General features: G+C 34.1%; 3 protein-coding genes across 9 annotated transcripts in view; 1 reads left to right on the top strand and 2 right to left on the bottom strand.

Annotated features, from left to right (window-relative positions):
- The window catches only part of MS3_00003084 (uncharacterized protein), a 3,920-nt gene extending 1,768 nt beyond the window's left edge, over positions 1–2,152 (bottom strand). Inside the window, exon 1 of the mRNA XM_051210779.1 lies at positions 1–2,152. This exon is cut by the window's left edge and continues 1,768 nt beyond it. Within this exon, the coding sequence (XP_051070797.1) occupies positions 1–1,498 (1,498 nt within the window). The 5' untranslated portion in view covers positions 1,499–2,152.
- Positions 1–14,160, bottom strand: part of MS3_00003083 (uncharacterized protein) — an 18,835-nt gene extending 4,675 nt beyond the window's left edge. The window contains exons 1-10 of one of the 2 annotated variants that reach the window (XM_051210777.1): positions 13,985–14,160; positions 13,850–13,940; positions 13,631–13,817; positions 11,851–11,977; positions 10,464–10,594; positions 7,179–7,299; positions 6,490–6,555; positions 5,167–5,278; positions 3,641–3,763; positions 2,611–2,832 (exon numbers count right to left, since the gene is read on the bottom strand). In XM_051210777.1, the coding sequence (XP_051070795.1) occupies positions 5,204–5,278; positions 6,490–6,555; positions 7,179–7,299; positions 10,464–10,594; positions 11,851–11,977; positions 13,631–13,817; positions 13,850–13,940; positions 13,985–13,987 (801 nt within the window). In that variant the 5' untranslated portion in view covers positions 13,988–14,160 and the 3' untranslated portion in view covers positions 2,611–2,832; positions 3,641–3,763; positions 5,167–5,203. Of the gene's footprint in view, positions 1–2,610; positions 2,833–3,640; positions 3,764–5,166; positions 5,279–6,489; positions 6,556–7,178; positions 7,641–10,463; positions 10,595–11,850; positions 11,978–13,630; positions 13,818–13,849; positions 13,941–13,984 lie in introns of those variants that run through there. The other variant, XM_051210778.1, reaches the window with a different exon arrangement.
- A 19,612-nt stretch (positions 14,161–33,772) lies between these two features.
- Positions 33,773–97,956, top strand: MS3_00003082 (uncharacterized protein). 6 transcript variants are annotated; one of them, XM_051210775.1, is made up of 14 exons: positions 33,773–33,866; positions 33,904–33,994; positions 34,032–34,218; positions 36,899–37,025; positions 41,384–41,514; positions 48,301–48,424; positions 58,451–58,482; positions 58,873–58,960; positions 60,184–60,625; positions 64,497–64,608; positions 65,227–65,349; positions 66,561–66,782; positions 67,771–67,870; positions 69,721–70,338. In XM_051210775.1, exons 1-8 carry the CDS (start codon positions 33,864–33,866, stop codon positions 58,916–58,918), a joined length of 741 nt encoding a protein of 246 aa, XP_051070793.1. In that variant the 5' UTR covers positions 33,773–33,863; the 3' UTR covers positions 58,919–58,960; positions 60,184–60,625; positions 64,497–64,608; positions 65,227–65,349; positions 66,561–66,782; positions 67,771–67,870; positions 69,721–70,338. The 6 variants fall into 6 exon arrangements, with proteins under 6 accessions (XP_051070793.1, XP_051070794.1, XP_051070792.1 ...); XM_051210776.1 differs by lacking the exons at positions 58,873–58,960; positions 60,184–60,625; XM_051210773.1 differs by lacking the exons at positions 33,773–33,866; positions 33,904–33,994; positions 34,032–34,218; ... (9 more) ...; positions 67,771–67,870; positions 69,721–70,338 and adding exons at positions 75,008–75,050; positions 75,085–75,173; positions 75,214–75,400; ... (7 more) ...; positions 96,139–97,122; positions 97,727–97,956.
- The last annotated feature ends 5,208 nt before the right edge of the window (positions 97,957–103,164 follow it).

Raw genomic sequence — 103,164 nt, 5'->3', positions numbered from 1 at the left:
GTTCCTTGCGGACTTCCTCCTCATTTGGTGGATCAGTCGTCACCGACCATGGAGGGCAGGACAGTCTGACCGATGTTGCCGGAGCAGCAGGCCAGTTGAACTGCCCTTCGAAAAATTCTGCCCATCGTCCAAGACGTCGATAGATGTTAGTGATTGGCATCCCATCATCCTCGCAGATTGTTTCACTCACACCAGACTTCTTGCTGCTAGTGGCTCGGATGAGCTGGAAGAGCTTCCGGTAGTTACCAGATGCAGCTGCTGCTTCCAGCTCATTAGCACGCATCGACCACCAGGCTGCTCGGTCCTTACGCAAGCTTTGCCCAATTTCCTTACGTAACATCCTTCGTTTATGGTCAAACTCACGGTCACCCGGAGTAGACCGACGGGCTTCAATGAGTTGTAAGGAACCTGGAGAAACCCAGTGCTTAAAAGCGGGACGTTTCGCAAACCCACAACTGACTGATCCCGCCATTTTCATGGCGTCATGCAATTGCAACCAATGCTCGTCTATACTTTTCGGTGGAGTGGTAGCTAGCCTAGAGGCTAGCTCGGTTCGATACTTACTTGCAACAGAAGTTGCAACCAGCTTGCTAACATCAATCTTTTGGCGGTGGTCACTTCGTTGGCCACTGAAAAGTAAGGCAAGATTGGCGCAGACCAAGGCATGGTCAGAGTCCAGATAGGTACTCCAAAAGGAGCGGCAGTCTTGTACACAACCACGCCAGCGGTAGCTGATCGCGATGTGATCAATCTGAGTCCAGGCTTGAGATGCAGAGGGAGGACGCCAGGTGGCACATCGGCGATGACTGTGCCGAAAGTTAGTGCTAGCCAGAAACAGGTTGTGGTCTGTGCACAGTTGCAGTAGACGGTCCCCGTTATCTGACCTGCGACCAACGAGTCCCCATCGGCCACCTAAACGACTCTCTTCTGTGCCTAGACGCCCGACCTGGGCATTCAAGTCTCCGGCTAGCACTACAATATCTGTCGAACGCACTTTCTGGAGAAGAACTGATAACTGGTGGTAAAACTCATCCTTGATTGCATCCGGGCTGCAATCTGTCGGGGCATAGGCGGAGATGACGAAAAGACATCGTTTCTCACTCCGATTTCTTCTCACTTTGATGGAACTTTCTAATCTAACAGCACATAACCGACTGTTAATGGGGATCCAATCGACTAGTGCTGCCTCAGCTCTAGCGCTTAGTGCGACACCAACGCCAGCAAGACCAGACGAAGATGCCACAGGGTCCCCGGATAAGCGCACGTAAAACAAGCTTTTCGAAGCGACAGATGGAGATCGAGTTTGTAGTACTTCACCAGAGTCTTGAATACGGGTCTCGGATAGACAACAAACATCAATATTAAGACTTTCCAAAGACATAGCCAGCCCTATCTGTTGTCCGACCTGCATAAATGTGCGAACGTTGAAGGCAGCCAGTTTGAATGGTGCACGTGGTTTCAGAAAAACTGCTTCAGTCCTCGTATTCGGTGGTAACATACAATTTTCAACCGGACAGTGACTCGAGAACGTTTAGATACAGTCGAATTTCCACCAAAGACGAGCCGCTGTATAAATATAAAAGAGGGTGAATAATGTGGAAAATAATAATAACAATAATAATAATAATAACAATAATTACAATAATAGTAGTAATAATAGTAATAGTATTAATAATGACAATAATTGTAATGATAATAATCTGAATCAATTGTTTGTTTTTCAAAGCGAGAAAGGTAATTTCCATAGGCATAAAAAGTTCATCAATTTGTGTGTGGGCTGTGATAATGCCCGGGTGCCCAAACCGAAGCAGGTGGTTTTCTTAGGGGGCCACTCCCCGAGCCTTTGACCTAAAGGTCTAACCCACAAGGCAGTGGAGCATCGTAAGGAGATGCAGTCCCATGGTAGCCGGTGACCAACGATTGGTTCATACGCCATTTGTTCCCGCAGGATACTGGAGCTCATGTACACCATTGATTTGGAATCCGGTTAAAGCGCCGGACATTCGCTTTTCGTCCTCTCATTTTCGTAAACAACACCCCCGCCACGAGAAGGCAATGAGTAGGACTTCCCTGGCAGAGGCTGTATACGCGTGGCCATGTGAGAGCATTTCGAGAGGGAGAGCGGACTCTCCCCACTCTCGGCCGTACCAGGGCATTCAGGGGGCTAATGTTTTTTCTTAATGTTCTGCACTTGTTGCCTGATAAAAATACTTTAGAACCAATCTGACCACTGTACTGTAACCGCACTAAATAAGAAATTTTTTCTGAGCTAATAGTACTGTGAACTCGCATAAATCAAGCAAGCCTTATCAAATGGTTAGAAATTTGAGGAATATGAACTAATGAAGATGCCTACGTAAGTTAAATCATCGGTAAGTTTAACCAATAAAGTCAAAATACATATGCCAATGGTTCACGAGAAACTGGTTGTCATTTTATCAATACATGGGAAGTAACGAGCATCATCGGAATTTTAAGTATGACATTCAATAGTTTTAGTTATGACAGCAACTCAGCTAACGAAGAGATACTTTTTAGTCATGAGATTAATCAGAATTAACAAAAATGAGTTATATGGCATAACGACATAAAAACATTGTTGTCGCTTACAAATCCAGTGAAAATTATCCCATAATTCACCGCCATATTTAAAGGGCCAAACAGAATCCCAGTAGCCGCAGGTTGAATGACGAAAACACCACTCAGCGAAAAAAACAAAATGAACACCCAAATAGCATACGTAACTTTTAATCCAACACTTGACAGTGATCCAATATGTGGGAATGATAATAGCACTATTGCCCAAATTACAAGCATGATCATCATTGGTATCTAAAATATATCGCCAAGGTATTAAGGTGTTATCCCAAGTTTTCAAATAAAAATACATATTAGTTTATAAAGTCTAGTGAAGTTAATTTTTAGCACTAAAATTCTGAATAAATTCCCACTGTGGTAATAATATCACTTCATTTGATTAACATTTAAGTTGGCAGAAAAACTTGTTTGTCGAATGACTGAAACACAAAAGGATGATACTTAATATATGTAACTAACTTTTAGATTCAGAAACATTAGCCAAGATCGGTTAACCAAGTTTATTAAATAGTTTGGGAAGAAACCCCAAAACCCTACCAAACTGCAAGCATAGTGTGAAATTGTTTTTTTTTCAGTTAAACTCTGAGACTGGTGTTGTCATCATTCTTAATTTTTTGTTTGGTGGTCTCAATAATTAAAATAAATAAATGTTATGATAACTGAAGACTTAACATAACATACGTTACTTTCAAATAACAGACTACAGCAGCCATTTTACCTCAGACTATGTTTTGTTACATGAAGGAAACAAGTTGCGCTTTATGATACAGTCATTCTGGCTTTGTTAATACCAGACTATAAAAAAATGCTTCAACGTTTGGTCTTCGCACATTAAATATTAGTAGATAATCGACTCTTATAACAATTAGTTGATGATTAAACACAGAAACGAATGTTTTAGTTAAGAAATTCAAAACTACACAGCTAAATCTCCGGTCCCGTAAACCGAGACCAGTAGATTTAAACGTGATTTTTCTCCTAACAATAATTTACAAACAGTTGCTGATAAAATATTCCAGATAATAATACCTCTATTGCATACCTTAAAGGATAATCGATCAACAATGGCACCCCAAATAACACGACCACCGGCATTGAAAAGAGATGAAAATGTAGCCACAATGGATAAGAATTGGTCATCATCAATATACTGAGCACCAAACAGCTAAACGAATAAGAATAAAAGAAAATTGACACAACTTGGAAAGTAAGTACTGTGAGTTGTAAATTACTAGTTGAGGAATTCTCGTATAATAGATTTACTTAGGGATTATTACTAATTAGTTTTGAGATACATAAACAGTATTTTTTATTAGGTGAATACGGTTATTCAAGGCACCATCAATCCATTATTTCATTTGTTCCTATTTCATAAATGTAAAAAACAACAATTGAAGATATAGAAAAATAATTTAAGACGAGTAATAACAGTTTAGCAACTCTTAAGGAGCCCGGACTTCTGCTCCACAAAGTTACATCTGTCTTCTCGAGTGGTTTATTTGCATACAGAACCTATTTAGATTAGATTATTCGACCTAGTATTCCTCAGACTCTGCCAACTCGACTAGTTTCAAAATCACAATACGACTTGGAGAGAAAGTTAAGACATTCTATGAAAAACAACAAGCCAGTCTAAGTTATTGCAGATTCCAGTTATCCACTAGCGTCGCTCGTTTGAAAGTGGACCAATCAGCGGGCTTTTGCGCGTCCTCTTTGGAATATCTTTTGATCAGATCTGGATCTTGCTAATAGATTTTTACAGATTTTAATAGAAAATTTTCAATAGCTCTTTTCTGTAGACATGCAGCAACTGCATCTTGAAATGTTTGGTCAAAATATTATTAATATTTTATGACTTAAAATCTCATTTATAAAACAATAATGAGTGGAGCTAAAGAAGTTAACACTAGGAGGAACCACCAACTTCTGTAAGACCAATGAAAATAAAATATTTCAAGAAGTATAAGAATAAACATGAATTCGTCACTCTGTTAAGAGGATATTCAGCTTCACAAATATGAATCTGAAGCAAAATAAAATGAATTAACTCAAAATAAACAGATAAACAATGCACAACTTCAATCCTTATACTTTTGTCATTTATTTTTATTCAGGATGGGGGTTTATGGAAATTGTAGTAATTTAATAGTCGAATTCATGAGTCGATTTAAGCTAGATCACCATAAAAAAACTGGACGGCCGTTTCGTCTTAGCACGGGACCTCTCACCAGTGCGCATCCACGATCCCGCACGCGGAACCCGAAATATAAGATTTACGGCAACACAGAACAACAGAATTAGAAAAATTGACTTGAAAAACTCTCCGACTGCAAACCAAATAAAGTAAACGAGAGTACTTTAGTCCCTCTGTACACGCCAAAATATTTATAGGTGTATAACGATGGTGAGGTACAAATAATGTGTAGATTTAAAGGATGGATACGTAGAATGGTATGCTTTTCTATTATTTACCAGTATCTACAATGAATATATAAGAAAGATTAATAGAAATTAAAAAAGTAATGATTAAACTCTACTTCATGAATAATAAGACTTTAATCAACTAACTTTATAAGCCGATGTTATTATAGTGATTGGTATGATGTCACAGAACATTACAAACCATAAAAGATAAAAGTCTATATAATGAAACAATTGTTTGGGTTGAACGCAAACGTCCCTGAAAAAGAAATAGAAAAATCTGGGAGTTAAATTGGTACTGTACACTTATTCTATTACATGATTTCTAAACATTGACTAGTAGATTGTAAATGTTCTTAGTGTTTCACTGTTTACTAGATTTCAATTTTCATAGGTACAGCTTCAGATGTCGATCCAAGCATCACCTTCGGTGTAGCTCCACACGGAAACCGACATCTTAGACCATCACAAAATATATTAATCACAAGGACTTATTTCATAGCGCCACTCTTGATATTTTCAGTTAAGTGTATAGTTTACTATTTATTTGAAAAAAAATACAGTAAAAAGTTCTGCAATCAACGCTATTATATGAACATAGTATTAAGGCACAACATTCAAAGTAGTAACTATAAAAGAATAAAAGCACAACAAGTAATTCATTCACAGAGCTTTATAAAAGAAAACAGTGAACTTAAAAAATAAATTGAGAGCTGATTGGTTAGGGCGAGAATGACTAATAACTAGAGCTGTGTATTATTAATAACACACTCACAAGTTTGGTTCCTCTTGTGTATATTCTCTCTGAGGAAATCATTGAAAATCTTAGGTTAATGTACACATAATATAACTGATTTTCATACATTATTAAACAATTTACATTGAACACTCATTAGTAAATAACAAAACCACAATACAAATCTATGATAATTTATTCGATTTATTATTATTCAATAAAAAGACATTTCTGTTTTTATATTTTTAACAAAATTCATGGAAAAGTTGTTAAACTGTAATAATAATATTTATTATCAACTTACACAATGCACAATTTATTTGAGACTATCAAGTCAAACCTTGGTAATGACAATTACTAACAGTATAGATATGGTCCGCTTTGATTATGATATCCGCAACTATATTTTAAATTTCAGATAATAAATGAAAGGTAAAATACATGAAAAAAATCATTATCAAGTTCCGTAACCTCATTTTTGTGAGACCTTTCAATTTAATCAGTAAAATGAAACAGTACGTAACACTTAATTGTCCTATTGGAAGTCTTTAGTTCAATAATGTTTTATATATGAAAAGCATCAGATAATAATGAAACCATATATTATTTGTAAAATATAACTGTACATTGCACAAGTGACATTTGTAGTTTGAAATGTATGGAAAGTTTCGAGAAAACAATACACAGAAAATTGTTCATTAAATTAAATTTAGAAAAATGCCTAACAAACTTACAATAACTGGATTAGGATCAGAATTTATTCTATTTCGCACAACCAGTTCTGTGTCTCGATCTTGTGTCTAGTCGAAAGGAAGTTAATACAAATTATTTAATGTATTATAGGGAGTGAGTGATGAGAAATTTACTAGAGTTTATGTTGGATATTATAAATATACTAGTATAAAGCAAAGTAACAGAACTTACCATGTTAATCAGCAGAATTTTTTATTCAAAACATGTACCTTCATCCACTACAAATTAATCATTGATATTACCAAACTAGTTGTGTGATACGAATCCATTAGTGTATTGTTTACTATACATATGCAGGCATTCTAGTTCAGTCAATAATTATCGTCCAAGAAATAAGTATACATTTTAACTGAAACCCCATAAACAGATACACTTATACAGTCACAAATGAATTGCCAAAACTTTTTCATAATTTCCTCCTATATTTTAAACGTATCATCCGATTTGTAGGAAGACTGTTGGTTGGTGGTATTTTTGATGGAGAAAAAAGGGTATTATTATTTAATACGAATTCACTCGAACGCCCAAAAATCGTTCTTTTTTACCATGAATCAAATAAACCATGTTAAAAGTACTTTCGATGATTTTAAGATGTAAATAAAATGAGTAAGTTAAAATGTACTGTAAGTTGATATCAAAATGAATGAAAAGTACTTATTTCATTACTTACACTTTCAAGTGGTTTTGGACGCAATAATATAAATCCAATTATTTGTAATGCAAGAAGAATACCACCAAGAATCAAAAACGCAACTGGAACCCGATCAAGGATATCAGGATGCGTAAAATGCCTGTAGAAAATTAAATGAGAAAAAAGGATGTGCACAAAATGCATACATGTTGTTATAGTCAATGTACAGAACTCATGGTATGAGTTACAAAAGATAGGACCTACTCCCGATAATCACCCGATTCTAACCTTGTGGATAGAGTTCCCTCTCACTCAATGGGAAAGCAGTGTTTCTATAAAAGTATGTGAAAACGTACATCAAAGCCTTTATATCGGTTAGCTGATGTAATAAGTATATATAGGAGAATTGGTATATCCACATTTCGAAAGCAGTACAAATTTTCTCCAGTACTTTCAGCAAGCGAATGTCATATAGTAAGGCGTTAACTATCGGCTAGCGTTGACCAACAACTTTTTGGATCAGACATTTAGATCAAACGTTTAGTAGTAAAACTCGTCAATCACAACCATCTACTTTATTTAGTTGAGGTATTTGAATAGCATGAGAGTCTCCACATGAAGGACAGTAATCCAGAATAAAAATTTTACTGTGAGAGAGCATTCTCACAAGTTCTCGTCTCTTACACTGAGCTCTTTAAATATAACCAAATAAATCCGTGCTCCATTGTGCGCACTGCCCTGAGTTCTGACTATATTCTACAATGTGCGACACCATTTTTGTATTTTGGTGGTGATCCCAAACAGATTGATGGACGTAAAATGGTTGCAACTAGCATTCCTATCAAGTACTCAGTTGAGATAAATATCAGACTAGCTATCAGCTGGTCAAAAAGAGTAAACCATCTGAACTTGCACGTGGCAAAGTGAGTTCTGATTGGAACCACTTATGATTTGATAGAACGCCACATTTATAAGTGTAAGATTTGAGTAGACACTTTATAGTATCTTTACCTTCCAACAGTCAGTAGGTTGTAAATGCAAGAGTGTGACTAATTAATGACTTGAGAAACGTTCGCGAAAGTCAGTTGAGGCCTCTAGAATGAGGCATAGGGACAGCAAATGTTGGTTCGGAAGCAAACTCCGATTATTCAACTGGATTCAATGAGAAAATCTGTAAGGTTAATAGAACGACAGTTAGCAATATTCAAGAGCGTTCGGGATTTCAAGTGGCGTACTCCAGCTGAGGTTTTACTTGATTGACCGTATTAAAATCCTAAACCAAACTACCCTATAATTTTAGAGTGAAGAACATCAGCAGACTCACTAAAGCTCAGGTTTCAAATAAACTCCACTTAAAAGTTACCTGACACCGACAACTTACTTCCACTTTCTTCAATGATGTATGGTGTTCCTCTCGTCTAAGAATTGACTATGTGGTTTAGAAAAGGTATGGCAACGTGAGATTACTCCATTGCAAGAAAGTGATGATTGTATTCATCTTCAAAACAGATATGTCTGCTGACAGTATACTGAAAATTCGGCTAACACGACTTTCCTTATCTTATTTTGTGTGGTGTATTTCTTGGTACCACATCTCACCAAGCTATTATGTTATGAATACGTAGATAGTATCTCTAGACATTACTGTACTTCACTTTCACAAAGTGTTTTTATGAAATAAAATGACATTGGTTTGAATGAACGGTCCCGAATTCCAAGTTTTACATTTCAGTTGAATGCTGTGACAACCACACCTTGAAGTCATCATAAAAGTTTGAGTGTCCGCTTATAAACGTTACTCACAAACTTAGATGCTCATATTATTCACCCAAATACATTGTGTGCTTACAAAGTTGATTGACAAACCTAGATGGTTTTTTTCTTCTTTATCACAGAATTTTAGCTATTACCTGTCTGCTCTGTCGAGTGGATGTAGAGATAATCTTTGATCCAGCTACATTCGACGTTAATTTGAATCATTTATTAACACTGATTCAATTCGCTTTTGACCACTGAAATACAAGGCCTGTTACACACCAACATTACCATAATCGGATTCCAACATTGTCTGAGTCTGTATTTAAAAGGTGATAGAAACGTTGACACTGAAAGTTATGATGGCGACAATAAAAGCTTCTCAGCACAAGTTGCATAGACGCAACACAAAAACTGTCAGTAGCCACTACCTCGTGTGTTCGATTCCCCTCCCCTAAAGTGTTTGCTGTCAGGTAAACCTCGACAGGACACGCAGTATCAGAATGTTTGAATCAAGTTCGACGATGGAGAACAATCTTATAAAACAACTGGTGCAAACTCAAAGCGACTGAAACGCATCAATAGATGTATTTGTTGAATTATAAATTTAAAACATGACATAAACCGTATTCAAATACAGCAGTAAAACGTTTCATCATGATGTTTACAAAACAGTGAATCAGTGAAATTTGTATAACATTTCTTAGGTGGTTGTGAGAACCCTCCATAAAATCTCCTGATCGCGGTCTGTGTTGCTACTAGGGTCTCAAAATCAGTCAGTCAGGTACAACGTAGGACCAGTCACATATACTCATTGGTCCAAGTTGTCACTCGAAATCACCACAAATGAGTGCTTTGAGAAGCCATTTCTAGGGTTTTTGTCTTAAGATTTCACCCAATAGATTAAATTTAGGAATTACGTCATTGTAATAGACAGAGTATAATGAAAGCAAACGTCATTCTCTCTAATAAGATCATCAAAAATATACTCTATCGGTCTGAAACGAAATTTTTGCAAATCGACGTGAAAACTTCATACTTCTAAATCTGCTTCAACATCTGAATTTTACATACATTACATACGTCCTGAAAATTTACTACTTAGTCATTTGCTTTGTAAGAACCCTAAATAAATAAAAAATTAAGACTTTCCTGATAAATACTATCAATCATGTACGTAGTACAATGATGTCTTGTGCGAAGTATCCAATAAATAGTTAATTTCCACCTACAAGTTACATGTACAAAATGGATGCACAAAACTCAAGTTTCGGACTACAAACTAAATGACAATTTGTAAGTACTCTGCAAGTTCTAAGTTATTTAACTGTTCAAAATGAACGAATTCGTTTCAAAGTAATAGTCCAAGAACGCGCTATTAGGAACAATAAATAAAGCTAGGCTTTTAGTAAGAAACTTCTACATTTATAAAGATTTAAAAATATAGTCGCAATATGTGTGTAGTGCTTACGGATTTACCATAATGATATTGGCTTTGACAGCATACAGATGAACAAACGGATTACTTTATGTAAATTTTAGCCAAAAAGAACTAAAAGTAAATAATACCTTGTTTTCGGGTCAACAGGGATATTGCTTGGATTGATTAAAGCAGTTTCGATCGGAGTGAACACCAGGGCTCCTAAGCCAAAGCCACCAACAATCACACCAACTACGAGACCACGTCGTTTTGGAAACCACTATTATCCAGTAATTACATGGTTTTTGTACAAATGAATAAATGGAATCAAAAACGAATAAGTATCAAAACACCATATAATCTAGTATGACAAAGACTTTTAAAACCAGAATCGTGCCTACAAACTAAATTCACTTTCATAAACATACTTAATAAATGCTTATGTACTAAAATTGAAACCCGGATTTGAGAGCTTGTGGTTGAGTGACAGTTGAGATCAATCCACATATTGGCGAAAACCAAAATGGCTTGTGGCAATCAACGTCATTTCCCGGTTGTAAAATATTGGATCTACAACTCGGTGGTGGGGACAATTTTATATTATACTTGAGAAACTTAACTACTGTGAAAGGTGATTGTGTTTGATTATTGTTATTTTCGAAGGATTAATGACATTGTGGCAACACTATGTAGACAATTTTATGATTCTGCAATGTGATAGATAGCAGTGATAAAAATTTAGTTAATGTTTCAATATTAAACACCGGCTTCTATGGCTTGTGAATGTGTCGCGAATATTATTTCAGCAGCTCACACCTCTAGCACCGATTGCCGACTCAGGGACTAATTGAAAAAAGTAGAGGTGGTTAGATTATGATATGGCGTCTACGTATGAACAAGCTGTCTAGTACTGGCATCGATGGATCTATTAGGAATCTCCAGCTGGAGTCTTGATGACTGTGTGTCTCAATGGCTTGAGGAATTACCCAACGTAGTTTACAATAAAAGTCAGAGAAGATCGTTTTATAATTTCCATTTATATTTTTTATGAGTAAAAGGACCGTATTTTTCATCATATACTATTCTTTTTTACTTATTTTGATAATTTTAATCCACTATCTTTATTCCTTTACAGTCTTATTTCTTAATCTATGGGCTATACATTCTGAAGTCTCAAGTTATATTAAAATTTGTTAAAAATAACGATGAAAAAAATAACTTCATGTTTGCACTAAAATATTACATTTTAGAACGTGTGATAGAAATGAACGGTGTTGTAAATATTAAGTAATCTGATCCCAAGAATAAAATTTATCTCATAGATTATTTCAAATCTTATCTCACGCAGTTGTTACCATATATGAAAACCAGACTCACTTTGGTGAGCTCTACGACTTACTGTTTACAATAACACAAAGCTGAATTGACTTTAGCAACAAATAATTTTACTGTCCAAAACCTTCAAGTGATCATGGCCAGATAAAACATTATCACTTTTATGAAAAACTTTGAAATGTAGACAATTTACTTTCTTACCGTTGCGGCCACAGACAATACTACGGAATAGCCAAAACCCAAACCCAACCCTTGCAGTACAGAATACGTAATGATGACTCCAGGAAAGGACCTCTGTACAGTGACGTAAGTCAGAAAAATACTAATGCTGTAATTAAGAAAACGAAAACACCATAACACATTTACATCGTTTTTTCAAAATAAATACTAAATTGTATAATATTGAAAATTGAGTCCGCCTCTGATAAGAAACCGATCAGTTTAAACTAAATATTTGCTCAAATCAATACACTGAAATTTTTAAATTGAGTGATTTGATGTAGTAGATCAAATAGGCAGCCCAGAAAAGCGTTTTTAATCTAAAAAATAAAATGATTTAGTCTAACATTTCATCTCAAATCTGCGATTTTAAGACTAAATAAAATTAAAATGTTTCTATTTGAGGATACAAGTACAAACAATAAGTTTTGATGTAGGTCTATGAAAGATATTTGGGAGAACGAAACTGGATCTTTCACTTTTTGATCTTTCAAAATATTTTGAAATAATAAATTAAGTCCATTAATGATCAGTACGGTCATTCGGAAATCCGTCTGAATCCACCACCAGTGAAAGTTTGCTACTTGCCTCCAATCGGAAGGAGTGTTGTCGTGGCCTATTAGAACTACTGAAAAAATTCGTGTGCTTATTTAAATGTGTGAGTATTTGTGGCTTATCCCGATATAAATCATCTTTGGTACCATCTTGATATTACTCTGGTTGTAAAAGTTTAGGGTTACATCTTATCGGTGAGAGGAATCCTGCTCTATGTTGTAAATCATGGCCTTACCCAATTAAAGGTGTTAAATGAGTCGCTGTGTTCAGACATCGATACATCTGAAGGGTTTCTAAAACTCACTAACAACAATATGTTATTAAAGTGGTGGTTTGCTAATGCGTTCTACAACTCGATCGGTGTCATCATCTTGAAACATCAACTTCAATGTCCTGGAAATGCGGTGCGAATGTCAACTCAGAGACTTTCACATCGTAGTTTGTCCGTCGACTCTGTGACTAGTTGGAAAATGCGAAAGGATAATCAATTTGTAGCATGGATTCGGGGTATAAAAGAAAGCTCTATAAAACTGTTAACTATCGGCACATCACGAATTTTTAGTTGAGATCTGAGGGATAAAGCAAATTAGTAGCTTGAGACACTGCCAGATATGAATCAGGATAAAGGAGGCGAGCTTAGTTAAATGATAATTCTTCCTAGCTGTGTTTTTTTAACTGACTTGTTTCTCCCATTATAGTTTATTCTTGTTCATTTATTTTTCTTTCTTGTTCACTAGATTATACACCCTATCCTTTCTCTATTCCTTCACAACCTCATTTTCTTATTCGTGTGGCGAATATTTATTTTCGTGCTTATCTGTACCAATATATTAAAACAAATAATAATGTAGAAAGACATCGTAACAATCTCGAATATAAATGCTAAGTCTTACTATGACGAAAAGAACCCCATAGCAACAAGGGAGGCTTAATTGACGTAAGTAGACTTAAGTCAAGCGTTCAACGTGTTTATAATACCTCCTGGTAAGCGTGTGAAAATGTTTAATCCAAACCTTCATGCTATAGGATAAGTTGACAAGGCCCTCAAACGTGAATAAAAAGCTATAATTGCTAAGACTGACGGAAAATGTATGCGTTAATCCAATATGCATTTGCTTGATTTCTAATTCGACATCCTTCATGTAAAGTAACTACAGTAAAGCATAAAGTAAGAGCACACAATGAACAGAATAAACAAAACTCTAACCTATCAAGTAAACAACTGACAGCAACAACAATACGAAAGCCCCACTTCCTGGCAACCAATCCACCAAATGGCATAGAAACGCCCTGTATAGCCAAAGCAATGCCAGATATCCAAACTGATGATGTATTTGGCAATTCCGGGTCAACCCGTACTACGATGTAACTAATAATATAGGGTACAATGTTAGCTGAGAAGGTCGTAAAAGTAGGTAAAACATACCAGTACTATAGAAGAAACCAAAGGCAAAATGGATTAGAACGCCTCCCAAAACTGAGATGCACCCAAAAATTAGGTTTCGAACTTTTTCTTTCTACATTTAAAAGAAAGAGAAATTATAAACAAAAGATGAATTACCATAGGAACGTAATCCTCACGCTATTGATGTTGGAACTTCAAATTGGTTATGTAACTTTTTCGGGAAGGTCACGTAAAATCCGATGAATTTAAACACAGGCTTCAAAAACGAAACCAGTTAGAAAGTCAACTCTCATATTTACCAGCTTCGTGATTTCAACTGACTTTATTATTTTTTCATAATATACTCAAACCTTTGTTTAGACTAGGAGGGCATCAGATGTTCCTGAGCAGAACCCAAATAAATCGGTTCGCGTCTAGTCTGAATTTACTTTACTTACTTGTCATTGATAAGGTGATTGTGCTTAAAGGAAGCTAGAAAATAGTAGAAAACAGCGAAAATGAGAACAGACTACTCAGTGTGAATGTAGAACATACAATTATGACAGGATATATAGAGGTAAATAAATCGCCGAAATAAAATTCTCTAGGTTTTCGCCATTGATGCTTACCTTAGTAGTTTTACTGAACATACCCTGGCTGAAGACGCTCGGTCATGCATCCACACTAGTAATTCGTACTTCTCATCCCACGCAAATACTAGCCAGATTAAATCAAACGCACCTCAGTATATATGCAACTTTCCAAATATATCCTCAAAATCATTCATCCCTGACTTCTGATCTGAACGAGTTGGTATCTTTCGATAATTAGGGCGTCACGAACAAGAGCGCTTTCCAACTCCGAATATCACAATAAGAAGAGCTAATTAATCTACCGCATTTAAAACTTTTTAACGTTCAGGAATATATATGTTTTTATAGACTCTAAACAAATAAAAACGGAATTTTAAATAACATATTCGGGATGTATGTCCCGTAAATAAAGACGTGATAACTATTTCCTTGAAGGTCTATAAATAAATAACTTGAACACATAGGTCCACCTCATAAGGAAAAACACCGTAGCCTATAATCGAACAAGGCATATTAAAACAACTCGAAGGTTTAAGTTTGAAATGTTTTGAGGTTGTGTATAATCAGAATGGTGTGAATGTTTAAAAAAGCAGGTTGCTCTGTAGATCTAGGGGAGTCTGGAGATTAGAAATCTCCGAATAAGATACGGATTCCAATTGACACCTGAAAATATAACGACATTTCCAATTTTAACCCAGGCTCCTCGTTCAGTAAAGTACTTGAATGTGAGCTGTGTAACGACATATATCCGACTAGACCTAACCACGTAAAATATAGTCCTAAAGGTATTGAAAAATATAGTCCGAGTGAACTTGAGTTCATCTCAGAAAGACAAAGAAACTCTACAGTTCTAGTAAAGAAGTATGAGAAGATAAAATCCGCCATACCAAGAAAGGAAATACATAAGATTCAAGCTTTATGGGTGTTTTAACAACTGCTGATGTTATGTAACTTAATGTCGACACATCTAAGTAGCAAGACTGATGGAAGTCTTAAGTGTAACCAACCTTTTACAATGCAAACTGACAAACATTATCAGAGTGCTGGTCACTCCACTTTCCCACTAACGTCTAGAATTAATAATGATTATATTAGTAATGTTTCCCACCCCATCACAATCGTAATGACTCTCGGAAGGAAAACTTATCACATTTGTAGATCACTAACGTAGATGGTCTTTGTCGAATGATTGAAGGTCTACTCGAGTTAAACGGGAGAGGCGTGACAAACAGTTAACTTCAATGTCACATCTCGCAGACAACAATTAACGTGGTTTATCCTTCCGTCGTATCAAGGTACTATAACCGATTTGAAAACCGTGTAACACAAAGGTCATTATTACAAAAATATTTTAGTAAGAGTAAGCACAAAGAGAGTGTAACCATCACCACATTATCCAGTCCATAATTTTCAGTTGATTAATACATGTTGGTTGTCCTTGAACTCGACTTGGCCGTGTAGCTTATAATGCTAATAGGGGCCAAAATACTTTTAAAAAAAGCTGAGGAAATTAAAATGCCGATACTACGAGCAGAATGATGTGTATGCACTTCAGAGTATACTTAAATTAATCAACAGAAATGCTTCATCTAGACGTAAGTATTTCATGAATATAGAAAATAAAGCTCTACGTAGTAAAAGCCCAGAATTATCAATACTTCGGCTTTTTAAATCCCGTGTAAAGTCAAATTCCCTTGGCACGACTAAATTCTTCATAGTTAACGGAAGCATTGTCAACGACCCGAATACTATATGCGAACAATTCAGCAAGCACTCCTCGCAGTGCTACAAAACTGGAACTGAAAACTCCATCATTACATTTCCAATGCTGACATCCAGACATCTGTTGAAAATTGATTTTACACCCTCCAACATCAAGCAAGCCATAGCTGCCCTGAAAAAGTCTTATGATGGTGGACCTGACGGGATACCTTCATCATTTGTGAAATATGGAAGTAGAGAATTTCCACTATTTTGTTTGAAACTTTTCAATCTATCTGTGGAATATGGGACCTATCCATCTGTATGGAAAACATCCCTTATCACCCCTAGATTCAAAACAGGATCACATAGTGATATTGTTAACTATAGGCCAATTAATTTGACATCCGTGCTCTCAAGAACCATGGAAAAAATCATCCACAAACAGCTACTATCATTTTTACTTTCGGCTAGTCTGATCAGCCCATCCCAACACGGGTTTATGACTAAACGCTCATGTTTCACATCGCACCTGGGGTTTTTTGATCAAATTACCCAGAAAAGAGATGTTGGTCAGTCAGTGATAATTCTTTATTTCGATTTCAGTAAGGCTTTCGACAGTGTCTCACACAAACTTCTTCTTTTAAAACTCTCTTCATTTGGCATACAGAATCCCTTTTTATCTTGGCTCAAATCTTTTTTAGAAGAAGGTAGCCAAATCGTTCGCTTTGGATCTTGCTACTCTAAACCTGTGAATGTAACCAGTGAGGTTATACAAGGAAGTGTGGTTGGTCCATTACTCTTTCTCCCTTTTATCAATGACGTGTGTTCCCTCTTTCAGTATGGTAAGCTTTTCCTTTTTGCTGATGACCTGAAAGTAGTATATTCATTCTCTTCTCCTACTAAAGAAAGCTATATTTCAGCGGTAATCTAAGAGGAAATAAACAAGTTGTACGAATGGACTGTTTCGTGGAATATGCCACTTAATGTTGACAAAAGTGGATTTATTCACATTGGTCGCTGTCTTAACTTAAATCTGACTGTACACACACATACACTGAAACCTCTCAACACTGTTCGTGACCTGGGTTTAAGATATAGCAATAGTCTGAACTTTTCTGAACACATTATATCTCAAGTATCCAAAGCTAGAAAGCTCATCAGATTTATGATGATAAACTTCAATAATATCGAATCGAGATTGTTACTATACAGAAAATGCATCTTACCCATTCTTGAATATGGTATTTTAGTTTACAGTAATTGTAGACATAATGACCTGATTAGAATTGAAGGTGTTCAAAGAAAGTTTACCAAAGCTGTTCTGAGGTATTCCGATAACAAAGACTATTACCAAAGATGTCAACAACTCAACTTAGAACCTCTTTGAATCAGACGTATCAAATTAAATCTTGTCTTTATCTACCGGCTTATCAACGGTATTTCCTACTCTTCGGTATCCACCCCCTCATACCTTATGATATCATCCCACAATCTACGCAATAAGGAGAATATTCTAGCGATTCCAAGAACCCACACAAACTTACGTCAGAATTTTTTCCTTATTCGCTACTCAACCATGTGGAACAGACTGCCAGTGAACCTCCGTTGCAGTGAAACTACAACCCGGTTCAGAAGTCTGCTTGAAGATTTTCTTCCCGAAAGTGGGTTGTGTCACTTATTGAATATCACTGTATTTAATGATGATTTATACAAACAAGGTCCGTCATCCATCTAATTGACTGAAAAGCAAAATAAAACCTTTAAATCTTTCCACGTCTATTTTATTTTATTTCTATTTATCTTAATATATGAAATCTGCTTATGTTCGTGTTTATCATTATTTCCGTTATTAATATCATTATTAGTTCCCCGACACATTAGGTATTCTTTTTGTATCTTCTTATCCTTCTAAACATATATAACTCCAGATTGTCCTTTGAAATCAATTTTGACTTTCATAGCATCAATCTTAATTATTATTGCACGAATATTTATACTAATATCCGGTTTCACTCTGTATACTATTACATAAATCTAAATGTATTCATCCGAGTGCTTTAACGGATTTTTTATTTTATTTTTTCAATTGCTGGTTTCATTCTGAGGTTGATATTCATTACACAATTATTATTCTTATCATGGATCAAAACTTTTCACTAAGTGTTCACTTCTTTTCTCTCTTCTTTCCCTCTAAATAAATATTATTCTTAAGATTACGAAGTTTGTAATTAAAACAATAACTTGTGTTACACTTAAATTAACTTCTCAGACCCGTTTTGTCTTCACTATGCATATATGACTACTCATACATATTGATATTTCATTATCCTTTTCATTTAATTGTAACTTTCATATCATCACTCTAAACTGTAACTGCACAGACATTTATTCTAGCGTCATATCTTACTTCAACTATAAGTTGTTTTTTCTTAATTATTTTTTGTTACTAATTTAACGATACACACATAGTCGTTTATTCTTGTTCTGTGTTCGTAAACATGCTTATTAGACTGTTTGCGTAGTTCACGTCTCCTTTATTTCTATTCCCTTATTTTCTCCATTTCCTTCTTTAAACTCAATTCAATATTCTTCTCAATTGCACAGACCCGATTCATTATCATTAATATTCTACTATTATTGCTCTAAACTTTTTTTAAATGGCAAGTATAATGCTGACATTATTGAAAATTGTGTATTATTGCATTTTTTGAAGAAACCCGAAATGTTTTCTCCACAGCACTTATGTACCCATAAGATGTTTGTGAATAATAATAATAATAATAATAATAATAATAAACTGTTCGGCATTCCGTCAACCGACTGCTGGATGACTTGGCTGAAGCTCAGTGACATTTCGCCGACCCTATGACGTTGTTTTGCACTTCTGTTTGACAAAAATGTCGACTGATCGGCATATGCAACCAGTTTTGACAAGAGGATCTGTCTCAACAGGCCCACGTCAATGATCGGTTAACTAATGATCTCTCGCAATGTTTCTGTTGCCGAGCCGTGTTTCAGCTTTCTATTGTTTTTTAATTCACGCTCTCTGAGCAATAAGACAGCTAACCTTAGATCTGTAGTTTACTTGGTCAATCCATTTTGTATTCTAATAACTGAGACCTGGTAGATGCCTGATATTTTTGATTTACTACTGTTTGTAGATGGTTTTAAAATGTACCACAAACATCAAAATTCAGCCAAAAGTGGAGGCTGTATAACACATGTGCAATCTGATATTCTGTCAACTTTAATCTTCCTAGAGAGTTATGAACTGTTAGATGACGCCATATTCATAACTATAGATAATTGTGCCCAGAAGCATTTTATAAAAGTTTGCATCTATAGACCAACAAATGCCGCTCGCGCTGTGGATGCATATCTGAATGAAGTACTCACATACCTATTTTCATTACCTGTAGCTAAAATAATAAGTTATGAGTTCAATATGCCGTCTGTTAGTTGGAATTCGTTACGTGGTCATTCTCACATTGAAAAATTCATCAAAGTAGTAGAAGCAAACAGTTGAACACAGATAGTCAACAAGCTTACCGAAAATATCAGCCTACTAGACTTGATATTGATACACGGTGCTTCGACATATACTGAATACACAAGTCTTGAATTATCAGGCATTAATCACAAAGTAGGCTGTGAACGCATTGCCCGAAATTGCTCTTGCACTTCTAATGGAACAAATGTTTTCATAGACTATCAGAACCTTTGCAAAACACTGACTGGTCTTACACCGATATTCTGCTACGTGGTCTTATGTTCGCTACTTGATTAACGCATAATGTGGTATACAACTACGACACTCGAATGTATCGAACCCCACAGTCGCAAATCAGAAGATAAAAGAAAGCTGGAGAAGTGTTTGTCGGGCAAAACTCAAAATGTACAGAAAATCATGGGTATTTCGGGATATTAGCTTTTGCTATGTCAACATCATAGGTCAGACAATCCACAAAGAGTCAGGTTATGCTACAGTCCAATAGTGGCGTGCCACGTTGATATTCCATGAAGCTTTATCACATTCTTATTGGATGCAGACTCTTCGGCTCTTTAAGGGCCTCTGGAGGCTCTGTTGGAGTTCCTGGAAGCCGTTCCAACACGTGGTCTCAGTTAAGATGAGTATTTTCATTCAGTGACGTTAATACTACGCTAGATTCCCTTTAGTTTAATCTCAAGACCTGTTTGGACTAAATCACCCAAATTATAACAAAACAACCATACGTCCCTTATTGTGATTGTATTATTACCAAAATCTGAAGTCTGGGGGTTGCGGAAAACGTTCTTTGTTCAACATGACTTTTCAACTATCCTCAACATCCAACGGGTTTTTGGTAATATTAAAAGTTTTGAACAAACAAATAGTAAGGAGCTGAACGAGGGTGTTCCAATTTATGAAATAAAATAGCTTTTTAACAGCTAATCCAAAGAAGAAACTCTGTACTCACTCTAATGGTCCTACTGTCCTAAAAGTCAATGATACACTTATAAGAGACCTGACAGAACAATCTGAGCTGCTTAGCAATACATTTGCTCTGGCATTCACTAAATGTGGTCAGAATGAACGCATGCCGAGTATTGTGAAAGATGCAATAAGTTCACTAAAACCTTCCCACGGAAGTCGTCATTATGGAATGCTGGCTAATTCAATCAAATATGGGAATCTGACATTCACATCCTGCTTACCAAAACATTAAATCTGTCCATTGATCCAGGCTTTTTTCCTTGTCCGTGGAAAACTATATAAATCATCCCTTACTTTGAAAAGGGGTCCAGACTAGATGTAGACAACTGTCACCCGATTGAGCATACTTCCATCATATCTAAAACTTTGGAGAAAGCGATTGACAACCATCTGGATAATCACTAATTGATTATATCTTCACAACATGAGTTTGTTTCCAAACCGTCATGCATAGCCTGTCACCTGGAATACTACGAAGTGAACAATAGGAGTGGGGGGAAACTAGTTTATACTCTTTACTTTGACTTGACTAAAGCGTTTGATAAAGCACAAAACTCTTCTCTCATATCTAAATTAAAGACTTTCGGTACAGGAGGCAAAGTTTCTAAATGGATCTCATCCATCTTAAAAGATCAAGCCTAGGAAGTCAAAATGAAGAAACACTTCTCCGATCATCAGAACATTAAAATTAGTATCCTCTAAGGCTCAGGCACCGATCCTCTACTGTTCAGCATGTATGTTGGCGACATATGCAATCGCCCTGAATGCTGAAAAACTTTTCTGTTTGCTGACGACCTCAAGATGGTATATGCATTCGAACTACGTCTCAGTTTAAATGTCAGCTGAATAAACCTCAAGACTGGTGTGATGCATAGTTTTCGTCTCTTTATAACGAAATATTTTGGAACATGTATTTCAGCACGCTCAGTCCACAGATGAGATTGCAACTGAAGAAGATGGAATGTAAACAGCTAAGCAGCATTTGCAACTTAGAAGTGAAATGTTCCAAGTGTTTTTCATTCACCGAACAGTCTACATCCCAAGCCTCCAAAGCCCGTAGACTTATTAGATTCATCAACCGTAATTTCAATTTAAAAGGATCCTATGTAACTCTTTATAAGGTATGTGTCAGTCACTTATTGGCATACTGCTCTATCATATCTAACTTCATAGACCGAAAGAAAGTTGCGGAAGTAGAACAACTTTTTACAAGACTGACGCCTGACCTATCTTACAAAGTTAGTTATGAAGTGTGGGAACTGGATCACTTACGGTTAAGGCGAATTAAACATAACATTACCTAACATTACAAAATTTCATACATTCAGGATTTTGTAATAATGATTTCGAGGACGTCAGGCATATCGAAGTCAACTTTCTTTGTCATACACTATGCATGCTTCTGGAATAAGTTACCAGTAGAAATCCGGTCAAGTCAAACGCTCGCTCAATTTGCGGCTTCTTTAAGTTGCTTAACGGACCAATTTTGAGTTTCCCACATCTTTATGGAGCTTATCTAAGTCAGGCTATATTTTATGATGAGCCATCCAACATCCAAACTTGCGAATAAATAACAGACTGGCACGTAGGGGCTATGTTACAAACCACAAATATTCAACCCCATATAACCTTTGTGATTTCACATTTTACATATCGCAGTCTTAACACCGTACTTTATTCCTTTTATTTTTTGTTATACACTTCGTGTTCCTTCGTGATTACCATGTTTCTTGAGGTGAAGTTGAGTAACTTGAAGTGAAATAAATAAGACATAACTATTAAAACCCATTCTCTTTTATTAGACCAATTTCTGAGCAAGTATATTTTATCAGGATAAAAACAAGCCGAAGTATGGCGTTAAATGAACAAAGAATTTTATAAATGGAAGTGATTTAAAATAGCTGAAAGTCTAGGACTATGTATTTTAAAATTGAGTAGAAAAACTGTTTGAATACCAGCTGCTTTTTTCGTCAAGAAGCATTTCTGTTCTTATAACTTTTGTAGTCATAAGTGGGCGCCTATTTAGTACAACCGTCCAGTTTTACTTGTAGTGGGATTTCTCAGCAGGAAGAGGAACCAATTCAAGTTTACAAACACGATTTCAAGAGGTATTTTGTATAAGCAATCATGATCAATACCATCAGTTCATGAAATCCCACTAGACCGTAACGAAATGTTCTGCCCTAAAGACATGGGTTGACTGAAGTTATCTCCCCATCATCATGTTTGCTGGTCAATAGGGCTACCCTCCTTGCTCTTCTGGTGTTTGGCTCCCTAAATTCTGCGATATGTGCAAACATTGCTTTATTCTAAGCTCTGTATTGCTTAACTCGTTGTAACATACTGTCTTTACTAGTTCCTTGTTACAAGCAATGTCCAAAGCTTTGTGAATTAGACACCCTTTTGGTATATTTCACTGGCATGAATATAACTAATACTATTGGTCATAAGATACTGGCTATATAACATTTGGTTTAGAGACAGCAAATCAAAAAGTATGAAAGTGCATAGGATTGTAAATTTTCAAGTTAAGAAAATAAAACTTTGTGCAACTCTCAAGAGTTCAAGATATTATGAGCTTCAAGTTATCGGACATAATAATAATAACATATTTTTCCATGAGCAGGCACACGCCAGTTTTACAGGCATGATCTATAAATCACAACATTTGTTAGCTCACAGCATACTTCCCTACTCATTAAGTTTATAGTTGTTATAAAGTAGACTCGTAGAGCGCTTGCTGTAAACTATGACCCTGAGTTTGTTCCAGACGTCAGACGTTCCATAGATGTGCCCTCAGAGCAAGATTCTGAAGAAAGAAAAAACAGAAAAAGAAGAGCAGCAAGGCACTTGGACATGAACGCCAAAGGTTGCTTAACATTGTGTAGTAGAACAGACAGAGGTATAATAAATTAAGTTAAATGGATATTATCTCTTGTTAGAGTGAAAAGAAGTCAGAGGCTCCATATCAGATAATGTAGTAATAAAGAACAATGAGTTGTGATGTCTAACAGGTTGGAGTAAGCTCACATAAAGGAAGGGGATTCAAAGTTGGTACAAGTAAAGCGGTTCATTAGAAGGGAGTGTGCATATAGAGGGCGAAGCGTTAAGAATACTAGTGACTATATCTTTTATTGTCTAATTTCTTCTCTCTTTCTTCCTTTTGTCCATCCGATGCCAGCTACACAATCCTAGTGTGAAAGTTCGAGTTAGTATGTTATAGGTTGTCTTAATAGAATAGCTAATCCAGCATAAAATTGGAAACATTAGTCTGAGTGGTTAGCGTAGGAAGACAATCTTTATCACAGACTGATTGATTAATTCTCAATCATAAAGAGCCTGATACATACAAAATGTTCTGCCCCACGAACATGGGTGGATTGAAGCCATCACCCTCACCATCAATGCTTGCTGGTCAGTATCCATATGTGAGTGAGGGATGCTAATTGGTTATGCTAACTGTTGATTTAGGCAAGAGAGTTTTGTAACTGACGAATATCAGTACTATAGCAATGAGTATTTGGGAGCATAAGAAAAAATATATTAGACACCTTGATTTTAGAAGTCTTGAATTTTCTCCTTAGTCAAACATGTTGACGGGTAGGCTGTGTTGACTTTTCACTGTACTCGGGTATTCCACCTTTTAAGTCAACAAATTGTTTTGGTGGTATACTTCACGAATAGATAGATGAGTTGTTACATGGAGAATCAGCTGGTGATAGTGATGTTTGTTGAGTAGACGTGTGGGGTTCAGAAGATGAAGATTTGTCATTGTCACGTACTGAATCGTTTGACAAAGGATCATAGATTTCGACTTTTTAGTTAGTTTAGCAGGTGATGAAATTTTGCTTATACTAGATTTACTCGCCATACTTTGAAGCTGGGTGAGTAGAGAGCTCATTTATTCAAATATAATATCTGATTATACAGGTACTGTTGAGTACTAACTAGAATAAGTGACTATGGGCATAGAATATGTTTCGAATGTGAGGCGTCCAATTATTAAGAGAGAGAGGGAAACCATCATTTAAATATTTCGTATTTAATAAGTATAACTCGTAGATAAACACATACCAATTTCAACGACTAGAGGCTACACAAGATGTGTGAAAAATGAAATCTACGATAGGTACGTACTATCTGATAAATGTCATTCAAAATTATTTTCCAGGGACAAAATGTGTGGGGATAGTTAGAATAAACTTATTTTGTAATTAAGTCTTGCTGTTATTTGCATTTTTTCATTAGATATCATAGTTTGTACAATTACTATGTTTGGCTGTAAAATTGTTGTTTAAAAAACATGACATTGGATCTCCCGTTTTCGAATACCCCATAACATGACACATTGATCATCGCCCGCAAATACTGCTGTACACATATGCCTCTTGTTCTCAGTTACACACTGTCACGATAACAGAACTCCAATCTATTTGCTGTCTACGTTTGCACATCACGGTGCTATCCTCATCATATTCTTTCCTGTTATATACATACGGGATTATAACAATTATTGATGTAATTACCAACCACTTATAAGTGTGGATTACCAGACCGAAAGAAACTGGAACACGCCAATTTCCGAAAACCTAAGCAAAGTCCTGTATAATTAATATTTAATATCTTAACACACTAGTTTTCGACGTGTTAACCGTGTCATTATTTTTGGAATTGATAAATGGGCAGTCCAATATGTTACCATTTTCGGATTTCGTGCTATATTGGATTTATTTGTTAACATGTCTCAAGAACAATGTCTTTCTTAATGTTACGATACATAATTTAGTAGTATTTGCAGATTCAATTTTAAGTCGTCACTGAAAAGCGGTAAACTATTTGAGAGCATAGCTACCTGACGCTCAAGAAGGAACCTGAGAAAATAGTATGCGGTGTTAGTTGCATGAAGCCGATATGAACAGATAACTGGAGTTTCACAAAGAATACTGCCAAAATCATTTCTATAGTGGAAGAGTTATGATACTGAAATTTCTCAGAAAACATCAAATAGTTCGAGTATCACTGCTATCCAGCTTTGTTGTCCTATTATAGCGACTCACGTGCAAATGAGTTTAGTCTCATCTAACGCAGTTAAGCCCTTTTGCTAACTCATTTAGCGGACAAAGTCATCCGCACTATAAAAACTTATTGTACTCTTATTATTTTGTGCTTTTATGAAATACGTATGCTTGAATATTGCTTACGGCCTACGCATTTATTCACTCTGCTAGTCTTACTACTAACTGCTTATTTGATTCGATTACTCATTCATTTCACATGGTATATATATATCCATGTTATTCATATTCAACACACTCACACACTCTCGTCTCGCTCTTGCTATGGCTCTCGCTCGCTTGCTTGCCTTTCGGCACAACTCTTCTATGCTTGTTTAACGCATCTGATCATTTGGATATATATGTGTAGTCTCGTAATAAACGTAATCAACACTTCGTATTTGCCTTCTGATTAATATACCGTTGGGGCGTTATATAGAACGGTTATCAAGACGAGCTGTATACGAAGTTAAGGATTATATCGAATACCGTCCACCACACTATATATATACGACAGTTGAGAGTAAAATACTCTATAGTAAACTGGGAGGATATCCAGTGTTTCTTCCTTAAAGTCCAGATACCATTTGAGCAAAGTATTTCTCTTCAAGTCTTAACATTATCTGAGTAAAGCAGAGTTTGCGACTCTAAAGCACAAACCAAGTCGTCATCAAACGACAAAAACTAGATTGGTTCAAGGAATAGAGTTGTTGCACTCCCATTGTCATAGAAAATCGATAAGACGGAATAGGGCAAACTCTGAAGGCTTGTCATTTACCTCATACTCTACTTCAAAGTGGATTCACTAATCCCCATCAGTCTGAGTTTTTGGTGAGGAATTTCATGTGCAGCCACATGAGATGTCTCGGTGAAAAAGTAGTTTGGTTGCAAAGTTTTGGATCGTGTGCTTTGGAATAGAGGTAGTAGCATCAGCTTAGCTTAATGTTGTGTCTTTCCGGAATTTTAACACTAGTGGTTGCATTGTAACTTAGTCGATCGAACACAATCTGAGCTACGAAGGACCTGGAATACATGACGTTCGTTACTGCTCAGTGATCAATCAATTGAAGACTTAAAACTTTGAAAGCCACTATGATGATGAGACTTTCTTTCTTTTAAAGATTTTCTAAAAGTGTATAATAAATAGTGTTTTTGATTTCGGTTGAAAACTGAAGTTTCTTTTTCTTTGTGTTACTGTCTTTCAAGTGGGCGTTACGGTTGTTAGTCTTGTCATCTATATTATGGGAGTAAAGTGTACGCCTTCAGCTTTCTATTTAGGTCCGATAATCATTACCCAAGGATTATGTGTCGGTTGGTTTTGCAGTGATGGAACGTTTGTACAAGTACGTCAAATGTGCATTTTTCTAAGGTGTGTCTCACTAACATAGGTTAAGGTTTTGGACGTTTCGTTAAAATTGTTTCTCTTCACGGCTTCGTACTGCAAAGATCAGTAGTGACCAAAAAGTAATGAAAATAAAATGGATTTTTACATTATGAAATTGTAGTTAAAAACGATAATTTGAACATAATACCCTGTTTCTTGTTAGTGGTTTTGAAGTGACATATTTACCGCGCTTTGTGTGGAAAGAACGTATTTCAACAATCAAGATTATCGTTCATTTCGAATACTCTTTGATGGACGTATGTAGGTTAACAAACAAGAAATAAAGATGTCAGAAGGAACAGTGTACGTAGTCACTGATGTAACTGAACAAAGTTGCAACTATAAAGCTACAACTTCGGGGCGAGTGAATCAAATTCGGATACAGGAATAGAAGTGATTACCGAGAGTATAGGAATTTCTAAGATAACCAAACCTTATTCAGCTGTTTAGACGGATAAATATCGACGAATGTCCTAGTCAGCGTGTTAGAAGATGTCATTTTGATGGAGTGGAATGAATACGTTACTGCTTGACTAATGGAGTTTAAATCAGAATCATCACGTCTAGACACGGTTTAGAATAGGCTATCCTGAAGGCGTCTTTGTCATTTTTTTCTTCACATTTGTGACCTTGAAGAATCGGTAAACGAATAACATAATAATATATCTCTTGGAAGACAGATTAGAGAAATACGTGTGAAATCGCACGGTTGGGCTGGTTGATTCGTTCCATCAGCCCATCAATCTGTGTCGGTGATGAGTGGCATTTTTGGATTTCTGTAAACTGTTCAATGTCCATTGATTGGTGTTCGGATATTTGCACAATTTCAGGCTAACGAATAACTAGGATGGTGTTCAGTGATGTTGCTAAGTTCACGGATTGCTTAAACTAGGATAATACTTGAATTCAACATGTTCAAGCTTTCCGTCATTTCTACTAAGACAAGAAGTGTTTACTTGAATGAAATATCGTAGTGGACGCTGAAACAAGTAATGGGTAGAATTCCAAACACGTTCTTCAGTGCTAAAGAATTCATTGGGTAAAAACTGCTGAAACGAATGCCACTCCCCATTTCCAATGAACACTTGTAGTGTCAAACTATATGGCTTGTGCAGAGGTCAACGAAAAGAATAAATGGCTGACTCCGGACATCCACACGCAGTGAGGGAAGAGCTGCATATATTTTATTGACTGACAACTGAACGGTTCTCGAACATTAGTTTCAGGCATGACAAACCGTGGTCTGTAAGTGAGCATCTGAGAAAACCACTGACAAAATCTGAAGAGCTACCCAGTTCATTCATTCATGGGGTGTCCTGACCTAGCTTATATACAGCACGCGCAGCAAAGAGAATAGTTACCGGACCACCTATATGCATGTCTCGACTAACTACTTTGTAGCACTTCAAGACAATACGATATCTATCGAGGGTTTCCGTATACGTCAGGAGTCTGGGAGATCTAACCGAAGTTCTTTGGGATTGGTATAATCTGAGGGATCACATTCGCTGAGATATTGAGTGTTGTGATAACATTATAGGTTCATTTCAGGGGCAGTTAACTTTGATCCACGACCTGAGATCCAGAATACTAAAGCATAGACTGAGCTGAAATCACCACAAAAGAAAGAGGAACATTGACCAAGAATACGTGTTACTGTCATAACTAAAGTTCGTAGTTCAAACCGAAATCTCTCTCATCCCTGGCATCACAGATCACAAAGCGAGCATAGCAGAAGCGAGGTGACAGACAACACTAAGAGAATGATGAAGTGAAGGTGTATCCCAACTGTCGACTCAAGGCTAAAACTCCAAACAATCATACGATGACTGACATGCGGTGGGAGTTATAGCATCCCAGATCCAAAGGGACCTCAATAACTTAACTATATGGAGTAAAAAATGACAATTTAACCTCAACAAGTGTGGGATCATACACTTTGGAAAGAATCCCTATAAACTGCAACTTCACTTAAATGAAAGTAGAGTCCAAACACTCGAATCAGTACACGATTTAGGAATTAATTACACAGGAAGCCTGAACTTTGAAGAACATGCCTCCTCTATTATTTCTAAATCTAGACAGCTAATCTGTTTTATAATGAGAAACTTTTTCACAACAGAGGGTAAACTTACTCTCTACAAAATATGTGTACGACCCTCCCTTGAATACTACTCTTTTGTCTTCTCTAATATGAATATCACAGACAAGATAAGAGTAGATGTTCAAAAACGTTTCACACGTCAACTAATAGGATGTAACTCGAATCTCGATTACACAGATAGATGTAAGTATCTATCTTTAGAGCCTTTATGGCACTGTAGGCTAAAGAACAATTTAATATTTCTCTACAAAGCGATATATGGGCTCTCCTTTCTAACCTCCTGCCCGACTATCACCCACGACTCAGCCTATAGACTTAGAAACAACGCATGTACACTACTTACCGTAAAACAAATGCGTTGTAAGTTTTTCACAGTACGGTAAGTACTTGTGGAACAGGCTGCCAATGCCAATCCGTAACTGTGATACGTTTACCAGATTCAAAAAGCTAATAACCCTATTTCTAGACTCCAAGTAGCCTCAACATTTCCCTTAAACTCCCGCCCACCGATGAGGCACTTTATTACGGACCGCCCAGTATCTAGAAAGAACAAGATTATAACAAGTTCGACTGTTACTAATACGAATATAACCAAATCACAGAATATATGGCTTATCCTTTCCTATTATTCATTGTTTATTAATCATGGCCTTATGCTCCTAACCCTGGCTTTCAGTTCCCAAATCTCTACAGGTTAAATGTACATTATTCTTCCTAAAAGTCATGCCTTTATTTTCTACTGCAAGTAGACAAATAGCTCAATCTTATGGATGCTGATCTACTAAGGCCGATCATACAAGGCTCAAAATCTGGCCACAAAGTCTTGTGAGTTTCTCAATGTTTTGTTTTTCTTACCCTAAAATCTTTCTTCTTTTCTACAATTTTATAACCTTTCATATCTTTTGATTTGCTATTAGTCCTTACTTCTTTAAACCATTAGTTATCTTCATAGCAGTGTGATATACTATGTGGACATCTAACCCATAAAACAAACTTTTCAACTATCTGATTTGCTTGTAACATGGACCTAGTAGAGACAGTGTATTCCAACTATGGGCTTTGATTAAAGCAGTATTCATACTTACCACAAACGTAAGAGAGCCTAACATCACAAAAGGAGGGAGGGTGGCGTTACTGACCAGAAAACATGACGGTGGGGAGATAAATTCAATCCACCCATGTCTGTAGGGCAGAACATTTTGTTTAATTACGGCTCCTTATGGTTTAGTGGGATGTCACGAACTTATGGTATTGATGCTGATTTATCACGCAAAACACCTCTTTAAATCGTATTACGAACGTTGAATTGGTTTCACTTCCTATCCAGAAATCCTATTACAAGCAAACTAGACAATTCGCTAATATACGAAGCCTACTCAAGACCCTATAATCATACAAAAAATAAGAGGGGCTCTAATAGCTTCGATAATAAAAGGAAGATAGCCAAATGTATATCACAATACTGTTTCTAGCACTATATTTTATTTTATAACCACACATAATCCCATACTCTCAGCTCCTTTCCGAATCGCCTCCATTTGTCAGTTGTAAGTCCACTCACACCTTGTTAACACTTATTTTCTTTAAGCTATTAAAATTCTCTTTCTTAACAAATACCTTAATAGAAGAAAATTAGACTGAGTAATCATACCTTAAACATTCCTTCATGAATATTGGCTACTCTGCCTCTCGTCCTTTGTTTTACTTGCTCCCTCTTTCAGCCTCCTTGTGATATGGAACGGGTGATTTCATCCTGCACCATCCTCAAAACCTTAGACATTTCAAAGGGACATAAGGTTGCGATTTCTAGAAGCTCTCACCTTCAATTGACATATCCTTGACCATCAGTCGCACGTTCTCAACGTAACTTTCATGAAGCGCGCCAACTGCGATACTGATTAAAACCACCTACATTCATATCTTATAAATTATCAACCCAGCTAAGTGATTAACCACAGTGGATATTATATCATTTGTAACAATTTGATCTTGCCTGTAAACTGGCATGCCTCATGTAACAAACTGTTATTTGAGAATAAATTATTATTATTATTATAAGCAAGGTTCCTGGAGTCGGTTATTGCAAACAATCAGAAGCATGGGCTAACGGCGGAGTTTTTGTCATTTCTGGTATATCTACAAAAGATCCATGACTAATATTGTACACCAAAATCAATAAATCTAGAATAATATTGGTCGATGCTGTATATAAATTCATTAAAGACGTACTGAGATCTCTTAATACAGTATTATCATGGATGACTGATTATCAGCATCGTATTTGCTATACGAATACAACAACTTTTTCAACCAAAGTCTGAACATCATATTTAGAATGCGAAGACCACGTTTACGTTAAAGGATGAGACAACTGAAGAGAGAAGTTATGCTATTGAAAGGTTTATGATCATTAAGTTCCACAGTTATGGCGAACAAAGTTATTCAATCTGATGTCAATATACTTTACTCGATAATCCAGGATTTGACCAAATCGATTATCCGTGGCTCAATAACTTTGAATATTATCATTGATGGTTGGTCTAGCCCTAAAAATAAGTTGTACCGGATTAACTTAAATCAACAAAGATTCGAAACTCCATAAATTACCTTAAGTGAACACAAGACTGAAAGGTTCTCGTATGTCTTACTTATCCAATATCGAACAAGCTATCTGTAGACATGTTCATTTGAGCGCAGCTTTAGTAGTGAGATGAATGACTAAGGACAATCAACTTCAAGGTATGAAGCAAAGAGCTCAAAAGATGCTACAGAAATTCAGGTTTTAGCGATGCTGCTGGTCGTGGCACCCTAATTTCCGAAAGATACTAACTCATTCAGATCAGAAGTCAGGGATGAATGATTTTGAGGATATATTTGGAAAGTTGCATATATACCGAGGTGCGTTTGATTTAATCTGGCTAGTATTTGCGTGGGATGAGAAGTACGAATTACTAGTGTGGATGCATGACCGAGCGTCTTCAGCCAGGGTATGTTCAGTAAAACTACTAAGGTAAGCATCAATGGCGAAAACCTAGAGAACTATTTATTGTATAGAATTATTTGCCATCACGTCACGTTAAGAATAATTCATTAGTATGTTTCTATTATCAGTGGTTATAATATAACTGTAGTTTTAGCTTGCTATGTCCAGTTGCATTATTGCATATTTTATTTATAAACTGATAAGAAAAACAAATCGCTGTCTCATGTTCAAAATTCGTCATTAACAATAATGATGTGTTATTATACCTTCTTTCTGTTGAAACAAAGTGCACCAACAGTACCAATGGAAATCACCTAAAATCACTTCAGAAGTAGACCGCTTTAGTGACTCTATCAAACTAGTGCGGCTAAAAACAATGAAAGATTCAGTGTTTAATCTGTTTCGTCTGATCACTTCAAATGCTAATCAAGATACAAGCCTACACATATGCTTCAGATAAGTGTACTTTAAGTTTAAATATGCTGTTACTCAGGCGGAACGTTAGAGTACTTAGTTCAGCTCTAGATCTCAGCTCGTCATATTCTTATTTACCACCATTCAAGGTACATAGTAGTCCGACAGATTCATAAGTTTGACATACCGAACAGAGGTGCAGGATTACTTGTAAGGTTTTCAAATTACCTTGTTCTATTTGCAAGCGATTAAGAAAACTTGACCGTTAATCTCATGCGTTATTCCAGGGTATTTTGTTTTTAAGATAGAAAATATCTATCGAAGATGAACGCTTTATCTGATGATTAGTTGTTGGGGTATTCAATATACATATCACTGCTGGTCATAGAAATTGAATATCATTCACGAACCTCAAGACTGAGCTTTAAGATGTGATGAATGACGAATCCTTAACGTTCCGGTATTTAGAAACTTTATTTCATCATGGACTGGCCTTACTGACGAAGTTCTCCTAGTCTGTGTGACTACAAACCTCTCAGTTAACAGGAAGGGATGAACAACCGTGAACACCTGAAGCTGATTGCTATTTCCTGCATTCTCACTTCTAGAAATATTATTCTTACTATAAATAATGAACCAAATTCTGACCACCTCTTCATCTTCCACCAAAACATATTAGTTTTTCTTAAAAGCTTTCCTGTTCAATCTGTTTACATAAACTACTTCTTAACTCAGACCGTTACATTCCTTCTACTTATTTACTATGTCATTTTATATTCTTCAATATTATATACGAAGAATTTGTAGCCTCTTAATGTGACAACACACATTTTACGGAAAAAACCCACCTATGCATACGCAGAAAATACCACTATTTATCGAGTTCACTACATTAAATACATCCAATTTTCTAGGAAACATGTATAACTGGTCGGACTATCTGCTTGTAGTTTCGATTCAGAGACTGTTTTCTTCTGAGGCTTATATTATGCTTATTTTGGATTGATTTTGATATTAAAAGTAAGTGCATAGTATGAACTTGCCGCACCATGGACCCAACTTTCCTTATGCTCTATTTTCCATTACACCTTACGCACTCCCGGCTGGACCACAAAGTAACTTCTATCAAGAAACAAACCGCTAAAAACTCATTGAACGATACCAAACAGTTAGGACCGCCTTGTGAAGGCATGGAGTGGGCTCTAATATATAAATTAATTTACACCAACAAGTCTAAAAGACCACGCGTATTTGATATTGAACAACGCATGTTCTTTGTTTTCTCTTGCTGCAGAATGTTTTTCTTTAAATTTACAGTTTGCCGTTAGCTGTTTTCGGTGGATGAGATGGTTTGCCAAATGATCCAATAGATTGACATTATATTAGGCTAGTGACAAGGTGTTATTATTTCAAGGATGTCTCTCTGTGTTTGGAGGAGTTTTGTTGCATCTTAGCTTTGGATATTTTTATACTGTTTGTAAGTTCCTAAATATACAGTTTTCACATTGTTGAAGCCAACATGGTTCCATATATTATGGACTACCTAAGAACATATGTTAACCCAAACTTATCGGATAAGGACGCAATTTGGTTATCAGCGCTAGGATTTTGTACTCAAGGCTTTTCCATGCCTGCCGGTGGATTAATTGCAAAAAAAGTGGGGTTTAGAATAGTGGTTGCGACAAGTTGCATATTTTTGAGGTAAATATATTTTAAAATTTGGTTTTATGGGATAGAATGCACACGACTCAAAGCCTTTATTTTCATTGATGTCTATCATTCATTCCCTTTCTGCCCATAAATTCTGGTCTCGCCCTTTATTTTTTGTAATCTTCGTAGAATTGATGAAATTGCGTGTAAAACATCGTAATATACGAAAATAGGGCTATAAATGAAAATTACTTTACAGTGAATCAATAGAGAACTGTGGGTTTATAGGTGCGGATGTTGTTAGTATCATGATGTACTTAGGAATTTCGGATGGAAACCAGTGTTAGTTCCGCAGCTGTTAAGCTCAACGTTTAAATAAAGACTCAACAATCAACAAGAAGTTTGTGTAAGCATGAAAAAGTACCGAAATTGTTGGAACGTTCGGTATTACTCTCGGAAAACCAAGGCATAGAAAATTCGATAGGAATTTCGCGCAAATTTAATCAAAATCATTAGTAACATTTCTAACCCTGTGTAAAATCAGGGTTATTTTATCACGTTTTAACTGAGTTTCACCGAAAATTAATAGCGAAATTTAAGTAAAATCAACACTAAATTGGGCAGCTCGTTAATGTTGGGTGTTCATGTTCAATTATTGCTTAGGTCGCAGCGTTTGAAGAATTATCTTGCAGAACGTTTCGTTATTATAGGATAGTGCTTTTTCATCAAGTTTAAGTTTTAAATTATGGTTACCAGCTGATTGAGTGAAATGGGATTCTATATATTTTGTTCTGTAACTTGCATTTAAAAGCAGTTTAATTAGAAACCAGGACATCAGTATATACTCCAAACGTAAAAACCCACATTTTACATCATCGGTTATCGGGTTGTAATTTCACTGTTGATTTACAAGTAGGCTTAAAAATGCAATCTGGTAAATGACTTCATCAGTAAATTTTTAAAAATGTAAAGCTGTAAATGCATTAAATGTAGACAAATAAACCAAAAAAATTGATAAGCCTGAATAACATTTAAATCGCTGAAACAGTAAAACCGTCTGGCATAATACCGAACACAAAAACGAGTTATTATTTCAAAACTTTCGCGTAACTAAAGTTGCGTATGTAGAACAAAACATGTTATAAATCATGATGATTACATTCTTTGTCTATTAGGCTTATGAGACAACGCAGCCGTAGTTTGAAAACTTTTACATCTCAGAAAACTATCTACAACAGTTAAAGTGCTAAGTAGCACACATATTGAGGTTACTAATAATTAGTAAAATCGATTGAAAAAAGTACTTAACGTTATCTAAAACATTTCAAAATGACTAAGTTTTAAACAAAACAGTATGTTTTACAAGTCTGTGGAAATGTGTGTGCTTTTACTATTTTTGTCTAAATTAAAATAGAAAAAGTAGACAATAGATGCGCTCAACTATTCTGCTCACTATCATTAGTTTAGGAGTTGACACTGACCATTCAAGAATCAGCGCATCTCAAACATACTTGCACTGTCGCTGAAGACGATCAAAATACTAAAGGTACCTTTAGCCTTCTTTTCGACCAAGACTAAACCATCATCTTGATCTAAATGAAGAAATAAATCTTCCGTGAGAACGGTCATTTCGAAAAATTCAAGCAATGAAACCGTTATTATGAAAAACATTAGTGAAAAAATTAAATATGAACGGCGAAGTTGACAATACCGACGAAAACACCAAATATCGATGTCCATTCTGATGACAGGTCATCAGTTGCTCTGCGTGCACTATTAGCGCTCCAGTGGAGAGCCTGTACATGTTTGACGTACGTCTGTGGTACACATTTCAGTGGCGGACACTTCCGTAAAACATGTAGATCAATCGATTCGAACACCACCTCAGGGTCAAAAAGTAAAACTGTTTCGAAGTCGGTAGATTCACCTCTTTGCGGGACCCAATAAAAAGAAAATTACCACAAGAAATCAAGAGTGTACCTGTTTTTGTTTCGTGAATCTGTATTAAGGAAGAGGAGCATGACAGTTTCAGTTAGTACTTACTTTGATAATTTACCTAAATAATGTGAATTTGGTGTATGTGTTTGATTTTCAACTAGCTATTGATGAGAAGCATAATAATAAGACTACACCATGTAGAGTATTTTAAACGTGTTACTGTGCTTAAACTTATGAGTTTTTTCTGCGTATCCGCACATTGGTTGACAGTAAACAAGTGACCAAGTTGAAATCGCTAAAATTACTCTATGTTACTTTGATTTGTAAGTGTTTTTTTACTAATAGATATTTTCTCCATTTGAAATTCTTTTATCTCGTTGGGCTTCACTCGTCTCTTTCCAACGAAATGTACTTATTCAAGGGTTGTTTGTTTTGATTTTTTATCACGAAGTTAACTCGAAATCATATTTAATGTAATGAAAATACCCATGGTATATGAGACAGATTTTCCGGTGAGTTCATTTTAATGCTAACTTTTCATAAGAGAACGTTTATTCTGTCATTTGATTTCCATAATTAAGCACACAGGGCGATTCGTTAATCACGTAAATACTTTGTTGCTCTGATCTACTGCGTTAAGATTATCTATTAAATTAGGCCAATAACAAGCAGTGCTTGTAAGATCTTTATTCACAGCTGGTGTATTGATGTTTTGAAATCAATATTAACTCATGAGCTTATAGATATTCTGATAACATACTTTTCCCTCACGTTTAACTATTGTATTTTTCAGTGGAAGCGTGTTTCTTACATATTTTACAATCCAGAAGACATTTGTTGGAGTAGTAATAACATATTCATTAACAATGGGTATAGGAATGGGATTCGCTTATTCTGTGGTGTTCGCTGTCGCAACAACAGTGAGTTTGATACACATTTATTGTATAATTTAGTGTTAATAAAGTTATTTGCAAACTTATTAAGTCAATGATGCTGAAGTAGCCTAAGACAATTAAACTACTTTAAGATGCTGATGTAAAGCCATAAAATGTCAGAAACACGAATGTTGCTGATGGCGTACGTAGAATGGTGTTTTTTGTTCCGATAGTTAGGGAATGAAAATTACGGCAGAGTTTTAGACACAGAAATGATTCCTTAGGAATAAATATAGAAACTTGAATGCATACTAATTTGTGGATTTTGTTATTTTCAGTACGAAACGTCCCACTGAATAATAAGTTTCGGCAAAAACATTGAAAAGTTATATTTGTCGTTTGTTAATATAATGGTACGCATTTCCAATTTATGTTTTTAAATGTAGCTTGAGCAGAAATAAATTCGAAATAATTAACTAGATAATATGAAATGAATAAACATTATCAGAAGGAACACTGATATACTCGATATTAATCAATGTAAATAGAAAGTCTGATCTATTTTCTTCTAAGAAATTTGTTTATGGAGGAAAATGTTAGTTCTTTATTTCGTCATATTAACTATCTTCTTCATCATGTAATTCATACCATTTTATTCAACAGATAATACATCATTATCAAAGTTCAAAACACTAAGAAAAATTAAGATAAAACCTACATGTTAGGTTGTGTTGATCGCGGCAAAAACTACTGCTTTTAAACAAAATTATGAGTGAAGCATGGTTAAACTTTATTAAAAGAAAGACCAATAAACACTTAACGTTTATTTAGCGTTCCAATAGCTACCGTAATAGAATCAAAGCTTTAACTAGCATATTTATAAGGAGTTTGTTTTATTTACCATGTTTTAGAAATAATAAGGGATACTATGACTACTATTTCTTACTTAAGAATATGAGTTAGCATGATTTTAGTCTTCCTAAGACCGAATAAGTGACAAGATTGCTGGATGGATTTTTGACCTTTTGGCACCAGAATACTTTCTGCAAATAAACACAGAAGGGTTTTGTCAAAAACATTTAAGAAAACTGAAAAATACGTGGGAAGTGATAAATGAATTCAGCTATTAGTTTTGGTTCCTTTAATTTTTATGTAACCTTATATTAAAAATACCTACAATAAAAATACATATTCACAATTGGTTAAGTCAAACATTAATGTCAACAAATCCATAGGTAATCCAAATGACTTTACTTGAGGTTATGGAACAAATGTGAGTATCGTTTAATAAAGAGCTACATTAAGGCACAATCCATATAGTGTTAATAAAAAAGCCCCCATAAAGTTAAAATTACTGCGTAAAATGTAGACGGCCAAGCGATTGTTACTAGATTTCTGCAAAGTAAATGCATTCAAAAAATTAAAACAGTTTAAATTGTTAGTATGTGCAGACATGCTGTCGTCTCTTTGTCATCTTTTCTTATGTTTTTACTGACTGCATTTTGAACGACGGAAAGAATGAGTTTGAAGGAGGCTTTTCAGTCTTCTTCAAGAAATCAGTCTTTCAGAGGCAGTGGTAACAGATAAATAGGCTGCACCAAAGCGACACTTGTGTGAGTCCTATAATGTTCTTGCTTAATAAACAGACAACGGCAACCACGTGCTATAACTGTTGTTATATAACCGTTTATTTTTAACTAAAACTAATTCTCAAAACTGCCTAAATGATAGGCTGAAATAAAACATGTTTTCATCAGCCATCGCTGAGGATACACAATGATGGACTAACTCATTCTTAAGCTCATATTTAAACACTGATCGTTCCCTAGTGCACGAACAGTTTTGTCTTCGTCTTACTAGGTCTAGAAAATTTATAGAACAGCCCCTCAAAATTCAGTCTAACGATAAAAATGTCAGTCGTACAATGAAATTGAGATAATGGGTAGAAGATATCAAAAAACAGATGAACTAGTCTTCGGATACTCCTCAGGTATCTGCTGTTACCAAACAACCTGAACGGGATGTCAATTGGAGCCTCTGACTCTTGAAGAAAATTAAATACCGTAAGAAATCTAAGAAGAGAGTGAAAGTGAAGCCCTGATGGACTAACTCTTAAGATCTTTAAGGGCGGTGGTACAGTTTCGGCACTAGTTAGGGCACTATTTAGAGCCTGGGAGGTTGATGTTATCTCATCTGACTGGCTTTGACTGCTGATCATTCACGTTTATAAGCGAAGACAAGAATTCTCTAGTGATAAATGCAGAAGAATCAGGCTGACCAATATATTGTGGAAATTATTAGCCTCAATAATCATCCGATGCTCAGCCACGTGGTAGTGAATAGGGAATCCAAAAAAATCAGGCTGACTCCATAACTGATTGTGGATATATATGCCAACTGATCTCTTTTCGGTAAGTTCTGGAAAATAGGCATATCTACCGACTTCGAAACAGTTTTACTTTTTGACCCTGAGGTGGTGTTCGAATCGATTGATCTACATGTTTTACGGAAGTGTCCGCCACTGAAATGTGTACCACAGACGTACGTCAAACATGTACAGGCTCTCCACTGGAGCGCTAATAGTGCACGCAGAGCAACTGATGACCTGTCATCAGAATGGACATCGATATTTGGTGTTTTCGTCGGTATTGTCAACTTCGCCGTTCATATTTAATTTTTTCACTAATGTTTTTCATAATAACGGTTTCATTGCTTGAATTTTTCGAAATGACCGTTCTCACGGAAGATTTATTTCTTCATTTAGATCAAGATGATGGTTTAGTCTTGGTCGAAAAGAAGGCTAAAGGTACCTTTAGTATTTTGATCGTCTTCAGCGACAGTGCAAGTATGTTTGAGATGCGCTGATTCTTGAATGGTCAGTGTCAACTCCTAAACTAATGATAGTGAACAGAATAGTGGAGCGCGTCTATCACTACTGTTATCTGGGAAGTTTCATCAGCTATTTTGGTCTCATTTCCAGCAAAATACCGGCACAGGTTCTGAAAGCTCAGCCGGTTTTCACTAAATCGCATCATTTGTGATGTAGGAAAGATCTTCGTTTTAATTTATGCCTGTAAACTTTAACCTTGTAAGTTGAGGATATTCTAAGGTTATTAGCATTTGGTCATAGATATCTTCCAAGTATCACTTGTGCATATTGGGGCCATCAAGTGAGTAGTCCTGAGGTTAAACGCAAACCGAGTGATGCAGGCGGCGAATCCTTCATCACACGAGGTACTTGTGACAAGTATTGGGTAGCCCCAACCACCTCTTACTTCGACGCGTGATTGTTGATGTGGTAGTTTTGGAGGAAGCTAGAAACGGCTTTAGCAAGACATAATATCAGTCCATGAATTCACTGGGAATTGAACTGTGCCGTGCAGATGAGTGGAGACTAAATACTTCGGATATACACGAGAGCTGTGATAATCAGTTAAAGATGCTGGGTAATAGTGCAGGTGCATTCAGACTTTGTCTTCCTTTAGATCCTAATTTTCTTGACTGCCCGTGAAAATTATTTTGTCCTACATATCCACATCTCCAGTCATACCTTCAATGCCTGATCTTTACACCCCTAGCTACTGCTACTACTTATGGTACTTTGATGTGGCGTGTCAGTTCGAACTATTGTACGTATGTTGCAGGTTGGGTTCTGAGTATGACTGACTTAGTAAATTTTTCTTTAGTACAACTACAAAATGGTTTTACTCAAGTTGAGTGATTTGTAAAACCATACGGTCTGATATAAAGTGTTCATCACATAGAATAAATAATCTTAACAGTTTAATATCCTTGTCCGCTTGTATGTTTCGCAGTGGCTATTTAATGTCTATTTATATTCACGCAGTATATGCATTACGCTCAAGTCTACATACAATTTTGCGAAGAATTGTTGACTTACGCAACGTCACTAAAAAACTTTCTAAATCATGCATTATTCCGTTTACAACAAAGTAGCGGTAACCTCCATTATCGTTTTACAATTATCTGCACCAAGTTTTCCAGTATGTTCACCAATGAGAACAATATGGTAGGAATATCGGAGTAAGATACAATTTAAAGCCTAATAAATAAGATAGGACAGAACAGTTCTCATTTCCTTGTGAGTATATTGTTTTTAGTTGATTTGTATCTATAAAAAGTCAGCTCTATCTCGAATAACCTCTTCATAATGTTTATAGTTCTTCCGTTGAAAGCGCAAGCTAAAATGTCTAGAATAACTTGAGTGAATTCTCTGGATTGATTCTACAGGATTGTTGTTTTCTTTTGAAAGTTACACTAATTCCCCACTCACCATAACAGATGATCTACCACTGAGTCAAGCTGGTTTTATTGACGGTGGACTGACAATAGTGACATTTAAGGAATAAAGATACTTTCAACTTTGATAATTTGGATTTTAGTGGTTTCCAGAAAAACGTGGATTGGTTGTGGGAATAATTGTAAGTGGATTTGGCCTTGGAGCACTGGTATTTTCGCCTATTCAGACTGCTCTTATCAATCCGACAAACGTAAAAGTAGACAATGTTACTCGGTGAGTTTGTTAAATTTGTGTTAATGTTTCATTATTTGTTTAATAATATAATATTATCCCAAAGCTTAGTGAGTATTATCATTATTCTTCTTGAAATCCCATTTATTAAACAGAAAAAGAAATTTATCTTATTAAATTAAATTAAATAATACGAATAAGTTATTGTGACTTCGGTGAAAAGTTTACAATCTGATTCTCTAGTTAAATAAATGTTTTATTAACGATTCACAGGAAACTAAACAAAATAAAGACCTAAGTGGACTGTTTAGTGTGATGAAATATTCTGGCAGTCAATAAAGCTACATACTGTTGATGACTATAACAACCTGGCCCTGTTTTAAAAACATGCTTCAATCTGTCGGCTCATAAGTGTGAAATGTCTTCGTTTTAGATTATGACTACATCGCTACTTATCTATTCTTAGTAACCAGTAGATTTACTAATCAAGGAATGTAGTGCTGTTGTTAGAGTATTATCATCACAAAATAGCAAAGAAATTATATTTTATGATGAGCATATTTATCATTACATCATCCGAAATTATATTTCTTCGTAAAAGCTTTCTCAGAAATTAACAATCTACGTATTTGTTTATGAAAATAAGAATAGTTTTTGATTTACATTCCATATCTCACTTTCTATAATTGCGAACTTCTACTTAAATATCACTTGGTTCTAAATAAAAATCTGGGTCATAGATAAATCTTTTTAAATAGCTTAACGAATATTGATTTATTAGTCTTCTTAATTCGTCTATAAAAATGTACTTTGAAATATGATATATGTTATTTTGACTCAGTGATAAGTGCTGTAATTGATCGTTTCTCATTATATATTAATATTATAACTAAGGTAATATTTAGCTAGAGATCACACGTTACTGCTTTTCTGATGAGAGAGCTCGGTCAACTTTGCCCAAGTACACTGAGTAGTGAAAATTATTCGGTAGTTTAAATATCTTAGGTACAGAACTCTACACATACATAGAAGTTCTTTAAATGTTTCATAACATAAAGTTGATATATAGGTGGTAAACTGAGTTTATAATAAGGCCATTAGTTATCACATTTACAATTAAATAATGTAAAACAACTTCGGTTACTAAAGTTAATTATTATGAGCGAAGCTTATCAGAAGCCTGTATGGCATTCAGATTTAAACCCGCTGAGATACAACACTTAATATCAATTCTCACCTTCTAAAAGAAAACAAAATTATACCTTGTATAGTGCGCCGTCAATTTCTCATGCTGTCAACAAGTGTTTCTAAATTATCTAAAGCTAAATATACGACCACCAGATTTTGCAGAAAAAAGCATGCGAACGATTAACAAGTTTTATGGAATCTTTATTTTGAAAAGAAGTAGAACAAAAGATTCAATACTGCTGTCTAGAGATACCTAACGAAGCTGCCTTTCGAAACAGTATGAGTTAAAGAACCATGACATAAATCAATAATGTCACTTACTACATTCACTACAACATGCTACTCATTTCAATGTTTAAAAAATTCCAGTGTTTATCATGTGCTTAAAATGTGATCACAAATGTTTAAATAGGATGGAGCTAGCAGGATCTTTCACCGTTTAGCCAATATCTGTCATGTTTAGGAAAATACCTACGGTGAAACCACCAATAACCTTACAATTTGATTTAGAAAACGAAAGTTAAGCGAACTTTTTAAAATCAATTTTCAAAGTGATTGATCCCATTCCTCCGAATAAATAACTTAAATTTTTACTTTAAAATCAATTAGAAATAAAAGATGATGTCTTTATTCATGTATGAATAAATATTCACAGAATTCACCTCATTAATTTTGTCATTGATCATAGATTGGTGGTTAAGTTGATCAACAAAAATATTTTAATGGCCTGAGTCATCATAATCGTCTCAATTTTACTGCTCTTTATTTCGACTAAGGCCATCTAGTCAGAAATGGAATTCATTTATAATACTTTCCTGACTACATTTATGTTGTCAAATAAAAATCGAATATCACTAAGAGTATCCACATACGATGATTGGGTCAAGTAAAGCTCATCATGGTGGGGATTGTAAAGATGCAGATAAGCTTTCACAACGTGTTGGTCTGATTTATGTCTCAGATATCTATAGAGATTCAGGTATATCTGTTTGTTAAATTGATGTGCCCGATAAGTTTCATTTTGAAAGATAACAAACAGCATGAATCTGAAAGAACACTTATTAGATGATACAACTATAAACAGAAAGATCATGTCTTACTGTTTATTTAGGAATCAAAATACATCAGCCTGAAATATAGATAAATCACTAGTTGCTTGCCACTGTAGAAAATTTAACTATTGAACAGATAAAATTTGTATAGACGGACTTGAATTAACCCTAATACTTTGTTATGTAAATCTTTGTTAAGTGAAGTCTTTTCACATTTAATCTTTAATTTTAATGCGATTTGTTTCTAAAAATCATGAGTTATTAATTTAGCCACACTGACCCTTATTCCAAGAAAGTAACCAATTAAAAATGAATTAAATTTTCTAAACTAGTGATAATTACCAAATAAAAAAGTATATGAAGTAGTAAGTATCTATTAAAAGCAATTCATTCGGAGGTGAGCTTCTTTGATTCACTCAAATGACTTTTGAAAGTAAGTCAGTCAAATCATTTTTTTATAAGAAGAGTATGTGAACTGATAACTGATGAAATAGTACAACAAAAAATTGCTATCCGTAAAATACGTAATTATTTGGATTTAAACGTATTTCATGGCATCTTGCTCGATCTAATAGATGATATCCAGGATTGAACAGTTCTTGCATGAAAATGGAGAGGTTGACGTCTAACACATAAATCGAATTTCTCGTAGACTCTAAATCCCTAAAAGCAATTATCACCGAGTCTCTCTTTGAATATCGAGAAATTCCGTAAAACTGGATAACAATTTTACCTAATTTTATCATTTCAAGTCACGGGACTGGCCATGATATCAAAAAATTTGCAACTGCTTCGAGAATTATAAGCAGTAAAGTTTAATTGAATCGTTTAAAAAACTAGTCAAAACGGCCTGTAGAACGATCATTGAACAACACACATTCTGATATGGATTAGAACATTCACGCTTCAAAAACTACCATTTCAAACGTTGATCCAATGAGAATCAAATGCATATTCATATATGAACATAATTAATATATGACCCATGAACGTTATTTCTCAGAATTAGATAACGCTGAATTATCTATGAAGAAAAAGCTTGGCCGAATTATTCATATCTAAGTTTTAATATGATAAGTTCTGGTTTATCACATAATTTACTGAGATACTACTATCAAATATACAGATCTCGGCAAAATCAAATTTCTTCAACTTTTTTCACTGAGATAAAAACTTCTAAAGAATGATTTTGATTCAAAAAATTGAAAATATACTTCAACCTTTATAAACGAAAAAAACTAGCATCAAGATTAAAAATAAGGGATTAGATTATACTTTCTCTTGCGAAATGTGAAATGTTATCTGTTAAACCAGAAAAATATGTCAAATTTATAAAATTCTTGGCTCTAGTTATTTATTGAATGAACTTTTCAGTCAAATTTTTACAACAGTCAATATATTCAACACTGAAACAAATCTATTGAAATTTAAGTAGCGAAGAAACGAAACCTAATTTTTTAGGGTCACTATAAAAATCTGTACAAGAGAAATAGTAAATTGGATTTTGCTTCTCCAATGAGTTATGAGATTTTAAAACTTGAGCAAATAAATAATAAACAAAAACTAGATCAAAGTTATCTTGAACTGAATGGTAGAATAATCTACAGTTTGACCACGATAAATTGTTTTTTATTATCCCGTAAATCAATAGAAGTATATTGAAGTAAAACGCATTTGAAATTAAACGTAAACTTTCCCCGCAAATCGTTGTATGGAATAATTATAGGTTGACTAACATAATATCAGTAAATCTATCTAAACGTAAAATTGAACACAGGCGTTCAACCATTACACTTATATAACATGTATTTCAATTTGTCATCGATTTAGAAGGACTTCTAATAGACTGTAAATGCAACAACACCAGTTTCTTTTGCAATTTATTGATTATAATGTGTCAACAGTATAATTGTAAACTGAAGACGTTTTTAATTATGATACTGATTTCTGATCTAATAGGATGGAAATAAGTGTCTCCAGAAAAAGAACCACTACTGATAACATTTACTTATCCATAGAATGTAAGGTTTTGCATGTTCTTGAGTGACCCGTAATAAACGCGGCCTATTTTTAAATGGCATCTTTCTTCACGAGCTATATTTTTTGAAATGAAAGAATACAGCTAAACTGTAGGGTATGGGTATGTTGCGTTTACATTGATTAAAATACTATCCAGTAGATAAGTGTTACACATGCGTATAGCCTTGGATCAAGCTATGTTAAGTAAAAAAAGTTACCTTTGTGTTACCCAATTAGCTTTATTCAGGAATCGAGGATTTCTTGCATGATTCACTTAATCGTTCTCAAAAGTGGTAAATTAGCTACTTTATTTTTATGTAGAATGTATCAAAAGTCAAACTAAGAAACCGTATGTTGTTGTAAATGAAGTATTGCTTTTCTGAAGTTGGTATACCAGACCACATAAATTAACCACCTGTCTAAATATCAAAGAAAAACATTTTGCATTGATTCTTAATGTTACTTTGATGTGTTTATGATTGGAGAACGAAAGGATCATTGGCAACATGACGCGTGAAGTTTTGTAGCGTATAGCGAAAATGTGTATTTATATTTGAATGGAATACCTTTAGAGTATCCTTAGGAGAACGCTACACCTTTTCTGTAATCCATTGGTAACCACCTATAAATTTTATAAAACTGTCTGGCCGATTCTATTTTTGGGGGATGTATTATCACAAATAATAATTGTTTATAATTACCTTACTAAAACTTACAGGTAAGTAAACTGTTGGTTCTCTGTTCTTATATTTTTAGTTGATTAGGGAACGTTTTTTAAAATAAATTAATTCGTAATTGAATATACATCGTCCAAAATCTTTTAATGAGTATTTATCTTACTTCATACTCCTAACTAGCGGTTATAACATGATTGTCCTTACAAAAACTCACTTTCAAATAGACCAAGTTAAATGGCAAAAAATAAGCAGAATAATAACCTGAACCTTAGTCTCAAAAGATTGAATGGAATTAGAGATGATTGTGAGTAAAAGTACTGCATAAAAAGAATGCTTGAAATAATTGACTTTCTTTGATTACTAATACTTTTTTAATACTGCACGTAGTGGCATATGTATTTAAATGACTATCTGTAATTTTTTATAATTTTATAATTTGAAATCATAGACAACATTTATTTTACTGATTTAACCAAAATCATTTCCTATGATATATTGATATATTTAATTGTGTTCTTAAGATAGACAGTAGATAATTAATTCTCAGTTAGAAATTATTAGTTGTCATTTATTTAATATGTGCATATGGACTACAGGTTGACTATTGATGGAGAGTAGAGTTTAGCATAAGTATTATAACGTCACGAATAATGTTTGGAGAGGTTTGCATTTTGAATGAGTATTGAACCAGTCTATATTGATTGAAATAAATAATTTTGCATCCCTGATGGACAATTAGTTTTAAAAGTGTATTAGTTATCGTGTGGAGAAATAATAGCCCATAAAAATAAGAAAAAATAATCATAAAAAGGATAGTTCGTTTATAGAAAAGTCATGTCTTTGTTGTAACGGAATTAATGGGAACGACAGGAATCATATAAAAACGTTTTGCTACAAAAAGAGGGCCGTGAAGGGCTTATATCGAAATATGTTTAATATTAACTTCATCTGTTTTACAGGATATTATTTGAAACTTTATCTGAGAAGCTGAAAACAGTTTTAATATTGCCTAAAATTTGAGTTCCAATATTTATCTCTAATATAGAGGAATACATAAAATTTGAATAAAATTTCATATGAGACCGTATATACAAAGTTACTTCACCTAGTTCCATATCCGTTGTTTGCACAATGATTATGATAATGGTCGATGATAACATGTCACAGATTACAAAAGTTTGTTTCCTACTAACCAATTGGTGTCTTGTTGATAACAATTTTCACTGTTGAATCATCAGATTACACGTTTGAGACCTGCTCCATCCATTTTGTATGTGTCAGCGGCGTAGTATCACTATACTTCACACGGTTGATTTAAATCAGACTTCGAGTACACAAATATTTACCTAGTGAATGAATTAGAATAACGTTATTATCGAAATTCCATTCTGATACAGATCTATTTAGTAGTTACCTCACGTGTATCACTTAACCGTTCCAATCTTTGATTGAACAAAAGACAATTGTAGGAAGGGCCGATCTTGAGTTTCATTCTTATATATTAGTGGATCCAAAGAACGAATAATCATTAACCCAATAGAACAGTTCTCGAGTTATGATGGCTTTTTCTTCATTTTGTACGTTTTTCATAATTATTATTAATTTATTCGTTTATTTAAAATATTAACTACTCGATACAACTATGAACGTACTATAATAAGCATCGTAAGCAGGTCTGTTGTACTATTCATCAATTAACCTACACAAAGATTTTCTATGAATAACTATTATATTCATTATTGACCATTTTACGACGATAGATATGTGATATGATATTCAGTTAATAAAGTAAAATTATAAGACCAAAGACAAGAAATTTGTGTTCATCCTAAAAAGGTGCAGTTATTTTTCAAAAGCCATTTTAACTTAATTATTTGTTTTTTTGACTTTAGCCACTTTACTGATATCGAACTTCTTGACCGGGTACCTAGAACCCTTTTAATTTTGGGAGGTATATTATTAGGGATTCAGATAATCGGCTTCATTCTTCTACGCCCAAGACCTTCTTCAAAACAGGTAAGTGGCAGTTTCAATTGTAATTTAAATGATATTGTGGTTAGCTTTTAAAAATGCGTTGGAAATAATTATTGTCAGAAAATGAACATAACAATGAAAAGAATGAAATTATTGTTCGCTAAGACGTTAGAATTTATTGTTTATTTTCCACAAAATACTAACTGAAAATCACAATTTCACTTGCGTTGCGCGTTTTCAGCATCCTATGTAAAAATTATTCATGAAGTATTGTAGATGACCTAGAAATGTCACCGGAAATATTATTTTAAAATCTTATAAAAAATACACTTTTCCTTGAGTTTATATTTGTGTAACCATTCAGTTGTAACAAATTTATTTAAATAATTTTTGAGGTCAGTATGATTTTCATTTCATTAATCTTTTCAGACGAATTAACATGAATAAATCGACTCTTAACATTTAATAAAGGTGATCGAGTGTGAATCTAGGCAGTATCACTTTTTAATCGAAATAAGTAAACATCATGAAATAATCATGAGCATTAAAAATAATTACATTTCGTTGAGTGGAAAACAAAACAAAATATTTTATACTGGCATTTCACTATTTATGCTAATAACTGCATCAAAGTTACAGTAGATCAGAATTTATCAAAATCCTAGCTTATATATGGTAACCTGATCATTGTATATAGTAATTCTCCATTGTCGAGTGAATGAAGTAATAAAGGTACCAGGAAAACGTAGATTGTTACCATATATAAGCTGAGATTTTTTATAAATTTCGGTTTACTGTAACTTTGATGAAGTTATTACCATTAAATAGTAAAACGTTAGAACAGCTTCGTTTAGTCTTTCGCTTATTAGTAAATACAAATTTCTAATAATAGTTCATATAATGAATCCAACAGCCAAACTTTTTCCAAACATGCATACATTATGAAATGAATTTATAAGTGTTTAGAACCAAAATCGAGACTTAAGGCAACCTAGTGAAATGGAAAATATTGAAGACTTTGGATATGAAATTAGCAATAATGGTTTAAAAATTGTTTAAAAATTCTCGACCAACAAATAACTGTTTAGTTCCATATTTTGAACGGTGAAGTCAAACCATTCTCTCAAACTGTTTATTATTTACTTGGTGTACTCACCTAGATTTCACTAGATGTTGTGACTTAAAGTAGTTTATTATTTAAACCACTTGTAACGTGTAAAAATACCTGTCTGCAGAAATTCTGTTGAAGCATTTAATGAATGAAAATGTTATTAGTATAGCTGTAATCTATTAATGCTTGGTCGTGAGATCAAAACTGTTTACTTATTGTGATTTATTGCGGGCAGTCTTCAGATCACGAATGAACGACAATTAGAAATCAAACTGTTCACGCTTTGATTTATCTCGATATTATTTTGAATGAAACTTCAGTTTAACCTTAGTTCTAGCAAAACTAAGTTGGCCACATATAAAATAACATCATTTGTACTCTGATTTTGTGCAGAAAGCTATGATAATTGGTCATTCAACTAGCTTTCAGTGTTCAATATTAGATGCTTTGCACATTGTCATAATTAGTGGTTGATCCACATTGTTTACTGGTACTTCAAATAAAACAAAGGTTGTTCGTTAAGAACTCAGGATTATTCACTTTAATTCCGTTTGATCCTTTTTGCATCCTGTTTATTATTACCTCTTGTTGAACATATCGCTCTGTGAAATCAGCAATTTATGAAACCTGTGTATAGCCTGATGTTTTATATCGATGATATTTGTATAACTAGAGTACATCATTTTAATACTAACTTGTAATTATTTTCTTAAGTTAAAAAAATATGACAAAGCATTTATTTTGTGATATCAAAATGAAATATAAAACAAAGATAAAACAAACAATTAATATGTCACGATTTGTCCTATATTTTAATAGCACAAAGTATCCTCATATACAACCATAGATAGTAAGAGTTCATTATATGAACAAAAAAAGTACCTATCTTAGTTCATTATCATTTAATAATGAGATTGATAATTTATTCTTTTATCTAAATGTGACTAGATTTTATAAGTATTCTAATGAATAAATTTTCCAGGTTATTTGAATTTGATAAACGTTGCTTAAAGACAATAAATTATTCGGATTGATTTCTATTCAACTTATGGAACATCATCATTAGATGTTTTATAATTTTACTAGAAATAAAAAATCAAATTAGAAATAGATGATATTGTTATGTGATTCAAAGTAATATAATATAATTAGATATGTCTAAACAAATAATTTTAAAATAGGTCTTGGCACCAACTAAGATCAGTTGAAGAAAAATTGTGTAGGTAAATCATTTTATCCTGGAATGGAGTTCCTCAGGAGAGGGTACTTGTGACACTATACAGGATTGATGGAGTGATTTTGTAGACTCTTTGTTCTAGAAATGTTACAATTCAACGGTTAGGTCAGGTCTTAAGGTGGAAAAGTTCGGTGAATATTTGACATATAGAATGGCACATAATTGCAAATTAATTGAGCATTCGGTAGATTGTTACAATCAAAATTGGGGGTTCACATATCACCTAGATCATCAACAAGGTATCCATAACTTATTTAAAATAGGATTACACTCACTTTTTGGACTGCTCCCACATTGTGTACAATAATGCAAAAATATCACGCACGCAAGACCGAATTATTCTTCTATAAAATTGTATTTTGAATAGATAAGACAAGAGAAGTGTACCAATACACTGTTTACATATTGTGGCTTCAGATGTAAAGTTTTGCAATTAAAATGCTAGCTTTGAGCTTATTTTCTTTAGAACAAATAAAAAGCGTGTATCTTTGAAATAAAAATTCTGTTTCTGTCATTAAAGAAACCCACGTATATGAGCACATATATTGTGCAAAAGTAAATTTCTACAGATATTTCATTTCTTGAAAGCCTCTGTGTTTTATACTACAGTAGATGAAGACTAGGAAAAAATTTTCAAAATACATGATTGTCCATGCAATTTAACTAAATTTAATTATGTTATCTGTAAGGTGGCTTGATTTTTTCTAGTAGGCTTCCTTGATCACTTTACAATACCATACAAAAAGCGCTGTTATTGTAATACAACGGTTATTCGAATTCTAAGTTATTTATGGCTTATCTACAATACGGATTTCCAAAGCAGATTTATAATGTTTTTACTTGTCATAAAGTTGTATTTGTCTTGTTCCAAATTGGCTACCTGGTGATGAATTACTCCATGCCATACAAAGGAATATGTGTACTATATCATTGAGCTCACCTACTCTTAACACTTCAACTCATCATTTCATAATTACAGGAAAGCTTTACTTCCTCATACCTTAAAAATGTGAAATCAGTAGTTCTGTGTAAACATGGTTGTTCGCTTTTGATCACGTTCGTAAGAATATTTTATTTATTTATGAAGCTATCTTACTACTTTTATTATATTGCACTAGGATTATTGAACTGCATCAAAGTGTATTCATCTATAACATAATATTTAACTTGAAAGACTGTTATCCTAATAATGGTCCACTAAAAACTGCCTACTCATTATTGTTCTTGAGTTTCATTTGAAATCTTTCCGAACTATTGTTAGTTGTTAAAAACGTCGTTAAAATGTTGTTGTGTTGCTTTCCGGAATATTTCTAAAATGCTGGAATAATTCACAGACATCAGCCTAGACGTATATTTCAAGTTTAGTATTTTTATTGTTGTGTAGTCAGTACAACTAGGACAAAAATCGCTTTACAAGCTGAGTCTAAATAAAATACTGGGGTTTCCAGAAAACTAATTATTATTGAGTAGGAAGATTTTCTGATATTTAACTTACATTAAGTTCATAGACAAGTTTAGAAATTAATTTTATAAATTCATTTGACTTAATTAAGATATTCATTTGTAAGTAACAGATATATATTTCTTTTATTAGAATTTGCTATAAATTTATAGAATACTGATTTTCTTATAGTTTTAGGATTATTCTTGTTTGTTGCAATAGATATACATAAGTATGAATTACATCGTACCCGGTAAGAATATATACAATGTCGAACAATTACAGGTTTACATAATAGAAAATAGTTATAAGTTCTTTCTTAAAAAAAGAAAGCAGTAGCACGTAAATACTGACGAAAAAACACTCGATAAAACTTGTAAAATACTATAATTCAGCGAACCAAATTATCTACATATTTGAATGAGGACTATGTTTGGGCTTAATCTGAAGCTAGTCGCACCAGTTGCTTTTGTTATTAAGTAAAGAAGGTTATTTAAATCATAAGCCAATCAATGGTAGACCACTATTGAAATCCTGGAAGCACTGGACGGCCGTTTCGTCCTAGCATGAAACTTTTCAGAAATGGGCATTCACAATGCCGCACGCGGGACTCGAACCGATTAACATCGTTCGATGTCGGCTCCGTGGTCTAGTGGTTAAGTGTTCAAGCGAGATCAATAGCCCTACACGATAGGTTTTCAGTCAGTCAGTCAGTAACAACGTAGAACTTCGTACGTACGTACATCAGTTCGAGTTGCCACACCACATTAGTACAGAGATACAGTTGTCGATTCAAATCCCATAGTGGTAGACGTAATAAGAGTATAAGCAGTAATCGGGAAGATTAGGGTTTGGAGATGTTATTTAAAGAGTATAATCCAGTGAAATAAATTTGGAAAGAGGAAAAAAAAGGACATGAAGAATTCAGAAGATTAGAATTTGGGAGAACACAGAGAGTGGATGCACCTGCGCCATTGCAAACGATTTTGAGCCATGTCAATCAGGGTCTCTAACCATCGGTTGCTATCATCTCGCGGTCCCCAACCAGGTAGTCTACACCTACCAACATGACTCAGTCCACTTGTCAGTGACTTCATGGACTTGTGCCATGTTTTGGTTTGGCCGCCCCTAGCTTTCTTCCAACCTACTCCTATACCACTGAACATAGCACGTCGAGGCAGTCGGTCGTTGGGCATACGTAACACGTGTCCCAGCCATCTCAACTGATGAAGTTTCACTACTTCATCAATTGATTTGCCATCCTTACCTAGTACCCGTTTCCTAACAACTGCGTTACTTACTCGATGGTCCCATGATATACGAGCAATGTTTCGAAGACACCTATGATCAAATACTAGTAGCCTACGGATATCCTCTACTCTTACCGGCCATGTTTCACTGCCATAAAGTAGGACGGAACGAACTGCTGCGCAGTAAACACGTCCTTTGGTTGATAGACGGATATTTCGCCTACGCCATAAATGACGCAAGTTGGCAAAAGCTAGTCGAGCCTTCTGTATCCGTGCTGAGATTTCGTCACACACCAGACCACAAGGGCTGATGAGACTTCCAAGATAAGTGGAGCGGTCGACACACTCAACTACTTCACTCCCTATCACTAGTTCGGGTGTCGATGTAACCCAATCCTGAAGCAACATTTTGCATTTCGAGGGAGAGAATCGCATCCCGAACACGCTTGCACTGTTGTTTAGAGTGGTCAGAAGACTCTGCATTTTGCCAGCGTCTTCACCAAATAAAACTATGTCATCAGCATATTCCAAGTCAACAAGTGAATCTCCTGGTAGAAGTTCAACCCCTGGAAATTTAGATGAGGAAAGTGTTATCTCTAAAAGTACGTCGACCACAAAGTTGAACAAGAATGGGGAGAGTGGACAGCCCTGACGAACACCACTTGAGGTAAACAATTCTGATGACAGTTCGCCATGAGCTCTCACTCGACCAGTTGTGTTCGAGTAGAGAGCCTTTATAAGGTTGATGTACTTCTTTGGTACTCCTTTCAGTGACAAACACTGCCATAGAACCTCACGATCAACAGAGTCGAATGCCGCCTTAAGGTCGAGAAATACTACCATTGTGGGGCGTCTGAATGTGTGTCTGTGTTCTAGAACCTGACGTAGTGTGAATATCTGGTCTATACAACCACTTCCAGGTCGAAAACCAGCCTGATTTTCTCTAGTCTGCTCTTCACGAGCTTTGATTAGGCGTCGAAGTATTATTGAAGCTAATATTTTAGACACTATATTAGTCAAACTGATTCCTCTGTGATTGTCACAAGAGGACTTTTGTCCTTTCTTATAGACTGGCACAATCAGTGATTGAGACCAGTCAGATGGGATTACGTCCAGTTCCCAAATTCTACCTAAGACCTCGGTTAATCTCATTGCTAATACTGGACCACCATCCTTAAAAATTTCAGGAGTAAACCTGTCAGGGCCTGCTGCTCTCCCTCGTTTCAGATTTCCTATGGCTTTTTCAACTTCGTAAAGGGACGGAGGACCTACATTAACTTGCCATTCAGGTTGACTAGAGATCGTGGGAAACCGAAGTGTGGCTGAAGGCCAGTTGAACTGATCCCTAAAGTGCTCTGCCCATCGATCCAATCTCCTGGATTGAGAATGAATAATATGTCCATCTTTCTCTGAGATTGTTTCGCTAACGGTCGGGTTCCTAATTCCGGTTTCCTTAACGAGTCTGAACAATTGTCTGCTATTACCCATTGCCGCTGCCTTTTCCATCTCTCTTGCTTTCGCCACCCACCACTGTTCGCGATCATTGCGTAGGCTTCTTGTCAGCTTGCGCTTAAGCTGACTCCGCTCTTCATTATGTTCAGAGCCAGTTGGAATGAGTTTCCGAGCATCTACCAGTGAGATAGATGCTGCTGAGATCCAGTGTTGCTCCCTAACCTTCTGGTTTACCTTACTAGCAGATATCACTGCTGTTTCCACAGCTTTTCGGATATCATTCCATGCTGCATCGGGGTGGGCATCACATACATGGCTGCCTGACTGTTTTCCTAGTTGTTCCTGAAATATACTCTTAGCTTGACTATCATTAAGTAGGCCCCTAAGAGGTTTCCTTGCAGCGTCTTTCCTACGTCCAGTAAGACGCAAGCAAATACGCGCTCGCACTAGAGCATGATCTGAATCTAGGCATGTGCTCCAGAATGAGCGACAGTCTTCTATCGAGCCCCTCCATCGGTGGCTGATAGCGATGTGATCTATTTGGGTCCAACGTTGGGACGAATTAGGGGGTCTCCATGTTAAAAGATGTTTTTCCTTATGTTTAAAGTTAGTATTTGCAAGGAACAGGCGGTTATCTGAGCATAGCTGCAACAGACGGTCGCCATTATCTGTTCTTTGAGCCACGACACCATAAGATCCACCTAGGTGTCTTTCCCTATCGCTTAGTTTATCTACTTGAGCATTGAAGTCACCGGTCACTATTACTACATCCGAGCGCTTAGCTTTTCGGAGAACGTCTGAAAGCTTTCTGTAAAACTCATCTTTTACATCATCTGAGCTGCAGTCAGTGGGAGAATAGGCAGGGACGACGAAGAGGCAACGACGAGTGTCCCTATCTTTCCGGGTTCTTACTGTTCCGTTCAGTCGGACAGCGCACAAACGACTGTCTACTGGGATCCACTCTAAGAGAGCTAGTTCTGCCCTAGGACTCAATGCTATACCTACGCCGGCGAGGCCACGGGAAGCAGAATCAGGGCTTCCAGATACACGAAGCGTAAATCGAGTCGGTTCTTTATTTCGGTATGGTGAGGTCAAATGAATGACGCTACTTGGATCCTGTATGCGCGTTTCGGAGACGCAGCACACATCGATGGCGCGAGATTCTAAAGTTTTAGCTATGGAAGCCTGCTGTCCTATTTGGCAAAGTGTTCGTACGTTAAAAGCTCCTACGTGTAGTTTAGAGCGTGGTTTCAGGAGACCAGGAATGGCGTTCCACGTACTCGAATCGTTTGCCCTAGCGGTGCGAGGTGATAAAGAGACGTGGGGAGGGTTAGTCGGGGAGATTTGAACGGAACAGTAAGAATCCGGAAAGATAGGGACACTCGTCGTTGCCTCTTCGTCGTCCCTGCCTATTCTCCCACTGACTGCAGCTCAGATGATGTAAAAGATGAGTTTTACAGAAAGCTTTCAGACGTTCTCCGAAAAGCTAAGCGCTCGGATGTAGTAATAGTGGCCGGTGACTTTAATGCTCAAGTAGGTAAACTAAGCAATAGGGAAAGACACCTAGGTGGATCTTATGGTGTCGTGGCTCAAAGATTTGAATGTGACCACCTTGGTCTCTTGTGCTGTCACGGGTATGAGGGTTGATATCACTTCCCGGCTGCCCACACCGTGGAAGGGTATTTCTTGAGGAACCTGAAAAGGAAATTGGATTAGTGTTGGTCTTGACGACCTGGGAGCGTGACCGCAGAGCCCAAGGGACAACTGCTTGAGGCCGGTCGCGCACGGACTTTTTGTGGAAGGTTTTTGACGTGTTAGCTCCGTTCTTCGAAGGGCCTTGCCGCCGGAGACGGAAATCCGTGAGGTAAGGTGAGGTGTGACATTTTTAGGGTCGACCTTTTCTAACCCCACCCCTCCTTGTGGGAAGGCAGCATCGCTGTCATGCTGGATGTCCGAGGGAAACACCTTACTGCTGTCACAGCCCACTACAGTCAGCAGTACGACTTCGCCCTCAGACCTTGAGTTGCTGCTTTTAGTCTTACCGTTCACCAATCGACCTGCCTGGCATGGTAGAACCTGCAGGAACATATGTTCCAGCCAATAAAGCTCGGTTGGGTCATCACGATAGGCAAGCCCGACCACCGCGTCAAGGTAGCAGCTTCGATCGGGACACGATAGGTTTTGATGACCATTACAAGAAGTTGTCGTTATGTTTCTTTAATAGTCAAATACCTATCTATTTAGCTAAAATTTTATGAACGATAATGGATTCCTGACCATTTTAAGCATTTTGAAATGTTCCAGATGACTTAAAAACAACAACATAAGATTTATTAAAGAGTTAACTTTGTCGAACATACCAACATAATATTTCAAACCTATCAATTATATATTATTTTATTATTTATGACTGCGCCGCCAAGTGTAGGCTAATTAGTTTCAAAATGATTAACTGCTTTGCTATAGTATTACTAGTTTCTTTCTATGTCAGAATATTATATAATTAGTGTTGGTTTATAATTGTTCGCCGACGTAACTGTACATATCAAATGACTAATATTCCGTTAGTATTGATAATATCATTTCTATTTCCTTTGTTTAATATGGACAATGTCAAACAAGCGTAGTTGTTATATCTTGAGACAGTCAAATGGTGAATTCATTTTATCTTAATTATGAATTGCGTACTTACCAAATAAAGAATGTCTCTGTTAAATAAGCTGTTTTCCGTCAGACCCTGATTAGTTTATTTTATAAATTTGTCCAGTCACTTTTCTCTTAAATCTTTCACAAAAATATCTGTGATTAGGCGCTGGCTTTGTTTGTTAATGGTGTTAAAGTAGGGAGAAAGAAATCTAGAAGTTAATATGTGATACTGGATTCAAAAAAAATTGTTTTTAATTATTCATTATTCTTGGAAACCTGATGATTTTGTCTGTAGCATACTGCGGTGTCTAGTAGTTCGTTTTTACTTTCCAACCGAACAACAGTTATCGTTTTCTGAAAATCGAGTAATTTATGGATATAACCGGCATGTAGAAGACAATGTTGCTTCATCAGCATGATGGATTCGCAAAACATTTTTCCAGATTAATTTAAGTTAACAAACTGCACAAGATAATTCAACATCAACTTAGTAACTCCATCATTTTTCACCGTGAACGACTGTGAAGTTAGGCAGTATTGTGTATCATCATCTTCACACGGAAGTGGATTTGGATAGTCAGTAATTCTTCGGAAAACATGTTAGTTTGCTGAGAATGCACTCTGTTCGAAATGTGCTGTCTAAAAATTCGAGTTTGACGGCGTTTTTTGACCTTATATGCTACTTGTTGCAGACAAATTATCTGTCCTTATTCAATAGATTATAGCAATCAATATGTTTCGTAGAAGCATGACTGGGGAACTAAAATCTATTGAGAATCAGAATTTAGTTTTATGAAAAGTAAATGATCCTACCCCTGGTTATCGACGACTGAAATATGTTACTCTCTACAAACTATTTGCCCCCAATGTTTTTTTTAAACATTTAGATCAATGCATATTTTGATTTTATTGCTTATTTTCATATTCATAGGCAAATATAACCCAAAAGATTCAAGCTTCAAAGTAAGTTTATTTTTTCGTGATATTTTGATATCGGGCAAAATAATTGCTTTTTTAACCCTACAATTTTGTTGTCCTAGTTTCTAATGATTCGTAAATCAATGTTCAATAAGTAATCTCATTACAGAAAGGTAAAAAATTTGTAAAACGCAATATAAAATGTCTTTAACATCAAGTATAAAATATAGTATATATAATCAATGTCTATTAATTTACAACAATCAACTATTGTTTACGTAAATGAAATAACAGGTCACTAAAAGAGTGTTAAGGTGGCAAACATGTAATAGCTGTTCTTATTTCCATTGAACCTTAATAGAAAAGCTTAAAACGTAAGTCCAACAATATATCATGATTCACTTTTGAATTGAAAATTTCCGTTCCATTTATCAGCTATGGATCAAACTGCATATATAGCTCATTAACTTGTACAACATAGAAAACACAATATATGGATGTTTGGATGAGCGAAAATATATAAGTGAGTTCTAGCGTTATGGGAGATCTGTGGTTTTACTTTCATCAGTTCCGTTTTATTAGAAAATAATCAACCGTTCTAATTTTTAAAATATTACTGTGTTGTATGTGATATCATCGGTGTGATGATAAAAAAGTTTGTACTTTAGTATTCGTTTTATTCTTTAGTTTATTTCCAATTTTAACTGGATGTGAATAGGCTCTGCGTTTAGTTAATGAGATTAAACAACACTGGATTGCTTCATTCCTATTACTACTAACTGATGCAGTTTAAAGGAAAATGTCAGTAGCATTATAGTTCAATTTTTATAGGTCATCTGGTAGAATTTTGCAAATAAATATCTGGATACTGCTGGATTTTCCAGAAGTTTCAGTGTTTTGTTAATTATTATGATTGCTTACGCCAATAGGTATTGGCATTCATTTAAATACTAATGAGTAACTAACTAGTTTAAGTAATTTCTCTTTACTGAATGAAAATAATATTTAAGCGAGCAAATTCATTTTGTGAGTCTCGTGAATAATGAATGCTTATGTTGATGTAATAATTATGATTACATTAAATGTGGTTATTTTTTATGACCCTAAATTTATAAATCATGAGAAAATAAATCTGATAAGTGGGTCTGATTATTTACTGACTTACTTAAGCCTGGTACCCCCTTCATCTAATTACTGGACAGATAAGTTTGTTTAAAACGATTTTTAAATAAAAATGTCATATATATTTAATAAAAATGAATCTCATAGATCATACGTCATGCTAAATTAGTTTGTTATAAGAATTTCAATTAATTATTTTCACAACTCATTCTTCAAAACCGATGAGTTGCACGGTAAGCTAAAACGATATTCACAACAGCAAATACAATAAGATTTAATGAGCAAATAAATATCATATGATTGTAAAACTTCATAATCGTCATTAATGTACATGTATATATAATGATTTAATTACTATCATTTATATTTATTTAATGATGAATTCAACAGAACATTAATTGTTTGTTTCTCGAAATAAATAATTCAGCATAACATTATCGTTTCGGAAATAGAATCAAGCCAAGCAACAATTGGATAGTATTTAATTACAAATACTGTGGCTTTAAAGTTGTTGCATCCTTTACAAAAAGTGCTTAGATCATTAACGATTAATTTTTTACTTTTTTATCCAACATTTTTCTAGTGACGATTTTTCACAACACCTTTGCCCTTTTGTTCTTTTAGATGCTGGTTTCATCGAAATCTATCTAATGCGTTGGCATTTTATCTGGGTTCAATTTCTTTAGCGGCATACACTTTGACTTGCCTTCATCATGTCTAGTCTTTTCTACTGTTCATACGTTGTCACCCGGAGCGTTACTGTTTTCCACTTTCTTTATGTTTTGTTATAGTTTTTCACTGGTTCTTGTGGACTCTGACCCAGTTTCACAAGAGATTTTACTTCCAGTTGGATTTGCTTGTTAAGAAGGTCCATCACTCATTAATCTTGTCTTTCAAGAAATCTTAAGCTCCTCCATAGAAGAAAACGTCAAAGGTCTAAAGATGATTGATAATCTTAATTCGAGCTGTGACATGTTGCATGTTACATATTCAGATGATCAAATCTCGACCTCAACTAACGACTCAAGTAACACTCAGAACTCACAAAACGTTCTTAGTCAACTTAGTACGAAAGTTTCCCATAAAAAGACAAAGACTATATATATAAAAAGCAAAACATTAATCCACTAGTTATCATAAGTAATAATAAAATATAGGAAGTAAACTCTTTAGAACATCTGAGATCGACAATTCGAAACAACTTTCGTTCAGACGATGCGATCATTTCCAATATAATAAAAGTTAAACATGCTACAATAAAAAATACGGTCAGTACTGCGAGATAACAGCATAAGTTTGAGTACCAAAATAAGATTGACGTGGTTCACCATAATACTATTATTAAGGCATAGACTAAAGACAATTAACCTAATAAATAAGGACTGAATGAGATCAACAACCGTCTTACACACCATTCGATCAATAATACTTGGTGTCGAAAGCATACCTCAATAATAATGCTACAAAAGAAAACCCGTTTAACTAACATAGCCAATAGAACCAATAAAAATCTTATATTTGGTGCATCACAACAAATCCTACAATTGCAGGGCTATGAGAGTAGCATAGCCGAGGTTAAACATATCAAAAACTGGCTAAGACTAGCAAAACGTGATATCAATTTGTTTGAAGAAGGACTACCGCAAAATTAAGTGGACAATCCAATCAAGTTTAATTTGACAAACCAAGCAGTTATTAACTCAAAATTATTGTAAAGCGAGATCTAACGTTTATATTCTTCAGTGGAAATCGCAGCAGGATTTTTGATCCCAATAACGAAATGAATCAGTATCGCAGAAACATTCATCCTCTAAACGAAAGTGAAGTGATAAACCCAGAGGGATACTGCTGCTAACTTAGGGATTGCGCAAGAAAACAATAGGAGTGATGAAAACACATATATTCATGGCACCCCCAACACGACCTAAACTGACCAAAATTTACTACATGGACGACAACAACAAAAACAGCAGAATCAAGTAAACAAACATAGATGCACCTTCAAAGGGTATAGTGAAATGCTACCTGTAAGATAAATTATAACTAATCACTGGTATGTGGTACATAGGTGGTCAGCAGTTACCGGACAGGAAATAAGATCACGAATAAAAACTGTTATTGCTTCCCTGTGGTTGTGCCGGGTTTACAGAAAAAACAGCTTCACTAACCAGTTTGTCTATAAACGAAGTATGATAATTATTAGTATTTGGATTATAGTACTAATTAAGAATCCCAGAAATAACGCAATTGGATCAAGAAGTACTAGATAAGCACAAACAAATGTACTGTATTTGGAATTCGAAATCAAGCATTCAATAAATACAAAGGAATCATTAGTTCATTCAAACACCACATCCGCCACAGTTTAAATTGAGGTCTAAATGTTTGTGGTTGATTGTACGCCTTCTTCTTAAGTTCGTCCTGTGTCAGTCCGACAGTGTATTGGATAAAGACTCTGTATTATCTAGAATGCACTCACTAATATTAGAATTAACAACTGAAATCGGAACAGACTCACGTGCTTTCTGGGATTGTGTAATCAGCATGTTGGTTGTGTACTGAAACCGCTGCTACTTAGAATTAGAACCATAGACTTTTAGACTATACTTCCCCTCGAAATAATGTTGAATCTTCATATCCCGAAGCTATGAATGATGTAGCTTCATTTAAAATATATTTCTCACATTGGTTAGAGTAAACATCAGAAGTGACTTCGTGATAAGGATAAACAGCAGTTTTTATGAAATCATCCGAATTGTAATCAAAATCGAGGTAATTTAGTACTCGTGCATGAACAAGTTTCCCACAAGCAACAAATGCATTACGAGTACAAATAATATTGGATTCTTCTGAAATAGCTTCCTCGAATTTATTAAGAATGTTATTGTAGAGTAAAGGATCATTAGAAAATCAGCATCTATCAAAACTACATCAGGTTTCTGATCGTGACTAGGTTCATTCAACATATTTTCCTCAGACTTGCAAGGAATTTCTTCAGAAATAAGTGAATCATTGAGAAAAACCATATTTGGTACAATGACATCAGAAATCTGATAATTTGATTGATTAGAAACTGTCTCGCAAGAATTCTGAGTTTCATTTAGCTCTGGACTGCCACATGACTTTACACTGTCTTTTGAAATCGTTGATAAAGATAAATGATCATTATAAATACTCAACTTAATAGAATCAGAATTACAGGACTTAATATTAGTTGCAGCAAGATGAACAGTAGCATTACAAAGTGACTGAATATGTCCAATATCACCACATTTAAAGCACTTATAATTACGAAACATGAATTAAAAGAGTGGAACCTGCCACTGGACAAACATTGGTCAAACATGTGCCCATTTTCGTGAACTGCATCGCAACTCCTCAGTGAATTGTCTGAGTAACTTTGAGTATGCACTGGAGTTTTTATATCCTCATGAATCATTTTACGAAATCTTCCTTTACCACATTCGAAATTTGTATACTTAACATAGTCTAGCATTAGTTCCTTGAGAGCTGTATAAGGAAGCAAAATGGAATTTTCCGGTAAAGCCACAGTTTTTAATATGTTATATGCTTCTTTTCCGATGAATGTGAGGAAATCTACAATATTGACATTCTCATCATCTTCCTTGGTCATAGCCCAGATTTCGAACCTTTCAAAGTAATCCTCGAAAGCATCAAAATCTGAATGTATGTCCAACCGCTTCATCACAGGCCCCATCGCGACGCCAATGTGATAATTAGGAGTATTTGAATTATAGTACTAATTAAGAATCCCGGAAATAACGCAATTGGATCAAGAAGTACTAGATAAGCACAAGCAAATGTACTGTATTTGGAATTCGAAATCAAGCATTCAATAAATACAAAGGAATCATTAGTTCATTCAAACACCACAGGAAGCCAGAAAGAACCAAATTCATACATGTTCTGTTCTAACTATTATCATTACCTAAAAAATTGTAACTAATATAGGCAGCTAGAAAGTAGTTCTCTCCGTCATTGGATCCCGTTTTATAACTGAAATGAGTAGACATATATGACAAGAAGTAATCAGTATCAAGAGGATGAAATAATCTTAACAAGTGAATCATACGCATTGTTGATATTTTGTCAATTGTTTAATGACTATCCTATAAGAACTAAATTTGAACTCAATATTTTCATATTATATAAGAGAAAGAAAAGAAGCTTCTAACACATTTTCTACATAAACAGAACACTTACAATAACGCTTTACTCTAATTTATTTTATGAAGACAGTTTTACAATGTTCATGTAAATAAGTAAATTAGAAGACTTGGTGAATATCCATACAATTGCCTTTCATCTCAATATTAAGGTAGCGACTGTCTGTTATTTTCATCACTGAAATGTACCTGTTTAGACTAATATAATAGTTCCTAATAAGTGATGCAACAACTTCAATGTTTACTTTATATGTTATCAAAATTGAAGCATTACATCATTTACAAAATAGTTATTTTCACACTACAATTTCATCATATAATGAGCCATATACACATCACGTCATCAATGAAGTATTTAGACCAAACCAAGCAAATATGTGGAACATTTCTGACAACTAAATATAACTTTATTTCCTGAATGTCATGAGGTCCTATTACTTGATTCGATTTCTGGTTAGAGGCTTAATTTTAGCATATAAAAGTCCACAAAACTCACTCGACAAATGTCTGCTAATTATTAATTTTAATAAGCTTTTTCTCACTAGATACTGTGTACGGTTAGACTATTTGTTCCGTCAAGTAGACTAAAATAAGAACTACAAATCAGAATAAACGTGTGGAAATCTTGATAGGTTTATTACTGAATTTGTCTCTTTGTTTTGATGTAATTATTTGTTAATGAGTTTCAGTTGTTGTCATTAAAATCATAGTCTTAGTTATCAGTCTATTTTCTATCATTTTTAAAAATAGTGACGTGAATCTATCACCAAAACAAATGTTCCGCTGTATTGATTTTTATTTATTGTGGCTCGTAATGTTCTGCAACATTATTCCTATTACAACAATCACGTCGACTTATAAGGTAGCTATTTTTGTTCTTTACACTTTACTCATTTACTTTTAACTTATTCGTCAGAAGGATCTAGTCAATATGTTCAGTGTAATGTATATGCGGTAACGAGACAACTTTTGGTTAATGTTTTACCTGGTTATCAGGTTGACAATTTTCGCCTGAGATGAATGTATACATTTTTCTTATGTACCATGTGGCAAGTGTTCTATATGGTTTAAGCATTATATAAATCACATTAGAAACTAATGTGGGGTCTACTGAAGTAGTATACTGTAAGTATTCTTACACTGCGACTCTGAACGAATAACAAGTTTAGTCTATTGAATGGTAAATTTTGTCGAATCTCATAAAACGAATATCTGAGATTTTTAAAAATGACGCATCAAAACAACTATCTTTTGGTGCTGCTATTACAAAACTGTTAGATCACTAATTTATCAGTTTGTAAAATTGATTGTTATCAACTGGATTACCTGTTTAAATTTACCCTCTAATATTCCGTTTTGAAACACGTGAGCAGTCAACCAAATATCGTTTGTGAATATTTATTTGAATGTTTATTTTTACAAGTCTGATCTTTACACAGTTTTCAACTTGATTCCTGTTCTTTCTCTTTTTTTGTTGAAGCAATTCGGTCAAAAGTACATTTCAGACGACAGATTTTTGTCAGCTATAGTTACTATTTCATCTTTATTCAATTGCGCTGGTCGTGTGATGTGGGGTTCGATTGCTGACCGATTTTCGTTTAAAGTACGCAACATACTTTGGTTTTTAGTTGATATTTCTATTTTAAAGTATCCCGAAATCGTGAATAAGTGTCGTTTTAAAGTATAAAGTTATTTTCTTGTGATGCTAGAAGTTTTTATGATGGCTAGAAGTTTTGAGATATTACTTTGTTTGTTGACATGTTATGTTTCAAATTATTATGACCAGTAGGGTACTCAATTCTACATCAACAATTAAAATATGATAACGAACGCTTTATTCTTTCAATTACTAAACTTACGGAACTTATACAAAACTTTCCCTTTCTAAGTTTACTTTGTACAGAAAGTAGATTAGAATATGTAATTGTAGCTGAGCAAAATAAACATAACAGAATGAAGCTTATTGAACTGAACTGAACTAATAGAAGAAATTGACAAGATAGATGATTATATAAAATAACTTTTCTGTCCATTCTTTCAATGAGTTTTCAAGCGTGATAAATCAATCTTATGGGACGATAATTACAATAATACTCCTTTTGAATATATGTTTACCAGCGAAGATTTCTTCTGACCGCTCACCGTCCAGGCAGTTACAGGTTTAGTAGCCATTTTTCCTATTCATCATGATTAACTTTGAGCACAAACGTAAAGTTTCTTAAAAGATGGCGTAATTATACCCTTAACTTGCTGTAAGAGCACTTTTAGCAGCACAATGTGTTTAGTCCTCAAAGACCATCAAGGTTTTGTGTGTCTCTCATACAAGGTCATTAGACAAAAGCTGAAGCATATCTATTCAGGTCCATCTCATAGTTTTATCAACTATTAAAGTTGTTGAATCTTCTCAAAATGATCATCTAGTTAAAACTTTGAGTTGTTTGATTTCCGATTTAGAAATAAATTAACATTTTATCTTTACACAAGAGGTCCATGTTCAATAAAGCCTCACCGACAGACTAACTTCTAAAGTAAATTTCAAATGATTTGTGCTCTATGTTATCTTGAAACTCTTTTTAGATCTGGTTTCGTATTTTAAAAAAAACTTGGAGAGTTGCATGATAAAGGTTTAATGTTAACCTGGGTGACGATTTTCTCGATACTACCAGTTGTAGTGTATCGTAATTTATGACTCTCTTCTGTCTTTGTTCACGCATTTTAAGGTTACTTCGTATTTAATGATCTAAATCCTATCTGGGTTTTAGCAAAATGGTCCAGATGAGAAAAGTGTTCACCCGTTTGTTTTCTCTCTTATAGGTGCCATTATGTGTAAAACTTACTATTTGGTCAGTCGTTCTAATAACATTTCCACATTTGTCATTATTTTCGGAAATAGTAATCAAAATATTATTTCCTATTTGGGTATTCGTCTTATTTACATTATTCTGCGGAACATTCGTCCTCATTCCTAATGCAACTGGCACGGTTTTTGGGCCAGTCAATTTAGCTGTGAATTATGGTTTAGTATTTCTAGCATTTGTGAGTTTTTAGTAAACTTTATTTGTTATATTATGAACCACAACGATGTATGACGATAATTAACCTTCATTTTTAATTTATTGCCTTCAATATATACTTCAGATTAATTCACTGATTTCCTCATTTCGCTAGTAAGCATTCACTTACCTGTAAGTCCTATATATAAATACGAATGCCAGACAATAAAATCGGAACACCATAATATTATCACATCTAACTAAACGGCTACAATATATCCTTCCATCTTTATACATCAATTACTTCTATAAAATAGTAAACTTTACTAGTCACTTTCATGATCACTCTGTTTGCATTCTTCACTTTTTATATTGCTTTTTGTTTCATCGTTGATTTCCATTAACTTTGGATTGATATCAAGATGAAGTTAAATAATTAGTACATAAAATAAATATTGAGTAACAACAGTAATTGGAATGTTTAGTTAGTAATTTTAACATTATGTGAACCATCAGTTAGTTTACTTCATGTCTTCATAAGCATTTCTTCTTCCATATTTGTCTATAGTTTGGTTGAAAGACAAGGTTTGGCCCCATATTTAACTTTCAATACTTTGGAAAACACCGACTGTCTCAACAAAAATGCTTGATAAATTACTTTCCTATTCTTGTACTTAGTTTACTTAAGAGTCATACGTTAAATCCTTGATGAGAGATTTTTGATTGCCTCTAGGAAACCCACTGAAAGGCGCACATAATGTACATACTTATATTTCTTCAATCTCTCAAATAAAGTAACAAAAAAACAAACTGAAGTATGATCAAGCGCATACGAAGTTGGCGAATGTCGAAGCAGTAAGTATAGAGAGGCTAAGAAACAAACTTTAAATTGAGTGAAAATCGAATTTGGCAATCAAAGTTAAGGAAAAACGTTTAACATATCTAACAAAATAGAAGGTTGGGTTCATGAAAGAATTGAAACCGTTCAAGTACATATGGATTAATTACATCTTTTCTTTTCTCGGTTCTAGTCGTTTGGAAGTTTTGCATGCGCAATTTTCACAACATTCTTAACCCCAGATGGTGCTTATGTATTCCAATACACTTCCTGTGGAGCCGTTTGTCTAGTGGGTAAGAAGGTATTTTATATGTATGTACGAAATATTTCTATAACTTGTACCTAGTACTGTTCAACGCGGATTTTAGGATGACCAATCTTTCGGATGAAACTTATTACAGAAACCAATGAAAGAGCTTCACAATGAGACGCTAAGCCAATACCACAGTTTGTATAAGATTCAGACTTAAGGATTTTGTTTTATTGATTTATGTTCCGACGGTCACTTTCAAGTTTGCAAAATGCAAATTTATTTATTGAGTAGACATAATGCAACCAACTTCTCAGTCATTCTTAGTTTAAAAACCGAATATTTTTATAAATACATTAAAACTGCTCAGTATTAAAACCTTTTGATCCAAGTAAGATGTATAAAAGATGATTTAAGTGTAAATTATACGGTTGAAACACCAGACGATTTTTATGTTATTGTTGTGACTTGAAGTTGTTTGCAGATTAGATGCGCAGCGTATTTATCGATCGATTCGGTGACACGTAAAACACGTACGAACGACCTAGTGTTCTGATTGGCCCCGCTTCCCTGTCTAACCCAGCTAGTTGAGTCCAGAACACAAGTCACAGCCTCTGAGATATGAATCATTGTATTTCAGACATACTCTATTTATATACTAACTAAACAGACCACATCGTACCATAAAAATAGAAAACAACATTTCTACAATATTTAACGAATGAAATAAATAATGGCCAATAGGAAATGTCCATTTAACGTCCAAGGACATCATTAAACTTAACATGATAATGATTGGCACATTATTCTGCATCCATAACAGTTATCTTTGTGAACACTGATAATGGCACTAAACTTTCAGTTTTGACAACATGTACAAGTACTTTTTATTTACAAACGAGTGAATATGAATTTTATGGTTTGAATGGAAGACAACGATGTATAGAGTGTTTAGGTAACTTGTAGAATAGTTGAATCATAAACGCTTATATTCTGAAACTTTACATGTTACGTTTGAAAATCCTTATGAAGAAGAGTTAATTGGTAATAAAATTTTAGAAATTACACGTTTTCGTATATTTACCTTACGGAATATATTTAATTATATAAATAATAAATGTCGTCGTAATCTTCAGGACCATTTTGATAAAAGAAAATTAATCACCAGTTTTTTTATCCATACGGTATTCATAACTGAATACAATTTTTGAGTAATACGCGAACAGAATAATTATGTTTTGTAATGGGAATTACAAAATAAATAAATTTTCATGAAAAGCTAACAATCGTGATTCTCGCTAGTCTCAAAGCTTATTTGGCAACACGTTTTCAATATCAAAGTCTTTTGTACCTTACTGAATGTATTTTGCATACTTTTTCTCATTTTAACATCTGTACGAACCATCATTGATGGATAAAAAGACTAATAGAGCACATGATTTATTTTCAATTAGATTTTAGTCTTGTCTTTACACTAATATATGAGATTTACAGTAGTAAATTAATCTTAACTGAGTAGTATTGTTACACAATAAATTAGGCTTTATGATATTTATGACATTTCATCAAAGTATTTTTTATTCATGACATATCGTTACGTAGTCTAAAGGATTTCAATTTCGGATGTCCCTATTTCTGCCATATATGCCTAAATATAAATCCAAATGATCAACTTCTAAAGAAGCTTATTCCATCAGTTAGTATAATCGAACAAAAATGAACACAACTTATCAGAACGAATTTTAAACAATTTTCCATTGCTTTTTGGATAAATTGTTGAATGTGTTTGAAATTATAGACTGAAGAATTTATGTCAAAATCAAACAATATAACGTTTATGTACATTAAATATTTTCAATTTAGATACAGTAATATTTTGTTTTTTACGTTTAGCGCTGTTTATCACATTGTGGATCGAGGATAGAAAAACACCAGAGAAATGTCAACTATGTGGATGTTTCGTTCGACGTTGTCTAAAATTACGAGTAAAACAACCGCTAAGTAGTCCACATGAACTACAAGCGCTTAGATCATAATATGAATGGTCGGTTTTATGATATTTAATATCTGCAGCTCGAATATATATATATATATATATATATATATATGTATATATATATATATATATATATATATATATATATATAATCTTTTAAAGTTCCATAAACCATAACTTCGTGCATCATAGAGAAATTAGTGCACAATAGCAATGCTTTTATTATTATTACTACTATTATTATTATTATTATTATTACTATATTACTGCTGTTACAATTGTCAATGACCTCTCGCTTCATTTGAGAATACGCCTTGTAACCAATATCAATTACGTCTACTCGTATAAAAGCCACTTTAATAATAATAGTCTTTGTTTTTCTTTGATACAACTTTAATTTATTTTTTTGTTGTGATATTCAATTTGATAAAAAAAGAACGTTTGTCATTATTTCGAATGAAGGTTTAAATAAAATAAAATAAGAAAATATTTCACATCATAGATATTAATATAAATGTATTACTTCATACTGAACCTCAGTTTTTCACTACAGTCACAATAAATGTTAAAATATATACCAATAACGTAAGACATATTTAACGAGAAACAACTTCCGGAAATATGTAGCCTGTAAATACTTGCCATTGATGTTGACCATGTTATTTTCAGCTTAAACTGCTTGTTGAAGCTGATCAGTTCAACATCATGACAATGTTCCTGCACAGCCTACTTTAGATGCTTTCCTTGATCCAGAAAGTTATCCTAATAGACATGCCCATTTATTTCTGAATCCGTTAAAGTAAATGTTATCTCTCAAATGTTTTTGTTTTCTTGATTATCTTTGAACTGTCTTGTCTGGAAGATACCATTAACAGAATCCTTTAACTTTGTCTGAGATATAGTAATACTTGTTATATATATAGCTACTGTAAGGAAATGATTTAAAGGGCATTTTATTTATTAATTAGCGAAGTGCATTAAGTTTACAGCATAAGATAAGATATAATAAGTCTGACTAACATCAGATGAATAGAACCAATGCACTGAATAAGTACATGAAGTATGTTAGTTTTGTTTAGTCGGATGAAGAAATATGACGTTATAAAATCTAATCATAGTTTAAGATACTGAGGTCTATTTTCGGAGGAAGTGTAGTTTCTGAACTATTTTTGTCGATGATATTTCATTTCGATTCATGATTTACAACATCATAGTGCTAGCACGGTTGCATTATTGAGTAAAACCGTTCTAGATAGATGGGTTATTTATTTGAGTAGAATAATGTACGGTAACAACTCAGAGGTTGGTTATACAGACGAAAGTAGACAATATTCATTGCATGTTCAGGTGTTAAATACAGATCTGATTTTAGTACACTTCAGAAAAGCGTAAACTACGCTATGACAGAAACACACTTGAGGGAAATGTGACGACCACTGTAATTTCCATATGGAACTTCCCTTTCCTTTGTATGTCGATAAATTACCAATGTTGCTTTAGTTATTGACACGATTATATCTGGATAATGTCAAGTCCTAAAGATAATAATAATAGGACTTATCATCATAATCTGCGAGCTGGTGTAGACAAATTATTTAGACCATCTTAATGTGGGTTTTGAGATTACTTGTAAAAAACGGAGCGCCCACAAATATCGGACATGGAAATAGACACCAGGACAGCAATCACAGAACAAGCATTCAATATCTATACTAACAAAAACATTTAGGACTGAGAGTCATTACTAGGAAATAATTATGCAGCAGCTGATGAAGAACTTTAAATAACACATTTACTACATCAAGCTTGCTGATTCTACGATTAGTCTAAGTTTTGAACACTTCATTCCGCTTTGGTGGGAAACACATAAGCACCTGGTCCATATCTTATTAAGGATGCTGACACACCTGACCATGTTCAGAGAATGTGAAATAAAAGAAAGGAAGACTTATTCAATCTCTTAAACAAGGAAATAGAACTCAAACCGTTTCACTTTTTATCTTACCTTAGAATGCGATGAAATCTTTATTTAGGATTCGGCAACTAAATTGATGTCTTCAGTGTTTTCTTTCTTCCTATGCTCTTTTTAAGATCAGTCACTTTAAAAGCTATAGCATGGAAGTTTAAAAGCCTCAATTTGACAAACTCGGTGTAGAATTCCGTTCTAGCAATCGAGTGGTCAATTAGTGAGAATCTCTACACGGACAAGTGGTATCTGCGACTCTGGAAATAATCTTAAATGTCAACTTAAATAATGAAAACTGAAGTTAGTCAAATTCTTATGAAGAGCGACCAGATCAGAATAAGCAGATTTATGTGATTAGGAAGTTTTGAAGTCATTCGCTTTTAAGCTCTGTTCCAGAAACCGTATTTTATGAAACCTAATGATAATAATGATAATAATTACAAACATCTTATGAATACATAACTGTTGGGTTGAGCGTGTTTATAGAGTCTGACGTGAGTTCGTTGATCTTCCAACAATAACCAGAAACATCCAATTTTCCACGGCCGTGTTTGAATGTTTAAACATTCCTATGGATACAGACTGCGTCTTTACCCTCTTCATAGACAAATATGCAATCCATTGAGGAGGTAGATAAATCTCCAAAATCCCTAGCTCCGTAAGTCTTTGACGTTTGATGCTGACTGCATAGGTCTTAATGGACTCACTAAGCTGAAGGCACTCGGTTATGCATTCGCAGCAGATCACAAGTGAGTACGCCGTGCTTCACTACTTTTACAATCGCTAGTCAGCTTAGATTGATAGCTTGTCACTTTATCGATAGCCAATCAAATACATCTTCGTGCTTCTTCTCTTCTGATTTCTCTGAGTTGGTACGTTTTGATTATCAATGGTGTTACTGGTTAAGGTTTTGTGGAACTCCGAATATTTGTTTCATCTTTAAAGTAGTCATACTAATGCTAACTTACTGCGAGGTATGTCAAGCTGTCTCGATCAACTGCTCTCTACTTTGTTTTTTTAATCAAAACATACATGCATCCATTTTCTCACAAAAACAAGACGTTTGGATAAGTTACTGAATCCACATGAAGTTGCTTTGATGGAACGGTCAAAATGAACGTTGCGAATTTACGTGATTCTCAGAACTTATCCTTCTATAGCACATATTATTTTTCTTTTTCAAAATGTTGACCCTGAGTACTCCCTTCTTTGATTGTTTCACATTCTACTCTTTAGTCTATTAAGGGACATACACAGGAATAGCGCTGCAACCAGTACCTACAATATGACCAGAAGAACGATTAGAATAGTCAGAGATCAAAATTCGGTGTTTAATAATAACTGCGAGATCTCTTCTCTAGCAACAGAACGGTGTAAAAAGACCTACTAACGGAACTGATAAATTTTACGTTTTTCGCCCAATTAAAAACTATCGGATTAATCATTACCAGTGTATCTAGATCGTTTAACACAGCTTCAAACCAACACGGGACTGTGGGGCCTCAAGCTGGGTTCAAACAGGAATGAACTCGCCAGACGGTAAAACCTAGGGATCTGCTAAGAAAGAGGAGCAGTGGGCAAGTGTTGAGAAGGGTATTTGAAAATTATAGCCTCTAGAATGTTGAAATACTTTGTTTTATTTAGTGTCTCAGTTTTGAAGAGTAACTCAATAGAATTAGGGCAGCTGTTGATGAAGAACAATAGGGCAAATGTGGCACAGTCCACTTGTATTGGGGTCAGAACATAGTAAGAAGTAAATTCCCTCATTCAGGCATAACATTTGATTCAGCTCACGTTACAAAGTACATTTTACTAGCATCTTCGAGACCTTCGATTGAGGATTACTCCCAAAATCAAGTTATATACAACAAACTGTGATCCGTAACAAATGCCGCGTAAATGTCAACAAACACCCAAGAACCAACAAACATGGTGGTTAACAGAGCGCCCGAGCTAGTAGACAATGCTCACTAACACAACATACAATAGTGGCTTTGGCCATCACGTACCACAGACCTTCACACCATTACGGTAAAATACATGTCAAGGCAACCTCGTCAGCTAAACCTCACGATCATTAGATCTCCGCGTCTGAAGGCTCTGAAATTCAGAAATCGAGGGGAACTAACGGAGGTCATCCAGGCCAAGTACGTCTCGAAAATCTGTCTGTTCAGTCACAAATGTCGTGAGGGCCGACCTTGATTGATATGGCGACAGCACAGTAGCCCAGTTAGACACACCCTCGATAGCGATCAGTAACGCATGTTGAAGAACACACACATTCTTTCTGATTAGACACGCTAAACTGCAGTATGCACTCACGAATAGATTACCGTCTCCCTCTTTAACAAACTGTGCCTGATTTATGTCACATTTTTTACCACGATTGCCATTCCTGCATATCAGTTGCTACATCCTACGTCTATTATTATCATTATTGTTTCCGTTCTTGTACTTTCAATTCCATCCTCTTTCTTGTTACCAATTAAATAAATTAACGACTACACTAATATTCATGGTATTACAACGACTTTGTCCGCAAAACCTTATTATTTTAAAGACAACAACCCAGTCGAACGAGAAGTCAGAAATGGATGAGTTTGAAGGTATGTTCGTATGCTTATCGAGGTTTTGAGAATCGTTTATTTGAACATGGGTAGTAGTTGTATGAGATACATAGCACGGCCTACTTACTCATGATTTGATGCGGATGTGCGACCGAGACCGTTCAACTAGGATGTATTCAGTACAACTAATAAGGTCAGCACCACTGTCAAAAACTTGCAAAACTATTTATTTTGTGGGTATATTTACCATCTCTAATTTACTATTCATAAATCAATCTTCTCCTAGCACTCGAATTACCACCTTACTATTTTCACATGCAACCCATCAATCTGCTGTCTGATAACGTCATAGCTTCTGGTGCCTTGAAACCCCACTGTCTTGAGAAAAACGCATTCAGTAAAATTACAAGATATACAAATCCAGATAAACCCGCCAAATTGAGTAAAATTAATGCAGTCGAGTGACTGCATTGCGATCGATTGGACATTACTAATTACTTGAAGTCGCAGCCAGAGAATAAGAAATGACCATAAACAAATCAACAGGTTTATGCAAGCTCATGGCAAAATCATTGGATGTTGAATGCGTCTTTTTGTTAAAATTTACTACTAAGAGTCAAAAGTGACTGACACTATTACAAATGTTCTCAGCTAAGGTAATGTTTGTTGGCTGTATTCGTGTTGTGACTGAAATGTACGTTTGGTAGAAATGTTTAAAATTTTTATAGCATGCGAGGTGATGGCACCATTGCTGGATGCTTTTCGGTTTTCGGTGGATATTTGATCCACTTCACTTATGGTTATTTGTATTCTTTGAGTAAGTTAACCTTGGGACTTCATAACCTTTGTTTCATCAGCAAATATGGTACCATACATAATGGGATACCTGATAACTTTCATTAACCCACACCTCTGCGTCCAAACATCCGTTTGGTTTTCTGCAGTTTCTTTTGCTGTTTACGGCATCTTTATGCCACTTGGTGGATTTCTGTCGCGTAAAATTGGTTACCGACCGGTAATAGCTCTCAGTTGTTTGTTTCTCAGGTATTAAACGTTTAAAATAGGTATATGCGTTTGATTAATATTAAAACTATCGAAAACGTACTAAGTCATACACCTTATATTTGTTGTAACAATGGTTATCAAAACGTTCATATAATAACAAAAATTAATTTTAAAAAATATCTCACAAACCTCCGTCGAACAAATCACTGAAGCCATTTCACAAGGTCGGGCAAATTGATTTTCATTACAAAACTAAAGTAATTTTGACATTAAAAATGTATTTTAAGGAAAAAAAGGTGGCCTTGTTTCTTGCTTGCCATAAAATGTATGGAAATATTGATTGATTGCACAAATAAACACTTATTCATTGACTATTTTAACGACATGCTTGTCATACGCCATAAACGTTCTTTGAAGCAAATATCAGTTTTGAGTTGTTATGCAATTCTCATCAGTAAAATTAATTATGTTAAGTGTGCCAGTTAGGACTATGGTATTTTCAAAATGCTTCTAAGTAGCAATCGTATTGGATGTAAAATGCGGATTCTCAACTCCAAAATCTCATCATCATGTATTCTAGTATTCACGAATGTATCAGGACTAAGAATGGTAAGCACAGCTAACTAGTTGAGATATATTTTATTGAAGTTAAAGTTGCACCATTGAGTGCATACAATACAATTATTATATTTAAGAACAGCATTAGTTGCAGCACGAATACATGAATTTACGTAGTTTACCGAAACTTTATTGACTGTCTGTCTGACTTTGAATCAGGCATAAACATCATACTATCCAAAAAAGTCTATCGACAATCGAAATTGAAACAGATCTGTCTAGGTCATTTAATTATATCTGACCCATTATGATAACTAGAAGTAATATAAACTCCCAGAATTGTTTAGTTAAAGACAGACAGGACTAGATGGGCACAAATCAAACCGTTAATCACATGTAAAAAATTCCGAAATCAAAATGATTTATTTAAACGTGTGTATGGTTAAACCATCAGAGCATTAAACAGACTGTTCTACTGAAATATGAAGTATAATATTTGGTATTATATGTGGCAAAGTTCATACAAAAACCACATACTGGCCTAATATTACGGACTTCATCCTACTTAAAACAGTAGGCATTGGGAAATGCGCATGATTTTTGCGAGCAAAATTTACTGTAAGATATGCATTTGCCAAACATATATTCAACTTGTACAGCTGTTTTGTAGTTCTTTAATTAACATTATCTAAACTTTCCTCTGAATAATTCTGTGTCCAAATTTGATTAGGACAGCTAAGCAATGTACTGGAATCCTTCGACAACCTAAAAGCAGTTACACGCAATTTTTATTTGTCCGTTACCACAGTCTTAAGATCCTGAATAAAGCATTTAAGTGTTTCCTTTAGCTCACTTTGAACCTTTGGTACATTAATTCAAATATTGAAGCAATCATACAACTGACTGTGAGGTTTTTCTTTATATTTACATTTAGTGGGTTGTTTCGGCAAATTGAAAACAAAGTTCTTGACTGTCTGTATAGTCTGACTATTTCATTAAATCCTTTCTTTTTATGGAATTTGTAGTTTGTTCATTTAACGTGATTTTATGGTAACTCTTCGAGATTTTTACAAAAACCCTAAACTGGTTTATCTGGAAATAAAATCCTGATGACTGCGTTAATTCAGAACATCAATAGTGTTGAACATATTATGTAAACTAGTATTCCCTAGAACCAACCGGTATATAATGTACTTGTCAAAACTAGAGTTGAACTAAAGGTACAAAAATCAGCAGCTTTCCTAAGATTTATTGAAATTAGCATAGTACGATAAAGGACACGCAAATCAATTATTAATTTTTGCAAAAAACATAGTTACTTTGGGTTTAGAATAACATATTGGGAAGCATGTGTTGGGATTTTTTGTATGCTGGTACCTAACATGTCATAAAAACAAAACCATGTATTATATGTGTAAAATGTCAACTATAACTGTTATAATATTGGCTAATTACTTTGATTGGTAGTCTTCATCAACTGAAGCTGAATGTCTATGTTATGGTGTGATTGCTTAACGTACGTAATCGTACCTTAAAGTCACACTAAGTGATGAGTGCCTACTTTACTCCATAATAAATAGTGGTCAAGATATTCCAATCGCATAGAAAAGTTAGAAACCAGATATATTTTTACTTTGTAAATGCTTTATTTAATTATCGAGAGAATAGAACTGTATTGTGTTCAAGTAGCTAATGAATGCTTTGTGTGCCATTTTTTGTTACGAATCGATTGCTTCGAATTATTCATACTGGATCTTGATGGATTTTTGTAGACAATTCTCTGTCTAATGTTCAGTCATCTAAGGCAGAGATATATTTAGTTTAAAGAATAGTTTAGCTGGGGTTTACTGTTATCCAACTTAACCTATTTATTTTTATAACATCTTTGTCCCAAAGGTTGTAAAGATTAATGTCCTCAATCAACAAAGCAGTAAAAATATCGAATAAATAGTCACAGATCACTTTGTACTCCCATATGAATATATTAATACCCCTTAAATTCATTGTTTTTTGTATTCTATGCAAACCATGTAACCAACTCGGAGCTTTGCAGCTTTCAGTTTTTCCATTCATAGAAAAATTAGTTCATCAAATTTCTCTTGGATTTTCGGGTTATGCCATCCAAATCGGGACCAGTCAGTTGATACCAATGAAGTTCACTGCATTATATCTATCAAAACTACACTGTTTTTCTTACATCTACTGTTTTTTTATTTGTTTCCTTAAACGTACTTTGTAAATTTTAACCGAACCAAACTAGCACTCAGAAAGAATAAGTCATAATAAAATTCTATGATACTTCATAGTTTTATCTTAATAAATTAATCCGGAAGGATTTTATCATTGGTGAAATCAGACACCGACAGGTACCATAGTTACCCCTCCTCTTACATTCATACAAAAATATACTGCCGTAGATTCTGCTTAAAATTACTCAGAAGAACGAACCATCTATGAAATATGATCAAAAGTAAGTTTCATTATGTATGCGTTGTGACAACAGTGATAGATTAAAGATTTTGTTGGTCGCCATTTTGATCTGTTTAATTCTAACTATCGCTTTTTACATTCAAAGGTTTATTAAAACGACTCAAATAAACTGTTACACCAGGTTTGTGATTTTCTATCAAACTGTGTCATAAATACCCGTGAAGTTTTATTAAACTTCTTTTTATCCTCTTAATTCTGTCATATTTCCAATACTTTTTATGTTACTTTCTGTATAGGGTCACGTAAGTTTATCAGAATCTTCATAAGGCTTAAATATGTCAATTGTAAACAATTACAGTGCTTGCCTAAACGCAGTTTATTTCGTAATCTCCTTTTACTTCATGAACGTCAATATATACATGTCCTAGATTAAATGTACTAATCACGCCGAGTAAACCCGGTCTTAATTTCATAAACATTTTAAACTTATATTTCGGTATCCTTTTATTAAAAATACTCAGTATGGAGATATACTAACGTACAGTAATTAAATATGAATATTACCAACACAGGAACTCTAAAAATTGTTAACCGCCTTAATATTAGTATAAGAAATATCATTTCTTGGTCGTAGAAAGTAATCCGTAAACAAGAAATTCAAAGGGGATTTTACTGTTATACAACAATAAATATATTAATAAGCATAACTAGTATGAGGTATGTCAATGGCTTTGATAGCTGATCATGTACTTGAGGATATTAGCCCCATATGATTACCATTAATTTATTTAACAAAAAGGTGAAATGGAAATCGCCAAAATATGCTTAAGAATCAATAGTATTTGTGTGAAGATGTAATAAGTTTGTTTATAGTTTTATTCAGGATAATTACAGTTTACTTATTTGTACGCGATTATAAGTCAAACCGTTAACATACAGAACTTGAATTAATCTTGCTAATTAAAGATTTGAAAACTTCACGCCTTTTCAGATGGGCCATATACCGATATATTACATTGTGAAATTACTTCACGATGGACAAAAGTCGTCCAACCCTTCAAAAACAATTGTTATATGGACAATCATTTATTTAAAAGTATTCACCGACGGTATCCATTAGCTAAAATGGCTGGTCTTTGTAGGGTTACCCAGAACGTTTTTAACCATTAAAAGTCAGTCAAATAGATTAGACCTTTCTATCCCATAGAAAAAGCCATACGTTATATAAAACCTGAAGTTATCAGGAGCGTTACTTAGTAACCATCTACTCTAGTACATGGGAGCATCTGTTCCCAAAACTTAGAATGCTATTTGAAAACATTAAAATGCAAAAAAGGCGGATTTTATAGTTATTCGTGTTAGACCAATGTAGTCTATTGCTACTATTGCATGAGCCAATAACTTTCGAAGTTAAACCTTTGTGGCGTGAAAGGTAAGAGTAGATTTCTAAGATTGAGAAACGGGTTTTTTTCAAAAACTCAATGGTTGGACTGTTACTATTCCTATTTCATAGGAAAAAGTTACCGTACAGTAGCGAAATTTCATCAATCCATGTATCGTATCTTTTTTAGTCGGATATCAAAGGAAAAATGTTTTGAAACTCTTCATGTCTTTAAAATCTCAATTTTGCGGGTATTGATATTCTCAGCTTTTAGGATGTAGCAAAGTGATCAAAATTATGATGAGGAAAAAAATTAGGTATTAAGGAGCCTAAAACCTGAGATAGAATGTTCATAGTTTCTATTCCAACGAATTGGTCTTGAGACTTCATTAGCTAAATATCTTCGTGGCAAATCTAATGCAAACAAATTACGAGACTGATAGTTAATGACACAACGTTAGGCATCAGGCATGTTGATGGTAAAATACGGATACCCGATTGCGATGATATATTTATCGCAAGGAATAGTGGGCTGAGCTATGCTTGAAACTCAATAGCTTCTGCTCAGAACACTATTCAACCTTATACATAGATCATGTTCAGAGGATAAGACCGAGGAAAAATTAATCGTAACTAAAGGTAATTTATGAAACAACCGTAACCTGCCTAAAATACAATGCTAAATATGGAAAGATTAGGATCAACGATATGGAACATGCTACTGTCTTTCTATGAGTGATGAAATAGCTAAAAGATTTAATGCTGTTCTAAAAAGAATGTGCTCAGTCTCCAAATTGATGTCACTTAATCAAACAAATTCCTGATTGCGACATATTTCACCATTTTACCTTTAACTGTATCTAGAAGTCTACATACGTTCAAAGTAGATTGAAAAGGATTAGCGCCCACGTCTATGGACACATTACACGATATCTAAGATGAGAAAATAGGATTCTTTGGACATTTGACATGATTCTGATGTTTCAAATTTCTTAAAGATAATTAACTATGACATACACCTTCGACTTCCATACTCTTTTCAGTTTTCTCATATAATTAATCTGTGAATTGTTAACCGTTAGAATAACATCTTATTTCTTCTGCAGTTATTGTCCTTTAATAATCCACATCTATATGTCAAATTGAACTTAATCATAAATTTTCTGACAGTAACACGTGTATTCTAGTTTGGTTTTAATGATTAATATTACTGCTTCTAGGTTGTATGTAGCTGAAGAGTATTCACGAAGCAAGTAAACTCATATTTTTCTTATACTATGGTTGTTTTTATTAAAATAAATACTTGAAGTAAGCCTTGGCTATACGGAAACTGAAACCCCCTTTATGTGTTCAAAAACAATTTGTTTCTACCCTTAACCTATACTGGTAATACTGATTCCTTATCTAGAATGGTTATCGCATTGTTTTTGTATGCTTTCTTTTTCTTTGTTACGGTTTACCTTTAATGTATCTAGTTGACCATTTAGTTTTCATATAAAAATGTCTTAACAAGTATATATGTGATCAGATTGTTCGAGATGCTTTGCGCAGATATATCACATAATTCTGATAACCTTCGTCTTCTCATTGCATTATCGAAATGCCTGAAGCACAAAGATTTCTCCCTTTTCTCCCGTCTTACAAAACTGATAGATTTGACAGTAACTTTCCTCAGTCATTTATCCATGTTTATATTTTTACAAATGTTTTAACCATGGCGGATTGAAAGCTTGATTCACCGTCTATCTCATACAAAATAATAATCTAATGTTTGAGGAATTTAATATTTTTTCTGTTTCAGTGGTGGTGTCCTATTATCTTACTTTACGATACAAAAGATGTACGTTGGAGTTATTTTGACCTATTCTTTCCTGTTTGGTACAGGTGTTGGATTAGGATTTTCAGTAACTTTGGCCGTTGCTGCAACAGTAAAATATTTAAAACTTTTATATTTAAACAGTTTTGAAACTATGATTATTATAAACTTATTTAAAAGGATTTATATTGTGTTTATTATTTTTAGTGCAATACTATAGTCAGTTTGTATTTATGAAGATAAATAGTAATTTGTAAAGGAGTTAAAACTAGCTTCAAAATATCTAAGAGTTATTAAATGCAATGTATCATCGCGTGTTTAAAATAGTTCCATACAAATAACGCCTTCCCTCTACAAATGGTTATACATCTCAATGTAAACGTTTAAACCGAAATGTGCTGTATTATCTATTATATAGTTCAGATCACTAAATAGCATGTAGCTGCGTTCCAAATTTTTGTTTTCGTCAGAACCATATCATGCAACAAAAGAAGGCATATCTCGTAACTTTTACAGAAATGACCAAAATGTTTAAAAAATCAGCTTAAAAAATTTTTTAAGAAAAGTTTAGTGTTACCGGTATGCAAAGAAAAATCAAACCGTGTTAATGATGTAATTTGATTTTATTCTTCTGCTTAACGCATGATATACTATTTGTGTATGTTATTTTCTACAGTGAAAAGTACTGGTGTTTTATTATTGAATATGAACTATTACTTATATCTATAGTATAACGAATGAAATTATTTAATCCCTAGATTTAATTAATCTTAAGCTGAATAATTTACTAGTAATATTTTTACATACAATAATGAAAAGTACCTCCATAGGAACGATAGGAACCTATCTTTATACCCAAATGTGATAATGTCCCTCCAAAAAAACAGTGAAGACGTTCATCTATTTGGATGGCCATATAAGCTCTGGTGATGATGTAGCAGTTAAAATAAAAATTCTTTTAGTGAAAACCAAGGTAAATCATCTGCATTCAGTGTAACAATGATGAAATTCTGATTGTAAAATTTGAAGAAAACAAGGCGTTTGATCTCACGAGGTTAGTTGTCTCCTTGTCTAATGATTGCTTTCTCAAACATTTTATTTGGATTCAGTGTGTGTAGAAAGTACTAATATCAGATAGTGTTCACGGATGGTCGAAACAATTGTTCAATAGTATTTATTTCCTCGAAATGTTGACTTTTTATTCTAATGATTTATTATGAATATGGGCTCCATTAAGTGGTAAAAATAGAGGAGGGGTTAATTTAGGATTTGTTGCCAAAAAACGATGTATAATTGTGTTTCATTTGGATCAATTATTTAGAAGCTCTTAGAGGTTATCTTGTACTTTCCTGTTGAACTGTATCACTTTAAGTTTCTGTTTCACTGAACATTTTCTAAATGAACGGAATGTGTTATGATGTTTGCATTCTCATTTTGATTGTATTCCTTAATGCATACTGTTCTTGCTTCTAATTGATTAGTTCCAAAAATGGGTTTTACTTAGCTGTATCCATCTTTACTAATTTCCTTGCATTGAAAAAGTGATTGTTTATTAATAACATACATATGTGTTCTAATTAAAATAATAACTCCTTTCTTGTTCCTTTTGAACACTTCAATCAGTGCTTTTTTTTTCAGATAACCAAATACATTTTTTATGTATAAATAATCTTATAAGATTAAAATAAGCCTTAGTTTCGTGTTGTATAATAATGATTCCGCTTTTTTCTCTCTCTAGTGGTTTCCTGAACATAGAGGCCTTGTGGTTGGACTAGTGGTTAGTGGATATGGTATGGGATCATTGGTGTTCAGTCCTATCCAAACATTTTTGATAAACCCGACCAATGTCCCAGTTAACAACGTGACAAGGTAATAAAACGATTAAAGTATTGGCATTTCTCAGTTGTAATGAATAGATGCACAAATAATGTCTTATTCTGGCGACAAGTAATCACAGCACGTTCAGCCTACGCAGGATAGGGCGCGATTAGAAAAAAAGAAAATTCGACGGTATAAAAAATGGAATACTTAGAGATAAGTGAGACGAAAAAGCATAAGGAACAACGTGGTTTATGACCAGACTAGATATTATATCCTTTCAAAGACAGTCAAAATATTAACCTCATTCGTCCTTAGAAAGGAATCACAAATAAATTCTCAGATATTAAGGGACATGGGGAAGTACTTGAAGTAGTAATTCCTCTGATAAATGCTTTTATTTACATCATTTCAATTCGAAAGTTAAAAATGTTTAGCCTCTACACTGCCTAAAAATTTTATTCAAAAATGTCACAAATCTATGTTCTTTTAACACAGTTTTATGTATACCACTAACTGGTTTAAAATTAAAGATAAGAATTTTTCTAGATTTTGAACAATATTATTTGTTATAACATGGAGATGAAATACTACTTAATAATGATTAATTTGTGATAAAGTATATTTTTACTATCTTCGTAATTTTTCATTTCTAATTATCTCTATTCTTTAGACAATTTGATGATCCTGAAGTACTTAACAGACTACCACATGTATTTCTTGTTATTGGGGTTATTCTATCAGTTACTCAGATCATTGGTCTGACTTTGCTGCGTTCAAAGCCGAAATCGAATGCTGTAAGATTTTAATTTAAATAAATTATTGTTTGGTAACATTCTCAAACGATTCAGTTTGGCATAAAAAAAGGTTTCTTTATTGAAAGTAGTATAAGGTTAAGAACATTTTTTATACTGGTAAAAATTTACAAGTGATTGTACGGTAACAATAAATCTAGTCATCATCTGAAACTCCTAATAAACTATTGATCCTTTAGTGAATAAAGTTTTATCAAATGCTGAAATTTCGATGTCAAAAACCACAAATTCTACCCCTATATTTTTTGGAAGTACATTCAATTAGCATAGGGAATAGTTACCCAAATAAAATGGGATTGGTGAAGCGCACATTAAAAAATCAATGTTTTCTTAAATAGAATGGCATAATATGGCTAAATATAACCAAGCATTCTTTATTATTGCCACTGTTTTCTTTCACAAATAATTTAAATGCATGAATATAGAATAAGAGAAGGATAAACCATTTTAGATAGAATGAAGTATAAAGTCATTGACAAGTCTAAGTTGATATTATAATCAAATAGGGAAAGCTCACTTGTGATAAAAAAAAATACATTATGTTCGTAAAGAGGAGAATTATTGAAATGAATGATTTTGACACTCTTAAAATTATAGTGATTTTTATTTCTGACACTTCAGCTAATCAATGTTTGTTGATTGTTACACACTGTTTAACTAGAACAGGTGACAACATCCAATCAATGTCATTTTGATTTTAACTGAAAAGCGACAAAGATCAATTTTAATGATCTTGCAAACATATTTATAATTGTACTAGTTATTATAAATATAAATAATTGTATATAGCGTTACTTAATTACTTACGCCTTTTACTTCTCGTGGAGGACCATAGGCCGCTCACCAGCATTCTCCATCCAACTCTGTCCAGAGCAATCTTTTCTAGTTGTTTCCAGTTGCTATTCATCCTTTCCACATCTGCTTCCAATTCTCGGCACAGTGTGTTCTTTGGCCTTCCACTTTTCCGTTTGCCTTCAGGTTTCCATGTAAGCGCTTGCCTTGTCGTGCAGTTTGATTATTTCCTCAATGTGTGTCCTATCGACTTACAACGTCTTTTCCTAACTTCTTCAGCTGGAGGTTTGTTTGTTCTCTCCCACAGTAGACTGTTTTTGATGGTATCCAGCCAACAGACATTCAATATCTTACGTAGACAACTGTTTATAAATACTTGTATCTTTTTTATTATGGTTGTGCTAGTTCTCCAAGTTTCACCACCGTACAGTGGAAGTTTTGACGTTCGTATTAAAGATTCTGAACTTGATGTTGACCGACAAATGTTTTGAGTCTCATGTGTTCTTCAACTGTAGAAATGCTGTCCTTGCTTTGCTAATCCTCGCCTTTGCGTCTGCATCAGATCCTCCACGTTCGTCGATGATGCTTCCCAGGTACGTGAACTCTTCCACATCTTCCAGAGTTTCTCTGTCGAGCGTATTTGATTTCGTGTTCTCCGTGTTGTATTTGTGGATCCTTACGGAATCCAGCCTGTTGATCTCAAAGCTGTACATCTACTGAATTTTTTATCCGGTTTAGCAACACTGTTGGAAACGTTTCCTGGTACCGATAGTAGTGTGGTGCCTCTTTATTTCTCACATTTGCTCAGATCTCCTTTCTTTGGTAACCTGATAAGATATCCTTCTTCCCAATCTGCCGACACTTGTTCTTCTTCTCAAATCTTCCTGAATAGAACGTGGAGTATGTTTGCAGTTGCTTCTATGTCAGACTTCATAATTCAGGTGGTATATTATCAGGTTCTGATGCTTTCCCACTCTTGATCTGTCTGATGGCCATTCTGATTTCTTCGATCACTGGTGAAGTGACATCGACGGGAAAGTCTGTAGGTGCTGCTTTGATATCCGATGGATTCAATGAAGCTGGTCTATTAGAGAGTTCCTCAAATTGTTCTACCCATTTGTACCTCTGTCATTGAATTTCAGTTATTAGCGTGCCGTGTTTGTCTTTGACTATTCTCTCTGATTTACAATACTTCCTTACCAGTTTCTTCATCACTTCATACAGTCGTTTTATATTTTGTCCTCTTACAGCTTTTCCCACTGTCGTTGCCAGCTCTTCCCCATATTTCTGCCTTTCGGCCCTAATGCCCTTCTTCACCTGCTTGTTTGCTTCAGTATATTCAACCTGTGCCCCGACTTTCTCTGTTCTTATTCGGCAGTTGTTAAATGATGTCTTCTTGTTCTTCCTTTCTCGAATCTTGTCCAGCGTTTCGACAGAGGTTCATTCCTTACTATGATGCTTCTCAAGGCCTAGCACCTCCTGAAACGTTGAAGTTAGTGCTTCTTTGATTTCTTTCCAGTTGTTCTCCATAATAGTTTCTTTTTTTAGTAGTTCTCTTAAGGCTTAGGACCCGTTGTTGAGAGTTATCTTGATTTCGTTGAGTTTGTCAGTATCTCGAATTAAGGCTGTGTTCACCATTGGTAATGCTGTTTGTCTAGTTGTTCAATAATTTTTTAGCTTCAGTTTCATCTTGGCAACCACCATTTGGTGGTGATCTGAAGCTTTTTCAACCCCTCTCCTCGTTCTCGCATCCTCCATTGACCTTGTGAATTTTTTAATGATGCAAATGTAATCTATCCGGTTCTCCGTGGTGTGATCCAAGGGACATAATAAGCTGTGATGGATGGTGGCTAGCAGTGGAATCCAGGACGAGCGTCCCGTCCCATTTGGGACTCGTCAGCTGGATGTGCATTCATCACAGAGTTGATGTTCACTTCAGGACTCGAACTCAATTCGCTCCAAACCATCGCGTCATCCACTTAGCTTCTGAGTCCTATAACAGACTTAAAAATAGTCGGATACAGTTTATACCATCATTTCGAACTACAACAATTTCACGGATCACCATCTATTTATTATTTATTACTAGTCTTAATAAAACAAAATATAGTGGTTCGACAATGTTAATTTTCCATTTACTTCAGCAAACTTGATATATTGATGCATAAATCGATCACATGACATCTACTGCCGAAATGTGCTTGCTACTTCTAGGCTGACAGGACACAGTTACTGCGACGTAAAACAAGACAGTGTAGTTCAGTGCCAGTTTACATATTATTGTATCAAGCTTGCTGAGATGAATGTAAACGTTAGCTGGTAAATAAATGAAATGAATTAAGCATGATTTTTTACAATGTAAATGTAACAAGACATAGGCAAGTTGATCGTTTGTTTCACATTTGACTGAATCTTCAACTTTTAGTGTGTATAATCAATTATTTTAAGCACCTATATAATTGTATTTCAAAACAATATCAATAGCTGTTCTTGACATTTCCTAATAGACAACCATATCCAAACCCCTGGTTATCAGTGAACACTGGTAAACTCTGACGACACACTATCAGTTGATCTCCAAAACATTTGCAACTGTGCAGAGCAAAGAAGACAAACGAATAAGGTGCTTTGATTCATCGTATTTCTACATACGTCCAGTAAAAATGGTAGTTCGTATAACTAACAATAAATGTTAGTTTTATCTGTAACCATAAGTCATATTACTGCGCGATCATCTTTATGTCACTTAGCGAATTATTGTGACTTGACAGAATCGAGTGAACACTGATAACCAGATACCTATATATTGATATATTTCCAGTTACATTTCAAAATAATTTATTGGCAGATGAGTTACTTAGAAGTGATTGATCACTGAGTAATGATCAATGTTCGTCTAGCTGTTTTGAGCTAGCTTAAATCTGTCGATCAAATCACAATGTGTCCACTTCTCTAATTGATTCAATGTCGTGTGCTGTTTTGATAATTCTGAGAGAATTGACATAATATATATTTCACTTTTCAAATATTTTTTCTTAGAAAGATAATAAAATTGAAATCTTGGATGAAAGCGAGTCTTCAGAATATGAAATAAAGGATTACGTAAGTTCTTAGAAATTACATTTAACATGGCACATATATTACAAAGTAATCATACTGATTTTCATATTGACCATTTTAATTAATTACAGTTCTTGCTCTGACCGTTCGTTTGATGACATTAGTTTAGATTTACTAGTTCACTCATCTATTATATGGTTAGCTTATGATTTATGAAAGCATATTATGAGATAGTAAAAAAACCTTCTTGAGACAAAAACAATTAATAAAATAAATAATGATAATGAAAGTTGCTTTGTTTTCAACATCTCTTTGCGGCGATTCGAATTTTATTAGATGAAAAATTCGTTAGACTTAGCTGAAAAATCTCTTTTCAAAGTCTTTTGTGTTTTATTTTCTTGATCTTCATAAATTGAACATCTACAGAATTATGCGTTCTTAATGAAGCGATTGTGAAATAATTTAGCAATTACGCTTGAAGATGCTATTTTATCAATTTCCGGCATTCTTCAACTCACCCTATGGTTGAGTGAAGGATTTTAAAATTTTTGAAATAAGAATTTATTCTGCTAAATTGTTTTTGCTAAACATCAATATACTTTGAGCACCAAAGTTTATCTTTATTTACTTAGGACGTAAAAATCTCGAATTGTTCAAAGTGAGTTTCATTTGAAAATATTCGTTTAAATTTTTCAGTTTGTGTGGAGTGTGTAAATATATATCGAGAAAAAATAGCAATTTATTTGAGCAAAAACTGACATAAAAATAGGTTCTTATAGATAAACGTTCGAAATGCAGCACAGTCTCTGTGGGAACTCATCGAAATTAACTAAGGATAAGAGTAACTTTGCATAATATAACAATACTTTCTCTAAAACAATTTAGTTATTTGATAATTTTGACTCCCATATTAACAGAGAATATAAAAATATTTAATAAGCAATATGGTTCCACAATATATTTAAAGTGGTGTGAATCTATATGCTTAATTTCAACAAAAATTCTAATTCTTATAAAATTATATCGAACAAGAAGAACAATCACAAAAGAATTTTATAGACTCTTTACATTTGCTTTAACTGAATACAATAAAGAGGTCCATTTAAGTCTTTTTCCTGTTTTAATATCCTCGCCTTATTTTCTCAAACGGTGTAACATTAATATGTTTCGTAAGTTCAATAAAAATTTATTCACAAAACACCTATCTGTTTGTGGTATTTGTTAGTGGATGATTTACACAACATATGTGATTGACTCACAATTTAACAAAGTATGAAACTACTGGAAAACTTATGTTTGATTTGGCTAACTGTTATAAAATATCAAAGAATGTGATCTGATTTTATCTTGCAAGCTTTATTCAAAAAGAGCTAATGTAACAGTGTGCTAACTAAAAGTATGGTCGAAAAATGTAGTATTATCTAGTGCTATTCAAAAGAAATGAAATGTTCTCCGAGAATTATAAATCCAGCATGAATTCTAATACGGATTAGCTGAACGGGTAATCATACGAAAATTAGTCACCAATCCTACAGCTGTAAGGAATAGAACACGGATGGGGACAACCTCGAATTACAGAGTTACTCGGAAAAATAGAAAAACCAAATAGTAAATCGTTATTTTGCAAAATATTAATCCATCATATCAAAACGGTCTGTTCCTGTTGCAAACATCAATCCATTGTCTCACATTTCATTGTTCATGTGTTTTCTTACAAGTTGCATTATGTTCCTGCTCTTTCTTTCTTGATCTTCTCCCAACCTCTGCTGCCAGACATTAAGTTTTTATTTCACGTCATATACTACTTACATCAATATAAGTAACACGCATCACACAGCAATGAAATTATTTAGATAACTCTATATATTTTGAATAAAATAATAGTGTACAAAGTACAAGTAAACTACATATGTCTAGATAATGATTTTCAACGATACAGATTGGATTGAACTACTTAAATAAAAATAAGCCAAGAAAAATATTGATTTATCTTTAACACATATACAAGTTGGTTTAAAATGCTAATCGATAGTTGTAAATATCTCATAGTTGTTATACGGCAGTTCACTGTTTGTGAAAAACACATAAGTGGACATAAATTTATCACCTTATTATCAGCGTTCATCGAAAATATTATTTACTTCTAACAGCGTCATGAGCATTATGATAATATTCTCAGTTTTTTTCATCCATTATTGAAACGGCAGTCAGTAAAGTTTGCGTCGATTTATCCTGTCTATTTATTAGTAATATCTGTTCACTGTCATGTTTTCAGATTTCGTTGTTTCATAGAAGTCATTCAAACTATATCTATTTACTGTTATCATGAATTATCTATCAAATAAAAATGGTAATAATTCTTCATGTTTATTTTAATAATTGTTAGTTAAAATCTCATACTTGTATGATAAGCCATATTGTTAACATATTATTTTAAAGTGCAGTGGACATAAAACCTGGTCAATTGTTTCGTCATATCGACTTCTACCTTTTATGGTTGATCGAACTTTGCAACAGCGTGCCGCTTACACTTTTAACTTCTTCCTATAAAGTAAGTTCATTTTCACTTTAATTAATTATTATGTTTAATATACTGAACGTAGACTAGTATAACTAAAGAACATAATAGTCTGTCTATTAATACTTTTTGATTAGCAAGTTCATTCAAGTGTCTTCCCATCACTTGTTTAACAAGTTTTGAATAGTAATTAATCTTACAATTGTCTTCAGCTGCCCTAAAACCATAAATTTAAGTGCTGAATTTCGTCTATTTCCATGAAACTGAACAGAAATAAACGTGAAAATAACTTGACTGTTGAAATATTTCCAGATTTCAAATGAGTTAATGTTATTTTTAAGTTAGTATTGCTACATTAGCGTGATAACGCCAATGTTAGAACGGACTGAGCGAGATAACTGTAGACTATATGGCTATTACTTCTATGATATATATGATTGCATACAGTTAATATGAAGAATGCAACAGAGCATTATGTCAAAAGAGATCGAAATGAGAAAAATGGACGGTTTATTATCAACTTAATGCTGAACTTTAGAATATAGATATTATAATTTATTATAACGGATAAGTAATTCTAGACAACCAGTTGTAGAAAAAGTTCAGGATTAGTGATTTTAATATTCTGTGGATGTTTAAAGTTTTGAAAACGCCAACAGTACAACTTTTTAGTGATCAAGATAGAAAATCTTCTTGCAATTCTCGATCATGCATTTTCATCCAAAATTTATTATTGATACTATAGATATTAAATCCATTAGGATATGAATAAACTCATCAGTAAAAGTATTGTACCTTTGTTTAATTGGAAATGTTTACTTGACTATGTTTAGTTGTAATTCATCTTCTTTTCATTTTTACATGAAAAAGTAGTGCGTATTTTGAGAATCTTGTTACACCTATCCATGTTTGAGAAATCGTTGATTTTATCGCAAATATAAAAGGAAATCAAATATAGAGCAGCGTCAACATACTTTACCTTTAATATGCTACCAAATAATAATAACTAACGGATTTCGATAGACAATCTTATTTCTTTCTGATTATGATGATAGTGGTACAGTGAAATCAAAATGATTTGGTAAAGATAAACATTTATTTGGAGTCGAAAAATCTAAGAAACGGCAGTCTTCTTGTTCAACACGTTTTTTGATTTGATAGATACAACACTACTGATGAAAATTGTATAGTCAGTCTGTGGAAATGAGCGTAGCTTTTATTAGCCTTTTCTACAGAAATCAGTTTGACTCAATTACTTATCTTCTACGTCCAAACGTTTACGAGAATTCAAAACGTTTTACTTCAAAATACCGATTCAGATAACTCTAGATTTATACATATTTTTTATGAGGTATCAAAATACCGCTAACGTTCTTTGTTTTATTTTACCACTATTATACAAAGTAATGTCCAGTATCATTTCTTCTTTCATGATGATGATTACATCTAATCACTCGTAAACTGCTAAATGATTTCGAATTACTAATTTGTAACGCAGCAGGACTTTGTACTAATTTTAATGGTTTTATGGACAAAAATTCTTGGCTGAGAAATGAAGGGACATTTTTCTGTTTTATATAAGTTTTGTTCATTATATACTAAACTAGCTACCGAGTTGTATTTTTTCCAAGTTTTTCATGTTGTACCACACCAGAACAGGCAAATTTCTTTATCAAACGAGCACTTTGAAAACTTATCATAAACGTCATATGTAAACACACTTTTAAGTTCTTATAAACACCTTTAGTCCTAATAACGGGATACACAACTAATCTCTTTTTCATAAATCTACGTAACATCGAAATATTTTGTACGTGACCCTAATATTTTTTATGAAAATGTTCTTAAAAAACTTATTTCATGTCCCATCAAAATGAAGTTAAAGATTTTTCAACCTTAAGATTATTAGTTATCGAAATGCATTCTTCAAATTTTGTCAATTTAAAAACTATGATGGAAATACCATTCTTTGGTATTTCTTTGTTTTCACTGACATTTCTAACTTACCAACATCTCGTACCACTCAATAAATTTGTTTACATTGTTTTCAGTTATTTGGTCAGTCGTTTATCAGTGATGATAAGTACCTATCAATTATAGTTACAATGACTGCAGTTTTCAATGCCGGTGGCCGTATTATATGGGGATCAATTGTGGATCGATTTTCATACAAGGTGAGACATTTATCACATAACTCGTATGAAAAACTTCCAGAAAAATCCACAAATCCACAAAAAAATGTTAGATTAGTTTGAAAATCTAACCAAACATGTCACTTTTATTTTGACAACCTAAGATCTTCCTTTATACGAAACCAATCACGTTTTCAAGAAATTTGTTACAATTCACATTGGCATATACTTAATGCACATTGTGGTGTTCACTTCTGTTTTTTTAAGAACAAAAGATAAGTCCAGTGACACATTTTAACACACTTCTGCTGTCGAGCTAAAACTAATACGTACAGAGTAATCAGATCACCCTAGTAGCTGAGAAATACAATATAAATGATCCTCTCCAGCTCTCGGACTGATAACTATGATTGACGTTTTATTTACTACTGTTCATTAGGTACAATAGTGAGTTTGTTATAAATTGTGGTCTGTGTCCCCTGTTTATGTATAACGTAATGATACCTCCAATTAGAGAGCAGTGACTTATCGATCGGACCAATGACGCGTAAACCCGTATGATCAGTCTAGAATACTTATCGGTCCTGCTTCCTGCCTAGCCCAGCCAGTTAAGTCCAGAACACCAATCTCAGCTTCTGTGATATGAATCGTTTATTTCGAGCATACTGGGTTCATATACCAACCAGACAGACCACATCGTACCATAAAATGGAAAATAACATTTGTACAAGATTCAGCCAAAAGTGGCTGTGAGTGTGGGAGGTGATAATTAATAGACGGCATAATTCAAGAATGGTAAATCGTAAAATAATATAAGAAAAACGGATATGAACAGTTTAATTATTTGACAATTATACGATAAAAATATGCGCATAGTACTCGTCCATAAATGGATCCCGAAAGTTACCATTCATTATGCTTATCGGGGCATAACAGAATTCTAACTATAATATACAAAAAATCAATGTTGATCAGATATAGTATGTTAAACTCTATGGATACTTTCATTCTATTGAAATTTCAGTTTGGAGCTTTTAATACATAAATTAAATTTATTCATGCCTACCCTATTTAAACCGTAGTTACGTCGACGTTTGTACAATATGATTGCTCAATGAATGAAAAAAACCTTTAACCTTTTTTATGGTGAAAGATAGTTCTAGTAACTTATTTATTCACTGAAAGTGCCGTCTAATTATACACCTGGAATGAATTTCAGTGGTTCCTCTGTATTAAAACAGATGAATACATTAAAAATAATATATTATATAAACTTGTTACTCAGAACAAGAATAAGAGTAAACGTGTACTTCGAAATTCCTGGTGTTTGATGGCATAATATATACAAACACGTTTAAGTTGAAAGTCATTTTATCAATGAAGTAGCAGATGTAATACCTAGTTTTTTTTAATTTCTCAAATGGGTTTTAATGATTGTTTTAATCAGTAGATAAAACTTTAGGCGTATTCTGCACAGATTTTTAGTTATCAACCATATTTTGTAATTCTAGATGTAAAAATCTTTATTCATCAATGTAATGACATATTTCATTTTAAGTTAGTATGCATTTTAATGAATCGGAAATATCAGTGTAAACTTTATCAGTCAGAAACAACAGTAATGTCTTGTACATATGGTTGTGATTAACAGTTTTCATTAACTTTTATGCATTTGCACTACCAGTTGTACTATGAGAGTGTTAGTCATTATTCGTAAATGGATGATGTCGCTAGTAAAAATCAACCACAAAGTTTGATTTTCACGAAAATCAGAAGTAATAAAAAACTGTATGTATTTAATAAACTATGGGGGTTTACAACTTCTAAGAATTTAGAGTATAATATTACACAGATTGGAGCGAAAATTAAATATTCACATTTAATTCAAAGAAGTCCACTATTTTTTCAGAAATTATTTATATGGATAATTATTGTTGACATGTATTTAATCGAAATGTAGAATCTCACTTTTTTCATGTCGTAGATTCCGTTTTGTATAATAAGCCTGATTTGGGCCATCCTTCTTTTGACGTTTCCTTACATCAGTCTGACGGATGGATTGACGGCGAAAATGCTTTATTGTATTTGGGGTATTGGAGGTTTTCTTTTTTTAAGCAGTGTATCAACAGTGGCTCCACCAGCCATAGGGTCGATGTTCGGATGCACAAACATGGCTATTAACTACGGGATAATAGCATGTGCACGAGTACGTTTACCTATTTCATGTTGATAAATATCGATATTGTTTTGTATTTACCATGCTCATAATTGAAACGCTAGATGTTTTCGAACAACAGCTAATTCAAGTCTTGTAGTCTTAATGCAGATCAGGAGCTATGCAGACAATCCTCTCACTTCCTAATGAAAACACAAATTTGTCTACTAAATGATGAAAAGTCAAGGTAGATGAAAATCAAATTTATTACTCGAATTCTACTAAAGATTTATTACTGCTGATTGATATAAAAATAAGTCCTATTTAAAAGTTATTTTTAGTTGGAGGTTTTTGAAGATTTTCGAACTTTAGTGAGATCAAAGATCGAGCTAAGTAAGACAACCATTAAAAATTTGGAAGCACCAGTTCTAATTCGGAGCTCCTTGGCAATCCTCACCAACAACCCCACAACAGGGAATCGATTCCAAGACCTTCAATTTTTGCGTTATTACGCTTAACTTCTAGATTACTAAGTCGATTTTCATTGATATATAAGTCCGACTGAAACCAAGCCAAGTGTGCAACCATCTTCCATTATCGGTAAGTAACGTCCTCATACCCGACACAGTTGAACTCCATTAGTTACAGTGTAATGCCACCGCGTCTTTGACGGTCGTCCACCTTAGATCTGTTCGCGATTTCAATAAAATTAAAAAGTAATGTCTCGGAAACATTACATCAGTATCACAAAAGTACCAATTCGAATCCATGAGCACTGTAAACTTCCACTGACCTCCGCATTTTTGTTCTGTCAGTTCTTCAGATGGTTTCAGAACTAACTATTCATTTTATTAACACAAATTTAGATAAATGCCATCAATTTAAACAAAGTTTAGTAATGAGATGCACCTGTTAAACAACTTATATGTTCTATAACTTGTTCCAAATAGCATAATTAGAGAACTAAAAGCATTCACTCTATGAAAATCCTTATCGGTTTATCGATGATAAATTTTTTCATTCCACGACTCGGATAAGAATCATGTCTTCAAATTATGTTAATGACTTCATTTAAACCATTTTTAGTCTTAACGGTAGTTTTCATTACAGATAAAAGTTGTATTTCTTTTCGTTTTAGAAATTTAACAGAATAGTACGCTAGGTGATGAAAGTATAATATTAGGGGATCTTAACCCACTTACACTTTCAATTATTTTTATCATTTGAAAATAATTTCTTTACCACTTCTTATGTCCCAAATCTTATTTATTTACACGGTTTCTTGTTTGCTTCCCACTAAAGTGAATTACCCCAAGCAAGATCCATGACTTCCGATGACTGAGAAGCCGATGATTTCTCGATGTAGTCGCGCTAGTTTAAATCATTCTACTGCTTACTATGGATAAATGTTCATTGTATGTGAAACTGCTTATCCTCGAACTTGTACAACGTGGATAATATGTAAATCTGTTGGTTTGAAGCAGATAATTTGACGAGTTGTAGCCACCATTCTTACCTTTTAAGCATAATGAGTTTTATGTCTACTGTGTTTGATGTATTTATTTTCCTTGGTAAACTTGTAAATCATGTACAAGAAAGATTTTGATATAAAATCAACCCATTTTATTCTGCGTGTTCTAAATCTTCCACACACTGATTTTTGCAAATAAATAAAATTTTTGTGCATAGCATACTGTTATTTAGTTATACAGTTCAAATTAATTTATTACAAATAATTTTACCATTCTTTTGGTTCAATATTCACAAGAAAACGATGTCAGCTTAAGTTCAGATGACTTTGTGTTTATTCCAAGGTGTTTTCAAAAAATAACTAAATGATTTAGTTTTACGTATTACAGATTGTGAAGTGGCTTGAGACGAAAATTTTTATTTATCAAATTTCCTTTCACTTACACAGTCTTGTCATAAACTGAAAGATAATAAAATTAATTAAGTAGTCAAGTAATTTTTATCTGAAATATTATCATTTCAATCAACAATTTGAAATGCGATACATAATCAATGAATTGCTTTGGATATCAGATAAACATGATTAAAAAATTTCTAAATAGTCCTTATGGTCATCAATCATATTTGTTACTTAAACCTAAATTATTTACCGGAAACTATGAACATTCATATGGAAATCGATAATATGTGTGTTTATCCTTTGTTATTCTACGTAGGCTATAGGATGTCCTTTGTGTGCCTTTGTCCTCACATTTATCAGTTCAGAGAACCTATACATTGTCCAGTTTACTATATGTGGATCCGCAAGCCTAGTAGGTGAGTAGTTCAAAATCGGTTAAAAATGATGTTCAATTATATAACACAATAACTTTCAATGTTTTCAGTCGGAAAATATCTTAAAAATTATAATTTCATTAGAGTACAAGATAAATGTAATTACTTAAAAACACCATAAGGTAAAAAGAACATACATTTATTTAAACGTATTTTTGGCTTTATTGTTATGATTTAAGTTTTCTTCCGAATCTGTTCTTGATGTTTAAGCCTTAATAACCCGGGGACGGGAAAAATTGAATAACAAGGCAGTAGAAAAAACTTGTCCATGTCAAGAAAAGGAACTGAAAACAGTTACTCGTATTTTTTCAAAACTTGGTTCCCACACTGTGAAAGGTCATGTGACTGAGATGGTTCCTCCGTGTACTTTAATATAAAGGTTAACAAAAAGACCTTGTTATGATGATTTTGACTGACTTGAAATGTATATATTAGAGCTAGTATCGAATTTTGACTGTTTTTTAACCAAAGGTAAGTTTTACACGATAGTGTTAAAGGTATGGTGAAAGTATGTAGCCTTATCTGAGACATTTTTAAAACGCAATATCCCAATTAAAGAATACAGTTTTTTTGTTGAATTCTACAGCTTTTCTTCTTGCCTTATGGATTGACGATCACAAAATATCGAGGAATTTAAATTGTTGCTCATTTTGCTCCAGGACATGCAGTCATTTGCGTATCCAAAGAAAATATTGATATCTCAAATTGGTTTTACATTCTTTGAGAAGTACGGTTATAACTTTATTAATGTAAAGCTTTTAACACTTATGGTGTTATATTGTTCTCTTTGATTATTAAATAAATATACTTCTTAACAAACATAGTTTTCTATTTCTTTATTTATTGTTTATTCATTAATTGTCATTAGTAATGTAGGAAGTAAATGCAAAGGAAAAATATAAAGTTACTTTTTCAGAAAAATTATCCACACATTTGATTATTAAAATAAAACAATGTACAAGGCGGTTATAAGGGATAATTATGATATTCAAATGGATGTACTAAGATCTTACGCAAATTGGTTTCCTTACCATGATGGTCACAAAGAGCTCAATCATTTAATATTTTGTTTTTCTAGTACGATTAGGACTAATTAAAGTAATAACCAAACTGATACATTTTTGATATGCTCTGAACACATCACTTTCTGTCACAGTTTTTTCAAATGTCTTTTTGTGCTAAATATAATTTACAATGTTCATAAGACAGGAATCTCATAGATCGATAAACAAAATAACTTTTCCCACTATAATGTGTACAGAACATGATGCAATGTGTATATCTGTGTATTTTCGAATAAATGTTTTCTAAAATGTGAGAAACTCAAGTTTATATAATTGTAGCGGCTATTAATATGTAACATTGTGATAATTAGGAGTATTTGAATTATAGTACTAATTAAGAATCCAAAAAGAACGCAATTGGATCAAGAATTACTAGGTAAGCACGAACGAATGCAATGTATTTGGGATTCGAAATCAAGCATTCAACAAGTACAAAGGAATCGTTAGTTCATTCAATCACAACAAACATACTCTGTATGAGACAGTATCGTATAACGCTAGGTCGCAAATAAGTTAGTCTATTCTGAATGTAAACTAGAAAGAAGGTTGAAATGGGTGAGAGGAATAGCGTTGCATATTTTCCGTGCCAGGTCCTGTCCATAATACTTGACTAACCGAAATCAGCTTATATTGTCTTCTCGTGTCAACATCAATGTCGTTTGTCAGGAAGCTGCTCATTATGAGTCATTATTTACTGTTATCTAAAAGTAAACATATGGTACACTTTTGTTAAGATTATAAATGTCAAATAATTTAGTATCTTGCACACTTCACGTACAAACGAATTTAGAGACAAATCCAGTGAAGCTGTACGTCAGCTTGTTTTTTAGAATAATGATCTTAGATTGGTTATATAACCGAAGTGAGTATCCCAAGGACATTTCTTCCATTTTAGTATAAGCGATCGTGTTTCAGTAATATCGATATCGTTAATATACTCAAAATTTCCCCAAACAGAGTTTAAAATATTTCATTAGAATTACCAATAAATTGTCAGGCTGATTTTTATCGTGAGACGTAATTCGCTTGTGATAGCTTATTCGTAAATTGAGCCACATGAGTATAGGTATGTGGAGATATGACTGACAAGCTTATTTTGTAAATAGTTTTCAATGTTATTTGTATTTGTTTTGTCAATTTTTCACTGTATGTACATTCATCATTAAATGACTGTACGTGTTGTTTTAGTCAATGACCTTGAAGACACTTTCCGTTGTGATTCCAACATAGCGTGACATATTCTTTCTGGCTAACAAATACATTAATACTCACACATCCCTCGTTCTGTTTTCATTCGAGATTGAGTTAACTTAGTTCTAAAACAAATATTATTTACATTCATAGACTGAAAAAGTGAATACATCATATCTTACTTTGGATTACACTACTGGGGAGATCATCGATACGTTTGGAATTACTAAGCATCTATAATTGTGGGTTTATTGTACCAGATCAAAGCCGAACACGCATCATTTTGGGTGAACTTAAGTAAAGTCCCATTTTTATTGTATTTGTAACATTTAACTTGTATATATTAATATTACTATTGGTTGTTATTAACCTTGTTGATATCTTTTGCTTTTATATATTATCTGGTCCACCACAGGTATTTGTCATTACATGTTTTTGTAAATACCAGATATATACTTTACTTCAATAAAGTTACCCTTCTTGTCCATCCATTTATTTAATAAAGACTAAGAAATATGACACAAGTCCTAGATAAAAGTTAACACATAAAACGAAGGGTGTAACTCAAGAAATATGAAAATTGCAAGATAAGACACTGGTGAGATTTTCAAATAATTCATTCTGTTACAAGAACTAATTTGGTTGGCATATTCCTCGACTATTCTGGAACTCAAAGCAACTGTCAACCAACACCCAGGTCAGGATTTTCAATACAAATGTCAAGACAGTTCTACTGTATGGAGAACTACGAAAGCCATCATCCACAAGATACAGGTGTTTATTAAGAATTGTCTACGCAAAATACTTCAGATCCATTGGCCGCACACTATTAGCAACAACGTACTGTGGGAGAGGACAAACCAGATCCCAGTGGAGGAAGAAATTAGGAAGAAGCGCTGGAAGTGGATAGGACACACATTGAGGAAAGCACCCAACTGCGTCACAAGACAAGCCCTCACATGGAATCCCGAAGGTCAAAGGAAAAGAGGAAGACCAAGGAACAGATTACGCCGAGAAATGGAGATAGACATGATAAAAATGAACAAGAATTGGATGGAACTAGAAAAGAAGGCCCAGGACAGAGTGGGTTGGAGAATGCTGGTCGGCGGCCTATGCTCCATTGGGAGTAACAGGCGTAAGCAAGTAAGTAAAGTATTCCTCGACTATAAAAGTAAATCTCCAGTTTGTCGGGAAAGAAGATTATGATCAAAAGTTTCAGTTCTTCACTTTTATTGGTCAGTCGTGAGCAACATGGAACTTAGTATGTAAATGTATCGGTTCAAGTTGACACGACTCATTAGCACAATAATGTGACTAATAAATGTTAATCTCAGTTTAGAAGCAGTATCATTTTAAACGTTGGATGAAGAAATCAAAGAAGCATAAGTATATTTTGCAATTTATAACCTAAGACGATGCAAACACTGGATACACCTATGGCACTGATAAGAAATTTGAGAATTATAACCCTCATCAACGTACAATAAGTATTAGTAGTAAGGGGTGCTCACAAACATTAGTTTAAGAGTTGACACCAACCATTCATGAACCAACGCAACAATGAGACCGGTATTATGGAAAATATCTATGACAAAAGGATTTCTGTCTTCCCTTTTATACTTGAGTGAGCGAAAATCAAATCCAGTCAGATGAGATGAAATCACATCCCTCGACCTTACCTTATGTCTCAGTTATTTTTAACTCCAAAACCATGATCCCATAATCGTATGTCGCTGGTGTCAACCACCCACGTTTAATTGCTCTCTAGTCCCAAATGACTGCAGGTTTTTCAAATTTTTTGGGTATATACAGGCTTAGGTCTATCTGATATTACAGTGGTTTCAGAACAACTGTTTCGACAACAACCAGATTATTCCCCTGTTTTCTTGATTAGGCAGGATAAGTATTTAACATTATCTACCAACGCTTATTTTTGAATATGTTTTACCTGTGCTGCTCATCACTGCTCATGACCATTCCCTGTGCTTTTAGTCAGTTCATATTAAGTTTCCATCGACCGTTATTGTTTCTGAAGCATGACAGGATGAGCTTCTCATTGATGTAGTTGCTGGAAAAAGTTTGTTGTATGAATCTCTTATGTTAGTACAGGTATTTAAGTTTATGCCAGGTAAAATAAAGTATCCGTGTTCACATATTACTTATAAGATGTTTCAAAAGTAACCACTAAAGCAACTAGTACTACACATAATGAAAGGAGCAGAATCACATTTTCATAAAACGTTCGTCATTTCGAACCCGATTGTCGCGGAATACGTAGCATTTCCAAGGTAATAAGGCTCCAGTTCGTTTTACATATCAGCAAATAACATTTTTATATCAATGAAGAAATAAAGAATCCACGATAAACAACTAAAGCTAGCTTTGGGAATATGATTTCACTCGATTCAAAGCTTGTTGAATACTGACATATATATTTCTAAAGACAGCAAGCTTTTGTTTTATCCATGGTTCACTGTTATATGCTCATCTATCCCAACGGTACTGTAATTTAAACTTAACTTTTCTTGCCCCATTTTCCTACCTTGAAGCGTATCGTGGACATAATTGTATTTGTCTAATTGTTTTTGCGTTGCGGTCATATTGGTCACCTATCTATTCATATTTCTTTTCAACATTAGTCTGAATAAAAATAAATCTAGTAGTGCTTCAGTTGACTCGTCATCTCTATCTCTCTCTTGATAAATAGCCAATAATCTTTGTCTCCCTGCTCAAGCCTTTAGTCTCAACTCGGAACCACGCATTATTAGACTCAAGGTCGAACCAGTTAGAATGTTGTGTCAAGACACTAACCTAGATCGAGGCAAGTTCGTTCCTGAATATTATTGGGTGGACTTCAAGAACGTAACAGTTTTGTTCTGATGTTCAAAAACTCCATGACGCAGTCATTCCATCACAATCTTAGAAGAACGTAAAACTGACAGACGCTGTAGGCATGTGAAAGCAGCTCATGAGACCGATTACTAACTCAAACACTCGAAGAGATATCCTCAAACACAGCACTTTTGACTACAGAAAGAAACATCTCGGAGAAATCTAGTATTTTTAAACTCTTCTTTTAACTGGAATAGTAATTTGCATGATATACATGTAGGTCAGACTACGGAATGATTAAAATACAGCCATCATATGAGTGATCCATATGTCCAGTACTGTCGATTTTTCTAAACTATAAAATGTAGGCAGTGTTTCTTGTACTAGGTTAAACAGTATTAATAATACTTTGGAGTCGTAGTGGATCAAGAATGTAAATAAAAATAATAGTGGCACAAATTTTTGATTACAATGTTCAGAATCATTTGATAATATTCAAAATATTAATAAGTGGGTGTATTTAAAAAGTCATCTCCTAGATTCTCAGCGTGGCGCTTTGCATTATTTACAGAATCCACAGCTATATCACATGATAATTTTTTCCGAAATATATCATAGTTCAAAGAAGCCGAGATATCAACATCATCGTTTTTCTTTTGTCGTGCCACCGTTCCATCTCCTGGCTATAGTACCTCGAAATGATGGCTCATTAGTGCTTGCATCGGGTCTGAGGTTTCCAGTCCTATGGATTTCAGAGTCACTGAGGACATGTAACGAACGTATGGCAGATATTTATTCTTGTCATTGCCCGAATGGACAATTGTAGATGACATCGTGCCAGTATTGTTGTATCAGAGAACTAAATTGCAGTAGTTGTTAAATAAACGAATTTCTGTGTCATTGTTTGTTCAATAATTCTGGTTTGTCGATCGAGCAT

Source organism: Schistosoma haematobium, chromosome ZW (genome assembly GCF_000699445.3).
Source record: "Schistosoma haematobium chromosome ZW, whole genome shotgun sequence".
NCBI lineage: Eukaryota > Metazoa > Platyhelminthes > Trematoda > Strigeidida > Schistosomatidae > Schistosoma > Schistosoma haematobium.
The sequence above is the reverse complement of the archived record's forward strand: the minus strand, read 5'-3'. Positions and strand labels throughout refer to the sequence as shown.

Coding starts and splice junctions, on each gene's coding strand:
- MS3_00003082 (XM_051210776.1), top strand. Junction 34,219..36,898: donor ACAAGTTGCATATTTTTGAG/GTAAATATATTT, acceptor TGTATTTTTCAG/TGGAAGCGTGTTTCTTACAT. Junction 66,783..67,770: donor GTTTAGTATTTCTAGCATTT/GTGAGTTTTTAG, acceptor TCTCGGTTCTAG/TCGTTTGGAAGTTTTGCATG.